General features: G+C 38.7%; 2 protein-coding genes across 2 annotated transcripts; one reads left to right on the top strand and one right to left on the bottom strand.

Moving 5' to 3' along the window:
- Positions 1-5,217: 5,217 nt before the first annotated feature.
- On the top strand, positions 5,218-64,016 carry srcin1b (SRC kinase signaling inhibitor 1b). The gene is made up of 20 exons (XM_062442266.1): positions 5,218-5,224; positions 5,416-5,726; positions 19,975-20,001; positions 35,068-35,269; positions 37,761-37,890; positions 38,696-38,867; positions 45,791-46,734; positions 47,927-48,016; positions 49,177-49,217; positions 49,517-49,540; positions 51,106-51,266; positions 51,949-52,124; positions 52,835-52,965; positions 54,639-54,786; positions 56,264-56,588; positions 56,903-57,236; positions 58,065-58,207; positions 60,319-60,468; positions 60,598-60,705; positions 63,814-64,016. Exons 1-20 carry the CDS (start codon positions 5,218-5,220, stop codon positions 63,964-63,966), a joined length of 3,777 nt encoding a protein of 1,258 aa, XP_062298250.1. The 3' UTR covers positions 63,967-64,016.
- Positions 64,017-85,843: 21,827 nt separating this feature from the next.
- On the bottom strand, positions 85,844-117,007 carry fmnl1b (formin-like 1b). Its single transcript, XM_062442267.1, has 27 exons — positions 116,957-117,007; positions 116,745-116,828; positions 115,561-115,677; positions 114,640-114,713; positions 114,188-114,271; positions 113,830-113,973; positions 111,429-111,516; positions 110,810-110,886; positions 110,577-110,670; positions 106,393-106,467; positions 103,946-104,056; positions 103,583-103,732; positions 103,390-103,491; positions 102,372-102,615; positions 101,123-101,377; positions 100,332-100,456; positions 99,104-99,306; positions 98,729-98,963; positions 97,703-97,771; positions 96,446-96,526; positions 96,169-96,298; positions 93,744-93,907; positions 91,625-91,726; positions 91,311-91,403; positions 90,015-90,129; positions 89,055-89,141; positions 85,844-85,944 (listed from the first exon to the last, which is right to left on the bottom strand). Exons 1-27 carry the CDS (start codon positions 117,005-117,007, stop codon positions 85,844-85,846), a joined length of 3,255 nt encoding a protein of 1,084 aa, XP_062298251.1.
- Positions 117,008-119,556: the final 2,549 nt, after the last annotated feature.

The raw sequence follows: 119,556 nt of genomic DNA on the forward strand, positions 1-119,556 counted from the left end.
TCAAGGCCAGAACAGGGTAGTTTAAAATGAACTGAATTATTTAAGTATGTAAAGTGTCACATGTCAAGAGATGCTATTATATTAAAAAGTGAAGCTGGGGGGCTTTTAAATCTGTGATATAAAAAAAATGTCCCAAAAGACGTTTTTATACAGAAGCCGCAGGTTTTAACAACCAATGAAAAAAGGATTCAAATCTCAAACACATGACACAGTTAGAGAATGCTTTATTTTAGAGTCAGTCAGTTACTTTATAATTTGATAATAATCTATTGGAAAAAAAACTGTAATTTGGTACTAAAAGACGTAAAATAGAAACATTGTTTAATTGGGACACATATATGAAAGTCCTGCCTGACCGTTACAAGGAGAATCAATCCAGAGCTGATCTAGAGATCCTCACTCACTGTCTGTGCCTCTAAATTAATATACGGTGGTCCAGAATATTAAAAGTAGTACTGAGATCTAACAGTACCAATACAGAACAAAGATGAGAGAATGGAAAATATGTCTTCAGAAGAATCGATATTCAAATGTGTCATCAATAGTTGAGACTCAATAACAACCTGTCCAAAATAAAGAGCTCTGGTCTATAAAGTATCAGAAAATGGTGAAAGTGTCGATCATTGTTTCCCAAAGCTGAAGATGCAACCTAAAATGTCTTGTTTTGTGCCACACACCAGTTTATAACCCAAAGATATGCAGTTACTATCATAGAGAACTAAGGAAATCTAAAAATATTCACATTTAAGCAACTGGAGCCAAATGTACCTTTTTTTTGTGTGAAAAATTATTTAAAAAAATGACTCAAAATGATAAATGGATTATAAAAATAGTTGCCGATTAAGTTTCTGTCCATCAACTAATGGATAAATCAACCAACTGTTAAAGTGTCAATCAAGACAAATACTAAAGCAATGGATTTATTAAGGAAATACTGAGCAGATATATTATTACAAAACATATTGGGCCAGAAATTCATAGTTTACTAATAAAGACGAATCAGATCTTTAAAGGAATATCTATGCTGGACAAAAAGGTAATAATCCTTAAATTATTATGAGCTACCACTGAGCAAGCTGTCACCATTTATGTTACAGTTGAGGAAATCACTGGCCTGGAAAGAATCAAATGAAGCTGCAAGACAGATGTTTTTGGCAGCCATCATCACAGTTGTCTTTAAGAAGACACGGGCAGTAAATCCCAGCAGGTATTGCATCAGATGACCAGCAGTGCCTCTCATGGTAAAATATAGCATCCCTGTGCCCCACATACATACCCCCCCCCCCCCCCCCCCCTCCTCTCTCGCTTTGTAGGGGTTTGCTCAAGGCTTCACATAAATTAAAGTGACAAGCTCTTGTCTAGATGTTCCCTCCGTCTGCTCCAGACCCCCCTCTGTTTTATAACACTTTTCTACCCTGGAAACACACCGGCATGCAGCTTCACTCTGCAATATTTACATCTGTGACCAACTCAAACTCCTCTTCTTCTGTCACCGGGCGACACTCAGCAAATATCGCTGTTGTTAGGCATGAATCCTCAAAGGAGAGCAACATTTCAACTTCTCAGGAATGAACAAAAAATGAATTGTATGCTACTCATGGCGCTGTTTTTTTTAAAAAATATAACGAAAATAATGAAAGTATGGTTGGTGAAGAGCTTTTGATTTCATTTATCCACGATCACATCTGGAAACAAACCTCTCTTGCTTTTTTTTATAAATATACTTTTAATAATTCCCTGTACATGTGCAATTCAAGAGTCAGTTTCTCACTAGATAATTAAACATGTGTATTAATGGTTAACAGGATAGTGCTTACCCAGAGCAGTGTGCTGTTATGATATGCTGACTTTGATGAATATATGATAAATAATATAATGTATGCTGTTACTTTGGGGGATCAATGGCTGTAACCATTTTATGAAGTTTCTTAACTACAAGCTAATGAGTTTAAGGTCTTGCTTCAGTGCTTCTTATAGGACCTTAAAGCACAGATCAATAATGACTATAGACTTTCTGCCGAAAACACTGCAGGTCATGTAATTTATAGTCTGCAACACAAACACAACCAACAGAAACGTGAACGGGAAGTGAGGAGCTCGGTGTACTCAGCATGTATGAGTATACAGTACAGAAGATAGAATCAGTCTTATTTTCTACTAAATTCAACAGTCACTGATCTAATCTACATTTTCAGCATCACACTAGCACTATGTTATATTATTAAGTTAAACAAAGTGTGATTGTATCTATACATACATTATTTCTGCTCTGGTTATATTGTATAGTCAAGGGAAAGTAGCTGGGAAGTGTCTTATTTGCTCTATTCTAAACCAAGAAAATGAATTCAGATTACACTGATTATGTCAAAAGTAATATAGGTAAGGTAAAGAAAAGTGAGTTTTATCTGTTTTATTACCTCTGATGAAGAAAGAACAACCCTTCAGAAAATTCTCCCTCTTCAAAATGGACTTTTATGTCAGAAACTTGAAACAATTAGAGATATTAATGTTTTCCAAAAGTGTACTTTAATATACAAGATAGAACTCAGACTCATGACAGTCAGTCATGTAATCTTCATCAATAACACTGTGGAATATTATAGGATTCAAAAGATTATGCTTAAAAATCTCATATAAACCTTATATAGAGTCACCGGCCACTTCATTGGGAACACCAGTGCAATCTAATTTAATCCAATGCAACAGCTCGTCCATTAATTCTACTATGAGATGTTCAGTTTTTTATTAACATTGTCTAAAAAGGTGATAATTCTACTTTATGTTTATTACTGAGGTCATATTAAGTGGTGGTGGCGTACTGGGGTGCATTATATTGACTGGTGGTGTTCCTAATATTTTTCCCTCATGTATGTTAATGGAGTGGACAAAGTATGAGGTTGCATTCAATATAATGCACCCTATTACATCACCATCGCCCACTATGGCCTCAATAATAAACATAAAGTAGAATGATCACCTTCCTGACAATGCCAACAAACACTGAGAATATATAAAGGTTCATAAAAGTAGAATTTAAAGCAGATTTTTTATGTATTGGATTGCATTAGATTGCACAGGTGTACCTAATAAAGAGGCAAGTGAGTGTTAAATAACCTTAGTTTTATAAACCTCTACATTTTACTGTCTGTTTGTACCTGTAAAATCTGTGCTGCAAGCTTGTGAAATATATACATACCTGCAGGTTGAACATTTGTCTGCCTGCAAACTCCATCCTGCAGATCTGTGCATTCAAGCTTTCCAGCCTACATTCACGACCTGTGAGGCAAAAAACACTTGAAAATACCTGCGTGGGTCTGTGTTTGCATGCACACAGACGTTTGACATGTTTACTGTGTGGTCTGGTTTCTGTACTATGAGCTTTGTAAGAAGAACATATCTGACTATCAGCTTTTTTAATACAAAGAGGGTGATACAGAGCATGTAAAAAGAACACAATAATTTAGTTGATTAGGTTATTTTTAGGTAGTAACATATAGCACAGTATCTTTGACATTGTGAAAGCTCTTCAAAGGGTTTTATCTTCTCCCTGCACATTCCTCCCCACTGTTATTTCTGTCATTTGTGTGATTTTAATTTGTGCAAATAACCACTATCTTGTTCCTGTGACTGATCGGTAACATTAATTGATCACATTCCCTGATGCACCTTCTCCAAATTAGCTGTGCTTTATGTGTCATTGGTCACAAGGGGGCACTAAACCATTCCCCAAACAAGACGACTTCCTTTCCATTTATGTCGCCTCTCCTTGAATGATTTTGACATATGTGAGACAACACTGCTGTCATACACTGTAATAACAGGGGACGCTTCTCTGCAACAGTTTTTTTTTTTATTTGCCTCAGGGTTCCCAGAATAGTTGCAGTTGTTGGAATAGACAGATGTTGCAGCTGTTTTCACAGAGGGTGTATTGCTAGAGGTGTGTTTGTGTTTTTGTGTTGTTCTCATATGTCTGTCTGTGTGTGTGTGTGTGTGTTTGTGTTTGTGTACAGAACAATGGGACCGTGTACGAGTGTTTAGGGACAAACAAGACACAAACAAGGAGAGCAGTGTTCTTTCTAGACATTAATACACTGTGCAGGATGCTCAAGGACAGAATCAGTGCAGCGACGTTACTACTGGAGCATTGTTAGTCCTCACATTAACACTCTCGCTGCTGCTCACTTGACATGCCTCAAGGCCGAACCTATTAACTCATGTGTTTAAACAATACAGTGTGTGCCGTATGAGTGCTAACCTTCTCTCTTATTCACAGTGCAATGAGAAAGTAAAAGCACGTCTGGTTATCCTTCCTTTTGTCTGTTGACGATGCATCATGTATACTTTTACATTACTGCTGACCATTTCTTTAATGCTTCTTCATTGATTTTCCATTTTTCAGGCAGCCATCGCTTCTGTTCATTTCAGTAAGCTGTGGAAATGTACTTGCCGAGACTTGAAGCCTCTTGATATGTGTAATCCATCACAATGAACTATTTGTTGCCTTGAGTGTTTATTCAAGAGATTTGAAATTGTTGTGGTTGTAAGCAGGAGCCATTTTCTGCATTTTGTGATGCTCCAACATCTGAGAATTTATATTTATATCTGTCAAAAAGCATCACACTGAATCAAATCTGGGAGAAAACCACAGAGCACACAGGTAAAGAAGGTATCATGTGGATTTGGTTCAACAGCCGATTTTAATCTTAAGGGGATATCGAGCCATTCTCTGAAACCTTTCCTCTTGAAAGTCCCCCCCTAAAGGCACTAAATGTCTGATTTACTGATGTATTAATGTTGTGATGTGGCTGGTCCTCCTGTGACTTTTACATTTCCTCCATTTTAGGGGGACATTCCCACTCTTTCTAGCATCTCAGGCATCTATTGAAATGTGTTTTCATATTCTGCTGCCTCCCAACTCATAAAATATATATATTTTAATCACTTCATCCATTTTTGAAATGTGATGTAAATTCAGCTTAAACTGATATCCCTGACCTCAGACAGCCTCACTTAAAGGTCTTTTTAAGGATCTTTCTATCTCAACTGTTGTATTTGTGTGATTATACAGACATGTCATTCATGTTGTGCCTATATATACCATACCAGACCTTAGTCATGGTAACCAACACTGCAGAAACAGTCAGTCTAAATAATCAGCAGCTGTAATGTGTGTGAAAACTGTTTTTTTCCCCCTTTCAACAATATACAGGTGACTACATGGACTGTACACTGTGATTGATTAAGTTAGGATGAGGTTGAAGTCCTAAAATCAACCAGTGGCAGTCTACAAATGAATGTTATGCTTTAGAAAAATGGTTGGCAGTGAAGTAAAGTTAATGTTCTAAAATAAGCACAAGCATCATTACCGTATATGTCTGAAAAGGTTATTTTCCTGTCCTCACACTCCCACTGCAGGTCGAGAGAAGAGAAAGGGTCCCATGATCTCTGCCGGTGATGCCGAGTTCCCGCGGGATTACCACACCATGGCCGCCGGTGGTGGCGGCCGTGGGGCCCGGCGGTTCCCCGACAACACCAACGGGGGGTTCACGTCGTCCTCACTGGACCGCCGGCACAACTCCGTGGCCGCCAAGAGCCTGGAGGCCCTGAACAGCATCCACAAGGCCGACATCGAGCGGCAGCGGGACGCGCTCATGGATCTCCAGAAAAACAAGTACACCAACAGCCCCGGCAGCATGTCGCAAGGGTCCGCTGCTGTTGGAAGACAGGTAACTTCACTGTCCTGCACCTCATTAGCTCACAACAAACACAATAAACCAAGGATGCTGGAATGTTCTGACATGGTAAGATGGGTATTACAAGGCAGCATACAGTAGCTCACAATCAATTAATTTCCATAAAAACAGACCAAGGTTGGATTATTTTGCTTATTTTCTCAAATCCTTTTCAGAGCCAAAAGATATGTAGGACTCCCCAGCAGCATTCATTCATATCATGTATGAAATGAGTGTATTGTTTATCCTGGTGAGCACAAACATTAACACGCTACAGTTTATGCACCGTTTGTTTGACAGTAAATCACTACACAGTCCTTTGAGAACAAGAGAAAATACCAATAAACACGGAGATTTTATCATTTAAACTGAGATTGAAGGTTTCCGTCTGAACTGACAGGAAACACTAAATACATCCTAAACGGTTCTCATCATGAGAAATACTGCTGCTAAAACAAATACAACATAAACTGTGTATATAACAGACAGACTTAGACAGAAAAAGGACCAAACTGGGTGTTTTTATGCCTCATTATCCTGACTATGGTTTGTGTATTCCTGATGTTTTTGTTGGAGTTTCATTATTCAAATTTAAGTTCTAGTTGTTAGAGAGGCAACACTTTTTGGTCGTGTTTGTTTGTCTGCATTTTTAATGTTTTTCCATCCGCCAGTTTTTAAGTGAACTTTTCAATATGCGCATAACAAGACCTGAGAGGAAGGGTCAGAAATGTAAAAAAAAAAAAAAAAAGGAAAAACGTTATGAAAAAAAATCTTTATACGTGGATGTTATACTGTTTGACACAACATCATTGAAGCACATTCCTGCCACATTACTTTGTGGCCAAATTTCTGCTGTTTATGCTGCAATTATTAAACTAGTAAGATCATTACTGCAGTGATAACTTTCCAGGGTTTGAGTCCAGATGCGGGTCCTTGATCTATAATTTTATATTTATTAATTTATTTATTTTAGGACTTGTGTGGTTGTGTGATGATGATGTTTTGCTCTGTTTTTAAGTAGCACTCCTAATTCCGTTGCATTTACAATACAATGACGATAAAGACTTTTCTATTCTATTCTTGTTGCATGGCAACCCCTCACAATCACTGTAGTGGCTGGGTTTAAAGCACTATAGTGTTAAGAAGCATAAAGATAAATTCCCTGATATGATGCACATTTCTCAACTGTCAGAGATTTTGCCACACCGTTGATATCAGGGTAACACTCCTTTAACATCTCAGGCCATTATGGGTACGAAATTAAATAAATAAATCAGGACTATTTAGGGTAATATAAGAGTTTTTATGATTTTTGCATCAATTTTATGTACTAAAGATTTGTCAGGTATTTCATTTGTTTAATCTATTCTGGATTAGCTGAAACAACACATGTTTATTCTATCCATCATAAAATGTTTTTTAATTAACTTGCCAGAAATGTTACCTAATCATAATAATAAATAAAAAACCTATATTAAATTACATAAACTGTGATGAACCCTATTGCCCACTCCTACACTGGTCACATGAAGATCAGAGGAGACAAATGAATTCATTAATACCACAAATTGATCTGTGGTGGGAAGCAACAGGAACATTTTGTGATGTACCTGACAAACAGATGCTTGATTCTTGAGTATATTTGCATAATAATAGTTTATGGAAACCTCAGAAATTTACCTCAAACCTGTGCAACATACTAATGGAAATAAAACTATTGTGAGCAGAATATATCAAAAAAATGTAATTCGCTGTAAAGTAGAGAGCCAAGGAGTTGATTTTTAGTTTTACATCACCAAAACACCACAAAATACACATTTGCACACTGTGCCTTTTTTCTCCTAACAGTACTAAAATGGGTATTTTTGAAAATGCGCTCCCATATTTGAATAATCTTGTAAATGCTTATTCCGAAATTGTCTGTAACTATGTGTGGTTAGATGCAGATCCAGACACACATTTCTTTACAATAACAAATCTGGAGGAGAGTGCAGCCCTGGGGGAGATATGAGCTCTCTGAGTGCTTTTTATTTCCACATGTGAACATTTTCTCCCTGTTGGATAATAACAGCACATTGGTGGGCTCGGAAACCCACACAGGCGCATTATGTGGCGAGGTGCCTCTGGGGCTTTACACACAGACAGTAGAGGTATTTTCACGACCAGCTCACTGGGTCGGTAATGGGCACTTTTTTTATTTTTTTATTGTTTAGTATCTGACATATGGAGAAAAGGATTTAACAAAGACAGTGAGAAAAATGTCAGAATGTGATATATTAAACTCTTCACGCATGTCAAATCCCTTGCCTCTCTGTCTCTCTGCTGTTCATATCCTCCTTTTCATTCTGCCATCAATCACCGCAGGCTCTGACTTGATACCTGTGACAGATGGTCAAAACAGAACAGGCTGCTTCAGCTTCTCTCCGTGGAGCTCAAAGGAATAGTTTGGGGAAAAACATGTTTATTTGCTTTCTTTTTCACAGTGAGGTGATCTCATGTTTGTGCTTTTTTTTTTTAGTGATGGAGCTGAGTCAGGATGCGTTTAGCCTAGCTTAGCATAAAAATGGTCATATCACTACCTTTTAAGGCTAGCTCTCTATACATGTTGCATCTCATTTTTTTAATCCGTTCATGTTAAAAAACAACTTGGCGGCAACAGAAAGCTGAGTAGCTGAAAAAAATCCTTGTTTCATCACCGAATTTTAGCGCAGGGCCTTTCATCAGTGTGATTAAATGATATTTAAACCATATGCAAACAGTAACATAAAAACTGCATTTTTTTATGCTAGAACTAGACAACAGTTTATCCTTCCATGGCGACGTAAAGTCCCTAAACACAGATTTTGGTCTCTAGCTGTGTTTTTCTCTCCACTAACTCCTGAGTTTTTTACTATATAAAACTGCTGCCTGCGTCTGGACATAGATCAGTGAGAGTGAACCACAACAGTAAAGATTAAAATGCTCAGTAGAGCTGATGTTAAACTGCAGAGTCAGCTGATAATTGTGTTGATTTGTCATTACAAGCTATGTGTTTTCTTTACATGATATAAAATATTGATCTTGAGCTTTAATATCTTTGGTTGGTCAAAGAAATATTGTATTGATTTCAAGAGTTGTCATTTCTATGAGTTATCCTACAACAACCTGAACAGCTGCATTGATCTTATCCATGCTTGTTGCCTTGTGGCAATTTTCCTGTAGTTATTTTGATGATAACTTCATACTTAATGGGTCAAAACTCCAAGCAACATTTGTAGTATACTCTTTCCATATAATTACTTACTTACTTAATCCTCTTTGCTCCCTGTGGAACGTAAGGCTGCAACTATCTGCTTCCATCTGGTTCTACCATGTCCAGTATTTTGCGCCTCGCCCCGAGTTAGATTAGTCGTTTTCACTCCCGAGGTCACAGTTCTCTGCCAGGTTGTTTTTGGCCTCCTTCGTTTCCTCTTTCCAGGTGGAGTCCATCTCGAGGCTACTTTAGGAATGTGGTCCTGATCCATTTTGAGGACATGTCTGAGCCATTTGAGCTGCTGATGTTTAATTTAAAGATCGACAGTTTCTCGCCAAAAGATTCAACATCCATTGGTGGAATTGATCGATCCGCTCACCGGCACTCTGAGCCGTACAGCAGCCCTGATTTAACATTGTTGTTACACAGTTGGATCTTGATTTTATTTTTTAAGGCTGCACTGCTTTGACTTTCAGATGCTTGCAAATGCACTGCAGGCTTTCCTGAGCCTGATGCTGATGTCTATGCTGCATGCATTGTGCTCACTTAGGAAGCTTCCCTAATATATGTAAACTCCTTGACACAATCAGGAAAAAAACTTTAGATAAAGTTTTTTTTAATTAAAGTGATTTTAAAGTATGCACCCACCTTTAAATAGGCTCATTTTGGGTTAATCCCTCTTCTGTACAAACCCAACTATCAGCCCTTACTAGCACATATGGTGTCACCCATGTCTCTTATTGGACTCTGCCAGTCTGATGACACATGACCATATACCCAACTCATCTTTGCAGGTGCCCTATTGGTTGATATGTGTATGGATGTATATGATTGGTTGTTCTTCATAGTGTTTTTCTGCTTCATACCTGTCTTATTTAAATGTTGAAGTGTTTCATGAGGACTCGGATGAAGGCCACAAGCAGAAATGCATTGGTCTAACTATATAGTTCTATAAACTATAAGTGTTGCTGGAGTTTTGGCCACTTCAGACTTTTTTCTTTCCTTCTCCTTGCACCTTTAAAGTAGGTGAAGTTGTTCTAGAAACATTTTCTCTGACCCCATTCTGAATGCCATAAAGGTCTGATTGGCTCGGTTGTTTTCCCAGTCAGGGACGCAATGGTCAAAGAGCACAACACCAGACCTATTTTAAATTGTGGAGGAAACTGTGGCATGGGCATCCATTTAGAGGTCTGGAACAAGGGAAAACATGAAACCTCACTGCACTGTCATTTCTGTCCATGCACAGATAAATCAAACAAAAATATTTGCTTATGAGAGATTATAGAGGTGTTGGAAAAAGCCTGACTAGCTGCTTCACGTCTTTATAGTGAGACTGCAACACTGTGCTTAACACAGAGGACATTAGATTGATATTGATCTTCTTATCTCACTCAAGACAAGAAAACAAACACATCTCCACAAAATGTTGAGCTATTCCTTTAAGTCTGCTTCCCTTCAAATATTACTCAGCTGTCCCTCTCCTCTGCTCTCATCTCATCTCATCTCATCTCATCTCATCTCACCCGTCCAACTCCTCCTTCCTCTCCTCCCACTCTTTGCTTTCCATGTGCTGTGTCTATTTACCCAACACGAGACCATCTATCTCCTGATGGAAAAAGGTGGACACAGCAAGAGAGAGAGAGAGAGAGAGAGAGAGAGAGATAGAGATAGAGAGAGGGGAGAGATGGAGAAACAGGTGGAGTCTGTTGTCGTCATGGCAACCCACCATTTCCCATATAAGGCAACTGAGTGATATCATATGGTTGGCAATGCCTGGGCTTTGGAGGGAGGCACACACTGTACTGAGTGAGAGGCAACAGCAGCGGGAGAGAGAACGACAGGGAGAGAGACGCTGAAGGAAGGAGGGAGGGTTTTCTTTTAACGTTTATGTTAGGGACGAGAGAGAGAGAGTGTCATACAGAGGAAGTGAGGAGAGAGAGAGCCAGAGAGAGTGAGAGGACAGTAGGAAGAGGAGGAGGGGCAGGAAGAGATGCTAACTGCCTCTTAGGCGCTACTACGGGTACCAGCGAGGGGGGACTCTGGCAGATCCTCAGGGCGCGGGAAAGACACCGAGCCGCAGTGAGAAAAAAAAAGAGAGAAAAAAGATGGATAGGGGGGAGGAGGAAGAGGGAGGCGTGTGGAGCAGGAGGATGCACCAGGCTCATTAAGTAGCAACGGTAACTCTCTCTATCCCCGTCTTTGCATCCTCAGCTGAGACCTTTCAGCGTTGCTCTCTGTGGTGCTGCCATGACTGTGTGTGATGCTTGTGTCGCTGCGTGAGAGACGAACGAGCAGAGGGTGCAGGAGTGATGTAAAGTGTGTGTGTGTGTGTGTGTGTGTGTGTGTGTGTGTGTGTGTGTGTGTGTGTGTGTGTGTGTGTGTGTGTGTGTGTGTGTGTGTGTGTGTGTGTGTGTGTGTGTGTGTGTGTGTGTGTGTGTGTGTGTGTGTGCGCATGTGCTTCTTCTTAATGTATATAGTGCAAATGATGTAAAGCCAGGTAGACCTGATGAGCACACAACTCATCTCATGTTGCTTCTCTGTTTTTAATGTGTGAGTGAGTATATAACTAAGTGTGTGTGTGTGTGTTTTTAGGGGAGGGTCCATTTGCTCCCAGGCAGGCAGGTGTTGTCCAGGTGTGTCTGTGTGCCGCAGTGATGTGTGTTCATGTCGCTGAACGTATGTGAGCGCACATGCATGTGTGTGGCAGCCTGTCAGGGGAGGAGAGGAAACACAAGAGAAAATGTGTGTGAAAGCAATTAAAACAATGTGAGTTAATGCACATGTGTGTTCGTGTGTGTGTGTGTGTGTGTGTGTGTGTGTGTGTGTGTGTGTGTGTGTATGTATGTGTGTGTATGTGTGTGTGTGTGTGTGTTTGGGCTGGAGAGGAAGCAAGGCAGACTCTGAGTGAGAGGAAAAGGGGAAAAAAAGAGGGTGGGTACAAAGATGGCTACTTGGCATGCAGGTCAGGGATGAATGTCTCTCTGCTCATCCCTATCTGTCTCTCTCTTATGCTTTTTCTCTTTTTCTTTTCCCTTCTTTCTCCCCCGTCTTCTCTCTTAAGCCCTGTCTGTCTCTGTGCTTATGTGCGCCTTGGGATTTCAGCTCAAGTGATTGAGAAATATTGCAGGCAGTAATCACTGAGTCACGGTGCATAGGGGGCCTGTTTGTGTTAGATGAGACAGGTTTTATGTTCCAAAAAATGTCCGCTTGTTGGTGCATTAAATTATTTGTGGAGTGACTTGGCGGTAGATTTTGCCATTTCAATTTAAGGTGAATAAATGAAGCGGGTGGGTGATTACACAGCGCACAGCTCTGTGAATGGTAAGATATATTAGGGATTATAACACTGTGGGTGCTTGACATTCCGAATTATCAGCTGTTTGTTTCTGTCTCAATAATTCTGACACGAACCTGTGAGGGAGGTGATAATATGAAGGCCTATTTCCCTGCTGTCAACTCAGAATTACAAAGCCGTCGCCTGCAAGTGCTTCAAAGTTACAGGAGGTTACAGAGGTTGTTGACTCTATATCTTGAGGAATGATTATGGATGGCATTGTTTTGTTGTTTGTGTTTTTGTGTGTGCAAAGATGAGGGAGAAAACTAAACACGGGTATAAATGAATGTAAGTATAGGGCGTTTATTTATTGCAAACTCTTAATTATAGGAAGGCAAATGGTCAGCCTTGAAGAAAATCAGGCAAAAGTCAAAATTCATGCATCAAAATCTTCCCCAATGTGTCAGAAAGCAGGATGTGGTTGATGTTGTTTTATTCATAAATCGACAAATATACTGTGACAAATTTAAAGAAAGACCAACATTTGTGTGAGTTAGTATTTTATTAGACCACCATGTGCCACCAGAACGGCTTCATTGCGCCTTATCATTGATTCTACGAGAAAAATCTCCAATATGTGTTTAATTGGGTTGAGATCTGGTGACTGTGAAGGCCATAGTAATGATTCACATCATTTTCATGCTCATCAAACCATTCAGTGACCCCTCGTGTTCTTTGGATGGGGGGATATGGTATCATCCTAGAAGGACCACTCCCATCAGGATCACTCGGATTATCTTTGTATTGATCTGCATTGACCCTTCCCTGTAAGGAGACGAGTCGATCCAAACCATGCCAACAAAATGCCCCCCCACATCATACCAGAAACAGTGGATCCCCTCACTGCAGGGGCCAAACATTCAGGCCTGTACCGTTCTCTCGGTGTATGCCACACAAGCCCTCGCCCACTTGTTGAGAGGTGAAGGATGACTCATCTTATCGTATCACTTTTTTTTTATCTCTGTATACCAGTGCAGATGTTTCTTGCACCACTGAACTCTAAAATGTGCATTGATCTTTGTAATGATGGGTTTATGCACTGCAGGCCTATTATAATACCCCTCTCTATGTAATTGTCCACAGACTGTTCTTGCTGACAGTCTGATCACATCCTGTATTGACAACCTCAGTCATCTGAGGGAGAGTTGATGATCTGTTTTTTTTCTTACATGTCACACTAATGAACGAGCATCATGCTCATCAAGTGTGCTTTGACCTTTCTTACTGACGTCTTTCCCGTAGATCTAAATGCAGATGTCACTTAAGTAATTTTTCCTATTGAAACACTGACTGAAGCTCCTGCCATTATTCCCCAACACTAAACCCTCTTCCTTCATCACTCAAATGTTTCCTCTTTCCCAGAATCAACTGGGCCTGCAAATCAGCATTTTCATACATGCCACAAAGCATGATTGGATGTTAATTACTAAATTGTACCATGCAGTGCACCTGTGTGGAAGCATCCGCATTTCTTATGTTACCCCATTCATTTATCCTTTAATTATTCCGCCATCTGCATGTTTCTGTTGTACGTCTGTCTGTGACTTACCCGCTGCAGCTATCGTTGACAGACAGATACTTAGACTGTCATAACTACAAAACAGCCAATTTATGTTTAAAGACGCTGATGCAAAAAGTATTCATACAAACAGAAGCAAGAACGAGAAGTTTAGGATGAAAATACGAAAATGTTCTCGCATGAAGCTCAATCTCATTTAAAGTGAGGGAGACATTTAGGCAGAGAAAAAGAAGGCAAAATAAAACTGTCGCACACGTCCTCGTTTGACTTTATCACCAAATTACCAAATTTCATTAGAGTCATCAAACACTCCTAATTAAACTCTCTTGAATGAATAATTTCTTCAGTGTCGTTCTGAAGGGTTTTTCATGAAAGATTAGTCAGAATAATCTGTAACCTGTCCGTCTGGGTCAGAACAGACAGTCAAACGTGACAAAAATACTTAAAGAATGGCTCAATATTATTATTTATGTAGCATGATGGTTTGAAGGATACTGTAAATATAAGATATAATATAAGAAAACTAACAAACAGAAGTTTCAAATTTCAGGAAAGGTCAATAATTTTCTGTAGAAAGACTAAAGAAGAAATTGTAGTGTTGCAGAATGAATTGTACTTTTTCAGCTGCATGTTTATATTATGTAATTTTTATCTTAATTTATGGTATGGAAAGTGCAAATACAAATGTAAAATTTGCTGCTTTTCTGGGTAATCTATTACAGAAAATTGAAAATGTTGGCCTGACAAAACAAGACGTTTCATGATGATTTTTCACTGTTTTCTGATGTTTTATAGACCAAATGATTAATCATGAAAATAATCAGCAGATTAGTCTGTAATAATTGTCAAAGCATGTCCATGTGTATTATGATTAAGTTGGGTCGTAGACATCCTGAAAGACAATTGTTCTCTTCTCAGGTAAGAGGATCTTAGGCAAATTTCATGTGGCCTCCTTAATCCAAGACATTCACTTCACTGTAGTCGATATCATCCAAAATATTAGTAGTATTTGTGTACATAAAGACAAAAAATACCATTTATGAGTCAGTATCTTGCAGCGTACATTTAAAATGTTTGTATGAATGTGAAAACAGAAGCTTGATGCTTTTGTTTTGGTTGCTGTGCAATTGAGTTTAATTTGGACACCAGGCTTGGACAGAGGCCTACAATCCACACAGAGCTCTAAAATCTGGGTCACATCAGCCCACAGGCTTGTTGGTCTTTCTTTCTCCGAGACTGTTTCCTCTATCCTGCTTCCTCTACTTCATATTCAAAAGAAAGTGAGATGAATTTCAAAAGTTTCTAGTGAGATTTCAGGAGAGAGCAAAGAGAAAATATCGGGGATCCAAACAGATCCCAGACCAGCTGCTCAAACATTAATTAAGAGGTCCACCTATGCCTTAGTTTAATCATTGAGGGAATTAGTATTTTCAAAAGCTCTTGCAGCGTATGTGATGGAATTTTGACAACATTAACACACCTGTGCTCTTCTTTTCTTTCTTTTTTTTTTAGGGTACTCAAAAGTGCAAGTCAAGTATTTGAACTAATACAGCGGCAGCCGAATTATTAACATCAAATCTGCACAGACTCAGTTTTGCCGAAATAGTTGCGAAACATTTGTTGTGGCAGTTATTTGAGGATTTGTTCTTTGCAACCCAAACAACAGCTGCACGTGAAACAGTGGCTCACAAAACATTTAACACAATTCACTGTGAATATATTAGGAAGTGCGGAGAGGTGGTTAAACTGGGAACACTCAGGAGGGGTGTATCCCTTCAGCATGTTAGTATGAGGTTTATATGATAGAAGAGAGGAACTATGATTCTTAGTGTGGAAAGCATCTGCAGTTCTGTCTAGATGTGATGAGTCAGGCTCAGAGCTGTCTTTGTGATAATGTAGACTGTAAGTTTGACTTCTCGGTCTCGGTCTTCTCCCTCCATTTCTAATTCATGCTGATAAGCCCACGGCGTCGCTTTATTGTTTGTTACTTTGACCATTATTTTTCATTACGTGTCAAATGGGATATTAGACTCTGCTCATAGACAAATTGGCGGTGATGAGGCCTATACATCATTCAATTACTGTTGACTCGACCTCTAACAGATGTCTGCATTCATTCAAACACTGTAGAGAAATCTTTTGTCAGGCTATCGACAGCAATGCAAGTTATATTCACACCTGACTCGGATAATAATGTATGGAAGCAGCCATCTTGGCACAAACAGTAGCAGCCAGATCCAGACATCCTCCTCTTTTCCAGCTCCATCATGTGTGATTGATTGTTTTAAGATTGCTGATGCTTCTGCTTTTTGAAGCACAGGACTTGAATAAACATGAACAGACTGTAATCTGTTAAGCAGGGTGCTTTGATTGGCCAATACAAAGATAGTTTTGTATTTTAGCATTGCATCACGTGTCTGCAACATGGAACGTTATTGACATGATTGAACAGGCAGTAATGATGGTTGGTGTAGAGTTATTACCACTGTTGATAATGAGACTTTAAATGATATATATTCACACATACACAAAGTTCTGATACTTGAGATGACAGTTTTTAAAAATGCTCCCTTCGTCTATAGTGTTTTTTTAATACTTAATCGTCTGTTTACGATCTTTGTTGCTGAAATGATTGTTGTATGATTATGGCTCAAACTTGTATGGATGTATATGACAAGTTGACATTACAAATAAAGAATTAGGGAAAAAGAAGTGAAGTCCTGCTATTATAGTTTGTTTACAAAGCCTCTGAAGCTTCCTGAAGCTGGCCAATCAGAACAGAGAGGGCTTATCAGGAGAGAAAGGGGGAGGGGGGTCTTAAAGTGTTTGGATCTAAAACGGCCTGTTTTAATACAGAGGCTGAACTGAGGGCTGCAAAAAGAGTTAGTCTAAGATAAATGAGGGTTTTTTTCTTACTTTAAATCAGTGGTAGGTGAATATTGGCTCTTTGGTCGAATCCAGCCCTCCAACAAAAATAGTTGGCCCCTTAATGAAAGTTTTCCCTTTTTCAAACATTACGTCAACATAACCTGTATCATCTTATACATTTATGACATGAATAAAACAGGCTCAGAGCACAATTTAGTCTCATTATTGATAAAAACTACTTAACATAATTGCTGGCCTGTAATGTGAATGATATGTCCCCTTAAACTACAGAAGATCAGAAGGTTAGGTTGCCTAGTGTTGTCATTGAAGGTATCATCTTGCTGGTTTAACATGAAGGACTAAAATGGAAACAAGTGTGAGACTTTATTGTGTTACAGCTGGTAACTAAACTGATCTGAATTTGGCAAATAAACTAATCTGTAGATTATGTTGTTGTTGTTTTTGCTACATTAGTTGTACGCCTGTATGGATGCTGATATCAGTTTGTAGGTCGGTCGTTCCACCACTGGGTCCAGAGTGAAATATCTTTAACAACTTTTGGATTGATTTCCATGAAGTTTTGTCCAGACAGTCAGACCCCCCTTTAGACAAATGGTAATACATTTGGTGACCTCTTTACTTTTTGTCTAGCACCATTATCCGATTATCCATAGTTTGGTTCATGACTGTACCTAAATACAGTCTCACTGAGCTGCAGGCATGACTGTAAGCTCGTATTCTTTTGTCTTTTTATAATGCATCTGGTGAAGAGAATCATTAGACGCAATTATTTTCTTTTGTTAAAGTGGTGCAGAAGGTTCAATAGTTCACAAAACTGTAAAAAAATATATTTCAGAATGATAATTAACTGTTGACAGGTTTTGGAGATGTGTTGCTTAATAACCTACAAATGAGGCTTAAAACTAAACTAAAGTAGAAAAATCTGATGATGAAGTAATTGCACAACACAAAGCAGCCTGGTATTGGCACACAAGGCCACTCCACTTGGAGTACAGACATCCATTATTTTTCTTTCGTACGTTTTTCTTTCTCATTGTGTTGGAACTTACAGTCTCTGAATTGAAAAACACTTCAAGAGACCTTCTCTAAGATCTGAGTCAATACATTCATCCAAAGCGATGAGTGGCTATTTCTCAGGAAATAGTGTTGCTGTTTTCAGCTGTACACAAGAGACCTTTCATTCAGGATAAGAATGAAATACTCTTGAGCAGGTTACAAAGCTGAACCTGAAAGTGCAGCATCTTTTCCATGCTGCTGTAACAGCCTCCACTCCTCTAGTTTCAGTCTTTCCACCAGATTTCTGAACCTGGTTGCAGGGTTTTGATCCCATTAAGCCACAAGAGCATTGGTGAGGTCCAACACCAATGTTGGGGGATTAAGACTGACTCAGATGATGTTTGAGTTCATCCTAAAGGTGTTGGTAGCCTACCAAGGGGTTGTGGTCACAGATCTGTGCAGGACAGTCAAGTTGGGAAAAATATTGTACTGTCTGCTGAGGCATTAAAGATGTATCTTCATTGACCGATTATAAGCATGACTCTCCGAACTACGGCAGTCAATAATTCACGATTTCTTTAAATCAGGGAATGTGTCACAAGGGCTTCAGGACAGCAAGACTTTATTTGAAGAGAACTGATAAGTATTCAAGGCAAAATCTTTGCTTGGAGAGCTCCAATCATCCCACAGTAAGAGCTGATCAACCTCTCGCTGTTTGATAAACAAGTCACAAAGCAACACTGCTCCTCTCTTGAGGTTGTAAGCCTTAAAAAATTCACTTTGGTGACTTTCTTTATTTTCCTAGTTATCAAGAATTCTCATTAAAAGACCAAACACAACAACGAACTGATCTACTAACAAGTCTGTATCCCTAAAGCCTGATATATCTTATTCCTCTGTGCCATAGTCCTCAGTCAAAAACTATTAAAAACATGCCAATGAGCCACACTGGTACACTGTCTGACACGACACATCACCATAAACACACACTGTAGTTTATTTTAACTCAATCCCATACACACCATCCTTCTGCTGTGTATATACTCACCAAAGCACTAAAAGTGGATTAATCCACAACTGAAAATAGTCTCCAACAAATGCAATATGTCCTCCTGTTTGAGTAACGTTTGCTGAAATCTACATTGCCCAGCTGTTGGAGGAAATTACTGAGCCTTTTTTTTTTTTTTTTTTTTTTTTAAATGAAACTATATATTTGTGACCCATTTTCAAAGATTTACGTCTGGCTGAGAGCCACGGGTTGGAAATACATAAAGAGAGAATGGCAAACTCATTGTTGGTTTTGGCATTTTCATGGGATTTGTTGGCAGTAACTAAAATATAGAATATTGCCAGCTTTATCCTTTTAATGTCAACTGAGGCATTTGAATGGAAGGAAGTTGCCTGAGTGGATGCTGTGAGTGTATTAGGGGGAAAGGGGCAGTATTTGGATGATGTCGTCCACATACTTTTGGCCACAAAGCGGATGAACATATTAATTATTGGCCATCAACTGAATGTCACGGATGAGCGCACACATGCAGCTTCAGTAGCCGTATCTTAACGAATCGGAGGAACATTGACCTGAATGTTGGCTTCCTCCGCAGATGAAGTGAAAATGGCAGCGTCTTAATCCAGTGTCTGTGCATCGCTTTAATCCTGCTCCTGGGTCCATGCCAGCCAACTCTGCATTGAGGGAGTGTGCAGGGCTGAATTTAGGGAGCTGCCTTGGCCTGCATCATTAGTGTGTGTGTGTGTGTGAAGTCATTGTAAACATTTGATTAATTGCTGAGAAGCAATTACAAGCAATTAAAGTCCTATTATGATGGCAGTGAAGGACAACATAAATTAATCTGGCTATCATCACAATAATTAGCCTATCATTTTCTCACCATGCCTAATGTACAAAAAACAGGCCATTTATTGGTTTGTTTGCTTAAGCTGTGCTAAGATTTGTGGTCATTTAAAGCACACTGGTGTAGACATTTTGGGGCGTAGCTCACTCTCTGCCTAAAATAATAAACCTCTTAAACTTTATTAGTCACACTTTGTGGTATCACTGATACATCTCCACATGGGAGCTAAGTGACAAAGCATTTTCTCTTAGTCTTTCCTCTCAGTTCAGTTAACATCCAGTTTTTTTTATACTGCACTGTTTTACAGCTTAACACATGAGCAAATGTCTCACACTCAGTCTTTTTCTCCCTCTTTTACCCTCCCCGTCCCCTTTTCTGTCTCCTTTGCTCTTTGTTTTTCTTCCCCCCCCCCCCCCTAGCAACAACCAAACTACTGGAGCTTCAAGGTCAGTGCCAATATTGTGTTTGTGTTTCAGCGTAAATCTGTGCCTCTGTGTGGATTTGTCTCTAATAGGATAACTCTCCATTGTGTCTTTGCATGCCCGCTTGCCTCTTCTCCATCGCATTTGGTGTTGGTCACATGTTGGCACACACTTTTTGTGTTTAACTCTGCACCAAGGTTGGATTGCTCTTGTACCGCTGTGACATTTCTGTCTCAGCAAGTTAACCGAATTCTTGACTAGAAATGGAGATTAACTGGTGGGCAGGCAGGAAAATCCCTTCTTCTGTGTATTGGGGTGAGTGTAAGTGCTATTTGAATTGGGATTTCTGTCCAACTGAATACTGTTACAGTACTAATAACTTACTACAGCCACTTTCTAATCATTTTCCTCAGAGTTTAGTTATTGTAACTATCAAACAAAATATGAGGGGTTCTTGCACGAGGAGACAAAATTGTTCTGCTGCCGTTTGAGGTACAATATGTGGTTTAGTTTAGCCATAAAGCTGCTGGTTAGAGCTCAGATTTCTGTTGTTGCTTATAAAATCCTCTGTCTATAAAGACGCTTTACAGAGCTCATCATAACCCGTTTACAGGCCATTGGATCACTGCCCAAACCTCCAATCTAGTCAGTGATTCAAATAGGTCTGATATTATGCTCATTGACTGCTGTTTTCCTGGTTGTATCAAGTATACTAAGCCAATCAGAGCTTGGTAGGCGGGATGCACAATGGGAACGTTATCTTCTCGTGCCAGAATGAGATTGATGCCGGTGTGCAGATTGTTACAGGTCAGCTCATAGACGTAAAACAGCAAATGATGTTGGCGGGATGAATACATCACTAGTGATTAACTGGTTAAGGTAGAATAAGATTAAATAAAGCTGTCTTACCAAATGGAAATGTGTTAATATAAATAAGATGTCAGAATTAAGAAGGATGAAATGGCCAAGTCTGATTATCAGGCTAAACCCAACAAGTGTTGAGTCATGCTAGTAGCAATGTTCATTTGGATGTTTGGTCCACCGTTTGAGTCCAGACTGAAATATTCCAACTATTAAACAGATTTTATGACTTTCCTCCAGCGCTAACTAGCTCAACATTTCCATTTATCCTGTGAAATATCTTGAAAGTCTACTCGATAAGTAGGAACAAAATTTTGTACAAACATTCATGATTCCCAGATGATGAATCCTAAAGACGGATGTGCTTCCTCTAGTGCTATCATGAGGTTGACATTTTTATTTATTAACCTTTATTTAACCAGGAAGAAATCTCATTAAGATTAAAAACCTCTTTTATAAGATCATCCTGCCCAAGAAAGGCAGCAGCACATTTAAACATTAAAACGAACAAATTACAGAGAAAATAAAGACTTTCTGGTTGGACTCACATTAATTTCTCTCACAGGATGAATTGTGATGACTTCGGGGATCACTTGATGTTTCATCCAGCTCCATCATCCATTTGTGCCCCCGAGTGCTGTATGTGCTTACTGTGCAACATTCACAATTTTTTATTTTTTTTACTCCAATTCAAGCAGAGCCTAGGTGTAAAGTGTCACTTAATATGCCTCACTTGCAAGTTTCACTGCTTTCAGCCCTCGGGGCAGCTACACCCGGGTTACTTGATTAGCTAGAGAAGAGCTTCTGAAGCAGTCCCAAGTGTAGCTATGGAGACAGCTGTGAAAGTGATGTGTGCGTCAGTGGTGAAAGATTATCCATGCCCTCCTATTTCTTCAAGTAATATTAATGTAATCTGCGCTGTATGTCAACGTTTACTTTACCTAGTGACAGAGAATACGGGAGATGGGATTAGCTGACGTGAAGCAAACAATCCTGAGCCAACTTTAAGCCCACGCTGTTGCAAACACATGGTCTGCTTCCAGGTTTTTTTCTTTTTCTTTTTTGGAACCACTCTGATACCTCTGATGGTTTGCCCACATTGAATGCTTTGCAACCATCAAAATGAAACCTAATTTTCAGTTGGAGTCAGATATTTTACCAAGCACTGGCAAGGCTGGGGTGTAAATAGTGTGAAATGTGAAATGCTCTAGCTAATCTGAAAATGGGGCCATTAGTGGTCATCAGTCAGTGCCAGCTTCATGCTATCTCTTTTTTTATTAGTTTGTGGTTCTGGCTGTAGCTCTACTGACTAGTTTCAAGTTTCCAAACTGCAGAATGTGAAGCTGTTTATGTTGAAATAGCAACGCAAAGAGACCAGGTGTGTTGGAACCACATTAACTAAAGTGAGGAGAGTTTGCTCCTTCGGTTGTGTTATATCAGCATGTGAAAAAGGATGTCATTTAAATCGGAGTGTGAACCAATTAATGGGCAAGCTGCTGTGAGGTTTATGACGAGTGAGAATGTAATCCTACCAATTACAGGGAAGAACCTATGTTTGTTGGTCATGGCTGCTCTGTGCAGTTTTATGGGTATACGGAGTGAAATGAGCATCTGAGCTCATGCGAATGTGTTTATGGAGTCGGTTCATCCAATGATGGAAAAATGCATATTTTCTCATATTTTTCTCACTTACTGCTTGTGGTGTCTTGCCATGCAGATTGCCCCACCACAGCACAATGAGGGTAATCTAGTTTGTGGTCCTCACAGCATAGAAACATTACATTAAAAGAACAGAAACACTGTGTTTGTTACTCTGGATGATACACAGTCCTCACTGCGCAGTTCCAGTAGTTCCTATGAAAATGTACAATTCAAAACCTGTGCAAATCAAACCAAAAGTATCTAAACACCACTAGAGGTATGTGAGAAAATGCTTTTATTTGTATTATCTGCATTCACCAATCCTTTAAAATTAAACAATAAGTAAATATTTTCAACTGCTTCACTAAAGAGAAGCAAAACATGTTATTTCTACCTAAAATGTAATGTCAGTGTTTCTCTCTCAGCTTGAAAAACTGATACCAAAGCTCAGTTAAGAGTAACACAATGCTGCAACGCTCTAATGCATTATCAGTTCTACCTCAGACTAGAATATATTATACATTACTCATTGAACAGACCCTTTTGACCCTTACTTCACTGTAGCCTGAGGGAAATTGTACTGTGGTGCATATGAAAAAAACCTTAAGCGCTTACTGCAGCTTACATCATCTTAACCAGAAAAATTACTTGATATTCTGGTTCCTTGCATACCTTTTGCTGATACAGCCAATATAAACACTGCCGAGGATTTTCTAAAACCGAACAATAGAACTGCTGCTTCTGGAGAATTAAATAAGTTATTCTTCTGTGTCGTAGTAGAGCTCCATTGTTGTCCAAAAACTAATAGAAACACATCAGTAAGTCACACCGTTACACTGAGTGACATGTTCCTTCATCACCAACAATCCAAATATAAGGCTAGCAACTAAGTAAACTCAGTAAAATATAAGATGATACTACACTGATAAACAATCCATGTAGTAAAATTTTAAAAGATCATTAAAAATACATAAAAGAACAAAAAAGATATCATTAATAAATCTTTTTATACACAAAGGTTTTCAAAAGCGCTCACAGAGCTAATTAACCTGAAATGCCAACATGTCAAACTGAGCTCTTAAAGTTAAAAAAACAGCAATTAAACATATATGTGAGAACTGTTTTATCTTTTCAGTAGAAAATAAATGAGTTTGGTGATGTGATGAGTCAAAATCAGCTATATTGTAGAAAAAGCCGTTATAAATGAAGCCTTCAGAGCAGGTTGAAGCCCTGGGATTGGACATTTTTTACATATGTTCATCTTCGGTTTTGGACCTTTCACCATGTTTAGTATAGATATGTGACATCATAACTGTATGCAAATAACAGGAGATCACAAAAAGCACAATATGTCCCCTTTAACAATAATAATGACCAAGAATAATGATAGCCTTGTCTTGGTATCCTGATGCTAGTAGTATTTTAAGTACTAATCCAGTGAAAACCATCCTCCACTATTATATCATACGCATTATCTTGTCACGCTTGAGTTGTGTCGTGTGTTCCTTTTCATTATATACAGTGGCAGCAGTTTTTTTCGTACCTTCTCTGTTTAGCTGGTGACACACATACACACACACACACACACACACACACACACACACACACACACACACACACTCACTCAATACAAACACACACAATCTGGCGTTTTTTCAATTCCCCCCATTTGTTGCTGGTCTGCAGCTCGTACAGGATTGGTTATCGCTCCCCCTTCCTCTCAGGGAGTCGGGGAGTCTCGCCTCCTCTTCTGATGCAATAGAAACCCCTGCAGCAATGCACTGCTGTGCTCGTGTGTGTGAGGGTGTGTGTGTGTTTAATACCGTAGTCTCCCACAGCTCCGCTTTGATGTTTCATTGGTTTGCCAGCTCACTAAATGCACACACAGGCATGGCTGATACCCACACTGGAAAAACACATCATAGATTAGCAAACAATTATGTTAGATGCAGGCACGCACACATTTTCATGCACACATGGACTTGCAATGCAGCGGTCATGGAAACCGTAAATATGGATGAAGTGTGTGTGTTGTGTGTGTGTGTGTGTGTGTGTGTGTGTGTGTGTGTGTGTGTGTGTGTGTGTGTGTGTGTGTGTGTGTGTGTGTGTGTGTGTGTGTGTGTGTATATTCTACACACATTTCAAGACGCCCTCTCACATCTTCTCCAACATCCTCAAACCAAACAAAAAGAAGGGATTGTCAGCTTGTCCATGGGGGTGAACATGGATTCGAACACCAGCCTGCTACTGCTGCTGCTGCCACTGACAGTGTCAAAAACACAATGGAGCCCGAGTGCTGCATAATTATCTCCTTTTCATTGCTCCCAGCCTCACTTATACAAATATTAATACTCAATTTTTGTGTCTCTTGTGCTCTTGTATTTTTCGTCTGGAGTGGCCAAAGTAATCACGGCCCATTGTCTCCTCTGTACGCCTCGGTGTTGAATTTGGACGAATGCACCATACTGTGGGCTTAGACAGGGGGAAAGTGGATCCTATTGAAGTTGTCTCCAGTTTTCCAATTATTCACCAGCCATCTTCATTTCCGAGGGCATTATAATGGAGCCTATTGCTTGTGGGATTTTTCGTGTGCTTGCTAATGTAACCATAGTGACAAAGCAGAGGAGAGGGTCGATTAAAGGGGAATATCACTGTGTTTCAGTTAGTAAGGGGTATCCCTCTCTCTATATAATGTAATGCACCACATTACACAGCAACCACTTCACATTACACATTACAGCCAGGAGAAGAGCTTTGTTTTCTTAAATATGTAATGACACAGACTCAGAAATATGAGACAGATCATTGATAAGTGGTGGGTTTAGAACAAATATAATGATTTTTTAAAGCAAAAATGCTCCGCTCAGCTTGTTGGGAGTGAGGAATGTTGACATTTGTCATTAGGAAATGTCAGCTGGTGCCAGTTTCAAAGCTCTTCAACCCTTGTGCGAACACTCAGCAACCACCGTTTCCTTCTAAGTAGCTGTGTAAGACTTTGAAAATGAAAATGACTGATGCCCACAATTCAGGGGAAGGCTACAAGAAGGTAGCAAAGTGTTATCATATATCTTGCAGTGGATCCACAGTGCAAAATGTAATTAAGAGATGGCAGTTTAGGGCAGCTGTGGAGGTCAAGATGAGCTCTGGAAGATCAAGAAAACGTGGAGATAACTGCTTGTACGCTGGTCACAAAGGCAAATCAAATCCACCATTTAGCTGCAGAACATTTGCAGGTGGATTTAGCAGAGTTCATGAGTGATGGTGCCAGTATAAGAAGACCATACCTGTGTCCTCAACATGAAATCCAACATCAGAAGTCTGCAACAGAGCATCTAGAGGAGCCCAGATGTGTTTTGGAAACAAGTGCGATGGACTGTTGAAGTTTGGCCACAATCAGCAAAGGTATGTTTGGAGAAAAAAAGGAGCAGCGTTGCATGAAAAGAACACCTTGCCAACTGCTCAGCATGGGGATGGATGGATCGTGCTTTGGGGTTGTGTTGCAGCCAGTGGCACAGGAAACATTGCGCGGGTGGAGGGAAGAATGGATTCCACTAAATACCGGCAAATTCTGGAAACAAACATCACAGCATCTGTAAGAAAAAAAAAGCTGAAGCTGAAAAGAAGCTGGCTTCTACGACAGGATAATGATCCTAAACATACCACACAATCCACCATGGACTACCTCAAGAGACAAAGGTTTTGGAATGGCCATCGCAGTCCCCTGATTTAAACACAATTGAAAATCTGTGGGTTGATCTTAAAAGAGCTGTGCATGTAATACAGCCCAAGAATACTGCAGAACTAGAAGCCCTTTTTGCCAAGAAGAAAGGGAAAAAATCCCAAATACAAGAACTGAACGTTTTTTAGCTGGCTACAAAACCTGTTTGCAAGCTGTGATATCTGCCCCAGGTGGTGCTACTATGTGGGGTGCCCAAACTTTTTGCACATTGTGGCATGTGCATGATGTTTCTATTTTTACTATTTTTGTTCAATACATGACAACAAATCCCAGAGAAGCTGTGGTTACAGCTACTCAATTACGAAAATCAGCAAAATGTTATTCGCCCTAACTTTTGCACACAATTATATATATTTTATATATTTAACAGTCTACTTCTAGTTTATACCAACTGTAAAACAACATTTTATTGTATGTGCACAGTTGCTACAGTAACATAAACAAAATAACAGTTTTAACATGACAGTGAAAGCAAATATCAAGTACCTTTGTTTGTTTCTGGATCAAACAATCAACTGAAATAGTGTGAGTTTCAATTAGTATCCTGATTTATTCCTAAAATTGCTTAAGATCTATCGAATGGCAGATTAATCATTTAATAAAAGGATAAGTTTTCACACCACTTTTAGGATCAAGGATGGTAAAGTTAACTTTCTTCTTCAAACTGTTCAGAGAATTCAAAATTACTGATGTGATTCTTTACTCGGCTATCTTGGACAGAATGGTAAGATGATGATGAAAAGAGTCATCTGCAATTATCCACGATAAAACTTTTTTTCAGAAAGGATTATTATTATAATTTTCTTTTTTTTTTTGCTAAGGATTTGTGTCACGTCAGGGAGCCTGGAAGCTTTGCAAGGCGATCATTTGTGTTTCACGTGTCTAATGTACAGACTGTGACCAGGGCATTTTCTGTACGGAGAGGCATTCCCAGACTACCCCTGCCATATTTGTCCCAGTGAGCTAGCTCAACTCTAACCCATTCAGACAGCTGCCTTTGTTGCCCTTGTGCTGTTTGGCTGTTGATATGATGCTCGGCGGAAAATCGCTATTCCCCAATCTGACTTGGAGAATAGCGGGAGTGTTTTCCACCACTAAAAGGCTTAGGAGGACGACTGCTGCAGTGGTCCCTCGACCGGCTCGTCGGCTGGCACTGTGCTTCGGCACGTGCCCAGAATCACTTATTGACACTCCACTGCCATCTGCCAAGACTGTAAGGTTTGTTTGGCTTCACATTAATAAGGTTGAACTTTGGTGGAAACCAATAGCAAGAAAGAAAAGTGGATTTCATGTGAAAGACAAATATCTTCCTCTGGAGGATGTGTTTACACTGTAAACTTGACTTATATGGTGTGTTGTGTTTAAAAAATTTTTTTTTTAAAATCCAGTAAAACTCAGGAGGTCACACAGGTCACACACACTCTGGAGATATCAAGGTCAAACCCATCATTGCACAAAGTGTACATGACATCCGATCGACAATACTACAACCCTGTCTGACACTAGTTCAGCAGGGACCGTCTAGGCAGGAAAGTGAAGAACAGGGTTCCCTCCTCTCTTTCTTTCTAAAACAAGTGCCCTTGTGCAAGACAATTAACCCCCAGCTGCTCCCGTGGAGCTGCTCAGTGGGAAATGGAACAACACAGCGGCTATATTGGGCAACTCCCAAGTGAACGTACCATGTGCTCCTCACCTCCTTCACCTGCCTATCCTCCCTCAGGTCATTGTTGTAAAGGTATGTGGTGTGTTGACATCCCTCATTCAGTAATAGCTGCATTGTTAATGCTGATTCATATTATGTTACACAAGATTTAAAAAGCAAAATATGTCCGTAAACAGACACTCTCTCAATTTAAGTCTCACTGGAAAGGAATGCCACGGTACGTCATGGTAATGCCCATGAAATATCGGAGTTCGGGGGGTGTGGCAGCTGTGTCGACTGTCGAAGTACAGCTGTGCACAGCTGTCTCATCAATCAAGACCCTGTGTATTAGTTGGTGGGAAATCTGCATTGAAGTAGCCAATCGGTGCTTGAAAGGTGGAGTTATAACACGAAAAAGGACGAGTCTGCTGTTAAAGATTTGAAACAGACGTAAAAGATACAGGTTTGAGTTTAAAAAGCAATAGAAAGAGCTGTGGATTAATATGCAACAGACCTCTAAAGACGTGTTACATCACGGTGTGAAGGAGAGGAGCTAATGGAGCTGAACAGTAAATGATGAAGCTGTTTTCATGCTTTTAAATAAGATCCTAGAAGCAGAGGTAAGGGTCAGTTGTACATAATGGAAGCTGATATTTAATATAAATCTGCAAAAGCTCCTCAAATCATCTACTTTTTATAATTCACTGCTTTCTAATGGGTTCAGTCAGAGGTTATTCATATCATAAAATATTGAATATTGTTTTCGTACTGAAGATTACACAATAATAATATCACCTAGACTGACTTTATGGTGCTTTTTTTCATCAGGAGCATGCAAAATGATGGTAAAGGCTGTAATCAATGCCTGTTTTCATTATTGATTAAATTGATGAATACTTGTTTGTTCAATTAATTAATCTTATATTCTGCAAAATGTCCAAAAAAAAGGGAAAATGCCCATGACAGTGTCTGAGGATGAGCCCAATTTCTCCCATTTCCGAGCTGGAATAAGAGTATTTTTGGCACTTTTACTTCATCAGTGTCTTTAACATTTATTATATTATCACAAAAGTCTCATTTTTTGTTGATTGTCTGTGGTTATGCTCATATCTTATTATCTCAGACTGTCCAACCCTCCACATAATGCGTCTGCAGTAGCCACCACTCAAGTCATAAAACTCTACCAGCCATTAGAAGCTACTTATGATAATGTAATCAAAAGCAAGGTGTTTTCCAGTCTCCCGTTTAAAAAGGAGTCTGCTGGCTTGGTTGGCTCGAGGTTGTTGTTGCTGTTGTGATTACCATCGGTGCAGCAGCAGATATGTGAACCGCTCTCTGTGTTTGTGCTGAGAAGAGGTTGTTAATATATGCAGCCAGCTGTTCAATTGTTATGGTAAAAAAAAAAAAAGACTAGTTGAGTAAATGCTCATTTGAATTATTTTATCAATGAATAATGAAACCACAGTTATCAGTGTCGCACACAGCAGAAACATTTTGGCTATCTGTTTGAATCTTGTAATTATAGGCTGTGATGTTGAAATGAGAAACAGAAATTGAATGACTTTCTTCACTTTTCAACTGTTCATAAAATAATAATGTAGTTACTGTGCAACTCCATCCTGGTTGTGATTCTGAGAGATAGGAGGCTGCTATCTTAAAACAACAGTCAGGAGTCCAGATGAACATTGAAACATGTTTCATAAAGGTTTATCTGAAGTTAATTTGAAGCTTCATCCGTCCAAATGAGTCAAATCAATTAGATATATTTGATTGTTACATTGTTTTTAGTGCCAAAATCCCTCTTTTTGTTACTGTACTTCCACCACAGCTCAACAGGGAAACACAAAGAGGGAATTTGATGCTAAAAAGACTGTAAATGTGGCAGATATCCACTTGATATGACTAACTCTGTCACTTCCATTGAAAGCACATTTGAAGATCTTTTAACAGTCAGTATAACAGCATGACATATCACAGTGAGGAGAACCTATTCTACTGTTCATATGGACACCTGACCGCTGGTTTAAGACAGACTTTTCAAAATTGCGAACCTGTCCTTTACAATAAAAACATAAATCACACTCGATGATGAACCTAACAAACCATCTCTGGACTCTGGATTAAAGTAAATATTTTTGGCAGTACAATATAATAATGACAAATGGACTCATGCTTGTTTTCTATATTAAAGCTCATTAATAGAGACTGTTCAGTTCTATTCTTGAGCAGTCACAGGCAGCTGGAACAAGTGGAATTATACACCTCTTTTCATTGTCAGCCTTCAGTGATTACAATTTAATTTTAAGCCTCGGAATTCAATGTGATGTAGGTTTTTTTTTTATCACAAGTCTTGCATGACTGTTCAGCCCTCATGAAATTCATGGAAGCCTTTATGCAAGAAAATATGAATAGACATTTTCCAGACTAAATTTACTCAGTACGTCTCCAATTGCAGAAGAAACTGATGTTTTATGCACACTTTGTAGCTGTTGGTTCAACTTCAGAGACCTTTGTGGCGTTCATTATTTGGTATGATGACTGCGTGCGTGTGCTTTGTACTGTGCACACACCCTCGAGATATTGAAGTCAGACACAGATGTGATGCTCTGCACTGAGCAGAGTAGCAATTTGTCACTTTGAACCCAGCATTGTTACACGTTGTTAAGGTCTGAATTGACTGTACAATACACGTCTGGAGCTGAACTGTCTAGTTGAGTAATGGATTAGTCGATCAAAAGAAAATTAATTGACTACTATTTTTGTAATTAATTAATTGCTTGTCATTATTATTCTTTGAGAATTTGCAGCTTTTCATGGCTTTAAATGATAGTGAATAGAATATTTTTGGGTTTTTAAGTTTTGCTCAGAATAAACAGATATTAGACTTGTGCTGTTGGGAACTGTGACGGCCATTTTTCACTGTTGTCTGATGTTCATTAATTAATTGCCGAACCGCTTATCCTTCAGAGGGTTGGGGGGGTGCCTGGAGCCAATCCCAACTCATTGGGCGAGAGGCAGCGTACATCCTGGACATGTCGCCAGTCCATCACAGGGCTAACGTAGAGTAGACAGACAACCATTCACACTCACTTTCACACCTACGGGCAATTTAGAGTGACCTAAGCTGCATCTTTTTGGTCTGTGGGAGGAAGCTGGAGTATCCTGAGTGAACCCACACAGACTCAAGGAGAACATGCAAACTCCACACATAGGGGCTCCAGCACAAGCCTAATTATTCTGACCAAATCATTGATTGATTGAGAAAAATGATTAGCAGATTAATTGATAATGTAAATCACACTTAGCTACAGTTCTAATTTTGACTCTGCTGATGTATGATGATTAACTAATCTAGGCATTTGTAGTTTTGCTTTACAGTATAATGATAATAATAATGGTCACATCTCCTATAATTACTGTTGTTGTGTCTGTCAAGCATTGCATTTTAGCCTGACACATTTTCAGTTTATAGTGACAACAGTGGCAGATTTCCCCACTTAAATTTTGCAGAAATTTTCTAAACCGCAGGTCCTTCATTTTACTACTAAAATGACAACTCTAGCTGGCCGATTTTGTCAGCTGCAGATAATTAACGTTACCTCCCTAGTTTGGTTGAACACTCATTCTGCAGCTGACTTATTAGATGCTTTCTGTCTGATTCATTTTAAAATGAGAGCCATGCACGAGGGTCCTGACCACAATTATGATGATATACTGATTCAGCGTGAGTCATGGTCATGCAACAATTCTGAGGTTAAAGCTTACAGCAAAAAAGTCAGCATCCTCAGTGTTGATCCAAGTAGAAGACATGGAAAACAACTTTGCATTGCAAACCAGACATTAGGGTTGAATACTGGGGAAAGAAATGACGGTGCCATCCGGGTTTCTCACCAAACCCTGCTCCTGTTTCCTGGGAGAAGTATACTGGCAGTGTGCTGGGATTTTAAGCATCGGTGTGTCTTTATGTATTGAAGAATGTAACACTGACACAAAGACACTTTCTCCTTCCGAAATCAGGCGAGATTGGGCGTGTTTAGGGCGGTATGGCCTCATCTCTTTGATGTTGTAGCTACTGTATATAGAACAATCTGAAATGCTGTTACTAGCCCAGTAATTGAATGGATCAACTTCTAAGCTGTAACTTTCACAAATTGTATTAAATTAAAAAAGTTTCCATTCTATAATTACTCTTATGATACTAGACATTGGAGGTCTCCCCCTACCAAAGTCTGTAGTTGCTTGAATGGTGGAAACAACAGATGCTAACAAGCCTTACCAGGAATGATGCTCTCTGCCCTTTTTCCTGCGTGTCAAGGCCCCAAAATGAAGGACCACCCTAAAGACTTTGGATTGGTTTTGTATTTTTTTAAACTTTAATTGTTTCCACCAAGTTTTAACAAAGAAAGCTGGGAGATTCTCCTCAGTCTCTATGAGCCAAGCGTTTAGAAACTGACCAGTGAGTCGGTTCTTGAATGGGTGAAGCACCGAGTGTAGAAAATCACCAAATCTGTGGCCAAGTACAGTCCTCCTTTTCTTCCAACCCAAAAAATTACACACTAAAATAGTCACTGTAACTGCAAAGCAATGACATCAGGTCAGCTTTATAAAGATGCAGACACTCTCACAGAAAGTTAGCATACTGTTGGGTTTTTTTCACCTCAAAAACTGCGTATCAATACCACATAATATGAGTGTTTAAAATCATGGGAAAACCCAGACACACCCTCTTAAAAATAACAAAGAGATCATCAATGTTATGTTTTTCTAACATAATTTCATTGGGATGTTTATTATAGTGAAACATACTTTGACAAGCAACACAAGGGTTTGATTTATGATTTATGCTTTGAGGATGACGATTAACCAACTAACCCAGGTAAACTTTCCAAATCCAATAAAAAGCAGAACACAGATTTTACAACAGAGTAATATCAGATATCAGCAGCAGTAGTTTTGGATGCGCTTAGACTTGGATTCTCACATTGAAAACAATGAGGTTATTTGAAAAATTAATCAAGTCCTCTGGGATACCGTCTGAATTTACCACAACCAGAACATCCCTCTTCATTAGTAACAGTGATATTGTAATGTGGAGTGTCTCCACAGTCTGCTGCTAGTAAAACTCCCTCTGATCTTATCTCTCGCTACCTTTTCCACCAGGACTTAAAGATGATTATTGAATGTTTGATGATACATTTGTACGTCAGAAATCATTTTTACAGCAGTCAAAATGAAGCAAGATGAACAGAGAAGAGAAGATTTAGCATCCTTGAACTTCTACACAAGTGCAATGCAAATAATTCAAACCTTGAGACAATCAATTTCACTGTCTCATCAGTCATCACATATTCACACTACTACTATCATTAAATGTATAAATCTAATCACTGTACGAGTGTCCTTGTGGTTTGCATCGACTATTTCTTGCAACCCAAGTCACTTATAATATGACGGCTGCAGTGACTGACTTCTGAATGATTGCTTGGAGCGTGTGAGAGGGAGGAGATCCGCTGAGAGATTCTGTGGGAAGGTTTATTGACCGTTACTGTGGAAAATAAAATACTTCACTGAAGCGTGCAACCAACTTTGCCTTCTCTCTTTTAACATCCTGCAGCGAATTAGAGAGAAAATGGAAACTAGTTAGAAAATCTGTTGCTTCATCCCTGCTGGTCTGTTTATCTCTTCTTCATGTTTCATTTCTCCTGTGCATATGAGTGTTTTTTCCCCTAATCTCTATCTGCTCTCTTTCCCCTCCTTTTCTTTACAGTTCACTAAACAAAAACTTTAGAATTCCCGCTTGCTGTATTCTTTTCTCTTCAGTAGCTCGGTTATTGTTTGGTTGAAGGCAGAAGGTGTGCGGTTTCCGGCTGACAAACGCATTCCGAGACATAAATCTCCAAACATATGAGTGGCAGCACACATAATCTGTCAGGCTGTTCTGGGCATTGAGAGATGTGTGTGTGTGTGTGTGTGCGGGGGGGTGGGGGTACATGTGTATGTTTTCAGATCACTTTTAATGAAGAACGAACAAAAGCCCCAAGAGATAAAGTGCAACAGATTGTATGTGTGCATGCATGTGTTTCTGCAGTGCATTTTATCCTTTATGTTTATGTCTTTTTCAATGTGAATTTGAGCGTTTCCTATATGTTTGCGTACACATGCATGGATGGGTGCCATGCTTGCATGCTCTCGGCTTGTTCTAGCCTCAAGAAATCAAACTTCGCCCATATAGCATTTGCGAGGACTAAGCAAAGAGCACAGATGCATAAGGCAATCGGTGCTGGCTTCACATAGCACTGTGGGAGCTCATTACTGTATTCTTTGGGCTGGAAAATGTCTGTCAGTAAGGATTCATTAAAAACCAACCTGTTGCAGCAGCTCCTGGTAGAGCTATAATGAGAGGTCCTTCACAATTTGGGCTCCCCCGGTGGTTCAAATTGGACAGGTGAAATATCAGTGGTAATCTTCATTACGGATAGAAGGTGTCGAGATTGAGTTTGGCTTTGTTGTGGTCATTAGCATTACAATGCTCGCGTTTTGCTCAATTTAAGGAGCGGTTGAAACCAGCTCGTTGTCTGCTCGGGCCAGTGCGCTTCCTACACGCTGCAGAATAACAATCATTTATTTTATCTTTCTTCAGAGACATTTCCCTCCGCAACTGCTGCCGCTTGCCCACTTTCTGTCATCATTTCCACACACTCCACTCGCCTCTTTTTAAAAATGACATTGAACCATTGCTCAATAGTTTCTGTGTTTCCATCATTATTAATGCAGGTGGACATTCTGAGGGCATTCAGGGTTTATTGTGACACTGATGTTGGTTGGGGTTGGTGTGTTTAACCTGGCGGGCTGTGCTGCTCTGCTCTGTCTGCAGTGCTCTAATTTTATCTTCGGGACTCAGCTTCCTTTTTGTTGAGCTTCTGTTGGTAGGAAGATGGTGAAAGCTGCTTTGTCTGAGGTAAACTGTGTATTTTGTCTTTGCCCGTGTGCAAAAGCTTTCTTTTTTAGCCGCTCTTTTGTTTTCTGTGCATTGATTTACTGGAGCCATGTTGTTTGCCTTTGTTTGTATTGTATGTGTTTTTTGATGTCAGCTCATTATTTACTGTACTGCCATCACAGTAAAAATTCATCTGTTTTCTTTTCTTCATCAGCCCACTCAACCTGTTTGTTTTTCTCACTCCCTTACTTCTTATCATGTGTCTGACAGACTCGCACGCCACGTGTGACACGACTCAGCCCAACACAGCCGGCTCTTGCTGACCAGGCCAGCAGGGTATCCTTTGCATCAGCTGAAAATCTGGAGACCATGTCGGAGCCTGACGTCCCCATCGGCTTTAACCGGATGAACCGGCTTCGCCAGAGTCTGCCCCTGGCCCGTTCCTCAAGCCAGGCCAAACTGCGGGCGCCAGGTCAGACCATCATCTTTATTGTCCACACGATATTATTTATTAATTACATTTTTCTTCCCTGCACGCATAATCACATGGATTGTTGTTGGCATGTGATATTAAAACAGTGAGTATTTTCCAATATTGTGTCTTAGCTCGTGTGGGATTTGAAAGTTCAGTGATATAAAAGGGAAGACCTGAGGCATATTTTTGTACCATTAACCCCCTCCCCACTGTGGTAGCTTAACTGTTTAAACACCATGCTGGAACACAGGTAATCCAGTTTATTGTCTGTACATTAGCTAGCAGGATGCTTGGCAGAGAAGAGCCACGTGGCTGGGTTTAATCCCCTGACATTTGCCTCGCTGTTTACTCTGATGTTGAGATGGACACAGAGTTGGTCGTGCTTGTCTATCTGATCAGGATCATAGCCGGTGTTTATCCCCTTCACCTTTTACTCAATGTTTACGGACAGGACAGGAGGAGAGTTTACAACTTGTTGATTTGACCAGCTGGACTGGAAAGGTACAAGCCTTCTAGAAATTAGAGCCTGACTGATATATTGGTCAACCCATATTGGCCTATCACAGATATATTGGTATTGATGTTTATGCTGACCGATATGTGCCGATATATTTCTTAAAGATATATAAGCAGTATTTTCTGTATAATCCTTTTTCCTAATTCGAGTTATACATATTAAACTCCCAGTCAAGTTTACTGTTTCAGAGCACTAATATCAGTTTATTAAAAAAAAATGTTTTTTTCGTAAACTTTAAAATATCATGTCTCTATTACATATCTTTGTCTTTGTGTTTGGTAAACACATTTGGGGGGAAAAAGTGCGTTTTATGGACATATTCTGTAAGATTATCGGCTGATATGTCAATATTGGAATTTCTTTATTCCCCAATATCGGTGTTGGCCCCAAAAATCCAGTATCGGTCGGGCCCTACTAGAAATTCAAAGCCTTTCATACTGTTTTCCTGCATTTCGATGGCACTGTGGGAAGAATGGAGGATCATTTTATTGACAGCGTGAGGTGAAAAAGGAACTCCTCGACTCATGTTTCGAATAAAATGTAATCTAATTTTTCACTGTCTGGATTTTGCCTGCAGAAAAGTCCACAAAATTGTTTTGATTGACAAGTTGAGAGCCAATCACATGCAGGATGTGTCCACACATGCAATCTATTTACCTCGTTTGTTTCTGACATACGGTAGCAAAACAAGATGCAGTAATTTTGACTGTTGATTGAAGGCATTGAGTGTTAATTTAGTAAACCTGCCACAGCCTCTAAGTGTCACGTCAAAGTCAGACTTTAGCCCACTTCCTATAAGGACTCTCAGTATAAACAGAGCTGTCTAATGCTGCCAGATGATGGTGCCAACCTACCTGCCATGTTTTATTAATGGCTTTGGCAGGAACCAAACTCATCTTCTCTTTTTAAAAGTAGCACTCTAGCATATGAGAGGGAGGGTGATGCATTTGCAGGAATTAGAAAAGGTGGGACAAAATACAACCGAGGGTTTACTTTAAGCTTTGATCGAGCATATGTGAAGAAATTCTCCGTTTTTCAGAGCCAGTTCCCTAACTGCCAGGAGACTGTTAAGACTTATTAATTTATTATAATACACATTTTAACCAAACTAGAAGATTAAAATATGGAAAGGGTTTTAAGCACCATGCAACAAACTTGCTCCAACAGGCAACCTTTTATAGCGCATTTATCACTGTGACCCAAAAATTCCTGGAATTGACAGAAATACAGTCATTATAAATCTTTTAGTAGTACCTTTCTAATCCCCTTCAGAGTCTTCTCCTTGAGCTGCCAAACACTCGTCCCAGAGCTTCTCCCATTCCTGGAAACATCTTTTGTCACTGTGTGGCAAATGTTTTCCCACTTCCATTCCCAGTTTTGATTGGATTTTGTCACCCAGCTGTAGGCATACCTGTAATTGCACCCTTCTCCTATGTTATCAGTGGCTTCAGGAAATATTTGGGCCCCCTACTTGTACATGAAGCACACATGACTTAATTGTCCACTGAAGGAAGCTTGTACTGAAGAGAATAAAAATGGTGCCAGACGAGGAATAAATCCTCAAATTTATACATGAAAAAACAGAAACGTCATATATTTCCATTATGTTATCTAAGATGTTTTTCACTCTTTTAGGTTTGACTGGCATTCTTGTAATGATGCCATATTGCTGTGCCTGCTTCTTCTGCAGTTGTTGAGCACCACATGTATTATGCAGGGATTAACATGGCAGAAATGCATCAGTGCTGACAGTCAGAGTAAAGATAGAGAGATGCTGGAGCTGTAAAGGTGGTAGAGGGTCACTGGGTTGACCGGTGGGTGAGATGTACCTGGGTTTGAATGCTTTTGATATGTGCTGGAGGATATATAAGCTAAAATGGTTCTCCAGATGTTTCTTCCACACTCTCAGTTGGCAAACTATTCCCTCTCTCTCTCTCTTCATCCCTGTATCCTCCCCTTTCATAAATGCAGGGATCCTGTTCCTCCAGCTTGGGGAGGAGACTCGCAGGGTGCACCTGACCCACGAGCTCACCAGCCTGGATACTCTGAGGGCCCTCATTGTGCACATGTTCCCCCAGAGGCTCACCATGGCCATGCTCAGGTACACTTGCACTACAGTCTTAAACTGAATAATACGTGTTGGTATGTGTGTATTTATGTGCATGCTATGGTTATATTTTAATTGGTTTCATGATTTTATCGTTTAGCCAATTAAACTTGTGGGAATCTCTTTAACTGTCTGATTTGTAGCTCTACATTTACACTTCATTTTATCTAAGTTTTAGAAATCAATCACAAGATGAGAAGTGTGAGCAGCTGTTTCAACCTCACACACACAATTAATAAGTAAACAGACGGAGAAGGAAAGCAGGAAAAGTAAATCAGCCATAAAAATCAATAAAGCCAAAGGTGATGCGAAGCAGCCTGTTTCAGGCCTCATGTCGACATAAATAAATAAAATATCATTTCTAGAGTCAAAACTCATAAAAATCATGTTGCAATGATAGACTCTAGACATTGCAAAGTGTATAAAAGCGTATTTTTCCTCAGCTAGGTCAGAAAAATCAATTTTCATCAAATTGTCAAGAGTTAATTATAGATTATTGTATAATCTGCTCTGAAACTAGTGTCAATACATACAGTTCATATTGCTATTATCAGGAGAGGCCTGTTAACTCCAAAGTCACTGAATATTAGATTCTGAGTTCGATATCAGACCGCGTCCTCATTACATGCTCCTCATGCGTTAAAGATCATCCAATTCTCCTCAGCGACTGTAAATGACTTTACATCTCTGGTTATTAAAAAGTAATAGGTGCAGAAATTGTCTTTGCATGGACTATTTATCAGTGTTTCATTCTTTTTTTCTTCTTCTTGTTTTTCTTTTGATGACTATTGATGTTCAGGTCACCCAGCACGGCTCTGCTGATCAAAGATGAGACACGTAACGTCTTCTATGAGCTGGAGGACCCACGGGACGTTCAGGACCGCTGCGTGATTAAGATTTACTGCAAAGAGCCCGTCTACGGCACTTACCCCGGACACCACAACCCACACCTGGCTAATGGAGACCTGCGGGTAAGTGTGTGTATATTTAATTGAGTTCTCTTCATTTTAATGATTTAAATAATAAAATATAGAAAGGTTCAATCTGAGTTCCTGAGAGAAGAAGACAATGACTGAGACATTATACAGTATTTGTGACTTCTCTTCCACATTAGCTTTGTATTATAGTGATGCCAAAATAAAAATAAAAAAAATAGATGCCAAGAAAATGATCCCCCTTTCGTTACAGTCACCTTTTCTTTCATTACCAATTCATTTTTTGTGCAGCTGGCTTATGACTCATAGATTAGGCAGCGAGACAAACACTTGTCTCTTCCTGGCAGTCGCAGATAGCAGCAAACCAAAATCATGCCACGAATAAAACATTTTGTAATTCCCCTTGAAAATTTGTGTTTATTTTTTTCCCCCCACGCCAATATCCATCTCCCACATAACTCTGATATTATGTCTGTGTGTTTACAAACATTAATTTGGGTTACATAACGTGTCCAAGCAGAAGTTACTTTCATCTACTGTCTCTCTCAAGAGGGTCTGAGTGAGTCATGTGACCTTCCTCCAGCACTACTGCTCTTGGATTAATGCCAGTCCTTCACATGAGCGCTGCTGACGAGGCTGGATGTAGACACACTGTAAAATTGCATAAACACTGTTCCGAGATGATGGACTGCGGTCCGGTTCAGCTGAGGATCGGGTCATGGATGCAGACTCGTGTTGCTAAAATGGAAAATGGATTGCAGTTACGCGTATCGTAAATTTAAACCAAAGAGCGGAGGAGAACGCTTCACCGGTGACTCAACATCGTGTACACACAGGAATGATGCTGACCTGCAGTGTGGGGTTTAGGAGGAGCCACGCCAACCCTGTGACTCCCTCCTGATAATAATGTCACCATTACATGCAGTGTTACATCTAATGGTGATATTAGTACAACTCATGTTGGCGGCAATGTTCTTACATACTAATCAATACCTATAAACATGAGCTCATACCATACCACCATAGACTGTATATAAAGATGGAAGTAGCGAGGTGTGACATCACCCGTTGGTTTCATTGCAGCCAGTTTGAAGCCCAGAGTTGCACCTCATGGTCAGGGTCGTTTTCTCCATTTAAAACCATTTTCCAAATAAGGAGTGAGGGCTGCTTCCTTTCACGCTCTAGAAACACGTCCTGCTATCCTGGATGGGTTCATCCCTATGTTCCCACAGCCCTATGTTCCCCCATTTCTAAGAAATATTCCCCCCATCAAAATTAGGCCCTATGTTCCCTTAAGGATTTTCCACCAAATTAGGCCCTATGTTTCCTCAGGCCTGCATTCCCACAGCACACATATGGCCATACCCTGATGCACATAACATGTTGTTGCCCCCCTAACTTGTTTTTCATCTATGAAAATGCTTGAAAGACAGGTGAAATTCTTTATCTTACTATTAAACTGAGGGAACATAGACACAATCCCCCTCGGACCTAGGCTAATGCTAGCTTAATGGGAGCACTAAGGGGAGCACACTTGGGCTAATGTTAGCTACTTTAGCTAAACTGTTCTAACAGGGAGGTATCATAATCATGTAACATTAAACTGAGTAAAATATTGCGACAATGGTTCGACTTATTTTGGATCCCGGAGCCAGGGAGAACAGCTGGTGAGTGAACTGTCGATCACAGCTGTCAATCAACGTCCACATGGCAGACATCAAAGCTACTATTAGTCTTCAAATCTTATTAATGGAGCGATGATTTCCTAAATGACCACCAGTGCACTTATTAGAGGGCGTTGATTGAATGATTGAGACCAGAATGACTCATTGAAAAAATTAGACTTAGTATTCCTAGAGAGCAGTTGAGGCTTTTTGAATGGGAGTCAGTTGGAGCATCTAGCGGCCGTCAGTGGCGCTTAAATGAACTTTTGTACTGACTTCAGCCTCAAGCAGTGATAGTTGACGCTTGACACAGACTGACAGGTATCTCATTGATTGGGCTGTTTTGGCAACTGTCATCCTGCGTTATCATTGCTGCATGATGGGCCCACGTGGGGAAATCGACTGACATCATCATGCAGCATTGTTAATCCTTTTCTGTGTGTATATTTTTGTTCTCCAGTGTCACAAAGAGCTCATTAAGTAATAAGTAATCATGAGGATTACTATCAGTCATTTATTAAACTGCAAATTGAACGTGTGTTATGATAATGACAAAAGCGTAGAAACAGGATGAAAAACAGACGACAAAAATCTCACAGTGGGTTCGCTATGTCACGCACTATTTAATGGATTTAATGAACTGCTGAAGCACATGAAGTACGATACAAGCACAACACTCTGCAGTTTTAACAGCTTTTGACCTTCAGATCGATCAGGGAAAATCCCCGCACTCACCTGCTGACGTGCATGTATGTGCGTTACCATGGTTACCAAGAGATTTGCATAAATACAAGCTTCGCTCAAATGGATCAGCCATGAAACGTCTCCCTGAGCAGCTCACGATCAGTAGATGGATTGAAAAGTAGTGAAGGTTTTGAAATCATGCCAAAAAGACTTTTTTCCCTGTCATTTGAATCTACTGGTTGGTCTTTTTGCTTTCAGACCACAAACAAACTAAATCATTTTGCTTCAAACAGACCAAGACCCTTTGTTCAAGTTCGAGAGTTTGATTTGCATTTTATACACCAGCCCAAATGGATCATACTCAACTGGAGAACACACCAAAGTTTGTTTCCACTGAACCAAACAGGTGTGAAAGCACCTGAAGGACCTTTTCAAATCTTTGTTGTTTAGTTGGGTTCGATTGAATCAGATGGTAGTTTGTTTTCTCTGTTGGTTTGACTCATTCAGGCAGAACTGAACGCAGCAATCGTTCTCTCGTGTGGGCCAAAACAACCAAACTAATCTGAGTTTTGTTTGGGGTGGGAACATAATCCAATCTGAACTAGCACAATGAAAGACATTGAATTTGGCCATTGAGCTTCTCCTGGACCTCCTTCCTGTATTTACGTTCTTGCTCCCGCCGCAGACACAACAGCCCTATGTGCAGAGTGAACACTGTCATGTGGTTTGTAGTGACGCATTTTGCTTCACTTGATGTATTTTGTGCGAAAAGGAAACCGAAAAACACAAACGTTGACCAACTACTGATTTGGACCAAACTATAGGTTTGAAAATAGAGACCCTGACAGTTTCTCTGGAGGAGATAAAAGGTGTGAGTCTAACCTTTGTTTTGGTCGTGAAACCCCCGCTGGCGGATTCACACCAGTTATCAGTATAAAAACTGTTGGTGGTACAAAAACAGATTTGTAGCCTCTGATTCAACCAATTCCAATTGCTGTCTAATTGTATCAGCACTACATAGTAATCATGATAAATGATTGCAGGTGGGTACAACGTTTGAAAATGACTTGAAGCTTTTTTTCCCCCTTCCTGTTTACAGCGTGTCCTAACTTAATGTGACGCAAGCGACAAAACCAGTTTAGTTATTTTACTTTTGAAATGTCCTAACTGGCTGAGACCAAGCTTTCTATTTACTTCCTGACAGTCCCGTTGAAAGCGCATCATGAACGAGGAACAGCTGACTCATTTAGTTGTAATAAGTTATCTCTTCTGCCAACAGCTGGAGGGAGATCGTCAGACAGCTGGAAGTTTCTGATGAAGTTGCTGTTGGCTTAATGCTGTGTCATTTCCAGTAAAAAAAAACATCTAAATATCACAATATAAAATGTTCTCTGTATAAAAAAGTATGAACATCGGATGGTGAGAACCCATCCTTTAACTTGAGTGTCTTAATGTAACACGATGTGATGTGATAGTCAGACACTTGATTGCTGTTAGAACACAGTGTTACCCTCGCAGTGTTCCCCTCGCAGTGTTCCCAGTACCTGTAATATCCCTCCTGTTCAGTCGCTGTGCTCTTATTGATGAACCACAACAGGTTTTATCTTAATTTATCAGTCAACTGCTGGCAAAATAAATGTGGCATGAGCCTGATTAGCATGATTACTAATCCTTTGTGCATTTTGGTAACAGCTGAAGCAAAATAAACCTTTTTGCCTGCAGATAGACAGAGTGCCTGATGTCATTCAATTTTGCAGTGTTAGTGTTTTCAGTTACAAGGCCCTGTATTTTTGTTTGCCTCTAATTACACTGTGATTATGGAAATGAGAAAGCAGTAATTGAACGTGTTTGAGAATGCTGCTTTTATACAATAAAACAAATTATAAACTCGAAAAATTACATTTCAGGAAAACGGCAGACACGTGCGGCACACACTGAGAAATTAGCATGTTAAACAGCTGAAATAAAGCGAGCGTTGTAGACAGCAGGTCATTTTTGACACATTTGTTGCCGTCAATCAAACAACCCTGGGGCATTTTTTGTTTACATGCTCGTGTTGTGTGTGTGTGTATGTGTGTGTGATTGCTTTTTCGCCTGCTGGTGTTCATGACTCGCAGCTGACGTTTTGGAGGTCAACTGTTCAGTGTCTCATGGGATCGGTCATCGTCTTCAGCTTCAGCACAGCTCTGAAAAATCTTCCTAGCATTTTACAGCCTTATCAAACAAACCGGCTCACCTTGAGTTTTATGTGTGTGTTGGCTGCATCTGCCTTTGCCAAGGTGAGTGACTAGGACGCTTGTGTGTGTGTGTGTGTGTGTGTGTGTGTGTGTGTGTGTGTGTGTGTGTGTGTGTGTATGTGTGTGTGTAAGCTTATTGAACCCTATCCCAGCAGAGCCAAGATTACTCCCAGATTGCAGATCACAAAAGCATGACCAGGATTACTGAAGTCCATCCAAGTCAGGAGCACAGAATATGGTTAAGGAAAGAGATTGATTTGCAGATTTTTCCGCAGCGGGAGAACGATCAGTTTTGAACACTGCAGAGAGAAGAAACCTTTCAGGAGTTTACCTGCGATAGAAATCTGATGACTTCAGGGGGTCTTGAAGGTGGAATGAAATGCCCGTGTGTATTCAGCACAGTTAAAGGATGGTGTCGATACGAGGCTGTTGCTAAGATACAAGATGGAAGATGATGGCACTAGAGTCATTAGTCTGCTGTGAGGCTGTCTACAGGGTGTTGTTCTAAGAGGGCCTACGGGTTATTGTGTGGAAATATTGGCTTTTCACTTTGCATCATCTCCAGGAGATAGCCTTGTGCATCACAAGCAATAACAATGTTGTCTTCTTTTGTGTTTCTTTGCTATATCTATTACCTCAAGCTGGTACCTTCTGATGCAGGGCTTTCACTTACACCACACCCTGCTGCTGCTGCTGCTGCTGTTGCTGCTGCTGCTGCTGCTGCTCTCCATTTCGCTTCACTTTGTTTTACCTTTCTCTGTGACATTTAGGATTGATGCCAAAAGATAATCCCTTCATGCTCGGTATGTCGATAAGCTATCAAGTGCAACTTTGAAACACACTTAAGGGAGCAGGGACTCTTTCCTGTCAATCTGAAAGCAGCATCTCAATTGCTGTAAAATATTACAGTAAATTGCACCAGCGTATTCTGATATAGAAGTTACGTATATCACTAGTTTCCTCGCCATTTCTCACCGTGCAATATAAAATAGACAGAATGTAATAAACTTTCAAATGTAAAGTGAACCTTCATACTCTAACTGGATTATTCCTGCAGGAGAGAGTGTGATGTTGCTGTTTTTTTCTGACAGCTGCAGGTTGAAATATATGATAATCATGTTATTCAAAATGCAGCGAAAAGCATCTTCTTTTTTTTAATAATGTGTTGACCTTTATGTAAATATGCAAATAGCTTAGCTGACTAGGATATCTAGGTCATATATGCAAAAATATGCCAAATTCTTTAAAAATATGCTTACAGAAAGTCTCAAACATACAACAACAATGTAATAGATGCAAAGAACAAACAAGAACAATAACAAGAAATCAAATAAAGAAGAAGCCATTGTTTTCCTCTGATTCATTACTTGACATTCAGTCAACATTACAATAAGGGCACCACTTCCACTCTGTGTGGGTTATACGGTTATAATAAAAGATAAATACATTTCTCAGCAGCAACTTCAATTTTATTATGATGCCAAATTTAATAAGCAGCTTAAATCTCACATTGACATTTACCAATAAGCCATTTGCATTAGACTGGGAGTAAACATCAACACACCACTAGTGTAGCTCCAACAAAAATTGTTCAATTTTTAAAATAAAGTAGAAGATATTTTGGCTAAGGTGACGTTTCCTAGTCAACTCCATTCACCATTGTCTTACAGCGACTATATTAGCTCCACATCTTGTTTGTATTGTGCGATAATTAACACACAGCAATGACAAACCCATCACAAACATATCATTTCTCTGCTCTTCCACTGTCTAGTTTCCTCCTGGTGCAGTTTTCCTGTAAACAGAGTCTCTGTGTTGTAAACATGACTTTCTTCCAAAAAATGTTTGCAAAGAGAAATTTCAATAATTTTAAAGCCTGCATGGTTTATATTAATGTTTACTAGCTGCCTTCTCGCCTTTTGCTGGCACTCATTTCTTTACAGTGGCAGGAATGCGTGAGACTCACTCATGATATATTCATAGCACTACAAAAATGACCCAAAGGACCTTTTAACTCATGTGTTTTTACAGGTGGGGAAAAAACATTTACTTCTCTAATGTCACCAAGTGTAAGGCAACACATATGCAACAATATGACCATATTTCTTAATTAAGTGTCATTCATTTTAAATAAATCCAAGTCCCTCCAAAAACAAACTTTTAATAAGCTTATTGTCATTAATTAATATTTCTCCTCCCATAGAATGTGAAAGTCATTTTCTAGGTTAAAAAAGTCAGTAACATTCTCTCTCAGGCCTCAAAGTTGGACCAAAATGTCAGATTTTCTTGGCCAGTTGGTACTTTTTTCCTCCTCTGAGATGCTGGATATATGCACACTCAGTTTTGTGTCTCTTGTTCTTTTATTTATTCATAGAGGGAGATGGTGTACGCACCTCAGGACTCACCTAACCGCCGCCTCAGCAACCCGCCCATGTCTTCCCAGCATTCGTCCTCCTCTGCCTCGCCTCCCCAAGGCTCACCGTCCCGCGCCCGCCTCCTCTACAGCGGCGGCAGGCCTTCCTCTTACGCCGGGCCGGCCCACCACACCCACTCCCTGCCGCACCCGCACGCCCAGTCCCACCCGCACTCCCAGTCCCACCATTCTTCTCCCCACCAGCAACCACAGCTCCACCAGCCCCCTCACAACCAGTCGGCCTTCTGCGCCTCCTCCAGCGCCATCCTGGAGCGCAGGGATGTGAAGCCCGACGATGAAGTGGGGGGATCAAGGAGCATGGTGCTGTTGCGGGGAGACGACCGTGGGGGAGGGGGGATCTACGCGGACCCTTACTCTCTGGGTCCCGAGGCGAGTCGGCTGAGTCTGGCGGGGCCTCACTCCCCTCTTCCTGCCAGAGCAGACCCCTACGGCTCCTTATACCGCCGTGGAGGGGGAGGTGGAGGAGGAGGAGGAGCTGGGTCGGTGCGTTCACTCACTTCCTATTCAGCAGCCGCTTTACAAGGAGAGCTGATTGAAAGTGGTGCTCTCTACAGACCAGGAGGACAGCTCTATAACGACGCCTACGCTGCGTCTATGTTGGCCATGGGGCTACGGGTGCCACCGCCCTCCTCCCCACAAAAGATACCCGACATGAGGGATTCCTACGGGGGCACCATGCCTGGTCGGGGCTCCCCTGGGAGGCAGAGTTTAAGAAGGGACTCTGTGTCCTCCTCTGTGTTTGGGGATAGTCCCAAAGCCAGAGGTCAGGGCTCAGGGTTGGGTCTCACCTCGGAGCAGCTGTGCTTGATGGCCGGGCCTGGAGGCGAGGGAGGGAGCGCTGGGGGCTTCGGATCACCTCTGATGGGCAACGAGACGGAGACCAGGTAGGACAATTTCACCTCATATTTCTTTATATGCACATGCTGTTATTCACTGGAGTGAGACTGTGATATGCATATTCAGCTCACATCTGCAGTAGTTACTGTGTAGTGAATATACTTAGTATGCATGATAGATATTAGCAGCATACAATATTTAACCATTAAAGTCAAATTATGTAACAACTGAAATAAATAGCTCATCTATTCTCTTATAAATGAAAAGATGAACTCATTAGCACAACTGAACATGCAGTATTTTGCTCCTTTAGTCTTATTTACACTAAATTAGACTCAATGTGATGGATTACCTAATGTCTGCATACTTTACTCATATAAAATGAGTTATTTGTTTCTCTGGTTAGAGCAGAAAAAGTGCACACTGGACATTCGGTGACAGAAACATATTTTTATCATCAGTTCCTGGCTCTAGACTTACTGCAGATCATGGTGAAGCAGTTTTTACTGCAGTAGAGCTGGGTTATATAAAATTAGATGGTGTGACACAGTTAATAGCAGACACTGTCCATTTTGACAGTGACAGACATTTTGTTAATGGTTGGAGGAGCAAAATTTGAAGGACAAAATATCAGGGCGGCTTTACTTTGCACCAGTGATCAAGCTCTAAAAAATGGTAAATGGACTGCACTTATAGCAGCTTGCTAGTCTTCTGACCACTCAAAGCACTTTACACTACAAGCCAACATTCACCCATTCACACACACTGATGGCACAGCCCTCAGGAGCAATTTGGGGTTCAGTAACTTGACTGAGGACACTTTGAGATGTGGACTGGAGGAGCCGGGGATGGCACTAATCCACAGATTTGTGAAACACCCGCTCTACCTCTGAGCCACAGCCGCCCCATAATACAACTAAAAGCAATGTGAAATTCGAAGTAAAATTATAATTTTGCTTGATTCTCCAGTGCTGGCCAATATCCAAAAAATGTTATTTTAAGGAGGAGCCCTGGTGGCCTGCCGGTTGATCGATCGGTTGATTCTGTCTGTGGACTTTTGTTGCATGTCTCACCTCTCTTTGCACCCGTTTTCTGTCTCTCTGCAACTTCACTTATCAATCTTGCAGAAAGTATAACCCTTCCACTCTGACTTTCACTTATAAATGTGGCAAAAAAAAGGAGGAAAATGTGGTAAATCAGTAATCGTTTACTGTACAGTTTATCTGTGTGTGAAACCAGGGAGCGTATGGAGGCTATGGAGAAGCAGATAGCCAGCCTGACCGGGCTGCTGCAGAGAGTTCTGAGCAGAGCGCCTGAGGCAGAAAGCCCGTAAGACACACACACACACACACACACACACACACACACACACACACACACACACACACACACACACACACACACACACAGACACACACACACACACACACACACACACACACACACACACACACACACACACACACACACACACATCACATTTATCTTTCTATAGTTGTGAGGGACTTTGTTCACATAATGCATTTCCTAGACCTAACCTCAAAGGGGACATAACATGCTTTTTGTGTTTATATAAATGTTTTGTTATATATTGTTCTGATGTTGGATTTTAACATGGCTTAGTTCCAAAATTTAATGAGGAATGTATGCAAAAATGCTCCCCTTAAAGAGACAGGAGCTAAAACGGCCTGTTTCAGACAGAGGCTGAACTGAGGGGCTGCATAATGAGCCAGTATGAGATACATAAGGAGTTTTGACTGTAAATCATGCAAAGATATTCCAGTGGAGCCCCAGATTATAAATATAGACTGGGAGTGTCCTGAATATGTCCCCTTTAAAATTAAATCTTTACCCTTTTGAGGTATCGAGGACAAGCCATAATGTACCAAGCATAAACATGCAGTCTTGTTTCCATCACTTTAAAGGACATTACAATGACTTGCATTCATTTCCTAGAGATTAACCCCAACATTAACCACCACTTGCATGAACATTAGTGTAATATTTATCGATTTGCAGTGTGGAAACCCAAAAGTGAGGCGAGTCCCCACAATATGACTGAATAAACCGATTTACATCCCCACAACATAAGTAATACATATATACACACAAAAAATATGAAAATAAACTCCACGTGAGTAAAACTTCAAGCACAACATGTATTACCCGTGTGTGTATATAGCGCCCTCAAAAACTGAGGTGTCCATAACAAGCACATCACTTATAATTTATTGTTTAGCCGGACAGCATCTGTCAGCGGCGGCAGTAAACGGTGATGATTCACGTCGGAAAACGTCCTCACCGCAGTTTATTCTGTTGGGAATAACGAATGAGCCAACGAGGAAGTGATTTCAGACACGTCCGCACACAAGCAACAGAGTCGCAGCACATATATTTTCCACATTTCTCGTCATATATCAACATCTTCTCAGTAGCTAAGTCGATAGTGTGTTCTGGCTTGTAAGTACTTTAACACTTGCCTCTTCCAGGGAGAAGATTGAGTCAGCCAGTGACTGCTCAGCAACTGACAGTAAGTGCTCACTATCAAAAAAAAAAAAAAAAAAAAAAAAAAAGACAAACTATTTCCTATCACTGCCTGTCACTGCTCCTCACTGCTGCCTGTTTGATAGCCACATAAATTGCCTCCTCTTCCTCTCACAGGGCTGCTGCTATTTCATTATTTCTGCGTAATTGTTAAAGTGCCTCATATGTGATGGTAATGGCTGACTCTGCAGGCTTCTGCGTACTGTATGTGTCGGCTTTTGTTGCTGCTGCTGCTGCTGCTGCTGCTGCTGCTGTTGTAACTGGTGTCCATGCTTCTTGTTTTAGCTGGACGAGCTAATAAAAAGAAAGGTAGCTATGTGTTCCTGAAGTGCTAATCTGTTCCCTCGTCTACCCCCCCTCTGTGTTCTTTATGCTTTATTTGGATCCCCACTGGTTCTCTTCACTATTCCCTTCCCTTGTTTTCTTTTTATATATATATATATATATATATATTTGAGTTTTAAACCATTTGAGTTGCATTAAATCAGACGCAGAAAATGTTTTTCTTCTTTTTTTGATGCTCTATTTGTGGGAGCCAGCCATGTTTTATATTCAAAAGAAGTCTTTTGAAAAATTTAGTGGCACTTTTGAAATAAAAATATAAAAAATCTTCCTCATGGAACTGCGTGATTTGGAGGCAAAATGAGCAGCTTTGTTAAAATGAAGAGATTTTTCCGATTTAAATTCATGTCCTTCTTTCTTATCTGATTTCATATAAACATCGGAAAAGTGTGATCTCGTATAAAAAAATACAGATAAGCCTGGATATTTTTAATTTGTTGCAACTTAAAACAGATTTTTCTTTTTCTTGCTTCCTTTTTTTTTACCATTAATTCCCATTTAAATTTGAACTGAAGCTTCACAGATTTTCTTTAAATTTTAAAACCTGTGACGTCAGCTCTTTCAACATTTTTCTATCTCCCTCCTGTTAAGATCTGTCAGATACTTATCTGTTGGACTGCCGGAATGATGAAAGTGTGTATTATCCTCAGTCAGTAACAGTCAAATTGACTCGCACTCTTATCTGCTCGGACCGTCTTTGTGCTTGCAGTTAAAATCTTATTCATCTAAACTGGTGAAGCAGCAGAAAGACGTTTGGGGTAACAACGGCGCTCCCCATTGTTACGGTTACGTGCTCTACCAAAGCTGGCCTGATTTATGGTCATATAAAGGATGCACTCTGCAGCTAAAGTTGTCTGCAGAGGTTTTAGCTTTAGGATGTTGGAGATATTACTGGAGTGAAAGTGTTGGTCTTGTGGTGCTTTTTTCACAGTCTTTATTTGTTTTAATGAAAACAGCGTTAAAATGCAACTCTGATAAACCACTCTCTGTTATCAATTGATTGTCCTTTAGTTACTCTCCCTTTTGTCTTTGTTCTGCATGATGCGTGTGACTCAACACCTCAATTACTTTCAGAGCATAGCATTCATTGTCATTTCAAAGGATTATCTGAGATGGAAACACTCATACATTCAGGCTGTCTGGGAGTTCTTTATAATGAGAAACTTGGATTTAGTGAAAATGTAGTTTTTTCACTACTGACCCTGTTTGTCCTCAAAGCCTTCCCATGCTGTTTATCATTAAGTCTTTGTAAGACTGTAATCTCCACCCTTGACCTATAGCACAGATAGAACTTGTCCTGAATTGCTGTTGGCAAATCCTCATAACCTGATAAAATTAATATTCTGCATCCAGACAGACAAATTGTTGTTTCATTGGATGAAGATTTTTGAGGTCATGAGAAACAAACCTTTGGAGGATTTGGCTGCACAGTGTTTTGGGACAACTTCTATCAGTTCCTGTGTGCTCTAAGGGAAGCCAAAACATACATAGAGAAAGTCTCCTGTATTAAAATATTGTTTTTTGATGGGCAGCTTTGACACCGTCTGCTCCCTTGGCCCTGATGCCACCTCCACCCTCAGGGGGCAATCAGCCGGTGATGGTGTCCAGACTGCAGATGCAGCTCCACCTACAAGGCCTGCAGCAAAACACCAACGCTCTGCGCAAACAGCTCTCACAGCTGCGCAACATGCAGGTGTGTAAACATGTGAATACAAAGGGTTTAAACTGCAGATACATTTGTTGTTTTATGTGTGTGTATTTATGACTTTACAATTGTACTATATACTGTACAGTCAGTTATCAGTTTATCTCTAAAACAAATATAATCTAATACAGCAGCCCTGCAGGAAATTCTACATTTAAGGAAATTATACATTTTTAATTTACCCTAACCATTTTTTGTAAACAATTATTTGTTAAATTCAGATTACATAACATCTTGAGAATATTTTGAGAACATCAATAAGAATATCAGAAAAGCAAATAAATAGATAAATAAAATAAGTATTTTGAATTCAACTTTACCGTGATTTTATGTATAGCAAAGATGCTATCTAAATAGAGAGATAGTAGAGAATTATTATTATTATTATTATTATTATTATTATTATCATTATTATTATTAATTATTATTATTATTATCATTATTATTATTTGAACACCTCTATCGAAGAGTTTCGACTAAATCTGAACATTATAACCTTAATTAAAGTACTTATTTGATGGAATTAAACTGCATTAGTATTAACTACAGTATGTGTACCTAATAAACTGAGTGTATTGTTCTGCGTGTGTGTACTCATACATCAATGTAAAAACTTTGTAAAATGTAGATGAATGGAAGTTAAAAATAACCATGTTACTTTGTGTCCCAGCTGGAGAACCAGGACTCAGTCCTGTCCCTGCTGAGGCAGACGGAGTCAGAGCTGAGCATCATGATGCTGGACGCCATGCGCACCCAGGAGGACCCGCTCCAGAGACAGCGCCTCCTAGTGGAGGAGGAGAGACTCAAGTACCTCAACCAGGAGGAGCTGCTCATCCAGCAGCTGCAGTGAGTTCAGAGAACAATTGATTTACTCAGCAAGGACGAGCTTTACAGAGAGTAATTAGTCCTGGTTGCACTAATGTGACGGGACCACACAGGGACTGCAGGACCTCACACAGTGTCAGGGGACATCCAAAGACATCACACTATGGGCTGGGCATCAAAACTCAAAATGTGTCTGTAGTAGCATTGAAAGTTGCCATCAAATATCTGGTTAGATTCGAGTCTTATTTGCTTAATATTTAATCATTTAGTTCCCAGTTTAAATCCGATTTGTGCCAGTTTTATTTTGGCGTATTTTCTGTACAGCTGCTCGGGTTTAGACAACATTTAACATGAGAAGTTTGTCTTCTTTGTCAAATGAAACATATGGTTTTGTAGAAAAAAAGATGTAGTTCTGGTATCCCTACAAACAACAGATTTTTTTTTCACTGTCTGCAGTCAAGAGACAGGAGGAGGACAACTGTAGTCCAAAAATATATTTTGTTTGCAGCATCAATCCAGTCAATATAATGTTAAAGTGAAAACATTAATATACAACATTGTCAGAAGATGTTAAAAGACAACAATAAAAAAAACTCCTGTATTAAAGTTAGTGCTGAAAACTCAACATGCTGAAAATGAGACGTTTTTAAACAGCATGAAGGTGCTGGACGTAAAATTATTCAGCACATGTAGCGTAGAGTGATGTGAATGTGTGACCTGCTCCTCCACAGCGACCTGGAGAAGTCTGTGGAGGAGCTGCAGAGGAACTCTTCGGTCAACCACGGCCTGGTGACCGAGCAGGATGTGGAGCAGAAGAGCAAAGAGCTGAGGATGCTGGGTGAGACGCTCACCGAGCTCAAAAGTAAGTGATCTGTTAATGACCACCTGTGTGTGTGTGTGCGTGTGTGTGTGTGTGTGTGTTTGTGTGTGTGTGTGTGTGTGTGTGTGTGTTTGTTTGGAGATGCACTGTGGTGTTTCAAGTATCCATGTTGTTTCCTGAAACGCTCATTAGTGTTTCCTGTTGTGCTTTAATGAGTTTGTCCACCAGTTGGTTTGCTTCCTGCTCATCTGCAGTCCATGAGTAGCCTTCCCTGCTGTCTCAGTTGTAGCTTTAACTGCTTGATTTTACTCCTAAAGTGCAATAAATTTAAGGATAATTAGTCTCAGAAAGTGAAACTACTGCCAGACTTCCTCTTAGTTTCCAACCCTGCTGCTTCACTTATTCAGCGTGTTACTCTTTATACTGTTTATTTTTTTATTATTGTCAACAAATCCCACAATAGGAAGAAAACAACAAATTGATCCTACTAACAAGTTCAAAACTCGATGTAAATTGAGCTCCACAGCTGTCCAAAAACCATAGCTCCCTAAAATAAACATATCAATGACTTAAACACATAAAGACCAATCCTAATATCCTCTGTAATACCTGACTCAATATGACACTGAAATCTTGTTGGCCTAGAACAAATCTTTGAAGAATTAAACAGATGACTTACTGCACATTATGGGCAATATTTCCTTGCAGCCATAGACTGTATATGAAGATGGATGTAGTGAGGTTTGACGTCATCCATTGGTTTCATTGGAGCCAGTTTGAAGTGATCTGTCAATTACAGCTGTTAATCAATGCCCTAATCTTAGTATTCTTTTTGCTGCATGTCTTATAAACAGTTTTGCTAAAGTAAAGCTGCTGCGTGATGTAAATACTTACCTCTACATCTTCAGTCACTTAAATGGTCCCAAATACCAAGAATAACACTTATTATTATTAAAAAATCATTAGCTGTGTTTTTGTGTAGTTGCAGGTCAAAGTTCAAGTGTTGCAACAGAATGTGAACTTTATGTCAAGGTGATGTTATACAAAGTCTCAGATGAATATTCATGGGTTTAGTTTTTGTTTTTTTTTAAACTTGAATTTATATTCATGAAGTTGTGGTTGTAGCCTCTTGTCCTGCTTCTCTGACCTGTGCACGTCTTCTCTCCATCTTGAATATTAATGACCAAATCCAAAGCTCAGTGGGGAACCTCATTAAAATAATATGAAGAATGACAATCACTGATTACATTTCCACCTACATGTAGAGCCTACAAATCCAAAACGGTGCTTTGGTTCAGTATTTGAGTGGCAGGTGGATAGTAAAGCTAAAAGTTAAGCTCATTTTAAAAATAGTAGCAGTGTGTTTCTAAAACAAACATGTCCACATATTTGAACAGACACTTTGTTTATGTAGCTTCACGTCAAGCATGCCCTTTCCTTTCATCTGACCGACCTCCACTGAATCCTCCTCGCTGAAGCCTTCATATGACAGAAAATCTAATTCCTTCAAATAGCAGCATCCTGCCCGTCTTCTCTTCATGTCTTCTTACCTGTAATCTCGCCTCCACTCCTCTTTTCCTCTGTCACTCTCCGCCTCCATTCTTCCACATATCAACAACTCAACACATGCCTCTTACACGCCACTTTCCCCATTCATCCCGTCCGTCTCCTCTCCTTCTCCTGATCCTCTTTGCCTCTCTCTCCCTCCTGTGCAGACCAGTTCCCCAGCCTGCAGAGTAAAATGCGAGTGGTGCTGAGAGTGGAGGTGGAAGCTGTTAAGTTCCTGAAAGAGGAGCCTCACCGCCTGGATGCCCTGCTGAAGCGCTGCAACACCATGACTGATGCACTCTGCACGCTACGCAGGTACACACATTGAACACTTCTCGGTTAACTCAGATAATGCCTTACTATTTCATTGCAGTATTTCCTCAAATAAAAGATTGCAGTCAATTAAAAGTTTGGACGAAAAAAGCTGGCCCTAAAATCAGACTGGTGAAATAACAAGGGTGCTTGGTGCCTGTTATATAATGTGCATGCCAGTTAAACCTGCGTGTGTAGCCCTCTAGCAGACTGTCATAGAGGTGGGAGGGGGACGCAGAGGTGTAAATACGTGTATAATGGCGCATATTTTAATACTAATGACAGCAGTGACACTCCATGAGCAGTGGTAACCAAGGTGACTAGGCTAAGCTGGCAAGTTTTCATCCCATGGATATATTATCTGAGCTGGATACCTGAGAAAAAATGGCATCCATTCAGTCCAAAAAGGATTGCTCAGCTGGTGCATACTTAAAAAAACATTTCTAGCGTCTGGATTTATTTCCACGTTATGTGGCCCAGGGAATATGTGCAGTAGTGTTTCCCCCGCTGGCCCATAGACTTCATATTGTGATGATGTCACTGTTTTGAAATTGCTTTTCTCAACTCGAGGACAGTTCTACAAATATGAATCAAACTTTCATAATGGAAAAAAGTCATAACTGACATAATTTAGTTTTTCCAGACATCTATTATCACTCTATTGTCTATTGACATCAATTGTATTCTATGTGGAAACTGCTCTTTGGGCCGCAGGTGTGATTTTTCACTGCAACACTGTGAGTGACCTATCCAGCTCTTATAATAGAAGAGTCATGACCTACTATAAATAATCATCTTGAAAGTCCTGTTGGAGAAGGTTTTGTCTGAATACTGAGAGATAAGATCAGAGGAGGTTTACACCGTCTTCATAATGACGTGTCTCATGCTGTTAATAGTGAGATGAGGATGAGTTCATAAGACGGCGTCTCAGAAGAGAAGATTATATCATCAACGCATGTGGTTAATAATGATGTTGAGAATCCACTGATATTGTCAATTCAATACCTGAGTTTGTCATTTACTGTTATCCCCCTTCACTGTATTGTTTAAGTAATGTATATTTACATATTTATTATGTCCAAAATGTAGTAGCCTGTGGATAAAGTACTTTTGTATAAGAGTCATCATAGAAATAATTAGTTATTTTAACATTAGTTTATCAACGATAACTTTGATAAATGTCATTTATTAAGTAAAAACACTGAACATTTGATGCTTCAAGCTTCTAAAATGCTCATATTCCTGCTCTTCTCTGTTTTATATTATTGTGAATTGAAAATATTTGGATTTGGACTGTTGGTCAAACATTTGACGATGTCACTTTGGGCTCTGGAAAATATTTATAAGACAAAACAATGAAATTAAAATAATAAAAAGGGAATGTCAGATTAACTGATGCCCAAACTTGAAGTTGTTGTAGTTTCCTGAGTGTTTCTCTAAAGCAGTCTAGGAACTTCATGGTGTTCTGTGTGTATTGTAGTCTTTTGTATCCCTCCTACATGTACAGACAAGTCACCGAGGGTGTGTGGAAGAGCCCTGAAGATCTCTCCAGCCAACAGCAGAAGAGAGCGGAGGACCTGAGCCGCAGCTCTGACCTGGATATCCTGAACAGCCCTTCTCTCAGTCTCACCGACCTGAGCACCAGCGCCGGCCTGGCCAACTGGATGCCCGTGTCCGCCGGTGACACGGACGCTTCGGGCCCCGAGCAGGACATCCAGTCTTCGATGAGCTTCAGAAACCGGGTTCTCGATGATCTGCCGAGCCGGCGTCCTGGCGATAAATCTGTGTCGGCCGAAGTCAGACTGGTAATCACCTTATGATTTAAGGGGCAGTGTGTGGTTGGGTTTTAAATGTGTCTTTTATTATGCAACACCGTGTGTGGATATGTCAGGGCGAGCCAGATTGCAAACATTTGAAATTGCATCTGAAGGTAGTTACATTTCCTATTGAGACCCGGTGAACAAGCTAGCAGCAGCAGTTACTTAATAATCCCATTTGTCCATGTAATATTAAAAAAAGCACAATGCATGAATGTGTCTCCATTATGTGTCTGCAGCTGCGCCTGTTAGCAGTTTGCATGTCACAGCCCATTATTCGTCTGTATCTGTTTATACGTCAGGCAGCAGAGCGGGACTGGGAAGAGAAGCGTGCCAGCTTGACCCAGTTCAGCGCCCAGGACATCAATCGCTTGCTGGAAGAGACCCAGGCTGAGCTGATGAAGGCCATCCCGGACCTCGACTTTGCTGCCAGGCACATCAACAAACCGGCAGTGCCCCCGAAGCCCCACATCACCATCCCAATAACCTCCACCACAGTCTCTTCTCCTGCAGCTGGGAGCACCGGGACCACAGCCACTACCACCACACCCAGCGGGGACCAGCAGACCGGCAAAGTGCAGATGGCTGCCCAGAAGCTCAACAGCATGGAAGGGGGTGGTTCCCATCGAGGGTCTGGTGAGCTCTATTATCAGACATCAATAAATTCTCCTCATGCAATTGAGTTTGGGGTAAGAAATACATTTACAGACTGATGGATGATTTAAATGAATCATGATAAATCTCCCTGGTCAGCCTCTATTCTTTTAACTCTTACATCCTGTTCATACTGGGGCATTTGACAGTATCCCTTCATAACATATTCACTTATACCTATATGTCCATGATGGGTCAATATCAACTGATAATATCGGCTGATTGATACATCGGTCAGGCTTTACTCTCTATGCATAATTCCCAACCCACAAATCATTCATGTGTACCTCATCAATCATTAATAGATTGGTGATTAATTCTTAATGATGCTTGAGAGTGTAATCTTTAGTTTTTTATGTTTTTTGTTGATGGAGAAAAAATATTTACAATCAACATATAACATAATATGTGATGATAATGACTGATTATGATGGTGGATAAACACAATTTTTGAATTTTTGAATAAATAAGAGTCAAACACTCCGATCATAGTCCAAGTCTGTGTATCAGCTCCACAAAAACATTTTTAGAAAGTTGAAATATTTCAATTTTTTGTATATTCTGCATCGCATGAGGATAAGTTATCAAATTTCTAGCTAGAAGGAAAGTTTTTAAAGTGTTTTTTCTTCTCTCAATTGTAAAAATGGGTCAAATTAGACCCTTAACAGTATGTAGAAGTTAAGAGGGTTACTTTAATTTTGGACATTTTGATCTTACAATAATTCAGTACATATAATCAGTACATTTCTACAACACAGACTATTCATATTAGATGGATTTAGTTCTGAAAGTGTTGCTCTCTGTTTACAGTTGACCTTAATGTGACCAGATACCGCACAGAAAAGCCCTCCAAGTCTCCGCCTCCGCCTCCACCTCGCCGCAGCTTCCCGTCGGTACACGGCATCACCACCAACCGCACCGGAGACGTCATAGTCACCAACAAGAATCTGAAGGTGAGATGCCTTCAGGAGCTTTTCTTATTATGAATTTCAGACATCTGTTCTTTTACATGCACATTTCACGGTTAAATAAAGCTCAAGTGGAGTCACGTTGAGGTTAATCAAAAATAAGAAATACTGATAAATGATGGTAAAATGAAATTAGTATTAAAGTAAGCATGAAGGCCAAGCCAGGAGTCTTTTATAACAATAGTCACGGTGTGAACTACAAAGCCAGATGTTTGCTGCTAGAATAACAGCTGATAAAAGCACCTCACTGCCCTCCTTTTTTTAAACGCTGACCAGGTTTGTGTGAGCAACAAAATAAACCAGCAACCTGCGATTTCAATTAAGGTGACGGCAAGAATCTGAATGAGCGATGAGATTTTGTCATTTTGCATCTGTTTCAGTGACATTTTACAGGTGAACCACACCTATCACAGCTGCTGGAGGTGGTTGTTGAGCTTGCATCGTGTCTCTTTCCACACTGACATCCTCTCTCTGTGGTTTTTATACAAAATACTACAAGATGTTATACAAAATATAGCAAGAAACCAGTAAATAATCTTTTAAACGCTGGATATTTTCAGTCAGTGAAGCTTCTAGTTGCCTCTACATTATGCAGCTTCATTTTGTAAAACAATCTCGACGGAGCACTTTTCACGAGACAAGTTGGATTCTGACCCACATATTAAGAAGCCAGACGCTCTCATGTACAACAGAGCGAGATTCCTGTTGTCTAGGGGCGGTTTTAGGTTTACTTGTCAGGCAAGCACAGGCTACCACTGCTCTAAAGCCCTGCTGATCTCTCTCTGTGGAGAAACTCGCTGAGCAGAATTCACTTTTCTGTCCAGAGCAGTCTGAAATCTTTAAAGCACTGACTCAACAAAGACCTGTGACAGAATGCAGGGCAGGTTTATTTGTATGGCTCCTTTCAACAACAAGGCAATACAAAGCGCTTTATATAAAACATAAAAGACTAAATGTGGAAGATTTACAATATAAAACACTATAAAAAGGAACATTTCAATAGAATAGAGGTTTTTTATTGGTATATATTGGCGCAGATGCTTCTATATTTCAGTAGTAAAAAGCACCCTCGGGATTTCTCTATAGCTTTCTGTCTAGCATCATGTTGTGATAACCTCAGCATCAGTCAAATAAAATCGGGAAGATATAACATTTCAATTTATTTATTCGTTTTTTTGCCAATATTTCATACAGAAACCCTGTTTTTTAGATTGCTAATGGAGGTATTCTGTTAAAATGATACCTTAAATCTAAAAGGAAAACATACTGTTAGCTGTGCTGGATGGATAATTCTCCTTCCTGTATCATAAACATTTGACTAAAAACATTTCTCTTTCTTAAACATCATTATTTTCCTTTTCTAAAAGATTATGATTTTTTTTTTTAGCCATGTTTGCACAATGTCAGCCGGTTGGTCCACCGCTTTGTTTCAGACTGAAACTGTCACCAACTATCAGATGGATTGACATGAAATTTGACACTCACATGCTTGTCTCCCTCAGGAGGAACTGTAATAACGTCAACTATCCCTTTACTTTTTTTTTTTGTAGTGGCATCATCTTGTCAAATTAAGCTAAGTGGAGCCTCTCAGAGCTCCTACCACAGCTCTTTGTCCTATTAGTAGTTACTTCATGTCTCACCTCGATGCTGAAGTTGTGCTTTCTCAGCTATCTTTCTGCACCTTGATGCTACAATAAGCTCTCCTTGTTTACTTCTGGCTTCTCTGTCAGTTCGAATAAGCCAGTCCGCTGTCCTGTGACCTTTATCGGTAATACACCCGCGGGAGTGCAACGGATTGAAGTTTCTTTTGTTATTTTGGAGACATTCTTGGTGAACTAGAGACACCAAAGTACATAAAACTCTACTAAAAGCTTTCAGCTGTTTGCAAGATGATGACACAGTAGAAGTTGCTTTTAGTTTTACCAAAGATAACTGACTGTCTTGGCTCCGTCTGTAAACAGGATTCACCAAACTGGCTTTTCTGACAGAAGCTTGGTGCTGCAAACCTTCCTACTCATAACCATGAAATATGAACCCTCATCTACTGTAGTAACTCAATCTATAGATGCTTTAATGTCTTTATTTTGTCTCTGCAGTTGGAAGATGATGGTGACATGTCTAAAACTCTTGTAAAGCTGAGACGGACCGCCTCTGACACCCCTCGACCTGCCTCCACCCCGCCTGTGATCGCAGCGTCGGCCATTCAAGACGACGACGACGAAGAGAGGATTATCGCCGAGCTCGAGGTAAGATAGTTTGGACTCATCAGTTAAACGGTGGTGTGTGTGTTCCTCATTTCTGTTTTCATGCACATTTTCTATCGGTGTGATAACATGTCTTTGTCACACTCTTCCACAACAAACCGTGGATCAAAGATATTTCAGAGAGCGCCTGTAAAAGATTCCCCTTGTAATAAAGCGTACAGCACCCTACCAAAGGCCACCCCCACTCCTCCATGCACCTTTGGGTCGTTGGGCAGAAAGGTAAATTTAAAAGTCCTCTGCCACACCTGTGGACCTTGCCTTTTAATTCTTCTACCTGTTGCTGTTTTCCTACGTTTTCTATTCACAACTTTGCTTACCGTAAACCTTTATACTCACTAACACAGTGTAAGCACTTCTATTCAGTCTAGAAGCCAGAATTCAAATGAAAAATCTTTAAGCAGCACACAAAAAAATCCAGTAGTCAGTAACGTAACCTTGATTACACGTGCACATCTTTTGAAATGCATTCTTTCACTCCAATGTCAAAGTATTAAGTTTGTGTTAGAAAAGATAATTGCTCTGAGTTTGTCCTTTTAGAAAAAATCAAATTAGAATATGAGCTCAGTTTCAGTTCAATAGATGAAGAGGAGATGAGTTAAATACAATACATGGATCTGTAGAGTCCTAGTTAGTTTTATGGCTAAATATGTTGGGTTATCCCACACAGCATTTCAAGACAAAGCTATTTATCAAACACCAAAAAATATACAACATATATAAGTGGGGACCCCAAAATGTCAGGTCTTACATCTTCCAGTACTATCTTTCTAATCCCCTTTAAAGTGCTCTCCTTGAGATGTGCTACACTTCCTGGAAGCATTTCCTGTGGTCATCTTTTATCACTGTGTCCAGAGCCTCCTTTAATTCTTCCTGGATTTCTTTCCACGATAGCGAATCTTCTCCGTCCCTTTTTCAGTCCCAAATTTGAGTTTACATCGAGCTGTAGGGATACTGTACACTTCCTAGCAGATAATCCGATTACTGCATCGTACTCCCGTGCTGTCGTTGGCTTCCAACAATTTTTGGGCTCCCCCTCATATCTTCTGGGATCTCATGTAGAAAACCAAAAGGAAAAACAACGTTGTATTCACATTACAGGAGAAAGAAAGAGTCATTATATGACATCACATAGCATGCAGTGTGGTTGCAGCTGTAGGTGCTGTACTGAACTTCTCTTTCTAACCTTGTTAACAGTTCCTCTCTGCTGACTCAGCTTTCTGCTTCCTCTGAACACCTTACACATGATATTTATGAACATTGGGAAACTTTAAAGTGATTTTTTTTTTTCTTTTTTTTGTGTATGGCTTCATTCTCTCAGTTAACCACTGCTGTGGCTTTGTAAACATGCACTCTTGTAATTGATGGTGTGAGTTGCAGTGAGTCAGCGTGGACTGAAGCAGATGATTAGTTTTGCCTGGCAAACTTTGAGCGGCGAAGGGCACATCTTGACAGCTCCGGTGACACATTTTTAGCTGAGTAAAGAGGTCTTGTTTTTGTTGGAATTATCACACAACGGCACTAAGCAGGTACCTGTCAAAACACAGGAGAGCGACAGGGAGAGAGAGAGAGGGTTGGGATGGGCACTTCAGGTTCAGAGCTGCACACACAAATGTTTCTCTGAGACAATCTATTTCAATCCAGATTTTTTTTTTTTTTTAACTGGCTGAAGGCATTTAGGGAACCGTGCTATCGTTAAAGTTTTAGCCAACAGTGATCAGTGTCAGCAGAATAAAAAAGGAAAGATAAGATCCTAATATTGGTCATTAAAATGATATTTCCCGTGGTAGAGCGGTTTCATTTTCAGTGCACATCCTGATTATGAATTCATGAATGGTTTAGAGCCAAAAGTAGACACACTGCAGGGATTGTCTGTAACATTGTTTTCACTTTGTTTGTTTGTTCAACATGAACTTAAAAAAACAGATGTGAAAAGCAGGAGCTCAATTCCAAAGGGTTCAAACACAAGAAACAATCACACAGTGACAAAAGACATGCAGGTTGAGCCAAGAGGCTTAGTGTGTGGCTCCGCTTGAGTTCAAAAGTAACAAACAACAATCATCGTGCACACCTGATTGTACTGTTATTGATGCAAAATCAATTCTAACAGTTGGCAATGAGGAAGCTTTTACACATTTTCAAAACGCTCTGAGTAAACTCTGAGTTTTCAGTATGAAACTCAGAATTTGGCATTTAAAGTTCTTAAAGACACAGACTGAAGCTGATGACTGTTCATAGTTTGGTAATTGTTTATAGTGCTTAAAAAAGCTTTAAAATGTTAAATTATTATTATTTCATATTGAAAACTAAAGAAATAACATAATGTCTGACAGCACATCATCAATTTGGAGGATGTGCACATTGTATGTATATTATGTGGCCAACAATATGTAGATAATATTGGTTGCAGGGCATTTAACAATCATTTTCTCAATTAAACATTTCGTCTCTAAAATAACAGAAACAGCTGCAGGTGATGTCTTCAGATATCTTGTTGTGTCTAATTAAGAGTCCAAATTCCAGAGTTAATTAGTTTACTATAAATTATGACACACAAAAACAACCTTAATCTGAAAAAATCTTAATATAAAGAAGCTGCAACCATTGAACAGTTGTTATTTTTTCATAATATTTGCGATAAGAATTACAAAATATTATTTGATTATAAACAAATAATAGCCAGTTCTAATGAATGCAAATCAATGCACAGCACACCATGTGTTTTAGACATTGCTGCAGTACTTTCTTGTTATCTTATCTACCTTCAGGCTTTCTTACTCTAATTTAAAAACAAAAACTTCCGTCTAGCCCTTTTCTTACAGCTCGTCAGCCACCTGATTTGTGCCACAGTTCTTTTGAGTCTTTGTCCTCTAGCATTTGACTATTTGCTTTGCTTAGCATAATGGACAAAAGCGTCTTCCAAATAACAAAATGTAAATGAAGTCAGTCAGTCAGTGCTTTACATACGTCGTCTACATTTGCATCATACAAAACTTGAGCTGTGTTTCATGAAAGGAACCTTTTGTGTGGCTGATTTTCTTCATAGAGCTTGGTACAGAAGACAGAGTACTTTTGTTTGCAGTGTAATGTGAGGAGTTTTGTTCTTGTCTGCGTTTGACAAATGCGTCACTGCTGCAGCTGCCTGCACTATAGAGCTTTTTCCTCATACCTTTGGGATGAACTGGAACTAGTTTTAGACTTCAGCAATCATTTCTGGGTTGTTATACTTAGATGTCCACTTGTTTTTCACCATGTAGCGACCATTTATGGTGCTGGTCGCTGTATAATAACTCAGATTTTAATGGCATTTCTCTTTTTTTGCTCCCACAGAATAGCAGTAACTCTCCGGGGCCGACGAAGGGTCCCACGGTGGCAGCCAGGCTCAAACACCTTCAACAGGGCAGCCTGGAGAGGCCCAAAACCCGCAAACAGAAAGAGGATTTCCCCAAAGTCCAGGGCCAGCAGCAGGTATTCCACTTCTAAAACCTCCACCTCTGATGCTTCGTCTGACTCTCCTCCTCTGTGCTGTCACTTCAAAAGGAGGTTCCCCCCCCCCCCCTGCGACTTGGCCCTACCAGCAGACAATATGAGATAACACAAAAACCAGAGGGGGAACTATCTACAAAAAAAACATTGATTTTTACCAGTTCTTGATGTGTGTTTTGACATTTGAGTTACTGGATCTAAACTAGCTTGCTTAGAGAACAAGTTTTTGTCGTGCGAGTATGTGGATGTTTTGATTTCCAGAGGAAGGTCTTGGTGGTGCTTGTGACTGATTAAAACTAGCTTTATTATAATCATAGTCAGATCACTTCAGATACATCCTTTGCCTCCATTGTTCGACATAATCTTCAATAATGCCACGGAACGATTTCATATCTCAAAGTCAAAGTGGTGATATTTCAGCCATGTATTCTCTCCCTGAATCCTCATCTCTCATCTTTCTCTCTCTTTCTCTCTACTCATCCAATAATTACCTCATGCTGCTCTTTTTGTATCACCCATCCTTTAAATCTCTAGGTTAGCAGGCAGTGCTGAAGTTGTTGCACGCTATTTTACTACAACGGCGTGGCTTGTATTCAAAGATCACATTCCAGCCAAGAGGCCAATCCATTAAGCTACTGCAGCTCTTAGAATTGCCTTTTAACAGCTCTGATGCTACAACCTTTATGCAAGAAGACAAGAGTGAAGCACAGGTTGCAAGATTACCTGAAAAAGCTGTTTTTTCTGTTTTTTCTTTTTTTTTTTTTTTTTTTTTTTTTTTTCAGTGTACGTTAAACTCAATTTAATGGCAAAAAAAGTCTCAGTTTTTTGGATGGAAGAGGAAAAATAAAACGCACACGGAAGCAACGAAATGCAGAAGAGTTGAATCTTTTAAGCAACTGTGCTTCTTATTTTTTTAATTGTAGTTGTAGTTCAGTTGTAACCCGCTCCACACTTCCCACATAGCCAGTATATAAAGATATATTCAAATATTTTGAAGTAGATTAGATTAGAACAATCTGTTTGGCTACATAATTGTACAAAGAATATAAAAGTATCACTAAAGAAGAAATTAAAAAGAAGAAAATATATATATTATGTACACAATGAATATACAGTTATCTGTATACATACGAATATGTGCCAAAAAAACATATACTGCAGGTTGCAGAGCAAAGAAATCTTGAGGTAGCAGTGTGGAGATACGTAATGTGCATAACAGAATATTTCACTAAATTTCAAAGATTTATACCTAATTGTGCATTTTTATTATAATTTAGAGCTTACTGGGTTTGCAGCATTGAAATATTTAATATTGATTAAACTTTTAAACCATCAATCTTAACTTCTTTGAAATTTACAGTATTTTCAGGTTGTGCAATTTCAAAATCATTTTCTTTTTGATTGTCTGGGCTCTGAGGATAAATAATCAATCCTGGATGTGTTGGATGTGTTGTCAGTCAGTTCAAATGAGTAAATGAAACTTCAGTTGCTTATAAAATTCAAATAATCTTTCTTTGCTTCCAAACTAACATCCATACTTCCAAACTCAAACACAGGAGGTGAAACAGGATGTGGATTTAATCTTCTAGTATCTTGGTGCTAATGATGTCGACTTGAGACACGTAGAAGTTGAGAAAAGTTCAATTTAAGGCAAATATTCTGTTTTCTACATAAAAGTGCTTTAAACAAAATGAACTAAAAGCTGCTTCCATCTATATGAAACAACTTCAACAAGCTAGTAGGAAAATACATTTGAAATCACAGATGAACATCGCTCAGGAGGCAAACTAGTTCTTCGTATGCTAGTCTGATTGCAGAAGGAGAAAATAAACTCAGTATGTAAATGACCATCTCAGCTCTAAATGCCTGCAAGCTTCAGGCTCATGAGAGGCAGGAGAGAGTCTGTATATGTGAACAGGAGGTTAAAGTCAGTACTTTGCCGATGAACTCTGAATCACAGCCTTTAAATGTGAAGCTCCACTCGTCTTATCTGCTCCTGCAGACACTCCAAGCCGCCCCTGACCCGTTGAGTGGAGCAGCCTTGACCCATCCTTGGCCACGGTCCTCTTAAAGAGAGCTTTCAGAAAATGATAACACAATCCAACCAGTCAGTCAGTCTCAGCCAGAGAGCACCTGAGCTGCTCACACAACCCACATTTTCTCATCCTGTCTGTTACTTATCTCCAAGACTGCATTTAGGGCAGATGCAGGAATCTTTTTCTGATTAATTGATAAACTGAAAGGGTTTATTTTTTTACCCGTTAAAAAATACATGACCTCATCTTTAAGAAATGCATTTAAGAGTTTATTTTTTTCCTCTCACACTCCAATAAGCAGCTTCTCCACAGCCGCTCAGACATCTTTAGAGACTTCACTCTGTATCAGGCTACGACTTCCCAGAGAGGACAGTGTCTTTGACAACACCTCCCATTAGCAGTTACAGCAATTAGCGCATGGCTAACATGGTTGACCTACACTTGACACGGCGAAGCAATCTGGGCGAGCGTGGCACTCCCTCCACAAAGAGACGACCGGTATTAGTATTCATGGCTGGTTGTGTCTTGTGCTAAGTCTGCATATCAACTCTAATGTGCAATCTGATATTTTGCACCCTGTTTCCCTCGGTGCTTTTTAAAATTTAATTAGATTTTATATCTACGGTTACAGAACCTGCAAACAAGCAGCATAAATTCCTTTTTTACACAGTCCGGTGTGAGCTCATGGCTTGAGATAATGTCATCAAACATGGTGTTATTCTATTAGGTATCTTCAACATGGTGCAGAATGGTCTGTACACAATACTCACTGTAGAATATCTATTGTAATTTAACATACAGATAAAGTGTTTTTTTCTTTCTTTTTTTTTGGTCCAGCATCAGTCGATGTAAATGCATCTGTCACCCTGGTGAAGGATGCATTAAACTTCACACGATGCCTGTTTGAAAATCAGCAGAAGTGGTGCAATAGGTTAACTATACATGGACTGTGAAAGTGTGTGTTACCCAGATGCTATTAGACTATAGCCTCAATCGCTAAAAACTGTCAAAATGATGTGTCCAAATGCGACATGGTCCATCTCAAAACGACACTTATTTTTGACATGTGTAGGCATGCTTCTCCATCAGTAAGCAGCATTAACCGTGCTGCATTTGCAACACGCCTACAGTTTACTCCTGCGGTTGATGGTAACGTAGCTGCTCTGCTGCATAAAAAGAGGCGGTGCGCTTTCTAATTCCTCTTCAAGCCTGGGTGGTGCACCTGTCTCTGCTAGTCCTTTAGTTCCTAGGAGCACTGAGAGTGCCACAGATGCACCAGTGTCCCCCCGAGGCACCGAGCAGCACCGAGCAGCACCACAAACTGTTTTCTTTTGTTGTTGAACTTAAGCTGTTGTCGAGCTCGGATTGTTCCCCCCTCGTACACCCTGTTCTAACACAGTTATACACACTGTGAGCATTCATGAGAAGTGAAAAGCCTTTTAAGACTATTTTATTTCTCCTGGCATCACAAGCGGGTGTTTATCCTCATGAGGAAGACTTTATCTTCATCTGAATACTTGTAGACAAAACTGTGATTTTTGTCCTCTGAGGATTCTGTGCTTTTAAAGGATAAGTCTGGTTTATGACAACTTCACTCTTACTTAGATAGCATTCCATCTAACCTGAATCTCACATTGAATCTGCTTATTAAATGTATTTAGGTTAAACTTTTTATACATTTTATATGTTAAAAACAACTTGGAAGAAAAGAGCAAGAAGAGACAACAAAGTCATTGGTGCTAAAAGCAACATTCATTATTATTTTTGGCCACTTTGACAGCAAAACAAGATGAAAATACACAACACTAACATATATAACATAAGTAATAGAAAGCATGTTAGCATACAGTTGCTTATTTACACATCCGACAGACACAGAATAATACTATCATTCATTCTGAATCATGTTTCTTTGCTCCTAATGAACCTAAGTCCAATATTTCTCTTTGAGCTCTGTTTTTGGTCTCCACCACCTCATGACAGAAGACTCCTTTAAAGCTTCTCTTTCTTCCCCAGCTAGTCGCTAACTGTGTTTGTCTGCTGTTTGATGGCTTTATCAGAGCTTCTTCCACTAAAAAACAGCTGCATTTTGGCACTAGAAACACAGTTAATGAGAGCTGCGAGAATGAACCAAAAGAGTGAAGTTTCGGGTGGTAAAACCAAAACTATGAGCTGAAAGATGCTAAAATACTCTGTACAGCTGCAGCAGATAATACTACAAGCAGCTCCTTTCACATTATAACAGGCAGTTAAAATTTGGATCAGTGCAGCTTTAATGAAGCGAAGTATTCTGTCAGCCTGGAATTGGAGCTGTCTCTGAGTTTCCAGATCTCAGTTTCATCATAACTGAGAGAAACGATGCACCAAACAAGTTGTAAAAAAAACAGATTTGTCCTTTAAGTATTGCTGGCAGTGTGCAGGCAGACACTCCCACAGTGGCATGTCTGTCTCTTACATGCTCAGTGCAGTAAACACTCCGCCATTAATCTTCCTAAATGTAAGATGTCTGTTCTCACAACCCCCTTTTTGCCTCACTGAACATTTGGACGGACAAACGGTCACCAGCCATGTGTGATTGTGTCTCAGATCGGAGAGAAAACTTGTGGTCCACTAATGTGCAGAGTCATTCCTTAACCCTGGCAGGGAAGGGGACAGGGAGCAGACGGGGAACAGAGGGGGGGCGGCCAGGTTTCGGTTGTTTTTTTCCAGTCGGTTTATTTATTTGGCACCTGAAGGAGCCTCGGAGACTCTGCTGCTGCTGCTGAGCTCTTAAAGGAAGATCAGTTCAGATAGAAGTAAATGTTTTCTCAGCAACATCCAAACAAAAGAGCTGCGGCCAGAGAAACTCTCCTCTATTTTCTTCCCCTGTCTTTCTCTTCTCATCGCTCCTCTTCTTCCTCCTCCTCCACTTTTCCTTTCCTGGTCTCCTCTTCTTTTCTTCTTTCCTTATCTCTCATCCTCCTTTTTTTTTCTTTTTCCTTTTCATCCTCTACCTACTCTCCTTTCCTTGCCTCCTCCTCCTCACTTTTACATTTCTTGTCTCCTGTTCTCATTTTCTCCTTTCTTCTAGTCTCGTTTATTTTCTCTCATTATCTTCTCTCTTCTTTTCTCTCAATTTCCTCTCTTCCACCTTTACTTCCTCCTATATCTCTTACACTGTCTTCTCTCCTCGTCTACTTCCTCCTCTTCCTTCCTCATCTCTTCTTCTATGCTTGTTTCCTCCCTTCTTCTCTCTCATCTGCTGATCTCTCCTTTCTTATCTTTTTGTCTCTTTCCTACTTTCCTTGTTTCGCTCATCTCTCCTTATCTCCCCTTTCCTGTTTCCTCTCCTCATTTCCTTTCCTCCTTTCCCTTCTCTTCTGCTCCTGTCCTCTCACCTCACCTCTTTTTTCCTTCCTGTCCTTCTTTCCACATCTTGCATTTTCTTCCCTTCCCTTTTTTCTTATCCTTTCCTCATTTTTCCTTCCTTTCTTCTTCTCTCCTTCTCTCCTCTCCTCGTTTCTACATCCCCATCTCTCTCATTTCCTCCTCCTCACCTCTCCTCCTTTCTAACTTGTCCTCTGTCCTCTCAGATATCTCCTATTGTGCATTACATTATCCCACCTCTCCCGCCTTATATTTCATCCCTCTCTCCATCCATCCCCCCCTCCTCCCTGCGTCACACAGAGAAGGAGAAGGAGCTGAATAAGGACACATTTTCAGTCCCAGAGTCCTGACAGCAGATCAGCTCTGATCTCAGCGTCATGTCTGCCCGTGTGCGTCTCTCCTCGCTCTCTGATCTACACACGAGCACGAGGACTGTCACGCCGATGCACCAAAACCTGACGTCCCCGGCGGCCAATCAGGAAATCGAAGCAGAGATTAGCGGTAGTGCGGGGGGAGGGAGGGGAGGGGAGGGAGAGTAGGGGGTGTACACACACAGATGATCACAGATGACAGATTTAAGAAAAAAAAAAACTTGAATTACATTTGTCTGTTTGTAAAATTTTGATTTTTGTCTTTTTTTTCCCTCCCTTTCACTGCTTCTTGTTTCCATTCAAAAAATATTCTCGTCTTGGTTTTTTTTTGTCTTTTTTTTGCTCTTTAATCTTCCCCACTTCTTGCTTGCTTCGTTGGGGCGCAGCGCTGAGCTTTTGTGATTGACTGCTGCTTCTTGTGCTACAGCAGACAACGCTTGCTCATCCCTTCTGGCCAATCATCAACAAGCCTCTCTGACGTACCCCCCCCTCCCCCTCCCCCTCGCCTCGCCTCGCTGCTGCTTTTTTCCTAACATCAGTTTGGTCTGTGAAAGCCAGTCTTTCTTTCTGTTTTCGCTCTCTTCCTTTTGCTTTCTTTCCATTCTCTGTCTGCTTCTCAGGTCTCAGCTGGACTAATTACGTGAGGAGTGAGTACTCGGATCATTCTGGTTTTTTGGACTCAATACCTAGTTGAGGTTGTGAAGGCGTGAGATTGTTGTCATCTAAAACAATTTGTGCAGCTAGAGGTCACCAAAATTATTACACAAGGGACGTCATAACACACCTAAAGGTTTATACATTTGGAGGTAAATGCATAATCTGCTCTGGACCTGCAGTATGGAGAAGTCACTAACCTAACATCAGTGTTGCAAATCCATCTTCCACCACATCTAACAACCAAACACTATATCTGTGTCCCAATTCCACATTACACACTAATTCTCAGCAGGTTTAGAGTCTGTTGTGTGTGAAAGAAAACATAGTTACTCTAGTATTGATAAGCAGTACAGTATATAAATATCTTAATAAAGCACTATAATGTAGCTGTAAGCAGATATGAACAACATAGCTCCCTTTGGGCACCCATAGGTGGAGGCTGGTATATTTTAGTTATAATTTGCTGACTAATACTGTACATTAAGATGTATATCTGCTCATAATTACACTATAGTGTTATAGACCATTTATGAGATGTTTATATACGACTTAAAATATCTAAATTGTGGGATTTAAAGAAAAGTGTTACTGAAAAAAGGGAGAGATGATATTTTTAAAACACAAAATGATCCAAATAGATGAAGCTGTGGTCGAGGCTTATTGACTTTTAGTCCTCACGGGTATAATTGTCAAGCTCCAAAAATGTAGAAAATAAAGGGAAGAAATCCTGCGTTCATGTTACAGTGTTATCCAGAAACTTACCGCGATTGCACCTATTTGATTGGTCAACGCCAAATGATGTCACAGTGCGGTGTGACTCGGCATCTGATGCAGCACAGAGGTCTGATTTAAATGAATAATGTTTTTTTTTTATTGGTTTGTTTATTTGTTTTTTGAACATGACTGAGCTCCTTACAACAATTAAACTGATCTCCACGTCTAAAACTGGGGGATTACTCCTTTAAATCTAGTAGGGGGTGGAGGTGAGTCAGTTTAAGAAGAACTTGAAAAACAGAAAAGTATAAAATCTTTGGAAAATTTTACTTTCTTTTTGTATTTTAATGTCTACTTAACTTAACAAAATCAGTGATTTCCTTGTATTTCATTATTTCGTGATTGTACAAAATTATAGAGTACATTGATTTCTTGCGTACTGACAGTATTAACAGTATTAACGGTAATAACAGAAACATTATATTAATTATAAAGAACAGACTGTGTAGAATTACTGTGTTTTATGGAATTGGGACATGGCTAATATTGAACCTATTTTCAGAGTTTTACCCCTCTATGATTGCTGTGTTGAAGAATCAAAGCATCGAAGTGTCAAACCCTGATGTGAAATGTCACACAGGCTAAAATCTGACAAATGTGAAGAGTTGAGATGAAACTTTGGTGTGAAACAAAATGACTAAAAATAAATAAATAACCCTGCACACAGGCTCTGTGCTGTTTGCCATTTCTGCTGAAGGGAAATCTGAATCTCACACTGTGGGTGTGTATTTATACCACTGGCAGAAATTAAATTACAAGAAGATGTTTCAGTATATAATTAATACATTAAAGGGATGTATTAGTAGTGTCAGAAATAGCATTAAAAGCTAGCACAAAAAGAGAAATACACAGTTAACATATAACCTAAACTTCAGATATATTGTATGTATATTATATGACCATTTAGTTTTTGTTTGGAGAGATCGCTTTATTAACATGTAAAAAAGAAAAAGTGTCATCTATGTTTTATATAATCAAGCTTTTTTTGTATTTTTATACTTGAAGAGGATTCATAAGCATGTAACACATTGATTCTGTAAATTATTATTTTTCTGTTTTGAAGATTTTTTTTTTTTTTTTTTTTTTCTGCTAACCATGACCACACTTTGTTGTAGAAATCACAGAGACCAAGGGTGCATTTGGAGAAGGGGGTGAGATACTCCAGATGGATGTAATGGACTGAACAGTGTAGTACCACCACTTTATTTAAAAAAAAAAAAAAACAACAGCAAACAAAAAAGCACATACCCTCCTTCCTCTAAAAGGATCACCTCACTGATAGGACGCCCCATTTTGTAGCTGTTTTCCTCTATTATAACCAACAGTGTCCGTACACTCCACAGATTATACAGTTTAAACTCTATTGATGGTTTCTTGATGAATGTGTGATTGTTCAAACCATTTGTGGATGTTCAAATCATGTATATAAACCCAGATAATATATTACAAAATTGATTTGATGTGGATTTTTTTTTTTTTTTTTCAAACAGGAAAAAATAATCCAAAATGGCATGCATACTGTATACATTCCTGAAAATCTGCACGCTGGGTCAACAGAGGTCTCATTTTATTGTCAAATAATTCTGTGTATACTTGTGAGTGTATGATAGAATAAACAAATTGTACAGTAACATAGATTTTTGTATTATGTTCAAAATGGGTAGGTAAAAGCCCCTTTTACTGTCAGAATAAAGAAAAAAAGATTATTATAACTACTGAGAAAGATATTTGAATGATATTGTATATCAACTAAATACTGTTTCTCCAGTCTGAGAGTGATGCTTGCTGTGTGGGGTAAGTGTTGTTTGTGACTCGTGAAGAAGAATGAATAACCTACTACAAAGTCAGTATAACTAAAGACCAAGTTAACAGTGCAAAACAACACGCAACTTTGTGTATGGAAAGTAAAAGTTACCGCTTCATGTGAGAAAAATCAACCAAACGATAAAGGTTGCTGCTTTTGTACGTTCCTGTTGTGTTTTTGTGACAATAAAAGTGACCCTCTTATACATGACGGCTGTAAGCGCCTCCTCTGTTCATGAGTCAGTTGCTTAAGTACATTTTCTTCTCTGAATGTTATATTTTTTTGTTGCTAACTTTACTTCAAAAACCTGTCATGAATTCCTCTTTTCAACTTGATGATGGGATATGATCATTAGAATAATTAACATCTCCTAAATGAATATAAAAGCCTGATTACACTGGCATTTAAAATGGTGAGATTCTGCAGCAAATCAATTAATTTCGATGGATTTATTGCGATCAGGGACGAAGTAAATGCAACATTTTCACAGCATGTTGCACTTTTGTGATACTATAACAAATGAAATTGTAAGCCTTCTTTGCAGAGCTGAAGAGTTCACAATGGTGGAAGCTATCATTGTTGTGTAAGCTGTGTAATTACTCTGTCCAGTTTTATTTTACCTCCTCTGCTGGAGAATTAACTGCTCCACAAAAGAGACGCGTTGGAGACGTGGTTTGCAGTTATGAGACGAGAAGTGTCAAGAAATTATGAAAAATTATGTTTATTATTCTTTGAAGCCGAAGTGAATATATTCATATAACTTTGTTCTGTTGGATCAACAGTCAAAAACCTGAAGATGTTGACTTTACGTTCATGGAAAACCAGGAAAATTTGCAGATATTCTCATATGAATACCTTTTTCTTTTATTTTTTACTACTAAAACAACCAATCGGTTATAATAATAATAATGCATTTATTCATAGGCGCCTTTCAAAGCACTCAAGGACACCTTATACGACACATAAAAACAACAGTGCATCAAACATCATCATTAAATCAGCAACATTGAAGTAGAATATTAAGTTACAGTAGTACAATAGTACAGAAGATGAACTGAAAGTGATATTGTTAGTTAATGTCAGTAAAGTAAAAGTTATCAAAAATTTCAATTAACTACTGGATTAATTATCAAATCTTATTCTGGTATGACATAGCACAGAAAAACAATTAACAACAATTTATGCAATTTAGTGTAGCTGTAGTGCTTTTTTTTAGGTGTCACACCAAAATACTCACAACAATAATATATAAAAGAACATTTGCACATCTGACATACTGACAGAATATTAATTTCTTTAAATTTTAGTTTAACTTTTCATTATAATTGCTTTAAAACAATGAGAATAATGCTGCATATGGAAAGGCTGACTGAACATGACATATACTGATAGGCTTGGTTATTATATATACAGTAAGTCACAGATGACATGTATGACAGGCTTTGACCAACATATTTCATTTCCTGAGAACATTCTTTGTATATGCACATGTGAGAGCTCTTAAATCTCTCATATGTGCCATTTTAAAATAATTAATCCAGTGGTTCTTGTATGAGACCCATTATGTTTATTGGATGTGTGAGAAAGAATTGCTCTCCACATGGAAGCAGCCAGCATGAATGTATGAGGGTTTACAACACTTAAGAGTTGAATTGAGAAAATGTTTTAGCCTGTGGGTTTGACACTAGAGAAAGCAGCGATGCCTTCTAACCCTCTTTAATGAATCAGGAATGTATCATCATTTAATATTGAGTGCAACAGTTTTAATCATGTTGACTCTAAAGACCTCCCCATGGACAAATAAATGTCACAGATTAGTTTGAACCCGGCAATGCCTGAAACTAACCAAATGTATGCTCAATTAGATTCAAACGGTGGTGTGATGAGGTCGGGCAACATTCATTTAGACGAGATGAAAGTTTATTGATTCATGAGGAGAAGCGGAGTCGTTGCATTAGCAGAGAGGAGAGCGGGAGAAAGGTAACATGAATAAATGCAGACGTTTCCCTGCAGATAACGAGGACTCACTAAATGGTTTGATGAAATTTATGTCAATCATATATGAGCGGCCTTCACAGTCCGCATATCTCAACCCAAACAAACACCTGTGGGAGATTTCTCCACCGCTATCATTAAAACACCAAATGAAGGAATATCTTTTGGAGTTCGTCCTTCAACACTAAAAAAATTTAACTTTACAGGAAAAGTTCTACTTTCCATTACACAATTCCTGTGGATTTACAGATATGTGAAGTAATTTAAAGTTTTACCCTTAATGTTACAGGTAATTAATCATAATTTCAGTTTACATGATTAGTTTTTTATTGCAATTTGTTGCATTTGTATGGTTTCAAATGTAATTTTACATAAAATGTGAGTTAATATTTTACAGATTTTACCTGGTCATGGTCATGATAATGAAGAAATGGATGTTAAATTACAGAAATTATTAATGATACATTTATATACAATATATATATACAATATGAATACATATATACAAATACATAATACATTTAAAATGTAAATAATCCATTAATACATTTATATAATCAAACTATGAGTATAAATATTAAACAGATAGAGTTAGATAAAGACATAACTCCTCGTAATATTCTGAACAGGTTGACCTGTCGTATCTTGTTTATGTAATGAGTGAGCTGGTCAGCTATCTGAATTTCAGACAGACTCAGGCTAGCTGTTTATTTCCCCCCAGTTTTTATGCTAAGCTAAGATAATGGTCTTTTCCAGCTCTGCACTCAACACAAAGACATGATCATGTGGTACTGATCTTCTCATCTTTCTCTTGAAAATTCAACATGTGTATTTTCCAAAGAAAACAAGTATGGTGTTAGTGTATTATAATTAGCCTTTATTCAAAGCTAGTTTGCATTACTATAACTTGCAGCATAGTTGTTGTATTTATGCTTGCAGCTCAGTCATCAGTAACAATTGGTTGCCGGTTGACTTTGAGGGTTTTTAGTGTTCCTAACCGTTAATTAAGAAGTCTGATACCTGTTGTATTTTGCACACGAACCTAATTAAGTCTATACATAATGTATGAATATCTGTACACTTAAATATGCAGAAATGTTATATGCAGCAAGAAGTCAAAGTGCAGATGTCTATCATTTAAATTTAAAGGACCAGTGTGTAAGATTTAGTAACATCAAGTGGTGAGATGCTATTAAATTTTACACACTGCACCTTTGAATAATCTTACATCAAATGTTCCCAATTTATAAACCTGCTCATATACTACAAGAATATGTTTAAATCATGCTCCAGGATGAAGATGAGATGAGGACATGTGGACAGATCGTTGTAATGATGAGCGAACTACAAGCAGACATCAGCAGCTCTATAATTAATTGAGGTTTGGATCACCGTGGAAATGGACACTAATGAGTGTTAAAGTGCTCCTTCGTTTACCTCTGGGGGATAAGCCAGAGGCTAAAGGTGATCCACGACTGAATCAGAGCTTTAAAGGAAGAGTGTTAGTTGTTATGCCGAGTGGATCTCAGTTCGACCCTTAGCCTCTCCTCTGCTCTGAAGCTCTGTTACCTTTTATTAGCAGATTGCTCAACTTCCTTAAAGCTGAATTGATTGTTTTTTGGCCACTAGGGGGCAGAGAAACATCACAACCACAAACTGTGACTCTATGGGGCAGAAACCTCATATCTCCATATTTCATTATTGTACTTTTGTTTCATAAATCAGTGCTATCGGTTACCCTTTTACATCTGTTAGTGGGATTTACAAACATTTAACCACTGAAAAGTATTTAAAAAAAGAACTTGGGACTAAATCTCACTTCTGTATTAGATCCATTGGATATTTTCCATTTCCTTAAAGTAACGGTTTTGGACCCGATGGTGACAGTATAAAGATGAACGTAGTGATGAGTGACGTCAACCAATAGTTTGGACTCATAGTTGCAGAAAAGGCCCACTAGTTCACTTTTAGAGAGCTAAAAGTAGATGGGCCGATTGAGACCATCATGACTTGTTAAAAAAAATAAATGAATTAGTATTTCTAAAGAGAAGTTGAGGCTTTCTGAATGAGAATCAGCCGGGGTTTTTAGTAGCAGTCACCACTTCTGCAATGACTTCAGCCTCAAGCTGTGGTAGCTGACGCACAGCCTCCATATCACAGAGTTATAAAAATTGAATAAAGTGATAATAAACATCCAGCACACTCAGAGTTACATCATATACAGTATAAATATAGTAGAGAACTAACAGGGTCCTTTACCATAAAATCTAAATGTTTTTAAGCAACATTTAACCCTCTTAACATCACTATAGTTTGTCTTTATTGGTCAAATCAAGCACTGACAAAGTAAATCCCCTTGTTTACCACCCAATCAGGATCTCACTTTGGTTAGTTACTAGGTAGAAAAGTCCCACTTCTATCATGTCAGGGAGCTCTGTGACTTGTGGTCTCTGTGTAAACTTAAATAACTAAAGTCCTTGCCATCACTGTACAACCAGACAAACCTAAAATCAATAGTGATGTTAAAGCTAATCAATCATGTAACACCTTAAAGAAAGAGGGTTGGTTTATCAAGTAAATAGCAACAATTAAAGCCAGTTGGAAGACGTTTCAGAGGCTGTTTGAACTGATGGAAGTAGAGACATTCATTAGTTTATTGTAACCGATGCCAGCTTGTCTTTGTCTTTTCGAGGTGTGACGATCCTGCCTTCTCTGCTTGTGCCTCTCTGTTTCCTTTGTTCCTTTGTAGGGAAGCAGTCAGAGTGGTTTTAGGGAGGATGAGCCACATCTGAATCGGATCATCCTGACTACTGTGTAAGAGGGTTGAACATGTCCTGCCACTCTTTTCCTCATCTTATCCCTGCAGACACCTGCTCTAGGTTTGGTTCAGTTATGCTGTCTTAAGTTTATCTTTACGCCTTTCTTTCACACCTTACGACACACACGCACAAACACACACACACACACACACACACACACACACACACACACACACACACACACACACACACACACACACACACACACACACACACACAGACACACAGACTGTGTCTAGACGTCTGTTGACCTTAAACTCTGTTTCCCCTGTGAGTTACTTCCTGTTTCCCCTGTGAGTTACTTCCTGTTTCCCCTGTGAGTTACTTCCTACGGTGTGTTCTTTGCTGCCCATGTGGCCTGAGTTATTTAGTGGTTTAGTTGGCCAATAAAGGGCCCGTTTTCCAGGACTGTCTGCTTTTTGGGTCCACCCGTTACACTACCGTGACAAACATATTTATCACTTCATGTATATTTACACCACTGCCCCATAGTGAAATAAACAACCTATATCTTATTCAAATCAAATGGCACGTTCATTTTTATTTATTTTGGCTTTATAAAATATGTTTGTAATGATGTCTCCTGTTTGTTGTGGTTAAAGAGAGCAGAGGTTTAAAGATACTATCAGCCCACAAATCATGTATTATTAATCCAAAAGTCACAGTTTGCCCCTGATGTGTTTTATGTTGTAAATATGTTGTTGCTTTATATTCGATATATAACAAGAACAGTTTCTGCACGTCATTTGCTGTGAAAGTCCTGCTCTCCATGACGCCTGTGGTTTTGGCATTTTGGCAAGTACAGTACAAATTTAACAATGTGAGTAAAGAGCAGGTGGAAGTGCCTTAAATGGCTTAAATCAGGTACTTTCCCAGTTGTGATTCCAATACAAATCAGGTCATTTTATACATTTTACTTTTTCCCCTCAGGGCACCTAGAAGTGAAACTGAGGTTTAGAGTAAGAAGCCTCGCCTCTCCCATGCTCCACTTCCTGCTCTTTGCCCACCAAACATATAAACCTCAGACTCTACAGATGGCACAGGTTACAACGACTTCTGTGTGAACCTCAACCATCTACAGAGAAAGTAAGACCAAAGCCATTCAGACAAGTGGAACAGACGACAGAGTACAAAGTAAGTATAAATGAAACTCTGCTGCAACAAGTTCAAACAGCAACTTAACTTACTTTTAGCAAACTAAGAATCTATTTGATATTGTGTTTTTCATGATATGATCTTTTACTACTGTAAGATTATTGCATTATACTCTCACTTGCAAGACAAGACGGTAATATTACAGCAGCTTGTCGTTGCCTCACTGCTACAGGTTCACACAGAAACAGATTTTAATATCATCTGTATGAAGAAACTTGTTACGGCAAAGAGAGCAGACTTAGTTAAAGGAAACGAATCCTGCAGTCTTTACTTTGGATTGCAACATACACAAATTAGAGCTACAGGTGGCTGCAGGTAAGAATTTAATGCAGCAACACCCATTTCAAAACCTGCTCTACTGCAAATTATATGGAGTCTCAAGTGTGCCAAAAATGTATAGACCTTTTAGAGCTGCAACAATAAGTTGATTAAGTTTAGTTGCTAACTATAAAATGAATCAAAACCTCTTAAATGTGAATAGACTTTTATAGTATTCAATTCTGATGCATGAATACACAAAAGTCAAACCCCATTTTTTATACTATTTATGGTTTGTATTTTTTATGGTCTGTATTTTTTTAGTAGCAGCCATTCATTCAGAGCTTTTAATTGTTTGTGCACCATTCCTGAGCTGGAGTTTACTGTTGTAGTTGAATTATTTTATGGTACGTCTATACCATGTTGTGTTCGTGCCAAAAATGAAAACTCACAGTTTTGTAACTTCTGGGAAAGAGGAGCCGTTTATTCTGCACAGAAAAAGAAAGTTGACAAAACCAACCCAAATAAATGATTTATAGGCAAAGTTACATTATGCCAAATCATATCACCGGTTACAGATGTTTCCTGTTTTTAGCCCTTATCTTATTCTGGCTTATCAAATCTCGCTCTTTAAACTATCCTCGATTTCCTGCATTCCCAGGTTACGCCTGCATATCATGCTCTAAGGTGTATTTCTGCACATACTTTGTTCCTTAACTTTTCAGCAGAATTTAACCTTTGCAACACCATACTGTTCACTTTCTTAACACTGTATCAGAGCTGTATAAATGCCAACCCAATATTATCCTATTCCCATTGCTTCACACACATTCAACTGGCAAATCATTACATATGAATCAAATTAAATTAATATGTTTAAATTACCTTTTTAAAATAGTAAAAGTTATTCCAATGAAACTCTTTAGCCTCCATACATTTTAAGCTACTGTTTTTTTAACTTCTTCAATATAAAAGTGACAAATAGGGGATGTACAATGTTTTATTTAATGTACATTTATTACATTTTTGACCTAATATCTCTAACATATGGCAGAATGTCCTCAGCATGTTTTAAATCCTTTGTTGTTCATTCACAGGAGGAAAAATAAGAACCTGTGTTTGGAGCTTCTCTGTTGATTCATAGATCCCAAGCTGCTTCAAACTCTTCAGTGCTCAACTTTCAAGCAGACTTCTTTCGAAGAAAAAAACTAAAAATGGAGTCAACATCTATCATCCAGCTCTACGATCAATGTTCAAAGAGCTCCACAACGGCAGATGTTCAAGTTCATGAAATGGACAAAGACACTAACTCCACGGCACTCCAGGTTCTGTCCAGTTTGGTTGGAGGAGTGCTTGGTTTAGCTTGTGGAACTGTTACTGGTGGCATGTTTGGGGCCTTGGGGACAGTTGCTGCGGCAACCTTTGCCATAATTTGCGAAGATATTAATGCAGTTGGTGCAACTGTCGGATTTGTTGGTGGTACATTCGGTGGCGCAGTTGGGGGCGGATTTTCTGGCACAGTTGGTGGTACAGTATGTGCTGCAGCTACAGCGGCAGGATATTCATGTAAAGGTGTAGTCAGTCAAGTAATATGGTTCAGCATGGGCTTTGCAAGTGGTGGTGCAATCGGAAGTATATTTGGTGGGAAAGTTGGAGCAGCAGGTGGTGCAATGGGTGCTGCCTATGGTGCAATGTTCGCTACAGGACTTGCAGTTAATATAACTGAAAGCATAGTTCCTGTATTCAGCAACACCAAAGATTCAAAAGAGCAGAAAAAGGAGATGAAGAAAGCGGAGAAAGATTTCCATAAAATGATCCTACCGCTGGTGGAAGAGCTGAAAACAGCAATGACTCTGGCGTCTGTGACTGTGATGGAGACAAAGATCAACGAGTCTACCAGAGAGCTGACAAACTATGTGTCCCGAACTGAAGAGGCAGCGACGCAAGACATACAAGTCACTCAGGAACCGGAGAAGATGAGAGCAGAAGTGGGAGAACTTTTGGTTTCATTGAGGAAACATTGAGACGTCGTAATGTGGACGAAACTGCTGATACCTCAGAACCGCTAAAAAGAGGACTTACAGTACTTGTACTTTCACAACATTAAAGGAATACTTTGACATTCTGGGAAATACGCTTATTTGTTTCCTGCCCGGAGAATGACATTTATGTGTCAAATCAGTGCTCAAATAGTTTGGCACATAACATCCCATTGATGTTTTTACACTTCCCCTTTTGTATGACTAAAGAAACGATATACTACGTGTAAACTACGGAGCTTTAGGGGTGATTGTAGGTGGATTTTGTTACTGTTTGAAAGAACCAGGCTAGCTGTTTCCTCCTGTTTCTAGTATTTATCCTAAAATAAGCCAACTGTAAGAATGTGTTACATATGAGAGTATTCCTTTAAATGTTGAAATGTTTCTTAAATAATACATAAACATTTACAGGACGGGTAGTAATCATTTAATTAGGTGGATGCTAATGAGGATATTTGATTGATAGTTACTCCAGTATATTTTAATATCATTTGCATAAGTTGATTACCATTAATACTTTTGTTTTTCTATGTAAAACTTCCTTTCTTTACATTTATGAATTGTATTCATTTGATGTCAAATCAGAGAAAAGCAACATTTTAATTGTTAATTATCTTCCTTTAATTGTTATTTTTTATAATCGGTGAGTCAAACCAGTTAACTGTAATAATCAAATCTGGTTCTGGTCTGTTTTATTATTAAATGTGTTGTAGATCATTATCTGCATGCGTGAGATTATTTGCTGGGCAGAAAAACGGTTTAACTATTTATTGTATTACTTTGTGTGTGATCTCTTTAGATGTGCTATTTTTTTTATATTGTTATCTCAAGATCAAAAATAAAGTTTCTCATTATCTCATCTTAACAGGAAACGCAACTTTGTGGGTCTTTATCCAAACTCATTTACATTTGGTGGTAATTTGGGGTTCAGTGTGTAGTTTAGGGCTCTACAGAGGAATAAGGAATTGAACTCAGCTGTAATCGCTGACCTGACTTCAAGAGAAAATGAGTCAGTTATGTTGAGATATCAAGAAAATCTTCTCATAGTCTCAAGATCTCAAGGAAGAATAATTGATTGACGGTTTTTTTTAAGTGTTTTTCAGTACAGGACAGATAACTTGATAAACTGTTAGGACACAGGGCCACAGTAGATGCTCTCTTAATGATAATTAAATAAAAAACTAATAAAATGTTCTAGGTTCAAAAACAACTAACACAGTAGATCTACACTGTTCTTAGTGTTTTGATTATCAGTCCAGTGTGAAATAAAATGAAACTTTTACATATTCTTTATTGTAGTTTTCTTTAATATTATTTGCAAATGATCGATTGTCAGTTAATGTCAGAAAATTGTGTAAAATCCACATTTTTCACATAACATTGTTTTAATGAAGTACTTTGACCAACAGTCTAAAACCACAAAATAGTCTCTTAACTATAATATATGAAAAAAAGAAAAAAAGCAGCAAAATATCACATTTAATAAGCTATAACCACTGAATGTTTGGTGTGTGTGTGTGTGTGTGTGTGTGTGTGTGTGTGTGTGTGTGTTTTTCAAGACTAGTCGGTTTACACATAGGAATTTCCAAGGATACAAACCTGCTTAGCAATAATCCTGTTCCTGATATTGAACAAACCCTTGACGAAAAGTATAATTAGTAGCAACATGAGAACCATATTTTCACTATCGATTGTTGGTAAAATGCCAGAAAATGGTGTAAAGTTCAGTTTAATGTCTCTTAACTATAATATATGACTAAGAAAAGAAGCAAACTATCACATGTAAGAAGCTATGATCAGTCATTTTTGGGCTTTTTCACTTGAAATTGAGTGAAATGATTGACGTTCATAATAGTTCTCCTTTTTAATCATTTGTGATAACTTTCAAGTCAGATTAGAGTAGCTGGGGGAAGATATGTTTAGTACAAACTGATGAAGCAAATACTCAGCGTCCAGAGTTTAACAGTAAGCGGTTGAATAAACCAGAGTAATTGGCCACATAAGAGCAGCTCGCAGGAGAAAATCTCAAGAGGCCTTCTGTCTTCTGTTGTTTTATTTTTTTTCATCATTGATCGATCTGCGGAGAGCAAAGGTCGAGAGTAGAGAAGCACACACTGTTTTCCTGCCACATTATCTAACAGCTACTCTGCCTGAAGATGAGAGCATCACAGCAAACCTTTTATATTCTGTGTGTGCTTTCAGAAAGACTTCCTCTCCTCCTCTGCATCTGTTACACTCCATTTAATCATCTGCTACAGATTTAACGTTATGAAAGCGTCGTATAGCTTCACTGCTGCAGTTCTAGTGTCTGTCGCTTGTTAAAGGCGCGTGTGCTCGACTGCATCTGTTGTCTTTCATTTGAAGAAAAATTTAAATTTATGCTCCTTTCAACAAACCGTAGCATCTGGTAAACAGTTTCAGACACTCAGTGAAATTAACTTTAAAACTGGAAGTTGCTGCAACAGATGGCTGTTTAAAGCACAGACAGGAGAATATCACAGAAAATACAGCAAGTCAAACTTCAACAGGCCAACGCTGCACATTTTTCTATACTCCGTTTCTTTTAGTGTGACTCTGCATTAGCCAAAATCTGCCGGTGTGTAGTTAATGTAAACTATATTAGGCCCACTATAGGATTTATTTTCTAAGAACAGGAAGAAGATCAAATGTTGTTTTGTTGAGAATAAGGCAACAGTTAAATCATAAAGTTGTAATATTATGTAAAAAAGTTAAATTAAGAATTAATTCTTGAAGTAAAGAAAAAAAAGTTACACATTATGGTAAAAGTAAGATTTAACATCTTAAGAAAATATGGGCAATTTTATTTAAAAATATGCAATTGTGATAAAAAAAAAAGTCATTTTACAAGAAAAATTAGTTTTAATTTTAAGTTAAGATGTAATATTTTAAGGATAAAGTCATTTTACACGTTAAAAAAAATTGATAATGAATGTTTATTCAGTTATCCATTTTTCTTTCAATCAATAAAATCAACTAATCAGCAGTTCCTTGATTTAACGATAAACCAACTAGTTTAAACGAGATACGTTCATCTTGAGAAATAACAAGGAAAGGAAAAATAAAAACAAAAACCTGAGAAAATATTTGTCATGTTGGCAGCAATAAACTTCCTCATGATACAGAGGTTTGATAATCTCACATCTTTCTAACTCCACATCCTGAAGTTTTCAAATTCTTCAACCCCAAGTGATAAGTGAAGTTCTAGAAATGTTTAATTTTGATGAAAAAAGTTATGTTGTAGGATAAAGCCATTATTTTATGAGATAAATGTAAATGTTCAGAAGTGTATCAAGTTTTTTGTTATTACAAGATATTGTTCTTGTTTCAATGATACTTTTCATGTTATAATAAGATTATAATAATAGAATAATTACCATAATGTTCAGCTTTTATAAGGAATTTGTAACAATACTTTTTCCTGTTTTACATGTTTTATACAAAACTTATCTCATTAAAACAAACTTCTCTTTATAACATGATGGGTCGGTGAGTTGATTTCAATATGTTGCTGAAACAAGAAAAACTCTTTTAGTCTAAATTGACCAAAAGAGTGAAAATTACAACGTTCTTGGGATCAGATAGAGGCGGCAGTGTGATGCAGTCAGTCACCTTTAACTCTCTTCTTTTGAAGCATACTGAGGCCTTTATACTTTATACTCTGCAAAAAAACACTTAATCAAGAATGGTATAAAATGCTTTATTTGTTGAAATGCAGAAGCAAAGTAGAAGTTACTCATTCGTACACTTCAGTATTAAAAATAATTTAAATATATTACAAATTTTTGTAATTGTTGAGAGCTACTAAAAGAGAAAGATGGACAGAGGCAATTAATGTTCTATTTAAAATGTAACCAATTAAAAATCACGTCTGCAGCATTTTTTAAGAAAACTATCAAAATGATTTATGCGCTGTGTGTGTGTGTGTGTGTGTGTGTGTGTGTGTGTGTGTGTGTGTGTGTGTGTGTGTGTGTGTGTGTCAGGGTTTCTTTTAATGCCTCTGAAGAGTCATTTTTAGCACAGACCCTGATGTCTGAGCAGCATTCAATGAAGAGCTCTTGTTTCATATTATCTGAATGGCTCACTCGTCCGTGTAATCATTTTAATTAGCTCATGACATCCAGTGTCATTAGCATCAAGTACAGCTAATATTAACTCTCTTAAACATTTTCTTAGTCAAATCACAGAACATTCCTGAAATCATCCAGGTTGTCTTTTCACAAAGGTCTTACTGTAATAAAATAGTGTGTGAATATTGCATTATGTATGAAATGATGCAAATGTTTAGTGTTACAGATGTGAACAGAACATGTTTGTGCTGCTGATCTCTCTCTCTCTCTCTCTCTCTCTCTCACTCCCTCTCACTCTCTCTCTCTCTCTCTCTCTCTCTCTCTCTCTCTCTCTCCCTCTCACTCTCTCTCTCTCTCTCTCTCTCTCTCTTTCGGGGGAAACATGCAACTTTCACCTCTGCATTCTTGAACATGCAGGAGAGAGAAGAAGATTGTGGCCAACGTTAGTTATAAATCTGATCTTTTGTGCGTGTGTAGCTGTAGCGTTCAGTCCGCAGTCTTTAGTGTGTTTTTCAGAGGGAGATGTCTGAGGAGACGTGGAGTTGTTGTCCTGGTTTCCACTTGGTGCTCCGCCGGCCGCTCTCCGCCCGTCTGTAGGGCTGATTCCTCAAGTCTGAAGAGGAGGAACAAGCAAAGTAAGGAAGTACACAAAGACACTTCTGGTAAGCATTTGATTAAAAAAGTTCCTTCATTTGAACATCAGATCAAAATCTCTGCAGGTACAGTACCTAATCGTTGTCCCTACTGTATGTAAAGTAGTTTATAAACTGGAGACATTGTTTATTTAAAAGGATCTAAACTGATACAACAGAACCAGAGATGTTATCTTTATGCCATGCATTCTTCCTTATCATAACATGACACCATGGCATCCACGATGCAACTCAACAGCTCAAACTTTGGTTGTGTTACTGTATGCTCATAGTGGTTTATACAGTACTGCTGCTATCTGACAAAAACACTAATAACATTAAGTGATATCGCAAAACTTTCTTGACACTTTACAAAACTAAAATTTCATCTCTTGAGGCACTGAGTGGATCATTTTTTTGACTGATTAATAGGTTTGTCTATAAGATGTCTGAAAATAGTGAAAAATGTTTGTAATTTCTTAGATATAATTTCATGGTGATGTCTTTAAATGTCTTGTTTTGTCTGATCAACAGTTAAAAATACAGATATTTAGTTTATCATCATGTTTGACACATAAAAGCTTTAGATTCTGACATTTAAGAAGCTGCAACCAGCCAATACTAATCATTTCTGCTCAAAAAAAGAACTAAAATGATAGTTCAGTCATCAAAATGCTGATTATTTTTCTGTCAATCAATTACATAAACTAATCAGCAGTTTCTTGATTTGACGACAAACCAACTAGTTTAAATGAGGAAAGTTCATCTTGAGAAATAACAAGGAAAGGAATAATAAAAACAAAAACCTCAGCAAATATTTGTTTGTCATGTTGGCAGCAATAAACTTCCTCATGCTACAGATTTGATAACCTCACGTCTTTCTGACTCCACACCCTGAAGTTTTCAAATTCTTCAACCCCAAGTGACACTGACTCAAGTTACTTCGGGGAATTTATCAGACTTCAAACGGCTTCCTCTGGAGACAGAAAGAGCTTTATACTAGTTTTTACACATATGCAGTAGTTTCAATAGGACTCTCTTTCCCTGAGGAGCTGCACTTTAAGGCCTCCATACTCTGTGATAATCTTACAGGTTATTTTTGCTGTGAGAGATGGGTCGAATAAAACGGTACAATATCAGTTGTGAGTCATGTTAGATTGCCACCCGGTGCAGCGATGTGGCTCATTGATGTGCTTTTAGTAGTTATTGAAAACAACGAAGGCTTACAGCACAGAGGAATAAGATATATCAGACTCTGGATACATAATATAATACATAATATGTGTTAGTAGATCGGTTCATTGTTAGTTTGGCTCAGCACATGAGCTTTATTAACAAAAAGAAACATATATAGATAGAAATAGTCAGACTTATCATTTAACTGCAGTGGTGGCAGATCAGAAAACTTTCACAGTATTTTGCAGTTTTAGTTTTGAGGATCTGAGTGATGATAAAATCCCATCTGCTGCATTTTAAAGGGGATAAAAGCAGCTTGGAGCTTCAAACAGGCCAGAAAGAGTCTTAAAATCTCTGAAGAAAACTCAGAGTTGAAAGGTATAAATATTGTAAACAGCCCCACGAAATAATCTTTCAAGGGCAGACAATGTCCTGTTTTAAGGTTTAAATTTAAATATATCTTTCAGGAGGCGATGAAATCCTTGCCTGTGAGTTAAAAGACAAACTCTGTGCAACTCTGTTTTGTAGAGGCGTGCTGTTTTTATTTCATACTGCGGTAAAACATTCAGTAGATAACAATACTGTTAACTTTTAAAGTCTTTATTAGTAGTTTGATTTTGATAAACCACCTTTAATAAATCCCCCTTTTATCATTCAACAGCAATACTGGAGCTTCATCTACTGTGAGCATCATTTCATATGCTAACACGCTACCTACGTTGCATCATAGCAGGATTTTTGTGCACATTCACAACTTTTAACACTAAAATCAAATCAGAATATGCAAAGAATCTGTAGTAAGAGCCACTGAGCTGCATTTAACCCTTACATACTGTTCATTTTTACATCTAAGATCAGTTAAAAAAATACCTTTTTTCCTTTTAGCCTGAAATTTGATGAACTTAACATACAAAGAAGGAAATATATTCAACACATATTTATCCAAAATGTAAAAAAATGTTAATTCTTCACATTTAATATCATTTGTTGAAATAGTTTCTCCTATTTTATGAAGCATTGGACCATTTTATAGTGTTTTTTTTTATAAAGTCTTGTCTCATAAAAACTAAAATAATTAACTCTTTCTGCTCTCTGAAAGCTTCCTTAAGGATTAATCTCTTTATGAATGATTTGTGGTTATTGAAACTAATTGTGAGGAAAGTCAGCTGTGTTCAACTTGAAACATAATCAACCTGCTTTTGTTTGTAGCGTTTAAGCTCTAGTGTTTAGCTTTAGGCAGGATTTAGGATTTGAGATTCTTTTGCAGTGTTCAGTTTAATTAAAACTGAGGCGTGATGTCATGATGTGAAGTCATTTTACTAAATGATAATATTTCAGAAACATTTGATGATAACTGTTATAATACCACCAATTAACTGATAATTACTGTAATATTTTGGGCCACAATATTCCCAGCATGAAAATATGATACCGACACATCCCTAATGTTATTTATAACAAAGTATATTTTATCATATTAAAATGTTTTCATTAGTACTTCTGTGTTTTGTGTAAGTGATTAAAAGGCAGCATTCAGTCATGTCTGTGTAAATGTAAATGCCTGCAGCAGACCACTGCACTACAACTGACATTATTAATCATATCTTATGCTTCATAACACTTTCTCTGACCAGAGCAGGTCATATTCTTTGCATAAATTACATTATAACACTGTGAAGGTCTCAGCCTGTAATATCACATTAACACAGCCGGTGAGTTTTATTAATAACCTCTATAATAAAAGCAGCACTGATGTGAGATTCCCTGACATAAAAGATGAAGCATATGTTTTAGGAGCACTGAGAGGAGAAAAAGCTGTTTATGGAGCTTCTGTTCCTGCTTAGAAAACACAACATTAGCACGAGCAGCGGAGCGGAAGAGAAACACAGACCCACAGAGCACCGGGGGATCTAACAGGGACTGTCGTCACTGAAGACGGAGTCGCAGAGGAGACGAGAGGAGCGCTTGCCAGAGCGAGCCGTGAAGGGCACGGACTTTAGAGCTGAAGACACCAGAGAGACAGAGAGGAGAGGAGAGGAAGAGAGGAGGGACAAACATGTGAAAGAGAAAGAGCAAGGACAAATAAAAGTGAGATAAGCCCCTTTAAAGAAAGTGTCACATTGAGAACAAAAGCAGCTGATTCTTTTAAAAGAAGGATGAAAGGTTTTTAGTAATGCAAATGTATAAAATTTACTGTAGTTTGAATATGAAAGAGTGAAAGGACTGAGTCAGGAAGATTAAGGTACAACACAGATGATAAATATACTCATTTAGTTTGCAGGTAAAGTGATTGAACTTGATTGAAAAAGTGTTGAACTTGGAAAAATGGCAACAGCTCTCTTCATTTTCATCTTAAAGGAATAGTTCAACATTTTTGTCATTGAGAAAAAGTGAGATGAGAAAATCGATACATCTCATGACTTTGCTTTTAAGTGTAAATGAATATTGAAACAGGTCATACTGAACATTGAAAATCCCTTCATAACGTGATTTAAATGTAAGTGATGGCGGCCAAAATCCACAGTCCTCATTTCACGAAAAAAGTTTATCTGAAGCTAATATTAGGAAACTGTCCAAATTAGTCAAATCAAGTGGATATCTTCCAAATTTAAAGCCTTTTTAGGAAAAGAATCCCTCTTTTAGTGACTATACTTCCACTACAGCTCAACAGAAAAACACTGAGCAACACAAAGAGGGAATTCGATGCTAAAAAGACTTAAATTGTCTAAGATATTTCATTTGATTTGATTCAGCCACCTGTTTTATTTGATAGTTATCTCTGAATTGTCTCTCTTAAACTGACTCAACCATAAAGACTATTAATGCTACAGTGTTTAATGTAATGTAGTGTTTGTGTCTCCCAGGTGTTGTGTACCTGTGATGATGTCCTCGATGGCTCCGTCCTTCCCCTCTCTCACTAGAGGAGACACCTGCCTCTTCTTCAGCTCTGCTATCAGGTCCACCTGTTGCATTTTGGGTGTCATGGGAACCTGAAACACGATATGTAGGGTAAACATCGATCAATAAATAGATTAAGCATGACTTATCTTGACAAATATTGGACGGATTTACATGAAGGATGAATCCTCCTGACTTTAATGGACTTAAGACTTTTCCTCTTGCGCCACCAGCAGGTTGACATTTGTGATTCAAAGTTAAAATGTCTCTACAACTGTTGGATGTTAGCATGCAGATGTTAAGCATTGCTTGCCTTGTACCATATCCATACTAACTGTATACAGAATGGACTATATACTAATCATCTTGGTACAATGTTCCTCTAGTTAATGCACAAAAACAGTTAAACTCAGCTGTTTTACACTAAGAGGAAATGATACAAACATGCGCTGATGCATGTCAATCAAACTGTGACTTTAGGATGTTTCTGCCAATTAAACTTCACCAACAAACAGCAAATTATTTTTATATAGTTTTTCTTTTCTGAGTTGTGAGCAGTGCATCGTAGGCAAAGAGTCCCTTCAGCATCATGCTCATAAATCAATATTCTTTCAGTCTGTATACTGACTTTCTTTTATTATTCTTCTTTGGTTTTCAACTTTAGTCTTGTTACAGTTTTGTCCATCATTCATATCAATAATAAAAACATTGTGGAGCGCCCTGTAGCCGAGGCAACGTCCCTGGTTCGAGTCCGGCAAGGTTGCCTATTATACCCATTTCTCTCTCTCTCTCTCCATGTTTCCTGTCAGTCTCTCTTCCACTGACTGTCTAACAATAAAGGCCCAAAAAATAATATTTAAAAAACCCCATCTCCATCATTATTGCTGAGATCTGGGAACATGGAGACATTAACAGAAAATCACCCAAATTGTTTTCTGTGCTTATCAATCACAGTCTGTAAGTAGTTACTTAACATACTTGTGCACCTTTAAATTTTGAGTTTTTACCTCCAAATAAAGTAGTTTAGATAAATTGCAATAACTTTTGCCTCTTGTATCATCTTCCTGCTCACCATATTCCCAGATTCAACCGATCAAATTGATGAGTACAAAGTTACCTAAACTGATATGATGGTCAAACTACAAAAATACGACCTGTAATAAATCTGAATTATCCTGTGATATAGTCTGTGGGTGGGAGTCGCCCCCTCAGAGAACGAGAGGCTGGCTGTATATACAGTATATTATATTAAGGAGGACAGTTGGATAATTACCTTGTTCCCCGTGAGTTCAGACTTGGGCGGAGTTGATGGAGCTTCACAGTTCAGCAGTTGTGTCCTCCTCTGCTCATTCTCCTGCTCAGCTTGCTGCCAGAGAACAAAAAACAAGCATTTTAATGGAGAGTACTGTACTAAATAATACTGCTGTGTATCATGAGAGTCCATTTACATCTGAAGGTTAAACAACATCAGCTCACTGTAGCAGACTGATGGGACCGTAAGTCTACAGTAATATCTGCTTACTGCTGATAATGAAGGGGGAAAAAAAGCTATTTGCAAGGTCAGTTCATTCATTAGTTTTATCTGACCTTGTATGCTTTGATGAATCTGACAAAAACAGGGAAGAACATGGAAGGCGGAGTGATTTTAGGGTTCTCTCCAAAGTACTCCACCGCTGAGTCATACACATCCTGTAAAACAGACACAAGAAAAACAAGCAGCTTCACATCAGCTCATGACCCAAATACTTCTGTGGATACTATAAATATATATATATGTGGCAATCAGGGTTTCAGCAGGGTTTACCGAGTTTAATTGAGACCTTTTAAGACCACAGAATAACGCCACGTAACACATTTGTCACAGTGGCAGTTGCTGAAAAACAACAATGACATTAATGCCTACAATTATTTATTAAATATAAAACTTTACTGACACATTTTCCCTTATTTAATTACTTTATATTCACACTATACAATACTCCCTAGTAAAATAATTCATCAATGAACTACAGATGGACTTAAGCCACAGGACAAGACTTAATGGTAGATTAATTTAAAGGACCAGTGTGTAGGATTTAGTGACATCTAGTGGTGAGGTTGTAGATTGCAATAAAGTGAAGTGGACCATGGATGTATGAAGAGAACTGGATACAGGAAGAGCGCCAGGTTTTAAAGCACATTTGACATAGTGATTACAGTCACATGATGTCACTGGGTGCGAAAACACTTTTTCACACATTGTAAAAGAAACATGTAACGTGTCACAGTGACTTTTAATTATCAGGATTTGTTCAGTTCGGGTGCATTGGGCCCATAGAGCGTGTGCAGTATGTTTTCAGGAAATACCATTCATCTCAGCAGCTTTCATAGGAATGAATTGATGCTGTGTACTGTTCTCTTTATACATCCATGAGGAGTGAAGGCTCATTCTAAGGTAAACCACAACAATTCTTATTTTCAGGTGATTATACACTCATCAAAACGTTATTATGAATATTATGTTCCATTTCTGCCCAGTCGGTTCCAATTGATGCCACTAAACTCTACAGACTGCACCTTTAACCTTTTGCTAAAACCTTAAAAAGGGAGAGGTTGCACCCTTGTTAACAACATTACTTGTTAACAACATTACTATTGATTTGTGTTAAGTCCACTAATTTCAATCTAGTGTTTCTGTTCATTTGTATCAGTAATGTTACACAAATAATTGAATTCTTAATCCAGTTGTTTCATAATGTTATATTATCTGTTGAAGAGCTTTAATCCTGGTGAGAGTTTTGTGATGGAGGGAAAGATCGTCTACTTAATCACTGCTATAGTGACAACAGCTGTGCATCATTAGCTGCGTGAAGCAGTGAGTCACAGCTCTGTCAGGTTGAGGGAGGATGGATAAAACTGTTGGGTATTAAATGGCTTTCTGTATAATTTGGTGCACTCATGGATGACTGTAGGAAACTGTGATTGTCAGAAGCAGTAACAGAGAAATTCTCTATAAATGTTGTTCTGTATGTTTTGAAAGCTTTGTATCAGTCCATCTCACCCTGTTGTCACTTGAGTAGATGGTACGTTCCAGTTAGGTGAAACGGTCAGTCACTGGAAAGTCGTGATAAGCAAGCGAAGAGAGTTGGTTGCAGTACTCTTTATCTGTTTGTTTGCTTCAGTTAAAGTTATTTTTTATTAAATTTCCACTTTGGTTCATGTTCAATATTTTTCGGTAATAAATATCCCCTGTTTTTGTACACACTCCTGCCTGTTGACCTGCTTCTTTATATTCCCTTTAAAGGTTTCTATTGCCAGGCAGACACTTGCCTATTATGAGATGATGAGCTTCGTAGCTCCTGTAGCTAGCGATAGTGACATTGTTTGCTACAGATCTAATGATGCTGACTGAAACTCCACAAAAAAAAGGATAAAAGCGCTTCCTGCAGCACAGTCAAATCAATCACTGTCAAAACAATCCAGCTTTAACAACATACAGAGACATTTTATATGCAGACTGAACCAAACACTGTGAAGTTGCAGCCAGACAGCTAAACAATGAGCTGAAACTCTATAAAGCTCCTTAAAGCCGAGGGGAGCTGCAGCCTGATGATAATTCTCTGTAGGTTCATCACTACGAGCCACGACCAACACATTACACACTGGCAGCTCAGACTTTATTATATAAAACCACTTTAAGGTTTATTTTGGGGTAATTAAAGCAGACCTGTGCAGTTTTTCCGTCAGCTATAACGGAGTTGAGCAGCTCGACGTTGTTGGTGAGAAACGTCTGCAGAATAGGATTATCTTTTTCCACAGAGAACTCCCTCCTGGTCAGCTCCATGCCTCGCTCCAGAGCTCGCACATCCTGCAGGATGCTGTCAAGAGAAACTGGAAGACACGAGAGACTAAGATAAAGCACGACAGAGAGTTCATTGAGTTTTAAGTCAGGACTTTAAATTTTACATTCCTATCATCGCTGACAGTATGGCAATTAGATTATATGGTATTAACACTGATTTAGGGGTCAAACTGTGGTGTCAGGGTGAGCGGAAAGATAAAATGATGAATAATGGGATCATAGACTAAAAACAGTCAAACTGCCATTACTACCTATTAAAGATGACATTTAACACTCAAATCTGTTGAAGTGTTTCACTGCCTTTTAATTTATAATTTACAATCCACTGATCCATTTGTTTCAACACAGAAATACTAGGGGTAAAATAAGCTCGCTGTTACACCCTCTTAAGGGAAATATGTAATATTACTATTCTGAAAAATGATCAGTTAATCAGATCAAACGAGGAAAGGTGTTTTAAAAACATGCTCTAACCTCAATACTCATCACACTGTTTATCACACCTGCACCACAATAAGGTTTAAGCTGAAATGTTACTAATATTGACTTTGGGAAATTTCCCAAAAACACAAAGACAAAATGTTTTTTCTGTGTTTTAAACATTTGAGTTTTATGCCAAGATAAAACTAAAAGCATCATGTAAATCTACGCAAAACAAGGAATAATCAATACAATTTTCATCTTCTTCATTATCAACAACATATTTTACTTTTTGGTATTTTAGAGGTTCGTGCCTCATGAATCTGTCATTCTTTTAAGCCCAAAACAAAATTCCTCATATGGTGTTATCTTTTTTTTTATTGTCAACAAATCTCAGGAAAAGACTGAAACCAACAATAAATTGATCTCTTAACAAATATTGTGTGTGTATCCAAAGCCTGATATATATTTTTCATTCTTTGTGTTATAGAGCTCCATTATTGTCCAAAACCTATTAAAAACAACAACGCTGAAGAAGCTTCATGCACCGCAGGGTCTCTTTGCTGGATGCCAGCTGATGCAGGGAAAACACAATCATCAGCACACACCAGGATACCAGGGTTTTCCTCATAATGAAATATACTGTTACATTTTATTATATATGTTTTCTTCTTCTTTTCTTTACTATTATGTATATGTATTTCATTATAAGGAAATGTGTGCATTCTGTCCTCTGATATTTGTTGTATCTCATTGTCTTGTGGACATCAGTCTTATGGAAATGTACATCCAATTTTGTAAAGTAGAATTATAGTAGTAGTTACCTGTAGTTTTCTTTTTAAGTGCATTTTTATTGGAAAATGAAATGCTGCATGTGAATCTGTTAGAGGCTCTGTTGATCCACATCTGATTATTTAAAAGCAAACCTAAAGGCGATTAAGCACAGAGTGACTCTGATGAGAAACATGTAGTTCTCTTCCTTTGTTTTTTAATATAATCCCTTAATTAAATAGTATTGTGATGTGCACTGGTATACTACTTGATGAGCCACACTTTTACAATGGGTGACATGTTCTGCTTCTCACTAGAGAATGAAATGTAGATTCATCCACCGCTGAAAATAGTACCCAACAAATGCAATGTTTCCTCCTATTTGAGTAACATTTTCTAAATACTACAGTGACCAGCTGTTTTAGTAAAATACTGAGTGAAAATACGGACTTAAAAATAAGAAGCTATACATTTGTGAGCTGTTTTTAAAGATTTACAAACCAAAGAGCTTTGAGTTGAGAGCCACTGACAGAGTAGAGAAGTCTCATACATTGTTGTTTTTGATCTTTTCATGAGGTTTGGTGATAATAACATTAGATTTATCATTTATCTCCTTCTTATAAGAGTTCTGCTAACATGGAGACAGCGTGCAAATGAAGACATATGCAGAGTATAGGTAGAATACAATTTAAATCACTGATCGGCACACAGTCTTACAGCTGACAGTCCAAACAGGGCAACAAACCCAACAGAGCGAAGGCAGGAAGATGATGTGAATGACTGACAAGTGTGATAAACTCTCTGAGGGCGACTGATGGACTGAAATGAGGAGTTCAGGGACTTGAGGGAAGAAGAAAGTCTGTTCAGTGAGGCTGAAGAAGGAGATGTTGTTATGATGACAACCTCCTGCTATAAACTACTGCTGCTACACCATCACTGTACTGTAATCTTATTCATTTGTCTACTTCATGTACTTTATATATTTAAACTCTCATCGCACTTGGTCATCTACTTGAGAGTCACTGTTTCTCGCACGCTTGATTTTTCTGCCGTATGATAAAATGTAAATGTGAAGTGTTTAAATCATAGTGTTTCATACCGAGCGCTGCTTTATCCAGGAAGTGAAGCTCTGTGTAGAAGGTTTGGATCTCTGGATATTTCTCCTGGATGTTGTTGACGATGAAGTGGAGCAACGTCTGCTTGCGGTCTGTAGATTTAGTGTCCAACAGCTTAGAGAATGGAAAGAAAAGGCAAAAATGAGATTGATGGTTATACAAAGGTATCTTGGATTGTTTACAGAAAATCTAAAGTGAATTTTGTTCATATTTTAACTGACATACTGTTTGATCGTAGAGTTTTTAATGTGTTTAACTCACCAAATCTAAACTCTGCAGGCGGAAGCCGTACGCTGCCCCTCGCTTGCCGCTGTTCATGTAGTTTCCAAACGCTAAGATGATCTTTACACCAGAAACAGAGACACAGATTATACTGTCAGATGTGCAACTGTCAAATAATTTATAACAAGGAAACAATGACAAGAAGTGAATCATCAGGAGCTGATCTCACTGGAAGTCTTTAAAGTGGTTCATGTCTGGCTGCAGATGTTGTGACTGACTCATATTGCTGTTTGATCTCTGATGTTAATGACTTGCAACAACTACTGATTTTATGATTTTGTAATTTATTCTTTATTTTCTTTGTATTGTATTGTTATATGTTTTTTTTTATATCTGCAACCCTGTTAATTGTGCAGGCTAGGATGCTCTTGTGAAATAGATTTTTAACCTCAATTAGACTTTTCCTGGTCAAATAAAAGTTAAATTTATTTTTAAAGAGTGTGATGAATTTAAAATAAAATGCAAAACATACAGTTGGAAATGGTGAAATTTTGTTGAACAGAAACATTTTTTTTCAATTTAAATTGCAACTAAAGAATGTGTCTGAAGATACAAATAGATTACAAATAAAATCAGCTCAAACATTTACTTTTCCTTAAAATAAATAAATAAATCTCTAGTCTTTTAAAAGCTTCCAATTACAAGTAATTAAACAGGAATCCCATTTTCAAAAAAGTACATTACTTAAATTGTATTATATTATTATATAATGAAGAATAAAGGACTTCAGTCTCTTTTCCATCAGATATCAGAGAATCATTACATTTTACAACTGTAGTTTTTATATTATGTGACTTTTGACTTTTGGTCAAATCTTTCTCCACTAAAAGTTTCACTCAGTCTTTTATCAAACAATGTGTTTATGATTTAAGTTTAACATTTACAGACTATGTTTCCCTATATATGAGAAATAACAATTTAAATATATATAATAATATTTACTTTTAAAGAAAATGAATTCCAAACATTTTATGTGTCAGGCACAAAAAACAAGACTGAAAACAACAACGTGAAACTAACATCTTGTTAGAATTCAATTTCCTGCTAAAAAGTTTATTCAACTTCAAGAAAAGGCAATTAATATCCAACTGTGCAACTCTATGCCATGAATAACTCTTTCTCCAGCACAGACATCAATGTAAAAGTCAAGAAACTGCAAAGCAGAGAGACATTACAGCGGCTGTCATGAATGTTGATCATTACTCGGTGGTTCTCCAACACTTAAAAGGAACTCACCTCAAGGATCTTCTTCAGCCTGCTGGAGGATTTGATTGACATGGAGGCAGCGATGATGGCATTGAGTTGCTGTCAGAAACAATGTTGTAAAGATTATTCATTTCCAAAAATCTGAGCTGTACAGGACGACACCCTTACAGTACAATATCCTGCCACAATGATTTTCACCCTGTGTTTATTTTACATCTGTTATAAAGTATAATTTTGACATTATGGGAAACATTCTTATTCGCTTTCTCGCAGCGATGAGAGGATTGACACCACTCTCATGTCTGTATGATAAACATGAAGCTTACAGCCAGCAGCCAATTAGCTTAGCTTAGCATAGAGACTTGAAACAAAGGGAAACAGTTAGCCTGGCAGTTTGACAGTAGACGCGAGAGCAGTGTCAGTCTTCACATCTAACTCTCGACAGCTTTTTGCTAAAATGTCAAACTATTCCTTCACAGTATGAAATAAATAAATAAATGCAGTAATTATTGTCAAAACATGCAGCTTTAAAAAAAAGTAGGCATCAGAATTTGTCTAAAAATCATCACATGTTAAAGTTTTCTTCAGTTTTAAAGAAATGCAGTGATAGTTATCTGTATACATGGCTGCATTGCAAACAGGAGCTGCTAATAGATAATTCAGCTTACTTTTAATAGGGGCCAATTTGCCACAATGTATAATACAGGCAAGTTGAGGCCCACAGTTAACTCACTGAATCCATGGCAACCGTATATTTCTGTTCACATCCCACAAGACATTATAGGAGCTGCATTTCCAAGACTGACAGCATGATTATCCTCCCAAAATAAACTAAAACGAGGGAAAAAATGATAATAATAGAGTCACGATCAATATTTTAATGATATTCCTGAGCAATATCATCCTCTTCTATCCTTTCGTATACAGATATTTGTCCTTTGTTGAATGCCAGAGGTCTTACAAAGTGTCTGACTCACTGTTAACTTCCTGCAGTCTCAGTTTCTGAAATACAGTTCAGGTTATATAAAGCCACAGATCCCTCCCTTGTGAACTCACAGGCTGTATTAGCTGGACACTCTCGGGGAAATTGCCCATGAAGGTGAGAGTGCTGATACGCTGGGAAAGCCGCGGGATCTTGCTGAAGCGCACCATGAAGCGGTCCTCCTCGCTGAGCTCGTCCAGGGGCCTGCCCTCGCATTCATAGTTGTGGATGAGCTTCATTTCATACTCTGTGGGGATGAAACGCTCCAAGAGCTCGAGGAAGTCCAGGCTCAGAGCTTTCCGGTCATACCTGAGGGGATGGCGACGAGTTCAAATGAAAGTATGTCACTTTTGTAATGTAATATAAATCATTTTGATATATTATACTGTTTGTACCGTCACTTTATTTAAATAATGTGCAAAATATCAGACTACAGGTTTGATACATACGTCTCAATGGTGCTGCAAATATCAAATGCAGCCATTCCTTCTTTACGCAGGGTGATAGCGAGGTTTTTGGCTCTGTTGGGCTCCATTAGGAACACTTTACTAGGGGTCTTATGGGCCAGTTTCATTTTGAGGGTACCCATTTCTAGAGGGGCAGATTGGGCCTTCGTCTTGAACCTTTCCTCAAACGCAGCCATGTTTAGTTCCTGATAAGAAATGACAAATGAAGAAATAGAGAAAAAAACACAAAAACTGATGAATGTTTAGTTTTTTTGGTGGTTAAATGAGAGATTCCCGAGCTAACTGCATGAAGTAAAAATTGGAGAAATGTTTGTTTTAGACGAACAAACACAGGCTAAACAAAGTGTTAAGTGAAATAAAAGAGCTTTTGAAGCCTTGCTGTTTTCCACTGAACAATAAACGTATAATTCCCCTGCATGAAAGTGATTCATTATTATTAATTATTATGTTTTGATGATGTAATACAAACAGGTTGTGAAGAAAACCCCTCTTTGTTATGATTAGTCTGTCACAGTTGGTTGCTGAGGAGTTGCATTACACCTGTTTAATTACACCACTTTAATCCCAATATTCCTGATAACTGTATTAATTGTAATAAAGAAATTAGAGTCAGAGGCTTCAAATGTTTTGGAAAGCTAATTTCCGAAGAAACAAATATTGTTCCTTTAGAGGTTTATTACATATTTACTGTATAAAGATAATCTTACAGTAAATAGAAGCGAATTTACTGATTTTTGATTGTTATAGGCCAATATGGAACAATTTTGAAAAGCCTAATTGTGATTTAGAGGAACAGTTGAGGATTTATATTAGATGTGGACTCTTTTTTAAATTTCATAACAAACCTGATGGTGTAGATGCTTTTATTCCAAACTTAATAGTCACTAATGAAGCCAGAGGAACGTGGTTTCAGCTAATGAGAAGAATCAGAACAAGGCTGTACCTTTTTTTGTCCTTAACATACTGTATTATTAGGGAAGAAAGGAAGTTCTTTTGTTGAACATAGTTTTAAAAAAGTAAAATAAATGCATTATTACATTTGGAGACTAAACTGATCTACAAGGAGAGATTCATGTGCAGTGGATCCTTTGATTACAGGCTCACTGTATGTATGTAATTGAAACAGAGACATCTAGAGGCTGTGACGTAAACTAACACCAGCTGTGAGGATGAGGAGGAACATTAGGAAAAGAACATAAACCGCTCAAACCTCCAACACGTGTTCGTCGTCCAGCTCGTTGAAGACGGTTCCTGTAACCTGGTTGGACTTTAGAGCCTGCCAGTTGAGCAGCGGCATGCGGTACTTTGTCTGAATGGGCTTCTTTTTTTTACAACCTAGAAGAAAGAATAGAAAAAAACAGTTTTCCTTTGTTGAGATGGATTTCTTCCTGTTTATTGTGACTCATTATGACTGCAAAACATTAAGAGAAGGTCTGCTTTTTTGTTCTGAGAGAACAATAGTAGTAGTTGTAGCACAGTGGACAGTAGCTCAGTTAACTTGAAAAAAATTCACATTACGATTTGATTTTAAAAACTGCAGTAAAGCGGAAATATATATATAAAAGTATTCAGCTTGTGACAGTCTCAGTGGTGGTGCAGTCCTGACTAAACCTACTGAAAACCTAAAACCAATCCTACTATAACTCACAAAACACAAGCAAAACCTGTTTATTTTTTTTAGACTCTGCTCAAATCTTTGCTTTTGTTTGGGAACAGTATATGTTTAGTTCCATTTATATAGAGGAAATAATATGAGTTTTGTTACTTTCCGTCACCTATATAAAGTTATCATGTTGGATGTTTGTGTAAAACATTGTAAAAGTTTGAAAAGGTTAATGTATGTAAAAATGTCCTCCTCAAGTCCAAAGCCAGGGCTTCAGCCTGCTCTGAATGCTTCATTTGCAGAGTTGCCTCCATTCCCCCATCAACCAGCACCAGAAATATGCCTGATTTGCACATTTCCAGGTGTTACTGCTCAGCTTGATCTGCTTTTGAACTCACCTGAGCTCCCATCAGACACATTCCCCAAAGGCATTGATGTTCCACCTCCAGGAGGCAGTAGGAGCGGTGGAGCTGCTGGTGGTGGTGGTGGAGGAGGAGGAGGAGGAGGTGCTCCAGTTGTGCCTGGAGGAAGAGGTGGAGGTGGAGGAGGAGGAGGAGGAGGAGGTGCTTGTACCAACTGCACAGGAGCCTCAGAAGGTTTAGGGAGGGACTCTGAAGCCTCATTGTCTCCACCTGTATCTACTTCATCTTTAACTGTCAGGGAAAGAATGATAGGATTAGTTTACTGCAGTTTCTCAAATGTTTTCTTGTCTTTGTACAATCATTTTTTTACTCAGATAAACATGAATTTGTATTTTCACTGTTTTTTGCTCTCTACCGACTCCTGAGGGAAATATCTGGCTCTTTAGCTGCTAAATGATCCACTGTGCTCACCAGCTAGTCTACAGCTAACTGTGTCTGTTTGCTGTTTGGTGCTGAGCAGGTAGTGTACAGAAGGTTTTTGGAGCATTGTCTCTGAAAGCAGATGTCTGCTGCGGCCGAAAATGACACTAGGAGACTGATGAGAGCGAACCAAAACAGCAAAGTAGCAGCTGGACAGTTAAACAACGAGCTGAAACTCACTATAAAGCTCCGTAAAGCCGAGGGGAGCTGCAGAGTCGCTGATAATTCTCTGTATGTTCATCACTACGACCAACACATTATACACTGTCAGCTCAGACATTGTTATTATAAAAAATATTGATTATAGCTGCTTCAAAGTCTTTTGCACTTATTACCACAACCAGCAGTGATGTCACAGAGTACTCACATATCCTGGACTACATTTCTCCATCACTGCGTTAAGGTGAGTTTAACAAAAACAAGATTCTGAGCTGATGTTAAATTCAATCTGTGCTAAATGATAAGAAATTAGAGTTTTCCTGAATACTTTTGCCAGTTGACGAAACTTAATTTTATTGATCATAGTTGAGAGAGGTTGTGAGGTGCAGAATGATAAACTGCTCAGGGTGCAATACAGTTTTATAAGGCCATGAACACATTAAGAATATAGTGTTAAATCCTGCTTGCAATATTTCTTTTCCCATTGAGATTTTTCCTGGTCAATATCATTTAAATCTCCAGCAAGGCTGTAAAATTAACTTTTTATTTCACATTTAATATTTAACAAGAAGAGTGCTAAAACTGGACTGGTGGCGTTTGAGACCTCTGCTGAAATTTAGAGGCATCACAAGATAACAGCTCTGACCTTCCTGTATCCCCTGCAGGACGATGGGGACCACCTGAACGTCCAGTTGTCCGGAGGAGGAGCGCTCCATCCGGACCAGACCCTGCTCCACCAGAGCCTGAACTTTGGCCTCGAGCTCCTTCAGGGCTTGAGTGGATTTGTCTTTGTCTCTCTCTCTTTCTCTCTCCCTCTCTCGTTCTAGCTCGTTTTCTCGTTCTCGCTGCTGCAGCAGAGTCACCTGGGAGCAGGATTCACGTAGACTCTCCTACAACACGGAAACAATCAGGAAACATGAGCGTGAGACAATCCTGTGAGCAGAAACTCTGTCTAATTAAATCAAATCATCATATTAAGCTCTATGTATGTATGATTCAAATGGGATAGAATAAAAGGAAGGATTTTACTCATCTTAAAGTAAGTTTTTGTACCCAAGATGGTCATCATGCCTGGATGACTATTATATTTAGTGTTGTGGGGGTTCTAAGTATATTCATTACTGGTCTTGCCTTTTTCTAAATGCTGTGTCAGGTTCATGCACAAATGTAACCTGCTAAATATGTGCATTTTTTTGACTGCAATTACCTCTTGGCAACTGTAGGATCTATTTATAGAGACCTACTTAATTTAATATATGCAGTCTTCATAGGGTGGAGGTAAATCTGATTATTGTAACTTAATGTGTATGTATTGATTGAAATGCTGTGAAGCCTTGTTGTGTTTATAATGAAGGATTCTATTTATTTATTGATGCTGTTTTTTTCACATCATGTAAATGTCTCCCTACAGGTTCATCTTCTAATGTAAACTGCAATATTTGGAGATGCATTTATTTGAGAACGAAGTTTAGCATTTGTGGACTTAAGCACTTATCTTATAGTAATGTACCAATTTAATGTAAGTATTTATAAGGTATATTTATCATTTGTTACTATACAGAAACAGTGGGTTGATTGTAAGGTACATGATAACAGATAGGGGTACTTGCACTGATTCACATTTCAGTAGAAAATAATGTAATGAGGAAAATGTTGTACTTCACCTTTAGCAGCTCCACTTCTTTGGTGGTCTGAATCAGCGTCGTTTCCAGCCCTGAGACTTTCTCTATCGACTCCTTCTCATTCTCCTGCAGCCTGGTGCTCAGCTGTCACACCAAAACACAAAAAGTTGACTTGATGAAATACAATTTTTCACATCTATGTGCATGGTTAGGTGCAGCATGTTGTTCTTTGCACCTGTGTGTTGTGCTCCTGCAGCTCCTCCATGTGCTCCAGCAGAGCGTTTTTGGTCTCTGCGTCCTCCAGCAGAGCTCCAACATCAAACACATTGTCCAGATACGCCTGAATCTGCACCAGCAGCCTGTCGCTCTCTGTGAACTTCAGCTGCTACACAGAGTATTAAAACATCAATCATCATCTTTCAACTCATAACTCTTCTTAATTGTATACTGAGTCTAAACATGCATGATAACTACTCTCATCTGTATACAATAATTACTTTTGCCTGCATTTCATTGTACAGATAACGTGTTATTCTGCAGAAATGACAAATAAAGTTGAGCTTGCTTTCAAAGGTTATAATATCATGTCAGAGTTTACCTCCAGGTAGTCGTCCAGCCCGTGACGAGTGAACTCATACTGCAGGTGGACTCTGAAGTTCATGTTTTCCACCGAGTGGACCACGATGTTGATGAACTGCATACAGGCCACCTGGGAGTCAAACAGTGTACAAACTTTATTCTCTTCTACATGCAGCTGTGCAGAAGCTGCTGTCTGAAGAGAAGAACATCTCGTCTACAAGAGGAACAAGTGTCCAACTGATTATTATGACCGGTGATTATTATGTGAGTCAGATCTGGATGTGTGGGCTGGCTGAGAGGGATGAATAAAACATACAGAACCAGACAATCATTACTACTTTTGACATAAAAAAGAAACAGTGATGATCATTTCTCCTTCTATGTCACCTAAGCAACTTCACCTCTTCTGTAGCTGTACATTTATTCTTCATTTAACATGATAATTATTGTTTGAATTGACTCGAAAGCTCAACAACAACAACTTAGAAACACATTCAGTCATAAATTCATGCTGGCTAGAAACCATTAAGTTTAATGCTGTAAAGTTTCTGTGAATGTTGGTTTATTATGATTGTTATTTCTAAGCTTCTTCACACAGAAACACATCTGCTTGCAGCTGTGATCTCATGAGTAAAAGCTACAGGCTTTAGAAACATTCAGTTGTGTGTCTCGTATTCACTGCACTCTGCCCATTTTATATAATTGTGCACAATCTGCTTAATTAAAAGGAAGACTTCCATTTTGTTAATGGCCCTGCCTAAGTGTTTTCTATTAGAAGGACTAATTACTTCCATTCTTTGCTCTTTTTTTTTTTTTGAGGCACATTAAAAATGTTCATGCATCATTTTTAACAACAGATCTAATTATTTCCAGACAAGAATCATGAACATACAACAGTCATACAGGACATTTCAACTATTTTAAATAGTAGCTAAGTTGGTCATTTAAGAAAGTCTCATCTAAAGCTCTATAATGTTTATTACAATATGATTTCACTGGTGATTACCAGTATTAGATGACCAGTATCAATTTATAAAACTCCTCAGTATTACATTATTCATATAAAATCAAATGCATTCCTATTGGATGGTTGGCCTGATTAAATAAATGTCTACTAGCATCACAACTCTGTAACACTTTATTTAAACTTTCCCCTGTTTAACATTTATAAACTGTATATAAATCTATATCTAAAAGCTTTACAACACATTATAATACTAATGCAGTTGTAAGCAGTGTTTTCTTTAGTGTTTATGAATATATTTCTTGATTTAGCCTTCCATAATGTGCATAAAACAGTTTATGAATGTTGGATAACAACGTACAGACTTAATAGCATATAACACATTTATAAATAGTTTGGAAACCTACAAATGATTTGTAAACAATCAATAAATGCTTTATAGCACACTATAGGATTTGTTGTGTGTGTTATCCATTTAGTAACTGTTTGTACTCCAGTTACAGATGCCAGGAATTGACATATATATATATATATATATATATATATATATATATATATATATATCAAACACATGATATATATTATCAAACACATGAAAATGCATTAAAATCTATATAATATAATTTCTATATTCGCTTACAACTACACGGTCGCCCATAAAGTTGGAATAAAATATTTTTTACTTCTTCTCATGAAATGATTGTGACAATGTGATTTATTCTTGACGGATAAATGTATATATTCTCAAAATTGTATTGATCAATCTCATTTCACCTGGTCAAAGGTGATTACTGATGTGTATAAATAGAAAATAAAAAGAGGAATGTATCTGAAAACTAAATTATTCCAACTTTATGGGCGACCGTGTATATTCTACTGTATTATAAACCATGAATGCCAATTAACTGGTTATAAATGTTAAATTGGGAGTGTTGAGTTGGTTTAAAAGGAGTTTCACATCCTTTATAACCATCCAACACAGACAGAGGATGTCCTGCAATGTTCATATATTCCAGGCTCTTTATAAAATGTACACTATGTGGCCAAAAGCAGGCAGACAGGGGGGCCCAGGATGTAATTATGGTCTGGGGTGATTTTTATATGGTTATATATGTTCTACAATCTTCATTATACAAATATGTCCTTTACAATAATGTGCTTTTAAATTGTGTCAGCAGTTTTGGGAATGTGACAATGACCTTCTGCACAAAGGTAGATGAAGAAATGATTCTTCTATTCTAAGTTTTTATGGTAGATCTTGACTGACCTGCACAGAGCCCTAACCTCAAACCCATACAATGCATTTGAGATCAACTGTGGCTGCATTTAGAGCAAATCCCTGCAGCCAGGTTTTTAAAAAAAGTGAAAAAGCTTTCACAGATTCATGAACATGCATAATCACATGTGGTTTAGTTGTCCACATACTTGTGGTCATGTGTAACTGGAGACACAATAAGGGTTATTTTCTCTGCATACATCAGGACACACAGTCACAGCTTTACCATATAGTCGATGCTGCTGTCTTCATTGCGGAATAACTCCATGAGCTTCTCAAATCGACTTTTCTCTCCACAAACCTGAAAAAAAACACATTAACAGAGGTGAGAAAAGATTAAAGCAGGCACCTAGCATTGTTATGATTGATGCAGATGATTATTGCTTTTGGTCTATTTTATTATTATGTTTTGTGATTAATTGCTGCTCAGTTAAATCTAGGTGAAGGCCTTCGAGACGAGCCTCTGATGAAGGGATAAATAGACCTTTTATTCTTTGAAATATGCCTGCACCACATGCACACACATGGGGGCAGTGTGCTCACACACAAATGGATCCATCCATCTCAATTTGCAATTGACTTTGCATTCCGTTAAATTCATTATGCATTCATATATGAATCTATGTATAAATGTTCATCTATAAACAGACTCTGAAAACATACAGCGGTGTACTACTACCTACACAGATAGATAGACTACTTTATTAATCCCAAAGGGAAATCACAGTGTTACAGAAGTAACATAACATTAACCACTAAATACAAAATAATGAGATATATTAGGTAAAATAATGAGGCAAAAACAAACAAAACAAACAAAGAAATACAATTAAAGGCTCAAATATACAAAAAAGATAAAAATAGAAGTGAGACAAGAGATAAAACTAAACTATAATATGTGCTGAATATACACTGTTAAATTATATTGATATACTATAATAGACTGTACATTAATACACCAGGTGGATATTGCTAAGGTAGTGATCTTTTATGATTTTTTGACCTGGATTTAAGAACATTGCATTACTGTATTTGTACATATACTGTACATTTATGTTCAGCAGTCCAGGTAATATACTGTATATGTTCTAATTGGATCTATTTTTGTTACATAGAGTACCAGAACCATTTATTCAATGAGAAAGTGTGTCATAACCTTTGACTGGTACGATATATATTGTTATTATTATTACTTATTTCTCTCTTTATCTGTATTGTGCTCCTATCTACCTCTCTAATTTCCTCTTGTGCTGCCGTCATGCTAAATTTCCCTCCCGGGATCAATAAAATTCAATCTGATCTTATCTTATTATTCTGCACACAAACCATGCAGAGTGTTAGTTATCTGTATTCCTGCGATCTAATTAAACAGTACGAGTCTGAATTGACTGAGGAGGAGAATTCGGCTGCTGCATGTGGAGAATCTGTGAGGGTGAATTAAGTTTGTCTTCAGCCCAGTTTGGGACAAACAGCTGAATAATGGAAATACTAAAACCAGTGTGAGGCTTTGCATTGTGCAGGATAATAGTTATACACCCAGTCTATTGCTGTACTCGTTGTTCCACCGGGAAACTATTATACACACAAGGCCTGAGTGTGTGTGTGTGTGTGTGTGTGTGTGTGTGTGTGTGTGTGTGTGTGTGTATGTGTGTGTGTGTGTGTGTGTGTGTGTGTTGCATGTTTGTTTGGAAGGCAAGGAGAGAAAAAATATGGGCAAATTATTATTGTGTTTCTTTACAGCTCAGCGGATTCCTCGTCTTGTCCATTAGCAGCACCTTGTCTCTCTGTGTGTGTGTGTGTGTGTGTGTGTGTGTGTGTGTGTGTGTGTGTGTGTGTGTGTGTGTGTGTTTGTGTATGTGTAGTCTTTTACCCTGCCTCCTCCTTTTTATACCCACTCATGTCTGCTAAATAATGCAGCGCACCAACCTGACAGCACCGCACAACCCAAAACAAAGCCCACGTTCTGCCATTAAGAGACACACAAGCCAGCTCCTGGCTCTGTGCCCACCTGCCTCTACTTTACAACTTCAAGCGCTCTATCGCTTCCTCCATCTTCCTCTGTCTAACCCCCCCCCCCCTCTCTCTGGTTCTCACCCACACACACGCCGGCGCTGCTGCGACACCAAAACAAAGTGCCACTCACTGCGATACTCGAGTCACCGCTTTGGAAACTGATGCTGCACTAATCAGCCAGCTGAGAAGAAGGGATGATGTTAACAGAGGATTTAACAAATGGACAGTTTTTTAATTTGTCACTTGATAATCTTCTTTTTCTCTGCTAAACAATACATCTGGTGATCTTCTATATTTTCTTATTGTCAGTAAATCCCATCAAAGGACTAAAAGCCACTAACAAAGTATTGTGTGTAGGGCAACTAACAATTATTTTCATTATCTATTAATCTGCCAGTTATTTTCCTGTTTAATCAATTCACATTTGGTCTATAAAATGGTGAAAAATGTTGAGAACTGTTTTTCCAAACCTTAAACTTCTTGTTTTATCCACAACCAACATTTCATATATCAGTTTACGTCACAGAGGACAGTAAACTGGAGTCTTTAACAAGGACTCCAACCGATTAATCGATCATCAACATAGTGGCTGATGTATTTCCTGGTGCTTGTTTAATCGTTGCAGCTTTAACTGTATGCATATCATTGCCTGATTATTTCTTATTCCTCTGTGCTGTAGACCTCTGTTGTTGTCCAAAAACTATTAAAAACATGTCAGTGAGACACATTTCTGCATTCGGTGACATAATCCTTCATTACAAAGAACACACACGCTTTAGTTTATCTTGACTCAATCACACTCACACCCTCCTGCTGCCAGAAATACTGACTAAAGCACCAAATGTGTATTAATCCGCCACTGAAAATAGTCCCCAAACATGCACCATTTCCTCCTGTTTAAGAAACGTTTTGTGCTCAGATTAACATATTTCAGCCTGTTGCAGGGCAGCTTTCTACCATCCATCAAATTCACTAATAATAGACTCTCCTAGTTCAGGTTCACACTCCTTTCTGTCTGCGTTGTTGTAGCCACGGGAGGCGATCTGTGGGCAACAGTTGCTGCTTTCTCAGGCGAAGATGAGAGAAGGCCAAGGGGAGGTCAGAGGCAACTCAACAAGTGTTTCACATATTTACGCCTCTTCAATCAGTTTGGTCTGGCGGTGGGACAACTGGGCAGAGCAGCTGCCAGGGGCGAGGGGAGGGGGCAGGTGGGTCTGGGGTTCCTCTTAACCTGCTTTTCAAAGCAGTAAAGGACAGGCTGGTATGTGGGTGCTGAAACACTAACACCGCCTCTATGTTGAGCTTTAGATCAGTTTAAAATTATATCTGAATGTGGGTTGAGTCATCCCTGCTGATGCTTTAAAAATTTAGGTCAGGCTCAGAAACTGAAGCAAAAAAAAAGGGAAACAGTGAACTTTGAGGATGGTGATGTACAATCTGTTGTAACAGAAGTTACATTTAATGTTTGCAAGGATCATTCCCGGTTAGAGCTTTGTGTTGAATACTTTTTTGATACTGACTAATTCATTTCACACCAAGTGATGAAATTCTTACTTTTCAGTCTGTCTGCATTGCCATTAAAGTGTATTAAAAAGGAGAGATATCATATCAGTATCTGGGAATCACTGCTAAAGAAGTTTGAAAGCAGTTACATATATAGTAATAAAGATGCATTCAAACTGTTCAGGCTGATATGTGCAAAGGAAGAATGATCTGTGCAAACTTCCAACGGATATAACTTGTGTAGATGAGATGATTTCTGTCATCCGACTCGACCCAGATGCACATACTTATTTTACTGGATGTCTATAAGCCAATCACAATGTTCCACATCATCTAAAGTGGGCTGCAGCACAGCCACACCCCCTTTTACAGCATGAGTGAGGTAAAGAGGAAGTTATGGCATATCTTAATCTATCGATCATTTTGTTGAAGTACATCATTTGTGTTTGAACTGTGATAGATTTATAGCTTTTAATCAGGATTATTTAGCAGTAGTATAACAGTTAACACAACACAATAAATGTGAGATATAGAACAAAAATGTTTGTATAATTGAGTTTTGAATATTGTCAACTACCAGAAGTTGGCATTGAATGTATGATCAGATTAATTTTGTATTTATTTGATCTTCTTTTTTTTTTATTTTTTTGGATTTAATATTGCCTCCTTCTGAGAGAAAATGTGCCAATTCTCACTATTTTATGAAAAAATGTAAAAAAACATTGACTTTATCCTAGTAAGCTATCAAAAATGGTTTCAGTAACATAAAAAATGTAATATTAGGATTTCGATACCAGACCTGCAGGTAAACATGAGTAAAAACCATTGTTTGTGATTAGATCAACAGTCTCACATATTTCTGAATGTGATGTGAAGGGCTGTGACCCATCTGACCTCTTTGAAGTTGTCAAATGCAGAGAGGATGATGTCATGGCCTCCTCTCACCAAACACACGGCAGCCAGAAGCTCCAGCACCAGAGCCTTAGTCCTGAGAAGAAGAATACACACAAACATGCATTTATTCTTGGCATTTTAATGTGTTTTGTGTTTATTTATGTATTAGATGTTTATATTAAGGTTCTGTTACAGTCATGATGTCAGAGCTTGTTAGCTTACAGTAAACACACCTTGGGTTTCTGTTGTTGAGGCTGAGCGTGATCTCGTTGACACAGCAGGGATGCTTCATCACCAGGTTGAACCCAGACTGACACACACACACACACACACACACACACACACACACACACACACACACACACACACACACACACACACACACGCAAACACACACACACACACACACACACACACACACACACACAGATATATATTAATAAACCCTCAAAATGTTCTCATATCTGCTTATAACAATATTATAGTGTGTTATAAACATGTATTAATGATAAACTGTCTTTTTGTGTGTGTGTGTGTGTTGTGTGTCACTTTATTTTCATTCATGTTTATACACCAGCCTTTACTATGGATGCCCAGAGGAGGACTTGTACTCAACAAATGTATTAATGAACACTTTTATCTGCTTACAGTGGAGTATAAAAACATTTTTCAATGTTTATATACTAATTATAAAAGCTAAAAGTGTTCCCAAAAGTCCCTCAATACTACATTTCCAAAATTTTTCTTGACATTTCTGTCAAACATGAGGAATAAATTATAAGCCATGACCATAAAACATAAAAAAAAAAAAAAAAAAAAAAAATTACATAATGAGTAGGTGGTTGCAAATACCTGATAGTTCATGATGGCACGTAAGCACATGATGCAGAGATGAACGTCGTCTTTCTGGCTTACAGCACGAGAGTGTCTCAGTGCTCTCCTGATGGGACATTAACAGTCAGTTACAGTCATGTTGTCTGTAAATCTACACTGAAATATCTACAATATTAACCTTTCAGTAGGCTTGAACATTATCTTATACAGCAATATATTTCAAGTGTTGCAATGTTGCAGTCATTGTAGTGCTTAGATTGTATTACATAAATAATCCATGTATCAATCATCAATTCCCAAAAATACACCAGGTAAATCAAAGAAGTGCCACAGGCTAAATGTTCATGCCCAGGTGTGTAATGATAGGTTTAAGTGTCTGTTGATTTGTTTCACTCAGACATTTCCCACATTCACGCCTAAACATGTCATACACACACACACACACACACACACACACGGATGTATCCACTATGACAAGAATGCAGCTGCTTCAGATAAGAACGATTAAATGTCTGGGACTCTGAGTTATGTGTTCATTTGCAGTGTGACATCTACACAAGAGCACTTTTTTTATTTCCTCGAGAGTTCATTTCAACTCGCTGCATTTTCTTAAGAGTATCTTGACAACTGCGATGCTGCTGTCAGAAGTGATTAAATGATAGTCAGACTGAACGCAGAGCTCCGGGACTAAACAGCTCTGCAAAGCACATGTTTTTTTGACAGTCAAGACATCAAACTATGACAATGACTTGACGCGATGTACTGAAATAACTATATATTAACATGAGTGCACCAATATTATCAATTGCATATGTAAATCTTATATAAACTTACTATTTTTTAAATAATTTAATCATTTCTTCATTATCATTTCTTACTGTGATCTAATGCATATTATTTTTCAGCTTCTAAATATATTGTGTTTTAAAATTAAATAAAAGTTATAAATAAAGTTATATACCCAATTTTTCTTTATTTTATTGATTATTTGATGACTGGACTATATGACACCCTACTAGAAGAAAATCTCCTCTAGTTAATTAAAAAATGTGTGTGTGTGTGTGTGTGAGAGAGAGAGAGAGAGAGAGAGAGAGAGAGAGAGAGAGAGAGAGAGAGAGAGAGTTAGAGAGAGAGAGAAAGAGAGAGAGAGAGAGAGAGAGAGAGAGAGAGAGAGAGAGAGAGAGAGAGAGAGAGAGAGAGAGAGAGAGAGAGAGAGCGAGAGAGAGCTAGAGAGTTAGAGAGAGAGAGTAAGATGAGCCTCTGCTTTGTGTGTGTGTGTGTGAGCCTGCTTTCGGTATTGATCTGACTGTATTTGCATATCAAACACAAACCCTGTAACACTGTACAGCTGTGTCATCTGTCGAGAGAGATCGAGAGTGATTTGGCAGGGACAATGTTTGTTTGAGCAGAGTTTAATATTTGCAGAAGAGGAAGGATTTGTGTGTGTGTGTGTGCACAGATGTCTGTGTGCTTTTGTGAAACATATATGACATGTAAGCTAAGTGACAACAGAACATGTCTGTAAATGCATTAAATATTCAATATCTTGATTGTGCTGTCTTATCTAACATTCAGATCCTCCCCATATTAAGGGTTTTGTGCCCAGTTGGTGCATGTATATTGTTTTGTGTACTGAAAAAAAATGAATAAAAAGTAAATTACAAAACAAAATCCATCATTATCTTACATGATGGTACCAGCTTTATTAATGGTTAAAATCCTTTATTAAGGTTTTCTTTTGTCTGCTTAACACTATTTTATCAATTGGCTTATCAGTAATTGTATGTTTTTATGCCTGACATCATTGTTTTATACACTGTACATCTTTTCAGGTTATGACTGTTACTGATGTGTTACTAGTGGCTGATTTTATTTTTTTATTGTCATGTGAAGCACTTTGTTCCATTTTGGGTAGATCTTACAAATAAACTAAAAGGGGACATGTTATGATGTTGGATGTTAAACATGGTCAAAGTGCCAAATCTTGAGTTTAACGTGTGTAGAAATGCTGCAAGTCAAGACCCGGGGCAAGTTTTTCTTGTTTGTTTTTTTGCTGACAAGCTGAAGTTGGCTGACTTGTTGGCGTTTCGTGGCCTTGGTTACTGAGGTTGTTGCTCAAGTTTTTCCATGTGTTACATGTGCTGTACACTCTCATATTTCAGCTCGAACATGTATGGATGCATCTGAGAAGTTGACATTTCAAGTATAGAACGAGAACGCTTTTGGAAGATTGGGAGGGGGGGGGCAGTATTGATTTACTGATTTACAGTTTTAAAGAAGTTTTTAAACTGTAAATCATTGTTAAAAGGTGAATAATAAAGGGTCACTTTATCTCACTTTACCTTTCTCAACATCGACCTTAGAAAACCTGTAAATATCGATATGTGCAGTATGTGCATAGAAACATCAGTGTCCTCACCTGACTGTGAAGGCCTTGCTGGCCTTCGAGCTACCGTGAGTAGGTGAGTTGCTGGCACTTTTGCTCAGGTCTTCCACCGACATCTCCAAAGTTCTGCTTTTGTCTGAGAGCAGCATGCCGTTATCCAGACTGTCGGCATCACACCTGAAAGTCACAGTCACGCAGGAGGAAATCAGAATCTACCCTCCTACAAACGTAATGAACTTCATGACTTTCTTGATACAGGCTCGGTTGTTAAATTGATAAAGCGCCATCACTTTATCAGCTGGTTGTGTGAGAGAGATAAGACATACATACCTAAGCTTTGATTAGTACAGGAATGAAAATACCGGTAATAGTATTTCAAGTTGAAACCTACATGACAGCACTGTGGGCAAAGGACAGATAATCCACAAGAACGTCTAAGCCTTGATTCTCCTCGTTTAGGAACTCCTGAGCCCAGCTGGAAGAAAGAAAATACATTTAAACCTTTTCACACTAATGTAAATGGTAACAGATTCCACACCTTTAATATTGTACCATTTCAAAATTGTGCTAATATACAGGCAAAACAATAATTGATGAATTAATTGATAAAAGAAACATGGTTTTAACCCAGAGTCTTACGTATTAAACACTGTTTTGAACATCAGTGAACATAGAAGAAAGTTGTCTGTCTGGTGGTAGTAAGGAATAAAATGTTTTATTTAAAGCTCTATCAGAATGAATTGGCTCAGGTTATTCCACTTCTGATTTTTGGAATATATTCTTCCATTATTTCATTGACACAAAACCTTTTTTCCTCACATTGGGCGCTGGAGTGAAACTCACCCGATATGATTGGTCCTCAGGGAGATCTCCAGCTCTCTCAGGACCTGCGTGGATTCCTGGACACGCCTCTTAAACTGACAAATCACATGCGAGCTGGTAAATGCTTAATTAGTTCAAAAATGTAAAAAAAATAAAAAAAGCTGCAACATTTCAGTGTAATGATTTGTAGCATGGACTTAATAATTAATTGCTGGTGAAACAAGCAACTGCTGTATATTCATTAAACTGATGACACAGACATCCTCCATGGAAATTAATAGTGCAAAACATCCTAATGAATAAATAGTAATACTGTTTTAATCTTGTGATTCATACCACACACATTAACTGAAGGGAGGGAAATTAAAAAGTGAGCCATCTGACCAGGATATAAAAATACACACTGATTGTTTTTTACTGTGTTACCTTTATTTAATAGTTCTGCTACTATCAAAGTTTCCATCTGCAAAGTACCTTTTAAAAACAACTATAACTATAAGTAAAAGATATACAATATGGACCCCTGAATGACAAATATATTTAGCTATTTATGTATTTTTGTTGTGATGCTTTGCTCTGATAGCTGCATTAAAGGAACAATGATAAAGCAGTTTTGCATGTGGGCTGGCTATTTCTATCAAATACTGAGACATGTATCCACTTGATGAAGAGAAGGAATGATTACAGAGGAAAAAAACTTTTTCAGAGTCTGTGTGGGCATCTGATTTTTGTTCTAAGACATGCTTGAATAATTGTGAACTTGTCCTTTAATCTCTTGCAAATATTTGTGTGGACAGGAAATCTCACAGATCAGATTTGAAAGAGTCAAAAATATTTGTACTATTGCCACAAAAAGCTGAAGAATTTTATCTACAACATTTTTCAGGAAATATGATGATAAGACTCTTTTTTTAAAAACATACATATCAAAACGTATCAAACTGAGTTGCCGGATGTGAGTTTGTTGGGTTTTACCTTTCGACTGACCCCTCCGTGATCCAGGTGACTTTTCAGTTTCTCCAAATAAGCAGATGGAGGATTTTTCACTTGGAACCGCTCCTGAAGAAGCAGAGAAACACACACACGCACACACGCACACACACACACAAACACACACACACACACACACACACACGCACACGCACGCGCACACACACACACACACACACACACGCACACACACACACACACGCACACACGCACACACACACGCACACACGCACACACGCACACACGCACAGACCATTAATTATATTTGATTGCAGCACTGCAGAGTGGGGGAAAGTGGACCAGAGGGCAGAGTTTGATTACACAGCTTCTCTTATGCAAATGGATTTGATCTTAACAAGCCTCCAGAAATCATTCTACAGTGTGCGGCAGTCATATTCTCTCACACACACACACACACACACACACACACACACACACACACACACACACGCTGTACCCATCCCACTCATGTGCTTTAATTAAGCTATCTGACAAATCCTTACATTAATATTTATAATGAACTGCATTTTATCAGTCTTTGAAAGTCTTCGCCTCCATTTCTTGTGCAATTATAATTATCTTTCAGTGAAGCAAAGCTGTATGAGTCACAGTATGACAGAAACAGGTGTCCTCTGTCACTCGCCCATCAAAACACAGGTTGTGATGAACCTCCCTGTGGTTGCTAGGCGATGTACAATATTGATGAGCTTTCCCGTCGTGGGTCTGTGAGCATTGAGGTGCTTTTATATGTTTGTTGTTATATATTTATATATGTTTGATTAGCTGTACAGCTGCAATGATTAGTCAACTGATAGGAAATGAATTAGCAACTCTTTTTTTGGGGCAAAAATACCCAAAAATGTAAAAGTTCCAGCTTCTCAAATGTGATAACTTGTTGCTTTTCAGTAAACAGAATATCTTTGGGGTTTTGACCCGTTAATTGGACAAAACGAGACTTTTGCCTTGAGCTATAGGAAACTAAATAGACCAAATCATTAAATAAGGATTAAACAATGCACATAATCATTAGTCACAGCCTTAATTAGCTGCATTAATTCAATAGAACTAAAGAGAGGAACTTATTGACCAGCTGTGATGCATCAGTAGTGTTGATATGATCCAGAGAGCAAACCCACCTGGTCACAGATCAGGTCCCACTTCTTCTCGTTGTCATACTGGCTCAGGATCTTCACCTTGTCAGGAGGAAGATTCATCGTGTTCTGGAGGAAGAAATGAAGAAAGGGTTTGTGTAAAAAGTCAGAGTCTGTCTGATGAAAAATGCCAAACTGCTGCATAACAGTTAGCAAAACAATTTAGCGTTTTTTGCTGTTTCTGGAAAACTTCGTACTTTGCAAGAAGACATGGCCACCTGGGTTTTAAGCACTTTGTCTCTAGTCATGCATACTACTTTTTGTGGCCAAAACTATGTGGACACCTTAGTCACCTTAGTTTGTGGATTACACTGATATCTGATTGTCTCCTTTCAAAACAACTTTCCCTCATCCGGGAAAACTCTCCAGGTCCAACACGGAAGTTTGGTGATCAGACCTGAATCCCAGTCAGTGTTCCAGTTCATCCCAAAGGTTGGATGGGGTTGGATTCAGGTCTGTGTGCAGGTCAGTCAAGTTCTTCAAACCAAACTGGGAAAACTATTTTTTAAAATACATTTTTTCGCAAATTTTCTGAATATTTTAGTGCAATTTTTTTTACAGAAAGTAACAAGTGACAACTGTTTAACTGACAAAATATTTGACTTTCATTGTGTAGTTTTGTATTTCAAACTAGATATTAGCATATTAGATGATTTCTAAAATTCTCTAAAAAAGAGGACATTTAAGCGACAGTATACGACCACATTTTTATGAAGCTGGCTTTGTGTGCAGGGACATTTTTGAAACAGGAAAGTACCATCCCGAAAAGTTCCCCCAAAAAGTTAAAAGAACACTATTGTCTAAAATATCATTATATGCTGCAACATTAAGATCTCCCTTCATTGAAACTAAGTCAAACCATAAAACAGATCCAGACCAACATGACAAGAGACACTGGGCCCCCTCGAGGCCCCTGGACACTTCTTCAATCATTCATGGCTCTGATGTAAATGATTTGTCACTCAGACGGACATCACAATCCTCCTTGACTCACTAGTCCAGTAATTAGTCACTCTGTGAGTCAGGGATCATTGTCTGCTCTCTCTGCCAGGTCATTATGACTGGTATGTTACTGCTGTCACAACAGATCTTTGGCTAATAATGCACAAAGGCGTCATTCATTACCTGACTTATTTAGAAACTCTACATTAGGGACGTATAGCATTGTTGCAGGCTTTATCTCTAAATTTATAGTCAGTAAGCTGATGCTGAACTGTGATAAGAATAACAAAGCAGTCATATGAAACTCTTTGTCAGCTGTTTTTCACATAAACAAACTTGTCTTCACCCACATCAGCTCCATCTAACTGACAGCAGACGGCAAAAATGTCCCCGCTGTCAAAGTTTCATCCTTCGTCACAAAGTTTCTGAAGTGTCTCATTGCACCACACACACACACACACACACACACACACACACACACACACACACACACACACACACACACACACACACACACACACACACACACACACACACACACACACACAGCATTACATAGACACATTAATGCACTGGTGTCGTCCCATATAATAACCAGATTCCAGCTCACATACTAATTATAACTCTCACACACGACACGAAACTGGGCTAGTCGACAGGAGACTCACAGGGCTACAGTTTCTCTTTGCTTAAATGCTTATTATCCCCCTCATATGACTTATCTGCTTTTGCTTTTGTTTCAACCTCACACCTCCCGTGTTCGTGCTCAGTGACTTACGTTGAGCAACTTTGAGCGTGTGTCACAAGGTCAGTGAGAGTGTGGAGTCATCAGCACTGACTCAGTCTGCAGAGGAATGTCCAGCAGTGGTTACTTACTGGTGATTTGCTGCATGCCTTTAGAGCTCAGACATAAGCCTCAGTTGCACCAGATTTACAGTTTGTAAATCTATGTTTTGTTGTTTTATGGTATGGAAAAATTGGATTATCCATTTTTTGTGTATCTTGTGTTTCTTTTGTATTTTTCTTACTGTCAACAAATCTGATGTGCAGAGCCAAACCAACAATGAAAGTATTTTGTGTGTATCCAAAGCCTGGTATATCTTATTCCTCTGTGCTGTAGACCTCTGTTATTGTACAAAAATTATTAAAAACACATCAGTGAGCCGTGTTCCTTCATTATGAAGAGTTTGGACATGGTAGTTTGTTTAGAAACGGTTTCAAACACTAATAACAGCGATCACATTTTCAGTCTCCAGAGAGTAGTTCTGTGTAACAGCGAGTCGCTTTTAGAAGTGTTTTTGATGTACGTCACTCACATGTTACAAAGGACAGATATGATCAATTTTATCAAATGTATCAGTGACTCAGAGTGACGGGATTCCCCCCATGGTTTTTCATGTTCTGAGTTTTTCCCCCTCCTCTGACGCATTTTTCTACACAGTCAGCTGTTTAAATCACACAAATCTCCAGATGTTTATATGTTCTAAACCTATTAGCCATACAGTATCTTCAATATATTAAATGATCAAGACTCCCACTGAGACTTTGAGTTTGCCGGTTTCACTATAAGCGGATTCTCTTCACCTGCTATGCTATTATGGTCGGCAGGAAAATAAAATGAAATCAATAAACACAAACACTGGTGATTTGTTCCCCTCGAGCGGACATGAAAACTATTTTTGTTCATTCAATTTCTGCTGTCAGTCGGCCAGCTGCTGTCCCCTCAGCTGCTCCTGTGCACAGAGACGTCTGAATGCAGGTCGGTGGCATATATACGTGTCTCATTTTCTATGTGGATTCCCAGTTAGGCAGACGCCACTGAGCAATAGCGGGAAGGTGGATCTGTTTACAGAGC

This window comes from Scomber scombrus, chromosome 21 (genome assembly GCF_963691925.1).
Source record: "Scomber scombrus chromosome 21, fScoSco1.1, whole genome shotgun sequence".
Taxonomy (NCBI): Eukaryota; Metazoa; Chordata; class Actinopteri; order Scombriformes; family Scombridae; genus Scomber; species Scomber scombrus.

What these genes read in the sequence shown, in the direction of transcription:
- fmnl1b (XM_062442267.1), bottom strand. Translation starts at nt 117,007, where the DNA reads ATGACTAGAGACAAAGTGCTTAAAACCCAGGTGGCCATGTCTTCTTGC. An exon ending in GTGCCATCATGAACTATCAG is followed by an intron (nt 110,887 to 111,428) that starts GTATTTGCAACC and finishes TGTGTGTGTCAG; the next exon opens with TCTGGGTTCAACCTGGTGAT. An exon ending in CTCAACAACAGAAACCCAAG is followed by an intron (nt 110,671 to 110,809) that starts GTGTGTTTACTG and finishes TCTTCTTCTCAG; the next exon opens with GACTAAGGCTCTGGTGCTGG.
- srcin1b (XM_062442266.1), top strand. An exon ending in CACAGCTGCGCAACATGCAG is followed by an intron (nt 51,267 to 51,948) that starts GTGTGTAAACAT and finishes TTTGTGTCCCAG; the next exon opens with CTGGAGAACCAGGACTCAGT. An exon ending in GACGCTCACCGAGCTCAAAA is followed by an intron (nt 52,966 to 54,638) that starts GTAAGTGATCTG and finishes CCTCCTGTGCAG; the next exon opens with ACCAGTTCCCCAGCCTGCAG.